The 111859-nt window shown below is 33.5% G+C and overlaps 2 protein-coding genes across 2 annotated transcripts; both read right to left on the reverse strand.

The window, feature by feature from the left end:
• Positions 1-18856: 18856 nt before the first annotated feature.
• Positions 18857-69885, reverse strand: LOC148276236 (uncharacterized). The gene is made up of 9 exons (XM_088234551.1): positions 69428-69885; positions 34615-35524; positions 32048-33471; positions 29475-29614; positions 27194-27321; positions 25755-25887; positions 23887-24008; positions 21455-21570; positions 18857-20729 (listed from the first exon to the last, which is right to left on the reverse strand). The coding sequence occupies exons 2-9, from the start codon at positions 35452-35454 to the stop codon at positions 20624-20626; spliced, it is 3009 nt and encodes a 1002-aa protein (XP_088090677.1). The 5' UTR covers positions 35455-35524; positions 69428-69885; the 3' UTR covers positions 18857-20623.
• A 13053-nt stretch (positions 69886-82938) lies between these two features.
• LOC148276237 (uncharacterized) lies at positions 82939-110719 on the reverse strand. The gene is made up of 15 exons (XM_088234543.1): positions 110693-110719; positions 109542-109683; positions 103850-103920; positions 102121-102268; positions 101682-101794; positions 99278-99383; positions 97469-97596; positions 96232-96347; positions 92757-92866; positions 90464-90606; positions 88536-88634; positions 87904-88032; positions 86723-86848; positions 85313-85504; positions 82939-83812 (listed from the first exon to the last, which is right to left on the reverse strand). The coding sequence occupies exons 2-15, from the start codon at positions 109649-109651 to the stop codon at positions 83700-83702; spliced, it is 1704 nt and encodes a 567-aa protein (XP_088090669.1). The 5' UTR covers positions 109652-109683; positions 110693-110719; the 3' UTR covers positions 82939-83699.
• Between the last annotated feature and the right edge of the window lie 1140 nt (positions 110720-111859).

The following is a 111859-nucleotide window of genomic DNA, read 5'->3' on the forward strand; positions in this document are numbered from 1 at the left end:
TGTTGGTTTATTTGCTTATGCCACGTCTTCCTTGGTCGTTCTCGTCCCACGTCACCGTTCAATTCAAATATTTATTTGATTTCTTTTATTCTGATTTTCTTTAGCCAGATTTTGATTTATCTTTTGAAATGTTAGTTAGCGCTTTCATTGAATGTATTCTTTGTTGATTTGAGTAAAAATAAGTTTATTTCTTTAATGACAAATAAAATTAATACCACGCGGGTAGGTACCCGTTCACAGGGAATTCTGGTTTAGGAATAACGAAAAAATAAATGGCGTCTAAAACGGGTTTTGAAATCCTTGACATTTACTGATGCTGCTCGGTTTTCCTTATTATTGACTTATTGTTAGTCTTCTTCATTTACAATATGAAATGGACAGAGAAATGACTCAAGGGGAGGAGGTTTAGGGTCATAACCCCCCCCTGAAATTTAAGGTGATTCTAAGCGAAAATAAGAAACCATAAAATTAAGAATATTCCAGAAACCGCATACGCGCATCAAACAGAAAGCGACTAAACTACTCATAAATGAGTAGATTTACGTTTTGACCCATTAGTTTCTTTGTAGACGTCGCTCAGTACGCAACTCCTGATTTGAATTCAACTATGCCGTGTTGTGTCTTTTAAAGTGTAGAAATACTGCTGGGATCTTAAAGAAACAGGATGGTATCACATTTCATGTGTAATTAACAAACGAATGTTTAAGTAGCAAATGCATTACTTAAAAATTGAATTATTTTTCCATCTGCCAGATTGTCGAAGAAACAAAATGGAAATTTCGTTAGTGTTGCCAGGGTAGTAAATTTTTTCACCCTACTATGCTCAGCTTTCACGTTTCTTCATAGACGTCGCTCAGTACGCAACTCTATCAGGGACGACAATTTACTCAGACAATTTAGATTCCGTGTTAGTACGGAAGCAACGCTATAAGTGTTGTGTTTACATTGCTGCGGGAAGGACGCAACGCAGACAAACATATAGTGACCGAAAGCCGGTTGAGTCAATTTTGTAAAATATTAAAACGACCCATTTAGCTTTGTGATTATTTCATTTCATATTTAAGTTTATGTCATTTCGTGAATAAATAAAAAAATGTGTTTGGTGACCTGATCTGACCTAAAAAAATTATGTCGTATTCATAGAACTGAGAATAGTCCAGAAACCGCATACGCACATCAAACAGAAGGTGACTGAACTACTCTTAAAAGAGGAATTTTACGTTTTGACCCATTAGTTTCTTCATAGACGTCGCTCAGTACGCAACTCTATCAGGGACGAAGGAGCATATGAAGCTAGTGAGGCTGAGCCTCACTAAAAAATCGTTGCTATTCACCAGTACCTAATATGTATTTTAATTCGCATTATATCAACATTTTATGAAGATAAAAAACTAGCAACCAATATAAAAATGCTCCAAGATGCCTACAAACATGGTCCGTACTGTGTTATTTACTATGGGTACCTACTTAACATTTACGCATATTATACTTATCCCTAAAACTTGAGCTTCACTAGAAATTTAGCATCAAAGATGCCACTGAACTCTATGAATTGAACTGTGCCGTGTTTTGTCGTTTTAAGTACTGCTGGGATCTTAAAGAAACGGGATGGAATCCCATTTCATGTGTAAGTAGCTAATGCATGTAAAAGTAGCAAATGCATTACTTAAAATATAATTAAATACAACAAAGAAAACAGTTTCTTTGTAGACGTCGCTCAGTACGCAACTCCTGATTTGAATTCAACTTTGCCGTGTTGTGTCGTTTTAGAGTGTAAAAATACTGATGGAATCTTAAAGAAACGGGGTGGAACCACATTTCATTACTTAAACTAATATAAAAAATCAAACACTGATTTGAGTCTACTGAATACATTATTTTATTTTTATTAATATAAAAACAAAAATTTCACACTAGAATATTCCATGGTCTTTTTGGCACGAAATATTTATTTTAAGTGGTGTTTTTACACTAGAAAATTTCATAGTCTGACGCCTGACGCGTTAGACTGATCATCTTACCTTCATGTAACAAAAATGATCGCGCTTCTGGTGTACCAATGCAGTGCTCTAAGCACCATTTAGGGCGGAAAAGGAATGATGATAATGATACATACGTTTACTGAGTACTGAGAGCCCAGCTTATAGTGACTCATGTCTGTGAACTTGCCGCAACTCGCTAGAAAATCCGTAATTTCAATGCTGTTATTTTAGTTTTGCAAAAGATTGGTTCATTGAACCGTTAATAAACAAATATGCATGTGAAAACAAGACCCAATAAATTAAGGTCCAAATCCTGATCCTTGAAGAACCCCAGAAAAAAAATGTTGCAAATCTGCTTTTCTTTGTTTTCTTGAGTTCTTTTTACAAATCTGCATCAATCTTTCTGTATAAAAGATGTTAACCCATAAAGCGTATGTTTAACACATGAAATATATTTTTTGTGCCGTACGTAACCAATTTTATTTAACACTTTATATGCATTAACATAAGACAACATAGATGAAGGAGAAGAGAATATAGAAGTCTAGGCATCTACAGGACTTATTTTATTTTTTATTTTATTTTTCTCATAAAAACAAAACACATAATGGAATTTATACAATGGTTTCAATATGTCGGTAGAAATATATACATTAAATGCGTCTCAATTACATTATGAGGATAACTTTTATTGTAAAATAATAATATTTACACTAAATACTTGTTTTAGTCACAAAAAAAATAGTGTATCAGTTTTATTATTGTACATGTTAGTGAGGGTGAGTATCTTTAAATATATAATTCCTCTGTACGTGTGATGTCACTGAACTTCTTCTAAACGACTTAACCGATTTACGTGCGGTTTTCAGCGAAATGTAGATCTTTGCGCTGCGCGTGTTTGTAGATATTAAAATATTCAATCTTATTTGTAAAAAATAAGTAAAGAGCATAAATGTTTTATTCATCGATCTACCAGGGTTGCCTTCGAGGAGAATGCATTTGCAAAAGATAGTATAAAAAAGTTTGTTTTTGAATGTCGAATGAAAAAAGAAAGGTAACCCTCCCTGAAGGGGAAGATTCCCATCGCGATTGCCAAGCATCAAGAAGAGCATTTAAAGTATTTTTTATATTTGATTAAGACATTCCTTCAGTTGGGAGTAGACAGACGCCACCAATAACAGAGGAACGCCTTTTTTAGGTGGAAATTTGCAGATCGTCGCTGAACCTCCAGATTCAAAGGAAACAAGCCCGTTAGAATCGGGAGTACATCCATCGAGCATGTCCTATATGCTCTAGAAAGAGCCAGAAGAGGTTGCCTTTGTCCGCTTAAAATAATTCGCCTGAAATATTGCAGCTCACGTCGGTGTGCTCAACAGCCAGCTGTAAAGCATACGATGCCTAGGAAAATGGATTTATAATAGAACATTGAAATTTCAAAAGACAATCCCCAAGCGTGCAACTTTGTGGAAAGCCATATTTCCCAAATTCACCGCTTTCCTAGCATGGGAAGTGTAAGACAAATTTCTTTCAAGGATTACGCCAAGGTTTGAAACCGAATTTGACGCTAAGAATAGAAGTGCCCAAAAATTCGATAGAAGGAGGAAACACAAAATTACTTTTTAAAAGTGAGAATTGAGTTTTTTGAGAAGCAAAACTTAATTGATTTCGAAAACCCCAATCGGATACTTTATTTAATGCATTAACTGCGTCACCTTCCAGAGATCTGCGGCTATTTCCCTCAATCAAAATACATCGAAAAAATCGGCAAAAGCCTGAATCATACATGATGAAGGAAGGGAAAGTTCGAGGAAATCATCGAACAATACATTCCACGAAAGTGGTCCCAAAACAGAGCCTTGAGGACAGCCACATGAAATCCCACGGGATAAAAGTGTACTACCACTGGGATACACAACTTTTCGATTTGAAAAATAGCTTATTATAATTTTAAATCAGTTTGCAGGTATTTGTCGAAGTCGTAGCTTGGAAAGAATCATCGGCCACCAAGCGTAGTCGAAGGCACATGAGATATCATGTAATTAATGAGGACATAAAGAAAGATGGACAGAGTTTATTGAAGTTTTTTTATGATCACTCATTTTAAGAATTTTTTGAGTTAAATAATCATTTATTACTAAGTAAATTAATATCGTTTAATATTACACTAAGGCTTATTAACACTTTGAGTACCGGCCGAATACACATAGAATTTACCCTGTGCCCGGCCCATTTTTGTGAAATTTCATGCTTTGTGAAGGGTTTCTTAAAAGTGTCATAATTATGAAAATACTGGGTTTAATCAATTGAAACTTCTCATATTTATTTGAAATAATTTAATAAAACATTTTTGTTTGATAGTTTTGCCGACATTGGCCTTTATGGAGAGCCACACATTGCAATGTTCGCACATATACAGGGTCTCAGTTCTTTTTTCTGCTTTTTATCCCGGAGCAGTTGCAGTGTAAACACACGATTATAATAACCACGCGTTGTGTCCCGGTCCCGTGTTTTCACGTGGTTTACCAGCAGCGAAAAAGTACTAATAAAAGTCACTAAATGTCAATAAAATGCACTTTTTTGGACAGCTGGTAAACCACGTGAAATCACGGTACCGGGACACAACGCGTGGTTATACAGGGTGTTCTTTAAACCCTGTCACATCCGAAACCACGATGATCAGTATGGACAAGAAGACATATTGGCATATTTAAAAATATATTTAGAACAAAAAAAAATATAACAAAAAAAAAATGGTTGTTTACTTCTGCAGGGGAGAAGTGAGGGGAGCGCGACAGCGTATCAGACTCCCCCCTCGTTTCTCCCCTGCAGAAGTAAGCAACCATTTGATTTTTTTTATATTTTATTTTTTAAATTTTATTTGTTCCAAAAAAATATTTTAATGTGCCAATACCTCTTCTTGCTCATACTGATCATCGTGGTTTCGGATGTGACAGGGTTTAATGAACATCCTGTATAATCACGTGTTTACACGGCTACGGGATACAAAGTGTTAAGAAAGCCGGATGAAAAATTCGACTACCCTGGCAATACTAACAAAATGTCTAGATACCTTGTTTTATTTAACAATCTGACAGGTGGTAAAATAACCGAATTCTTAAATAATATTACTTGTGAATTCGCTTCTTACATATGAAATGTGATCCTACCGTATTCCCTTTTAATCCCAGCAGTATTTTGACACTCGCAAACGACACAACACGGCGTAGTTGAATTTAAATCGGCAGTTGCGTACTAAGCGACGTCTACAGAGTACCTAATGGCCAAAACGTAAAACTACTAATTTATGAGTAGTTTAGTCGGCTTCAGTGAGATGCGCGTACGCAGTTTCTGGTCTATTTTGATTATATGTGCATATGAAATTTTAAATAAATAAATTGAATTGAAGCGAATTTAATTATCAAAACAATTTGAATGATAATGTAAATATCTGTAGTGTGTAAAAAAACGTAACTCTAGTGCCATTTTTAATTTACATATTTAAGATTGTCAACTTTACATGGGACTTAACAAACTATCGACACCATTGACATATTAATACATAGACATGCCCCATGGAGTAAAATATTTTTTAAAGTATTGACACGATATCGAACTCATAAATGGTTAGGATGAATAGGGAAATATCACATACTACGAATACCGATAATAATATATGAAATGGATTTAGATATTGTGGAAAAATGTTTTCATATATTTCTTAATTTGACCTTTCCCTCACTAAGCATCCAAAAATTCACATGATCCGAACGGGGGTACCAAACGACCCCAGCGCCTACTTGTATATGGCGTCAGGAGAATAAAGGTTGGAAGTGTTTATGACCGTGCAATAATTTATTCATGTTTTCGCGTACACATATTTTACTCATTCGTGTATTTTATTTTATTATTTTTTGTTAGTTTGCCGAATGCTTATGTTCATAAAGTCAAATTGACCCTTGTATTATTAACGTCTTTTTTTGTTTTGATATCAAAAAGAAAAACCAACTATTTCAAAATTTAAAAACAAAAACAAGATTACAAAAAAATTACGACAAATAGCTTTAATAATACTTGAGTTATCGAACTAAAATCGGCCTACGGGGGATTCGAATCCCCTCCTTCGGTACGGCTAGGTTAAGGAAGATTTCTTTTTAAATACGTCTCTAGAAAAACGCGACATGTTTGGCCTCGATATTTTTGTGACGTCCAGATTCGTAACAATGTTCTAAACAAATTTGAATGGTCAGGAACAAATAAACATGAATCGCGATACGTGGCCAACGAAATGGCCGTTTTTGCGGGAATTTAAAATTACATATTTGAAAATATTTTTTATATGAGAAAAAATATATTTTTTTTTTACTGGACACTATTTCATAGACCTTTATTATTACTTTAAAAGTGTATTTTAAAAAAGGGATTTTTCCATATTACAACGTATGATGTGGACGACCAAGAAAGACGAGGCATCATCAGATGAATCAAAATCTCAAGTCTGGTCACGTCAAAAGCTGACATAACCCCAGAGCTTGTATGACAAGGAATGTAGAAGGAGCAAGGAATGTATGTCAAGATAGACGTATGTGGTGGGTCCCTACCCCATTTGTAGTAGCATAATAAGTTAGCGTGTTCGTTATATGAAACCACCATATTATAATATTTGATGATGATGGTAATAAATTATGACACAGAGCAGAAACCCATTGCACAGATGAAGAGGCTGTTAAGATAATTACACCTTCAAAGTGGTCGAGCAATTCACCTACCTGGACTCCAGCATGACTGAAAACAATGAGGATCCAGCAGGAATCTAAAAAAGAATCACAGCAGCCATACTTTTCTTTGCTGCCAGTGTTCAAATCACATAACGTCTACAGAAAAACCTAAATTACCATCTACAAAACAAGTATACGTACTGTATTGGCATATGGGTGTGAGATGCTAACACTGACAATAAAGATGGCTGAAATGCTGGACACTTTTAAACGAAAAGTACACCGAAGAATCTGCGGACCAGTGAGAGAGAATAATCAGTGGTGCGATGAAGAACTGCACAATATATACCAGGCCCCAAGCATCTCGCCACATATGTATGAAGTTGCTTAGATTAAGTTGGGCCGGACGTGTACAGCAAATGCCTGACTCATGTGTCCCTGAAAGATTAATAAGCGGACACCGGGTGGAAGGAGATCAGTGGGAAGACCCAGGCTGAGATGTGAGGATGAAGTGAGAAAGGACGCAGTGTAGCTTCTCCGGGTGGCAAATTGGAAGACGGAGGACAGACAGAGTTGGAGGCGAAAGTTGCAGGAGGCCAAAGCTTGATATGGGCTGTAGCGCCATCGGAGAGAGAGAGAGATGTTATAATATTTCTTTATTTGTTTATTTACAATGTTCACGTTGTTGATTCCCCTTCGTGCTGCTGCGGATATCCTAATCAATCTTCTGAACACATCCTGTGGTCTTGTCCCTTTGCTCCTCTCTATGATTACCGAATGGAGCTTCTTGCTACTATCCATGGCTCTGTGATAAATCCTGCTGGATATACAGATCTGGTGGCTTCCAAAAATAATTTCAAAGTTTTTAAAAACTTTTGTAATCATTTCGGCGAATTGATCATGTCCAATCAGTTTAATCCCAGTCAGTGAAGAATTCACTTCCCTCTTTTCTCAATCCAATGAAGTGCATATTATGGACTTCTGGATTACCTTCTTGCTACCAGATTACAGAGAGCTCCTTCAGGCAACTTTTCAATAAATGTGGGCACCGCCAAGGAGACTTATGTCCTCAGATGCGGTGTGCGATATGTGGTGGGCAAGCCGTTCATTAACAATGTATGTAATACTTTTATTACATTAAAGATAATGTTCCCTCACTGGGGTGTCCCGTGCCAATATGTTTTATTTATTTACTTATAAACAGTTTATTACACATTTTTTTAAACATAAGTCCCAACTCCATGGGACTTAAAGTCCTGTGTCGAGTTGGAACGAGTAATTAGTTAACACAGACATACGAGTATATCACCACAAATATTTTTCAGGATCAGACATATAATAATTAAAAATAATAAATATATGGCACATTAATATGGTAAACAGCAAACTCAAACATTCGAAAAATCATCAAGGAGTTTCCCACTCAAATCCCTCCCACCAAGGAAAATCCAATCCTTAACTCCTCTCTTGAAAATAGTTTTTGTCCTTGAGAGCCTAATACGCTCTTTCAAAATATTGAACACTCTCATACCGGTTTTGGGTATGACATAATTCGTGCTTTGGGAAAACCTCGGACAAACATTTTGCTGTGATCTCTCCTTATTGTTCGACCAAAAGTGTGTAAGTGCTTCTTTTAGGTACACTCGTCTCATATCCCACACCTTCATGTATTGGAACAGCTGTTCTGACGGGTATGTTGGAGGGCGCTGGAAGATTATTCTCAATAATAAATTCTGTGAAATTATGAGAGGCTTTAAGATGGCTGCCGCACAACCCCCCAGCCAGCTATTCCATAGACTGCAATTGATTGAACAGAGCAAAGTACACACTTCTGAGAGTGCCAATATCCAGAATGTCTCTGCGAGAGTAAAATAGATGGCACCGCTTTCTCAACCTAGGATTTAGTGACTGTACCTGAGCCTCCCATCGCAAATTCCTATCAATGATAACACCAAGGTATTTTATGGAATCTACCCATCGTAGAAGTTGGTATGCTTTATCAGAGTAAAATCCCAGATTTAAGCGTATTGCTCCGCAGTGTACTGTTATTCATACAAAATGTCAGGTATTTTGTAAATATTAACTTTTTTATTTTCGATCTAAATTAGTTGCAACAATGAGGGAAAACAACTTTGAGAGGGGAATATGGAAGTCTAGGCACTTACAGGGCTTATGACCTGTGATTGGCTGGTTCAAGTGGCCACTTTACACGCTGTGTAACATTCACCATTCTGCCCATGTTTTTTTCCAAATGATTCCCATCTTTGAAACTTTAAGCAGACACGACGCAAGCTCATGACCACCAGAAGAGCGAAACTCCGAGAGAGAAGTGATATTTCGGACAAATTTTAAAACCCACTTGGTCTCCACATCATTTGAATAAATTCGTAGCAAGTGAAACAAAGTAAATTGTTTCATATTACAACAGAGATGAACAACATTTTAGATGAAGAACGTTTAAGATAAGGTAATATAGAAGTCCAGGCACTTACAGGGCTTATGACCTGTGATTGGCTGGTTCAAGTGGCCACTTTACACGCTGTGTAACATTCACCATTCTGCCCATGTTTAAACATCCACAGTTCCTCAACTCTTCCATCTGTCCACTTTTGTGAAGTAAAGGAGCTGAAACCTTTATCACTATTATTTATATTTTGAGTGTGTCCAAATGTTTGCAGACAGGCTGGATTTCCTCCTGGAGTTATTCCGATCTAAATTTGTTGCAATAGAAAGGGAAAACATTTACGAGAAGGGAATATGGAAGTCTAGGCATTTACAGGGCTTATGACGTGTCATTGCCAAAATGTTTTCCCTCTCTGTTGCAACTAATTTAGATCGAAATAACTCTCTAGGGAGGAGATCCAGCCTGTCTGTAAACATTTGGACATACTCAAAACATTGTTTTTTATTTTTATTTTATTTTATTTATTAGGGATATCAACAGTAATACATGTAAAAAAAATGTAAAACAGATAAAATATACAGCGAATAAAATCAATAACATATATCCACAGAAATACATTAAATTCTCGTACAATACATGTTAGTGTGTTTGTGTGAGTGTAAGTGTGTGAGAGGGTGGGTGAGTGGGTGTTATAATGGAATGAGGGTGGACATGTGTTTAAATATCATTGCACAAGTGTCAAAAATATAAAAATATATAAAATATTAAGAGTTAGAGATAAAATAAGATTTTATTATAGAAACTAAGTATAAAACAAAAAATTGGTTTTAAATAGCGCATTTTAAATGTTAATTTCATTTCATCATCATCGTCATTCCCTTTCCGCACCTAATGGTGCATAGGGCACTGCATTGGTTCACCAATCGCAGCGTATCTTAACCATTTTTGTTACATGGAGGTAAGATGATCAGTCTTACGCTTTGCATAGTCCAGGGACTATGAAATACTCCAGTGTAAAACACCCTTTTAAATAAATATTTCATATCAACAATGTCAGGAATCGAACCTGAGACCTCTCGCATGGTAGGCTAATGCGCTGACCACTACACCACGGCCGACAAATATTAGTAATTAAAATGTTTTAATTTATTTTGTTTCTACACACTATGTAAATTTTTGTATGGAAGAGGCACTGCGTGCCGTGTATAGTAATATATAATCCGGGAAGAAAATACGGGAATACGTTTATGCGAAAAAAAGTCAGACCCGCGAATCCATTCAAAATGTAATAAGGTGACTCAAAGTCAGAAGAATAAATACTGACCCAAGAACCAAGCTAACATTTGAAATATACGATAAAACTATGGATGGTCAACCTACGTCTTGTATTTGAGTACCACTCCTTTATTTATTCACAAATTTCCTCTTATGTATCAAATAGTTACAACTTGTAATTGCCTCTTTGTGACTGTGTTATTTTAAAAAACTTTCCTTGTATTTATGCAAATCATATCAAAACTTAAAATAGCTAGTTTTGACGACTTTCAAGTAGAAAACCTGTATATTTCAAGTAGATTAAATTTGGCTAGAGATTTCTGTTGTCATTACATTTTGACTATATACGATAAGAACTTTGGGGTCAATACAATCATTTAAATGTTATTTATTATATTAACATCATTATTATTATTTAGGCACTCGAGTAGTGATTTTTGCATGATTTCGATTTGATCACGACGAGGCTTCTTAGCTAATCACATGAGGAGATAAAACGAAAAACTAACCCTTATTACGAATATATAAATAGCTCGAAATAGATCAAATGTTGAGATCCGCACATTATGTAAGGCTGAGACAAGCACTATCGACAAAATCAAGAAAGGAGCTCTGCGCTGGTAGAGCGAATGGACAGCGAAAGAACGGCTAAAAATATTTACGATGCCAATGTTGTTGAATGCAGAAATAGAGGAAGACCGAGAAAGACATGGCATGACCAAATCCAAGAAATACATGAAGATGGACATGTCAAAAGTCGGAATAATCGGTGTACGTGCATGAGAATATGTATGAATGTAGAGGAAGCGAGATCTGTATGCAAAGATAGAGTGATGTGGTGTTCTATCCTCTCTGCCTACCCTTACGGGGAAACGGCGTGATGGTTTGTTGTTGTATTAAATAATAAAGTAGTCTCTTTTAACCTACTCTCTAAAATTTATCTTAATGTCCCCTTTGTGTGTGTGCATGACAAGAAATAAGTATTTATGCCATCTGCCAGTCTGTAGCACTAACTATGCACAACACTCTTTCCTCTATCGTTCTTGCTCAAACTATAATGCTTTTTTTCATCTATTGATATACTTAACGTGCCCCTTAATTTATTTTAAAATAAATTAAGACACATTCTTTCTGGCTGCGATGCGCTCCCACTTGCTATTTAATGATTCTCACGCTTACATACACTTGAACACTTACTCCCACACAAATACAAACAAACACACCTCTACACTTACTCTCATACAAATACACCCTTTGTTGTACCGCAATTTAATATGTATGATTTTTATTTAGAAACTTCGCAGGTCTGTCTTTAAACCATATCTTTTTTATGTTATCGTATCATTGTTGACTGTTTGTTTCTGTAAAATAAATAAATAAATAAAATAAAATGATATCTAAGAAAGGAGTAGACCCATCTTGTATTTAATATATCGTACATTCCTTGGTACAATTAATAAAATATTCGTACAATCAATTTTAAATAATTTCTTTAATTGACTTGCTTTATCTATGGTTATATTGTTTTGCTTTTCATTTTGGATTTGTGAACAGAAAAAAAATGCCACGTCACCATAGACTAACAGATAGTCTTATTTTTTTCATGGTTATAATTAAGGGACCAGAAATCAATAAAAGCTACTTTCTATTTTTTTTAAATACATTATTCCATGGGGAAAATTCTTATTGATAAACGAAAAACTAATTAATTACCTTACTAATTCCTCCCTTATACCATGCAAGCGAAGCCGAGGGGAAAGTAAGTATAAAACAAAAATGGAAAGTTATATTCAGTTTTTTTTTTAAATACGACTAAGTGGAAAATAACAGAATAAGAAATAGAAAAAAGAAGACAAAAAATAATAAAACCAAAGTTGATAATTAATTTTAAAATATTACAAAAGCAAATAAGAAGTTTATCTGGAAAAGGAATCATTGGCTTGTTGTCAAATTTTTCGATAGGAAACATTTCTGTAAGCTGATCTCTGAAAGTATATTTTATTTATTAATTTTATTTATTAATTACATTATACATACATTTGTTAAGGACAGAGACACAGTTTATAGTGACACAATCAGGAACGACCCATGTCTGTGACCTTGCTCCGACTCGCTAGAAAACCCGTGTTGAGTCAGGGCACTTGTAATGCATTCATAACCATACATTCACACACATATATACATATATATTCGCACATACATATTTTTATTATATTTTATACATATATATTAAGTTTATACACATCATTGATACTTTATACATTATTACATTTTACATTTATAAATACATATTAATCATTTACCAGTTTTATATAATCCAAATATACTGAAAGAGATCAGTTTGTATATTCCCAATAATTATACTAGAGCGAGAATTCATGCACTTTTTACACACCCAGAAGCAGTGCAAATGCGAGTCAGAATTCACCCATTAATAGGCCAATTCGCTTGCTGAATACGGCTTCTGCGGATAATATGGATCTATTTTTTTGTACATATCGGCAGTTTGGCAGTTATCTGCTTTCTATTAATTAATTACTTATGTTTACAGCCTGCATTACGTGATGGGTTAAACAGCCCGTAAAGTAATGCAGACTACAATTGAACGTAGTTATGCAGTCCACAATTTGGAAAAAATGAGATATTGATGTTATCGGGTGCAGTAAGATCAATTCTATGTTCTGATAAAAACAGTCAGACAGCTGTCATACAAAAAACTATAAAAATCACCTGCTGAAAATGGTGTCGATCACAAAAACGGCATTTCTCAATTTGCAGAAAACACCACAGCACTAGAAAAATCTTACGGTACATTCAAATCATTAACACTGGTCAAATATATACTTAAATTGTTGTTTGTCTTGTAAAAAAAACTAGTGTACTCATTGTTTATCATTTGTTTAAGTCAAAAACATTCCAACTGTTGTGTAGATTTGGTTATTACCCTTTTTACAAAAGCTCTATTATCTCAGTTTTTATTTTCTATGGCTGGCTGCTTTCTGCATAACTACGTTCAATTGACAAATAAATCAATAAATAAATTGATATTTGTGGCCCGGTTTATAAAAAAAATATTAGAAAGAGAGTCTTAAATTAACATTTTCCGTTGTGGCTTTAAAGTAGGAGTCATATAGTTTAGGTGCAAGTACATTTGCATGCATCATCTGTCCTTCTGAATAATTTATTACTGTACAATAGAAATAAATTTTCTTCTAAAAGATCAACACACATTGTAGATTCCGGCATTTATATTTAACACTCGTGCAAAACCAGTTATTTTTAATAAGATTTCCTCAATTTAATGTCAAAGCAGGTTATGAATCTGCTGCATGTAAACATGAAAAACATCTATTAAAATTTCTTTTGTTTGAATTTTTATTACATATATCTCAGAGTAATAACGCTCTCCCGCTTATAGAGCCGCCCGTACGGACAAAAAGCGCTCTAGGATTATCAATTAAGAAGCTAGCTACAGCTTACAGCAAAACAACGGGCCGTAGGTACTCAGGTTGAGAATTTCGAGCGCAGTGACGAAACCACCTGTTTTAAGTCTGTTGTTAAATTGCGGCCAGTTGACATTTCAATTGAATACCTAATATCAACTGAATTCGTAGTGGTATTTTTTTATATTTTTTAATGAATTATCTATCGGTCTTACTTCGCAAGCTTTGGAACATTGGTATACGGGGGAATCTGTATCGTTGGATATGTTCCTACATTAGTAACCGCAGTCAATCGGTCTCACTCAAGGGATTTAATTCATCATTTAAACCAATCCCATCAGGTGTCCCTCAAGGTTCGCATCTTGGACCCTTATTTTTTATTATTTATATCAATGATATAAGTTTATGCATTCAAAACTCAAATTTTTTGCTATACGCTGATGACAATAAAGTATTTAAAATTGTGTCTTCAATAAATGATTGCGAAGTTCTTCAAGCTGACTTAGATAGAATCTGTTGCTATTGCAAGGACAATCAGTTATTATTGAATTCTGATAAATGTCTTGTCATGTCATTTACTCGAAAGAAAAAAAGTATACTATTTGACTACAAACTATCTGGGAAAATTGTCAATCGTTCAATGAAAGCGAAAGATTTGGGTGTACTGATGGATGATAAGCTTTTATTTAGAGATCACATAAATACAATAGTAGATAAGGCGTACAGACTTCTAGGGTTTATCTTACGAATCTCCAAGCCATTCTCATCACCAAATACATTAAAACTTCTTTACTATACTTATGTGCGAAGTCAACTCGAATTCGCTTCATTAGTATGGTCCCCTCAATATAATGTATATATTAATCAAATTGAAAACATTCAAAAGAAATTTATAAGGAGCCTGGAATATCGTTTTGGTAACATTGAAAATGATTACGGCGCATCTTTGATCAATTTTAATATAGAATCACTACAAAAAAGGCGCCTTAGATATGATTTAATTTTTCTTTTCAAAATTCTCAATAACATAGTTGATTCGCCGTATCTTTTACAAAATATTGGTTTCCGTTGTCCTCTTCGCTATACTAGATTAAATTCCCTTTTTTATGTACCAACTTGTAAAAACAATTATACCTCGAATTCATTCATTAGACGCACCTGTAGAAATTATAACGGACTCAGTATTGATGTAGACATTTTTAACTGCACGTTGCATTTGTACAGAAAATTTCTTCATGGGGTCGATTATTTGGGATAGTTGCTGAATGTACATCTTGAGTGGTTTATGCTATGCATATGTGCCGCATGTAATGTATATGTTTGTGTATGTTTTATATGTGCGTTCATGTGTGTGCGTGGATGGCTCGGAGTGTACATTCGGTATTTTTATTTATTTTAATTTATTACCTCCATGGAAAACGCAAATGTCAACAATTATCTTTTTTTCACTTAAAATTCTTATTTATTTTTTATTTTTTGTCACATTTAATGTTTATATCTTTTTAATTTATGAAAACTTAATTGGTCTTTTTATGTTAAAAAATTGTTGTTTTTAATACTGATTTTGCATGACTGTATGTTTTCTAAATAAAATAAAAATAAAAAAAAAAATAAAAAAAATAAAAAAAAATAATAATAAATAAAAAAAATCTATTAAAGTAATGGATAATATATCTATATAGTATAATTTATCACGAAGATAAATATTTTGAGTTGATTTCATGGATGAGAGTTGTTGTATCACACAGAACCACAGAAAAATATTAATTTATAGTATATATTACTTACATTATATTATGTACCTCCTATGTAGGTACAAATATTTGATATTTTTAATAGCTTACCTGTAAATAAAATCAGCATTCGCCACTGCTATCTTCATCGGTATAAATTAATATCGATATTTATGTACGAAAGTGTGTATATTTGTATGAAAATTCAAAGTATGTATCTTCATCGGTAACCGGTCATTGAATGTTTAGAAAATAAAAAATGTAAACATATTGTATTTTTCATACAGAAAACTTAATTTTACTTTGTAGATTAAATTGAAAATTGATTTCAACTTCCCATCAGAATATGTACCCTGGGCATGTATTACAATAGGATGTAAGCTTTGCTAGAACACGGCTAAATTATATGTTTACTTTTATAAATTATGGAAAAGGAATTATTGAATAGTATATCTGATTTGCTAATGAATGTGCAAAAGTCGAACGTCATGGTCTTTGAAAGAAATGTAACTATGACTGAATGTAAGATTGTAGTAAATGGAGATAGTTTGAAACAGGTCGAAGAATTTGTATATCTGGGTAGTATGTTACTATACTAGAGATGGAAATATGGACAAGGATATTGAAAGGAGGGTTAGTGCCGGTAACAGAGTTAATGGTGCCTTAAAGTCTGTCGTAGCAAATAAGTGTCTATCGCAAGAGGCTAAATTAGCAGTTCATAATGGAGTTCTGGTACCAACCCTAATGTATGGAAGCGAAGCATGGAGTTGGAAAAAAAGGGACGAAAGTAGACTGAATGCTGTTGAAATGCGATCCCTCAGGCGAATGTGCGGAAAAACAATGTATGATAGGTGCCCTAATGTCGAAATTAGAGCAGAATGCAAGGCTGAGTTAAGCATTATCGACAAAATTAAGAAAGGTCTTTTGCGATGGTTCGGTCATGTGGAGCGAATGAATGATGAAAGAACGGCTAAAAAGATTTATGATGCGAATGTGTCTGGTTGTAGAAGTCGAGGAAGGCCGAGAAAGACATGGCATGATCAAGTACAACAAATTCTTGAAAGTGGTCATGTGAAAAGTCGGAATAATCGACGTGCGTGCATGAGAAGATGTATGAATGTGAAGGAAGCAAAGGAAGTGTGCCAGGACAGAGTGGTGTGGCGTTCTATCCTCTCTGCCTACCCCTCTGGGGAAATGGCGTGATGGTTAGTTAGTTAGTTAGTTATATCTGTATGTTTTTTTTTTCAAATGTCTGAACTTTAGAATATTCCGTCTTTTGCTTGTGGTAACACGAAGTTACATCAATGCAGGCAAAGGAATTATTTATCTGTCTTTTAAGAGTTAATATTAGATGAGTTTTTATTCAATAAAATACACACATTATTACAATATAAAAAGAAAACAAAGTATTAAAACATATTTCGTCCCGATAAACTATTAAATAATAGTTTGTCATCGGGTGCTCAGACATTAGTTTTAATTAATAATCAAATAAAAGTGTCCAGACATAATTTTGTATACGTATAAAATAATGAAACATATATTATTTTGTTTTTGATGCTTTAAAAAATATTATTAAGAAGATAGAAAAGAAAAAAACTCAACAAAACCAGATAAAATGGTTTAAATTTTTTTCTTTTTAAAGTAAGAAAATCGAGTAAAATAATACAATTAAAATTATAGAATAGCCATTTACTTGAATATATTTTAAACATGAAAAAAATATATACACATATAAATAGTATGTGCTCATAAATGTAATCAAAACAAAATAAAAAATAAAACAAAGTAAATTGAAAATTTCAATTCATATATACAGAAAAAATAATAATATTAAGAAAATTAAAAGTACCTATTAAAATTAAGATCTAAAAAATTTAAATAAAATAAGAAAAAAATAAAAGAAAGGTTAAGAAAATAACAAAAATGTATTCAATGAGAGATAAAAAATGTTCTACATAAATAATAAATTAATATAGGAACGTTCTGTCTACTAACCACTTTCGTAATGAAAACATAATTTTATTTTTATTATGACATGTTTTCATGTCAAGTGGCAACATATTTATTTATTTATTCATATTTACGCCCAATGGGGATTTTTATGGACACATTTATACATAGAAAATTATTATAACAAAATTAGAAAGACTGTTTTATAGTAGACTTTGTGGGAGTGGAAGCGGGAGAGAGGTGTTTATAATTGAATTTGATTCAGTGATCATTTAAAAGAAGACAACTTGCTATCAAAGAAATCAAGACTAGTATGTTTGTTGGCAGACCTCAGAATTCTGGGCATAGGGGAATGAAAACCATAGTTAGTTCTATGGTTATCGGTATGAAAGAGTAAGTTTTGTCTGAGGTTTCTAGTTGGGATATTTAATTTTATTAACCTCAGTAGTTCAGGCGCATCAAAGAGTGAGTTGAGAATTTTAAATAGGACTATAAGGTCGGATTTATTTCGACGGTCTTGAAGAGAAGATTTATTCAAGGTAGTTTCTAACTCATTATACGTATATAGGTCTCTGGATAAGCCCAACCTCCAGCCTATCTTTCTTAAAAATCGATGTTGAACTGATTCAATATACATATTAAATATTTTTGAAACAATATAATCCAACGTAAGCTGTCCATATTTGTTTTTAAATTTTGGTACAACTAGGCCATCAACAGATGTAAATCTTGTTAGATAGTGTTCTAATTTATTTTTATATTTGCATACAGGGAGATAAAAAATGTTTTACATAAATAATAAATCAATATAGGAACGTTCTGTCTACTAACCACTTTCGTAATAAAACCATAATTAAAACGGGCTAAAGTGTGGCATTATTAAATAAATCATTTAACATAGATTTATTTGAAAATAATCTTAATAACGTGCGGCGTTTGCTTTCGAAATAACTCGTAGTATTTTTTTTCTTTTCTTTTAAATTTACATTTAATTACTATTCATTTTATGTTCGAGAATCTTTTTTAACTTACTGTGATGCTACTTGTGAAAACCTGTAATTGGCTTATTTGTTATTTGTTTTGTTATATAAATATGATATAATTATAGCTGTTGGTTATCCAAATAAATAAAAATAAAATAAAATAAAATAAAATAAAATTAAAAAATATAATAATCCCGATTAATAAATTTTAATTTATGTTCGATTGGAATCACTAAAGCGATCCAATCCAGAGAGTAGCCGTTGAGTCAAAAGCACCCGTCCGGTGTCCTGATTCTATTCCACCCACAGAACTGTATTTTTCATCCGCCCAGACATAACTACAAGCACTTAATAAAAACAAGGAAAACTTCTTAAAGATATTTATTTGTATAAAATTACAAGAACTTAAAATAAACGTAATTGTATAATATTATGTACACGTTAATTTTTAAAGGCAAGCATCTAAAATGTGCATAGTGTTTCTGTTTGTTTGCATATTATTATTAAAAAAGGTCCGAGGAAAACAATGAAAGAGCCTGAAGATCAATGGAGTTGTAATCAACAATATCAGGTACGCAGACGACACTGTTTGTTACGCTGGTGGATACCATTACCAATCTTCAGGAGCCGAACAACTGGGTCTAACAATTAATGTCGGTAAAACAAAATGGATAACATTCGGCCGACTTGACTATTCCGCATTTTCTCTCCAATTGACTCTCCCTTCCCGGTGATGAGTAGCCAGTACACATTGGATCTAATAACTTTTATATCTCCGTAAATATAGTTAATCCTGGGTTAAGATTTTCGGTATTCCTTCGTTGTACATTTATGTATCGATTGAAATAATTTATTATTAAATAATAAATACTTATTAGGTACAGAAAAAGTATTTTATCAGAAATTGGAAATAAATCATTTATATAATCAATAGCCCACCGATCTGTCAAGTTGTCGCAGCGATGAAGTAAAAAAAAAACAATATACAATTGTCTGAAACACACTTTATGTCTCACTCTCGATGCCATTGATACTCGCGAGTGACAGACAATTTCACGCCACAAAACGCACAGTTGCTCTCGGAGCTCCGCTAAGAGAGAACAGTTTACTAGTGCTGTGGCTGAGTAAAGTAAACTTTATTTTGGCATCATTAAACCCATTATTCAAATTTTGGTGAAGATTCTTAAGTTTATTTCTAGCACTATAATTATGCATCTAAGCTTAAAAACAAGAAAGCAATCAAATAAAATTCAAAGCTCTATCCTATACAGAATTTACGCAAGTTATCAATGCATAAGATTACAAATATTTATAAAGTAATGTATCTTTATAAAACTGTATATAATCCAATTGACAAATTGTTGTATACATTTCGTATCGAGTCCCTGTCCACAGAACCGGATCTAACGGGATCTATCTTATAAAACGTAAATTAATCTTCTTCGGGTTTCAATCCTCCGGATTGGTTTGCAGCAAAGCTCCGCAGCTTCTCTGCCACTCCAGTCTGTCCTGTATGACCTCCAGCTCATATCTTTGCATAAATCTTCGAGGCGTCCTTGGCGAGGGTATCCCCTGCAGTTTTTCCCCTCAGACATCTCTTCTATTACCTCATGTAAGAGACGTGACACACCATGTAACCAATCTATCTGCGTGTCTTTCGGAGATGGTCTTAAGCAGATGCCTTTTCGTCTCTTTCAGAGAGGCATCCTGTCTTACAGCCGTACATTAAGACACTCCTAAGGGAACTTGCATAATTTCTGGTCTACATAAATTGATACGAGCACATTATTCTCCCCTCCCTTGCAAGAAAATGTCCCTTGGCTGGGCTCTGCCTGTGAATGGAGCACTCAAATCAACCTTGGCAAATAAATGTTTGTCACAGGAGGCAAAATTAGACATTCAAAATGGAATCCTTGTGCCGTTTCAAATTGGAAAAACGAGGATGAAAGTAGGCTTAATGCTGTTGAAATGCGACCTCAGTGTAGTAAAACTATGCATGGGCGCACAAATGATCCCCGCATTTAAGGCCCACGAATTGCAAAGCCATTTTCTTCATGCGTCTAGTGTCTATTTAATTAAACATCATTGCTGATAGGAAACGTGTCTTTAAGTCTAATTCTAGAGTCTTTTTTTCTTCACAACTGTCTGTTAAATTTCTTCATGATATCAACCACTTGTTTAGCACTCGCAGTAGCGCAAGACCGGCTCGCAGACTTCCCAAGGTCCAGAGGAGTCAGAGATCTGGAAAAGATACAATTGTGATTAAAATACAAATAATAATATGCGAGTACTAGAGAGTAGATTGACGACGGACGTTATTGTCTATGCCTGCGATGACCTATTCACCTTAACTTAACAAACATCAACAGATGAAAGAATTGAAGGAATATAGATGTTCAAATATAGGCAGAATGGTGAATGTTACACAGTGTGTAAAGTGGCCACTTAAACCAGCCATTGACAGGTCATAAGCCCTGTAGATGCCTAGACTTCTATATTACCTTTTCTTAAATGTTCTTCATCTCTGTTGTAATATGTTAATATAAACAGCTCCCCAGGGAGTTGAATCCAGTCCTTGTCTACAAAAATTTTGACAAACTCAAAATATTGTTGTTAAATAAATCTATGTTTAATGATTTCAATAATACATTAAAATTATTAAAAGTTCGCCATAAATATGAATATAAATATAAATTTAGTACCGACAAACTGGTGAGTTAGTATTTATTATATTTACATAAAGAAATTATTATTTATTTTGTAAACGAATTGAGACTGTATTTATTAAATACATTTATAATTTATTTAGAATACATATAGGATATGTATTAAATAAACATGTTAGATTGTTCTTAGAATTTTGTCACGGAACCTAACCTTGTATCTTCCATATTTGTTACGCCGGTGTCTCTCGGAACGGAACCCTGGCTTTTAAAACCTGTACTTTGAAAAATACGGGAAAATACCTGTAGTTTCTGATGGAAGTGTCAGCTCCGTACTTGAGAAGGAGCAATATCAAATTGGGGGCACATTCCCCGCTGTCCACTGCAGTGTGGAGAGATGTGTTCCCTGAAGTTCCATCCTAGAAACATTCATAGAAAATGATTCACCAACAAGCTACAAAAAGTGGCTTGGTGGGATTTTAGTTTTAGTAAAAATATAACAAGTGAAATTTTTTTAAATTGTAAAAATGTATAATTATGCTATTAAATCAAATAAAAAAAAAATAAAAAAAAAAAAACCTTCAAAATGAAATGTGAAGAAGACGAAAGTGAGCACTTTCGAAACTCCTTTCTGTTCGAGTCCAATCAAGGTATATTTGGGCAGTGTATGGTGAAGACGCTATAAATTATTGACTAATTTGTTGTACAATAAGGAAGGAGAATACATTATTGAAAAATTTTTGTATTTCTCTTTTTTTCATTTGGAAAAAACTGGACACAACTTATGTTAAAACCTAATTATTTTAATTACCATCCGATTATTTTTTTACACTGCGTTGTATTAAACAAAGATAATACACAAAGCATTAAGTGTACAAACAATTATATCTAACCTCCTTGACCTATCTGCAACCTTATCCATTTTCATACTTTGCATTATGGCATTTGGAATAATGCATAGAAAAAATAGAAATTACGACTAGAATTAGAATAATTGGTTTATAAAACACACAACCGTCATTTATCGTCGTGAACGGTTAATGGTTCGTAGCACTTACAGAAGTTTGATTGATTGTTTGTTTGTAAAACCAGTTCTTAAAGTGGTTTTTCTTCGACAGTCATAGTACAATTACATATAATGCAACATACTAAAAAAAAAATTTAAAAAATCATTTATTTCATTTTATTCGGGATTTTTACAGCTATTACATACCAATGAGGCTGTAGTCTGGTAAAACGAACGCAAAATTAGCAAATCATACGATTTTGCCATTTTAAAACTTATGTTTTTTTTCAATTGCGCAATAATAAAAAAATAAAAACAAATAAATTAGATGAAAACAATAATGTTTAAAGGTATTTTAATTAAAAAATATAATTAAAAGTTTTATGTAACTAAAATATAATTACTTTTAGACCGACAGATTACGCCATTTCAAATTTAGACTAAACTTAGTTATCCGGGATCTCAATAAAGACTACGCATTGAACTAAAATTTGTCGTAATAATTTAAACATAAAAGTGGTCGCGGCCAAATTTGAATTTTTTATAGAATTTTTTTAGAAATATTATTTTTTTATAGAATTGTATTATCTTTTTTCGAAAAAAGAAGATAATTCTGGTTGTAATATTCAATTTAAAACAATATCTTGTTGACTTTTTTATGACCTTCAGACCAGCCCTAATCGTTTTCGGTTATCAACCAGAATTATCTTCTTTTTTCAAAAAAAGATAGTACAACTCTATAAAAAAAGGTTTCAACTAAAGTATTTCAATAAATTATTTTTTTTAAAGTATTACCGAAGGCATAATTTTAAGTAGAAGTAAAGGAAAATGTCACAAAAATGTATGTGATTTAAAATGCTTGTATTTCTTTTCAAAAATTAAAAATTAAAATTTGACCACGGCCACTTTCATGTTCAATTTATCATCTTCAAATTATAACAACAAATTTTAGTTCAATACTAGTCTTTATTGAGATCCCAGATACCTAAGTTTAGTCTAAATTTGAAATGGCGTAATCTGCCAGTCTAAAAGTAATTATATTTTAGTTACATAAAACTTTTAACCATATTTTTAAATTAAAATACCTTTAAAACTGATTGTTTTTATCTAATTTATTTGTTTTTATTTTTTTTTATTGCGCAATTGAAAAAAAAACATTAGTTTTAAAATGGCAAAATCGTATGATTTCCTAATTTTGCTTTCGTTTTACTAGACTACAGCCTTGTAGAAACATTAAAAAAACAGATTTGTTGGTTGGAATCAGTTTTGGCAATCCTCAAATTCAAACAAGGGAATTCGAGACAAAAATATATAATATTTCATCCGACCCTCTCCCCGGTATCATGCCTCCAAATTGTCTAAAAGAATCGTCTTCTATCATAATATTTTATCAGACTGAGGATTGACCACTGTATGGCGAATAAACATTTGTTTAAAATCAAGATGGTGGACCGTCCTCGGTGTGTGTGCAGGCTTGACGAGAAATGCATAGACCACGCGTTGTTTGGATGCCCCGTTCGGGATGCAACTTCCATGGTGGTTAAAAGTTCTCTGTTCGTTCTTGCTCGACTTAAGACTTGTAAGTTCGTTATCAGGTCTGTCCAAGATTTATTAAGCTTCCTGCGATGCAACCACTTCTCAAAAGCCTCTAGCCTGTTCATAGTGTTCACCTAACTTAGTATAAAAGCAATTGAACTAATATAAATCAATTTATAAGGATATTCTTTACCTTCATATTGGGATCTGCACCTCCGTGCTCTAAAAGCACGTGGCTCATGACAAGACAGGCGCATCCTAGGCCCCCCGACTGGGGCGTGTGTCGGTTGCAGGCGAGGTGAAGGGGATTGTAACCTGGAGAAGAAAAACAAATATTATAACACGTATGTAGCTCAATCACAAATAACTATCGACGTGCTAAAAACATGCTAAGTATTTGAGTTATCTCAATGAACATGCTTAAGTTATCGCAGTCATGAGTCGACGCGTGTGTAATCTCCGAGTCAACGCTTTTTGATTTTCCTCGTAAATAAATACAGTTCATTGGTGAAAAATCGTTTACTATAAAAAAGAATAAAATATTTTGCATTACAAAATAGTATGGAGCATCTAATACAAAAAAGTGAAAATTAAATTACAATTACTAAGGCGACTGCTTTTCTTGACATTTGGCTTGCCAACCGCTGGCTAAATGCAATAAATAGCGTGATAAATAATAAATAAATACATAAAAATAGCAGTTTTGGAATATTTTCCATATTTACACCCGTGAAAATTAAATATGTGATTGCGCAGCAGGATTATACGTTACGATTATAGGATTATATGCGAAACATAAATATTTTGACAATTAATATAATGTGTTCATGGATGTTGCATTGTGATCGCGAATATAATGCGCAGCTTACCATTATATTTGAACAACCATAATAATCTTTTACTGTAACTTTATTTACAGAAAAACAAATAAATAATTATTGTTTATTTTAAATCATTTCCACCGTTTGTATTTTTATCCTAATATAAATATTAATATTAATAAAGCGCGCCCAGCGCCTGCGGTGAGCCAAGAAACTAGCCGATTATTCCAGTTTATTTTTTCATACAAATAAGTATACTGTATTTTGAATGTCTTGCAGTGCAGGTTTTTTCTTCTAGATTAAACTTGCAGATTATGCAAATTATTTGAAGATTCTTGATTTGGAAAACAGGATTTCAAACATTATTTCTTAAAGACTATTTTTCTTTGAGATGATACTTTTGACATACGACTCGCAACACACGTGGCGCTCGACGCGGCCGTTTTTAGCATTATTCATTTCTAGAACAAATTGGCCAGTTGACATTTTAATCATTATGAGAATACCTAATATTGACTTAATTATAAACTTTTATGTAAGTTATGTGTTAAATTAATGGATAATATAGCTACACAATATAATATAACACGAATTTACAATGTTTCAGTTGATTCCATAGATTAGAGTTGCTGTATCACACAGAACCACATAAAAAAATGGCAATTTATAGTATAAATGACTTATATAGGCCACAATTAAGAGGGGATGACAAATTCAGGGGTCTCGCGGGGCATGGGGTAAGCGCGGGTGGCTGAAGGGATGTCAAAAGAGCATCATGGAATGCGAGAGTATGCAAACCTACTGCACTATGTAAGTATGTTGTAAGAGTAGGTTTGTAATATGCAAAAAAATGTATTGGGATTAAAGCGGGGGCTATATTATTAATATTTGTTTTTACATAGATGCGCCTATTCTAGTGTATTCATTAGTGTTTCCTTCACCTTTCAACAGAGCGACCGATTGACATAATTTTTTACATCGAGATATCCGGCACAATGAGAAGTAAAACAGAATACTTATTTTTCATCCAGAATTTTAAAAAAAGTATTATCAAGAATGAGCAACATTATTTGGAAATTAGTAGGCAGTGAGGTTCTATAATTGTGAGTAAAAGTGGAGGATCTTTGGACACAGTCCGATGTATTCAAATATGATTCTGCGCTCCTTCTGGACTATTCTAAATTCTATGGTCGTGACACTTTTCTAGCAGCGGTGTGATGAGTGAAAAAAATATACAAACCGTCAGCGTTATTTTGGTTGATGTCGAAGAGATTGTTGTCTTTGTTCAGGACAAGAAGAGTGGCCAGGGAAGAGGCGCAGACAACCCCCGAAGATAAAGCTCGATGTAGTATTCCGTTACCCAATATGTCAATCTGAAAATCAAAGGAGAAGGTTTTTTAATATGTGGATAAGTGCAGGAGATTGCCAAGGGAAAAAATAAACAATTGATAGTGAAAATATGTAATACAAATAAACAGGGATTTATTATGACATTAGGTTATCGTCATTCAGGCAAGTCACTAATTGTAAAAATAACAGTTTTGATTAACATATTACAACAGAGATGAAGAACATTTTAAAGAAGGCAATATAGATGTCTAGGCATCTACAAGGCTTATGACCTGTCATTGGCTGGTTTAAGTGGCCACTTCACAAACACACAAACTTACCTTTGAGCCGATAATCTTAGGGAGGCCAAAGAACCACCTAACTCGACTAGTAAAAGAAGCAATTGAAATTTACAAACATCACGACAACATAAACAGAGATGATGGGATGCGATTAAAAACATCCTGGTACCCAGTCATAAAGAAATCGCATAAAGACTGCGATGTAACACAGATTTGTGATACGATATAGATCCTAAGTATATAATGGTACACGTTAATCTAAACGACGACTAATCCCAAATACATAACGTCACACATAAACTACTACGACACGGTACAAATTCTAAGTACCTAACATAACACATATTTATACATAAATAACATCAACCCTGATGATGGAGGATGTAACGCGATCCGAAACGTCGGTAAAGAGTACGAACGACACACGGCATAATAACCCAGAAAAACTTATTGTGCATCTTAACGGAGGTGAAATTCTAAGAAGTTTATTCTTAATTCTATGACCACAACATTATAATAATTATTTCTAATATTTCCTTCCCTTGACGAACTCTTATGGCTAGCATTGTCCAGATTATAAACAAGCAAAAGTCACTTAATCAGATTTTAGCCAACTTGCCTCATTGAAAACGTACTACAATGGGAAGCTACTTTCATTTATTTTTTTTATATTCAGGAGGCAAGCGCAGCCAAGTCAACCGTATCGCTTCAGCTTGATGGCAGTTGCCACCGGAATTCGCTGCGTCTATTCTCTTATTGCTTTATTCAAGATTCTTCGGAGATATCTGTTCTCTAAACTCAGAGTTTTGCTATTTTGGGCCCTGGTGAGGTGCCACGATTCGCATCCATAGAGGAGAATAGGTGTAATGAAATATAATGGTGATTCAAAATACATATTTTTAAAATTCATTTATTTAACTTTTTGTACATAATATAAATTGTACGATTTCAGACTTATTACCAAATGGCAATTTCTTCCAACGAACCAGTAAAATAAAGGTGTCATTTTTATAAATTAACTCAATCAAAAATACATTTAAAAATTTACCTTATTGATGACAAAGTCCTTATCTGGTGGTAACAGTTTCATAGCTTTGACACAGCACTCCGCCAAATAGTTTGCGAGCAGAGGAGTCTTCGGGCATGTCAGAATCGCTCTGTCGAGCACCGTGTGACCTGTGAAATTATAAAATCATCAGCTTCGCTCTTCTCGGGAGAGAACACTTTTCATTCCTCCACATAACACATCATTTTTTAGATATTCCTTTTCTCAGCATGGCATATTTTATGATATAAAGAGAAAAGCAAGGAGAAAGTCCAGAGAAGAGCAATTAAAATGGTAGTTTCTCTAAGGAATAAATCATACGAGGACCGCATAAGGGAGCTCGGGTTAAGTTCCCTGGGAGCGCAGGCAGCGTGGTGACTTGATCTTAACTGAGCAATGTAATGTGCCCAAGTTGAAATCAATGTTCACGATGAATGAAAACCGCCATCTCAGAGGTCATTAATTTAAAGTCAACACTACCTCCTTCTCATCCATCCCCGGGAAGACTTCTTGACAAACCGAGTCGTGGAGAAATGGAATGGCCCAGTGCAGTTCAGTGAATGTTAACTAGATGCACACGGCAATGTATAATGTTTAATAACCGTGTACACTTGATATACACGCATCAGCTTAATGGCTTCTAATGTATTTAATAATTAATACTGATTAATTTACAAATTAATACAAATTAATAATTAATAATAATAATAATAAAGGCACTTCAAGTGGCCGTAATCTATAATAATAATACTCTAGAATTGATTGATTGCGTCTGTCCCTCATACTCGAGCAAAGGAATTTTAGCACAGGTCATAAGCCCTGTAAATGCCTAGACGTCCATAATCCCTTATTGAAGGTATTCTCCAGCCCTGTTGTAATTTGTTAATTATTCTTTTGTTTTTCTTTATAATTAATTCTTGTAAATGAGAGATGGTTCTTATTACATTTAGATTACTCCAACAACAAAAGTGAGGCTTAAAGGGACAACACTTCTAGGTGATCGAGATTCTAATGAACCGAGGCACAAAGAGCCAAAAAGTATAATGGCATGTAACAGTCAACGAGTTTTAAAAATTCATGTAATTTAAAACAATAAATTTGGAAAAGTGCAAAACTACTTCTGGGGATAAGACTGACCAGACATGAGATGAATTAAAGGAAAGGGGAAGGTTTAGATTGGCACCCAAACCCATTCCTCGTCAAGCTCGCACTCACACCGAGGACTGTCCACCATCTTGATTTTAAACAAATGTTTATTCGCAATACAGTGGCCAATCCTCAGTCTGATAATTTTGCAGACGATTCTTTTAGACAATTTGTAGGCATGATACCCGGGAGAGGGTCGGACGAAATTTTGTATGTTCTTGTATCGAATTTCCTTGTTTGAATTTGAGGTTTGCCAAAACTGATTCCAACCAACAAAACTGTATTTTTTGATCTGACTGAGTTGATCCTAATTTTGTATGTTGAAATTCAAGGAGAGACTTTTTTTAAATTTTTTTATTTATTTATAAATCATATAACACAAAGTATTTTACAAGTATAATACGTTGAATTACATTCCCAGGAGTTACAACAACTCAATTCGGGATATAAATAATATTAGCATTTAGAAAATAACACATATTAAGACAACAAAGAAACAAAGCAAGTTTAGCACCTTTATAACTAAATATACAACAATATATACGCCTAAAACCTTTTCTTACACAAGTAGAATAAATATATATAAAAAAACGTTTTTAAGAATAAAAAAAGTAGTGAATCCACTAAGGGAGATAAGGTCATTAACATCACATGCTATGCAGATGATGCTGCCATAGTGATGATGAGAACATATCCACTTACGTTGAGCAAGGCTCGCTCACTTCGTCACTTCATCAGCCATTTAATTTCTCGAGAGTCCACGGTGTGACGGAACCCGAGCCATCATTACCTCCCTTCCGCCATTCATGAGATCGAGGAGGTCTTCTTTGATAGAGCATACAATATGGTTGTCGGAGAATCTGGACGGGTTTCCAGAGATCAATTGAATCGAGCTAAGGGAGTCCAAAAATAAAATGACTTTTTGACAAACCAGATTTTTACATAACTTTAAGAGCTTCATTTATAGCATAACACTCAGCAGTCAATACTGAAGGAAGTAGGAATTGATGTGAATGGACAATTGAGGGATAACTTCAGAACAGAAACTGAAGTCAGATTTGGGGTTTTTGGAAACGCCAAGTCGGCAAATTGCCTGCTAGTTATTATTGACATAAAAAATCTCGCGTTTTCCATTTACCGTTTCCATATGTTTTGAAGAACTTGTACATGGTGGACGCCTTCATGAGCAGTCTCTCGCATACCGTGTACATCAATGGCAATCTTGGCAACTGCATTCCCGCTGTATCCTCCCATCTCGACAGCAAACAGTCCAGCAACCTGAAGATAGAAAAATCTATATCTATTTCTTTATTTTACCGGTACACACGGCAGTGATGGCACAAATGCATTTAAAGTAATATGAGGGCATCAGAAGCAAACTAAAAAATCTCCATTGAAAGAGCTACAGAGATATTTGTGAAAAACTTTGAAAAAAGAATTATGGATAAAAAAAACAGATTTAAATAGTTTCTTTTTTTAATGAATGGAATAATATACTTTTATTATAATTTTCTCATCTTTAGTGACAAAAAAATTGTGTTCTAATATCAGCACTCATTTTTCAACTTTTTGATATCTATCGTATTTTTCCAGTAGCCTTTATTTCAATAGAAAATAAAATGTATAGTAATAATAGACAGGCCAGCCTTGTGGGATTTTTTTTCGAGTTAATGTAATAATTTTTTTTGGATTCGTAACTTATGTATACCTATTTATCATTAAATGTCCCCGGCTACCGCACCCGTCACACGTCGAGCTCTCTATTTCATCTGCCAGCAGTTCGTACGAACTATGCCTAGAACTCTCCACTTATACGTTTTGTTAGTGAATATAATTTGAACTTTCCTCGTATTGATCCATTTGATTGTAAAAAAATAACATTTAAAATGCGCGTCTTAAAACATACTTTTTTGTCTTATACTTAGTTTCAAACATAAAGTCTTATTTTATCTTATTTTATTTTATTATATTTTATCTCTATTTCTTAATATTTTAAATATATTTATATTTTCGACACTTGACACTTGTGCAATATTTACACACATGTCCACCCTCATTCCAATATAACACCCACTCACCAACCCTCTCACTCACTTACACTCACACAAATACACTAGTATGTATTGTACGTGTATTTAATGTATTTCTGTGGATATCTGTCATTGATTTTATTCTCTGTATATTTTATTTGTTGTATTTTTGTTACATGTATTACTGTTGATATCCCTAATGAATAAAATAAAATAAAATAAAAAATAAAAAATATTTTATTTGATTTGGGAAATCAACAGTTCTACATACATATTTATAGTAAACAAACAGATATAGTGTATAAACTCAGAACTAATAACAGATTTAAGTATACAAAGTTAGTAAAGAAAATATATTACATATTAGCGGACCCGTCAGACGTTGTCCTACCCGAACGTTGGCTTACCTGCTATTAGCTTGGAAAAATACTTTTCTATGATAAGTAGGTACCTAACTACTTGTTTGTGATTAAATTTCAAAACTTAAAATTGATAATATTAAAATATTTCATTTGAGTGGGTACCTAGGTACTTGTTTATGGTTGAATTCCAAAACATAAAATACATATTTTTTCAAATATGGCATTCTTTTTGCAAACGTCAAACTCCGATCCTCTCCCAACAAAGGGGTGTACTTATGTAGGAATACGATTTTTTTTAATGTATTGAATTTAATATTATTTCAGTCTTACCAAAAATCCAATAAAAAGAAACAAATGGGTAGAAATTATAAAGAATTTAAGAAAAGGATCTGATTGAGATCCACAAAAAACAAATGCTGTTTGTAAACATTCAAAAACAATCTTTTTTTTATGCACAAAAAACAACATCTTTCCATTTTTTTGCAAATGCATTCTCCTCGAATGCAACCCTGGTAGATCGATGAATGAAACATTTATGCTCCTAACTTCTTTTTTACATATTCGATTGAAGATTATAATATCTACGAACACGCAGAGCGCAAAGATCTATGTTTCTCTGAAAACCGCACGTAAATCGGTTAAGCCGTTTAGGAGTACGGTGACAATACACGTACAGAGGAATTATAAATATATAAAGATTAAATAAATACATATAAGTTCATACATATAAAAATGTTATTTTCATGTACTCATAAAAATTTTTCAATAATCAATTTTTTTTTTAAAAATATTTTTAAGAGCAGAAAGTTATTGTAAATTGGGCAGGATTAGGACAAGAATGCTTGAAGAGAGGATAAGGAGGGGAAGGGAGATGCACATATTTATTTTTATAATGTCTGCTCAGTTACATAATGAATTTTTAGTGTAAATTTTAAATCTGAGTGATGTTTGTGTAATCTATATCTTTAAATTTTGTATTGTACACTGAAAAAGTCCTACGAAAAAAAGCATTTTTAACATACGATGTTTTACTTATTGGTACATGAAACAGGTGGTACCGTCTACAAATCCTGGATGTCATAATCATAATCCTGGATATCGATATCATTTGCGTAATCAATACCTATTGTAAAATGCAAAGAAAAAATTATAATAAACAAAAAAAAAAATTAGGGAACAATCAATCCCAACCGCCTATGCTCTCTATAGCCGCAAGGCGTGTTGGGACGCTTATTGTACAGCGCTTTTGAGGTGATTTTCACAAAAATGGCGCTATATAAATTATCCTAAATAGAAAAATGAATAATAATATTAATTACTTCATAAGATTTTCCTCGTCCAAGTTGTGCACTTTTAAACATATATTTCTCTGCATTCTTTTGTCGAGCCGTTCGAACATCTGCTCCAAAATGTCCTTAGCGTTCTTCTTGTGAGTCTCGCAGCACGGGTACGACTGCCTAGCGGCTATCGGCAACACCTTCGATTTCCTCGTCCCCTTTTCGACCTTGGACTCCGCAAACTGAACAACGGGGAAACCGCTTGAAACTATTTTATTCGCTTCCTTTTCAATCTGCTTTTCAATCTCTTCGACTGTCTGCTGGTGCGATCTTGCGGCAGAGACAAAATTTAAATCGTGCAATGTGTTTGTAAACATTGGGTCAAATTGATTAGCGACTCCTTGGTCCAGGTACTGATCGGATTGCGATATCGAGTACAGATCATTAAATACTTCTTTCGGAGCAGCTTTCTGTGTGTCATTTATATTAGGACTCAATTCTATAAGAGCATTGTTGAATACATTAAAATCATCTTCAACGTCGATTCTTGGGCTTTCGAGAGTCGACGAAGAGCTAAAGGATTCGCGAAGATTCTCTTTGACTGGAGGGCTCAATTCGTATAAGTTGTAACAATTGTTGCTCTCGATTCTTTCAACGTTCGGGGATTTGTAGCACTGCTCCGGGGAACTTTCTGAAAAGTTATAATTGAATGGCGAATGGGACGAATTCAAAGAACTTGAGGATGCTCGTAGATCCGGAGTGTTCTCGCGAGAGCTGTAGAGATTCGGGGATCCAAGCTCGACCATTTGCCGGGCGTTATTATCCGTATGATTCACATTTATTTGTATGGCGCCTAAGGCGCCAGGAGAGCTTGAAAACGTACTAGAAGCATCCGGACACAAAGCGTCGGGAGAAATCTTAGTAAAATGAAAAGATTCCTCTATATATTCGGTTGCGCTGTCTGATCTTGGAGAAGTGATCGATGAAGTATTAGAATACATGCCTGGTTGATTTTCCGAATAATTAGACGTATCAGCGTCATCGAAACTTGAGTTGAGAACGATTTTCGGAATAATAACTTCATCTCTGTTTTTATCACAATTTGGTGAAACGTTTTTGGCGTCGCTCTCTAAAATCTCCATAATCATGTTTAAATCTTGTTCCCAGTCATAAAACCCGTTTGGGTATGCTTTGTTTCTAGCATTTTTCTTTGCCATTCGTCTTCCTCGGACCTGATCTTGGAAGAACTGGTTGCATTCTTGCTCCAACTCAAAAGCCAGGGCAGCATACTCTTCAGAAGGTTGTTTTCCACCGTTATTATCTGAACCTTCTTGGTTTGTGATATTCTTAACATACGATATAGAGTCCAAAAGGACAGTATCTAAGCTATTGATTGTTCTTGGAATCAAATTGTTTGTTTCTTTTTCTGTCCAGAACTTTCCGCCACTTAAACACTTTCGATTAACCTGCAAAATAAAATAAAGAACATGATTTAACATAAATATTTCCTTATGCAATATGCCGCACTTTTAATCTATCAGAAGTAAAAGCTATACAACTGGATCATTCTAGATTTTTTTGCTAACGTTAAAGTGTACTAGTTTTATGCCAATGTTTGCAGATTGAATATTATGATGTAAAAAATACAAAATGTACATATATATACAAACAAACAAACCATCATGCAAAAGACTAAATGTCTAAGATTTGTGACACGTAATGTCAAACAAAAAACATAAAGACAAAGAATTGGATCTTGTAGACACTACTGTATTTTTGGGCATAAAATTAGATTCGAAGCTTCAATGGGGTCCACATATAGCTGATTTATCGAGCAGACTTAGTTCTGCAGCCTACGCTGTTAAAAAGATTCGACATATTACTGAAGCAGAAACAGCTAGATCGGTCTATTTTAGTTACGTCCACATTGTTATGTCTTACGGTATCTGCTGTGGGGAAGTGCTGCAGATCGGTAGTCAAATGGCAGAAGGGACCATGTGTAATTTTCAAAAATGTTCAGGAGAGCTGAAATACGTCTCAATTTCAAGACTTTAATCCACAAACTAAAATATTTTAGTGTTGCTTTTCAATAGTAAATTACCATTCTGAATGACGCTGATTTTTTTTTATCTGCGTGCATTTACTGAAATATTCATTCAAACTTTTGAAAACTAAAACATAGACAAAAATACAGATGGTCCCTTCTGCCATCTGACTACCGAGATATTGATTCTATTTTTGTACTGCAGAAGAGAGCTGTTCGAGCAATTTACAATATAAATCCCAGAGAATCGCTTAGAGATAAATTTTAAGAAATCAATATATTGACAGTCACATGTCAATATATTTATGAAAACTTGATCTGGCATCTTTAAGCATTTTTTTATTGGTTGGTAGTTTTTTATCTTCATAATGTGTTGATATAATGTGAATTGAAATACATATTAGGTACTGGAGAATAACAATGATTTCTTAGTGAGGCTCAGCCTCACTTGCTTCATATGCTCCTTCGTCCCTGACAAATACTTGGTACACTTCTACATGATTTGACCAATTAGCGGTCTCCTGCATCAGAAGATTATAGTAATAAAATGAAAATAATTAAATACCTGATTTATCTCGTATGGTTGATTTGTAACCCCGAACTTTTTCTTCTCTGACCACGGACCCCGCTCGAGAAATATTGTCAAAACTTTATGTTTTGGCTTTTTAGTTTTGACATTGTCATTTTTTCCATCCTTTTTACCGACAATACCATTATCAGTATCCTTGGCGCAGGTTTGAACAAGTTTCTTATTGTTTTTGTTGGATATCTTCAAAGCATTTAACCTTTCAAGAAGATCATCTTTCTTGTTGAACCCATCATCCTTAGTTGGGAAACCTTTTGAGTTCTTCGTATCAGATTTTTTAAGATCATTTTTACTCGGTTGTTTTTTTTCTGCCCGGTTTTTACCAGATTTTTCTAAATCTTTACCATCGTCTGATGATTTTGTGGTGATTTTAGCTTTATTTGTTTTAAAAAGTGAATGAACATCACTAATTACAGATGTTTTGTCAATTTTTTTAGAGTCATCGCTTGCTGAGTCAGTTTTGCTGTAGTCTTGACTGTTTTTGTTGATGTCTATACTAGACATTTCTTGCAGAAGTGATGTGTAGTCCGTGTTGAGAGACGAAGAATCTTTTGACCCTTGGTCATCAGTTTCTTCATCGCTATAATCACTTTCAGAATAGTTTTCATCAGGTTTCTTGATCTTTGACAGAAGATTTAGAAGCATCGCAGTTTCTGCATTTCTTCCATCGTCCTTATCTACAATATCTCTTTCCAACTGGAGTACTTTGTCCGCCGCCATTTTGTCGGTATCTTCAATCAGTTCTTCATCATGACTATTAAACTTATCAGCGAATAGTTCAGTTTCTTCGGGATATTTGGCGACAATATCTTCCTTCATTGTGCGAACTTGAAAATTGATCGAATTTTGTGTGGAATGTCACGAATGGGAGTCCATTTTGTTCCGATATCTGTGGAAAAATCAAAATATTAAACAAAACTGATATTTAAGTAGTTAAAAACACGTTACAATAAGAAACCCAAAATTGGAGTGCCTTGTACACCACTGGGTGCGGATGGGGAAACCGACGATTATTTTAATGAGAAAGTTCAGTGCTACGGACAATGAGGAATTCCAGCCCAACCCGGAATTAAATTTTAAAAATGTTTTCGTGTACATGTGAAAATTTAAAAATTTTGGAGTAGGATGAAATATCTCAAAAACGCACGCAAAAATAAATAAAAAATGTTAAAAATAGTATTCATTTTAAAATCGTAAATAATGACGTCACTCCTTATATCTACGAGTAGTATTTCCGGTTTCCGCTTTAAAGCCCCCGCACCTTGTAAGGAACGTTTTGACCATAGAAAAAAGAGTATAATTTGTGATTGGTTATTTGGCGGCGAATAATTTGATTACGATCTACGACCTGAAATCCGGCAAATAATACTTTGTTGACATTTCAACCAGAGATTATGTCAACTTTCTAGGTTTTTCTAAATCGAAACGTTCGTAAAAACAACCATAACATAGAAATTAGCAAATTACGATCAACTAAATGAAGTAATCAAAGCAATATTCCATAGATTCTTGTCAGTTTTGTTTTTGGCTGGAGAAATACAACTTACCGCGGTCAATGAATGTAAGAACGCCAACCGTTTCATGACGTCGATATATATATTTTTGCTTACTTAAATAGTACGCTAATAGAAAAAAAAATAGAAAACAGTGGAATTCCTCATTGGATACAAAAATGGTTTCTTAGACATGATAAATTGTACGGCGAAATTTTTCAAAAATGAATAAAAATATGTTTTAATAGAAATGAACTACTTTTAAAAAATCTAGTAAACAGCTTATTGCCGATCAATATGTTTTTATATATTTCCGGTTTCCAGGAAGCCATGTTTAGCGTGTTTTTATGCGCACGGGGTTCAATTTTTAAATTTCAGGATAACTCACAGACGACCACTAGTGATGTCACAGGCGGAGTAATTTCAAAATTACGAAGATTTAAAAACTAGCGCTGAAAATAGGAGACATTTTTTTTGCTCAATTTGACAGTCAACACATCAAGGATGACGACATCACACTAACAAAAGTAACTGACATGCACATTAGGGAGGGCCGATATTTTTTTCCGAATTTTCAAATGAAAGAGGTCTAAAAAGTTGCCTTTTAGATTACTCGGAATGCAAAAATTATCCAAAAAAATAACCGATTATCCTTTTGGCCCTCAACCAGAGCTTGAAGTTTTCGAAAAAGTCGTTTTGTTGCGCTCAACCGGCTGCCATTTCGTATTTAAGTGAGAAAATCCGTCCAATAAAATTTTATAATATGCATTAAACCTTATTAAACAAGAATCTAAGGGCGTGAGTTGCACTTTGTTTTGTAATGAATGGGTAGAATTGTTTTAATGAGCCATTGTTTTCGTCAATATTAGGCAGGCGCTCAACGGAATCAGTTCCGCGGAGTGCAAACTGTTTGCGTTTCGGTAGTTTTAAAACGTGTTCGAATTTGTAATGTGATTAAGTTATATCTTTACTAACAAAAAAATATTTTATCAGTATAGAAAATTAACAAAATGTTCAGACAGTGATAAACTTCAAACCTCGGTAGAGGGTCAAAAGTATTATGGAATATTTTTTAAAATAATTTTTACGTTCAATGTGATCCAAAATGCTACTTTTTAGACCCCTTTCACTTTGATGTCTAAAAAAATAAAAAAACTTCACACTTTAATCCACAACTAGCACATAATAACCATATAAAGACAGCAAAAACAAAAATAGCAGTCTCGACTGTCAAACGACGGATTGGAAAAGTACAATGACCTATGATGGGAAGATAAAGACGTCATACGTTCACCTTGACGGTACAGTTGAAGATAAATTCCCTCTAGCGATTATAAAGATATACTACCGACCCCCCCCCCCCCCCCCCCCTTTCAAGTTTTTGGTAGGTACATTGATATGAAACAAGGGGAAGCGTACGTTACGGTACACATATCTACGCTCTAAAATGACATTGCTTCAGTATGACGTCATAGTTGAAGATAAAAGTCTCCCGACCGACTATACAGGTACACTACCGATACCCCCACCATCAAGTTTTGATGTAAGTAAATCGGTTTATACCGACGGGTCTAGAACCCCTCGATAAGTCTATCTACGAATTAAAAGTGTCAAAAATTTGTTATACCGCGCAATTTTTTTTTTGATTATGATTTATTAAATTTTTTAATCATTTTGAGGCTGGCACTTTTTTTTCAAAAGCCAAAAATATGAGAGAAATAAGTAAATTTTGAAGTCGAATTAAATTCCGACGATTTACTATCTTTCCGGACGTTATAGGAGCCGGCTTTATAGTCGATCGGTAGATGCATACAGACGATCGTTAAGCGTACCGTCCAGGTGATTTCCAAAAGTCATGCAAAATTCATGTTCAAGCGAGCATTTTTTGCTTGAATTGGGATTTATTGGAGTTTAAAATCGCTTTGAAGTGAGCACTTTTTATTACAGAAGCTTATTTAAAACAAAAATGAGAACTATTTTAAATGTTAATAACGTAAGGAACTCGGACTAATTGTTTGCGGTCATTCCATTGGCTTGTTTCGATCATATGATGTCGATATGACAAGCAGGTAGAACATATCGAGGTAAGATAAAGATAGTACAGATCGATATATACATAAGAAGATAGCGTTCATAATCGAAGCACAGATCACGGAGGCATATTCTAAAAGAGGACGAACAAGTGAGCAATATAGTGTTTTAGCCGTGAACATATTAGTAAAGTCACTAGATGTCCTGCTAACAAAACCCAAGAGTTTTAGAGACTTGTTAATCATAGTATCAATATGTTTATTAAAAGTAAGTTTACAGTCCATGATAACTCCGAGGTCCTTAATAGACTTGACTACATCTAAATGAAATATTTTTACATGAAAGAATAACGTGCAAGAACAAGTGCTTCAACTATGATGTCATCTGAAGCTATGTCATTTTAGAGCGTAGATATGTGTACCGTGACGCACGCTTCCCCTTGTTTCATATCGATGTACCTACCCAAAACTTAAAGGGGGGTTGGTAGTATATCTTTATAATCGCTAGAGGCAATTTATCTTCAACTATACCGTCAAGGTGAAGGTATGGCGTCTTTAGCTTCCCATCATAATCGAGGCCCTGGACTTTTTTGGTGTAAGTCTTTATAGGTTTAAAAAATCACTAAGATAGACCGGATCTTGTCTTGAGGTAGTATTTTTTTTTGTCCTAGCTTTAATTTTATTTAGTTGTATTTTATTTAATTAGCACCAGTATTTAATATAAGAAATTGTATTTACCATCGTTAGAATGGACTGCATAAGTCCGTCAATTAAATTAAATTTTAAAAAATCCTATTGCGATTTAAAATCTCTAATTTTTTGCACGTGTTATGACTACTCAGCACCATAACGCGCGGATGTTTTTGCCACAATAAGTCAATTCTGCAGTATGGAATTATAGGCTGGGGAGGAGCTTATAGGACAAACTTAAAATCACTCTCTATTATTCAAAAAAAGATTGCAAAAATAATTCTTAAAAAGCCCAGAACTTACCCATCAAAACTAGTATTCGAAGAACTTAATATACCAACAATTGAAGAAATTTTTAATAAAGCCTCTATCTTACAAACTTTTAAAGAAAAAACAATTGAAGTGCAAAATTCAAGTAACTCTAGATTTTCTAATAATTTAATTTTGCACAGGTGTAAAACAACAGCAGCGTTAAACCATTAAACGTACATAGGTAAAAAAAACTTTAATAAACTTCCGGAAAACTTAAAATCTATAAAAAATTATCAAACTTTTAAAACTAAAATTAAAAGACATTTAAGACTCACCCCTTCCTAGACTCCATACCAAAGAATGTTTATTTTTTATTTACCTTGTTTATTTTTTATTTTTATTTACCTTGTTTATTTTTTATTTTAATTTACTTTGTTTTAATTTACTTTGTTTTAATTTACTTTGTTTTAATTTACTTTGTTTTAATTTACTTTGTTTATAAAAAAAAAAATGTGAAACGAACTCTCTAAACACAAGTATCTACTTTATTAGAGAGGTAGAAACGTTATATATAAGATGTTCTGTATATTTACCTATTTTGTATTTCAAAAATGTATTTTGTAAAAAAAAATGTTCAATAAAAAAATTTTTAAAAAAAAAGTGAAAGGTTGAAAAAGCCACTGAACTTCCTTACTATAAAAGTGTGAGCACGTTGGATCCCACTGCGTCACAAAGCGAGACAGGATGTTCCAGAGGTAGAAATAATCGGGAATGAATAATGCATTAAATCACATCCACGCCAAATAAAAAAAAATGCATTTTAAACAGGATATAGACAATTTGTCACAGACGTCAATCGTACAATCACACCGCAGATTGTGAAAAATAACAAAGACATTTCTTCATTATTTATTTTATTTTTATTTTATTTATTTATTCACACTCTTTATCAAAATACAATTCCATGTTCACTTTGCCCAGCTAACAAGGGTACATACCCCGTTCCAAGCTAGGCAATTACATTTTAATATGTTATAATAGTTAACAAATTAATAAAGAGCACAGACTAATAAAATATATACTTATTCGTATACGCATTTTGGTACATATACATACACACATACACATATATACACACATATATACACACACACATACATACACCCATGCGCATTCATAGAAACACATTCATAAAAACATAGACAATTTATTTATGCGGAACTTCATGGTTGTCATCTATAAAAATATATTTTTAAATTATTCCTTATTTTATTTTCGACATCCAGTAAGAATCTTCAATCCGTGGCATGCATCAACTTTTCTGACTCCCTACGACCAATGTCACGAAAGAGCGAGGTCAACACCTTCCGTAACTTGACAACACTCCCGTCTTTCCACGATTCTGGCAAAAGGTTATGGACCTTTTTGCCTACGTTATAGTGTTGTCTCGATGCCAGAACAGTGTCGACCCCTTCACTTAGTATCAGATCCCTATCAGAGTATCTTGTATTATGGTGTAGTTGACGCTCGGGTAAATGTCTCTATTGATGTGTGTAACCACTACCGTTCTCAATATATACTGTTGAATAATATTCAGTACTCTGAATTCTTTGAAGAGCAAGTCACTTGGATAACGAATTGTTTTTTTTTAATGACTCGGATTAAAGATGGATTAATTTAACTAGCTGTCAATGCACTGAAATGTTCAAGTTGAAAGTATATGATATTTATTTATTTATTTACATAGCAATATCATGTACCAAAGTTGGAATCAATGTTTACTAGAATAATAACCGCCATGACAGACGTCATTCATTGGAATTAAACATTAAACACTATAGTCCTTAAAATGTAACATGATTAGAATGACAGTTGTCAGAAAAAGTGACGACATAACTTAGTAGTAACGTCAAAAGAGGTTTTTATATTGACACACGAAAAATCATTTGTATCTGGCGTGTTGATTTATTTTTTAATACAATGCTTGAAACATAAATCAACATAATATATAAAATCAGCTTTAAAACTAAACGAAAACTAAAATAAACCTAATTATTACCGACGTTAATGTTAATAATGTTTGGATAATTTATAAAGCACCATTTTTGTGACAACCACCTCAAGGGTGCTGTACAATAAATAAATATCCCAACACGTCTTGCAGCTACAGAGCGCATGGATGGTTGGAATTCTAGTTCCTCGTCTCCAATTATGATAAAGTACAATTATGATATATATGAGCTAGATAACAGAACGTCTTGCAGCTACAGAGCGCATGGACAATAAGAAATCTAGCCCCCTATTTACATTTTTTTTTTTTTAATTATTTGACAATGAAGTTGAGTTTAAGTGATATTTTAAAAACGAAATAAAAAGCAAATTTATAAAATTAGAAGTTAGATAGCAACAAGTCTTGCAGCTACTGAACGCATGGACGGTTGAAATTCTAGATACAAGGTTACATAATTTTGCAAAAACGTTAGAGATGGCAGTAATTGATCAATGTAAATTGATCGAATAAATAATAGTTCATTTGATGTTGTTCATGAAAAAAGTATAAATGTCTCATTTTTGGTGAATAATTGTGTTAAACACACTATAATAGGCTTGTTTTTGCGTTTTTTATATCAATTTTCGGAAACAGAGGTTTATGTTTGCATGAAATAGCTGATAAAATCGATTTGATCAGTGATCAGTATTGTCCCATCACTAATGAAATTAGTTTGACAGCTGTCATTCTAATCAAGCTATATTTTAAAGACTATGCCTCCTTCACATTCAACTCTTGGGCCGCGATTATGAACGGCTACCTTCATAATCGCGGCCGATGAAGATCGGTATATACTGAGACGGTATAAACTTTAGTCCTTAAAATATAGCTTGATTAGATGACAGCTGTCAAACTAATGTCATGAGTGATGGGAAATTACTGATCACTGATCAAATCGATTTTATCAGTTTTTCGTGCAAACATGTAACTCTGTTTCCGAAAATTGATATAAAAGCGCAAAAACAAGGCTATCATAGTGTTTAACACAATTATTCACCAAAAAATAAGACATTTATACTTTTTTCATGAACAACATCAAATGAATTATTTTTTATTCGATCAATTTGTCCCATCTCTAACGTTTTCGCAAAATGATGTAAGAACGTCGTTAATAATGAAGTTTATTTTAGTTTTTTTTTTTTAGTTTTAAAGCTGATTTTATATACTTATGTTGATTTGTGTGTCAAGCATTGTATTAAAAAAATAAATTAACACGAATGATTTTTTTTGTGCCAATATAAATAACTCCTTAGACGTTACTACAAAGTTATGTCGTCACTTTTTCTGACAAATGTCAATCTAATCAAGCTATATTTTAAGGACTTTAGGAGCCATTGTCAGGTCATAAGCCCTAGACTTCTATATTATCTTCTCTTAAATGTTCTTCATCTCTGTTGTAATATGTTAATATAAACAGCTCCCATGGAGTTGAATCCAGCCCTTGTCTACGAAAATTTGGACAAACTCAAAATATTGTTTATAATAATTTATTATTATAACGCTTTTTTTTTTTATATATATATATTTTATTGTTTTTTACAATAAACATAATAATAAAACAGAGTATTGAAAAAATAAAGCATAATTACATATCAATGAAATACATATTAATAGAAAAATCTCACAAAGGCATGGCCTGTTCGTGGGTATACAAGAAAATGTTAATGAATTTTTGCTCCTATAATAAATAATGGACAGTTATAATATATATAAGAAAGAAAAAATAAAATATTCTATAAAAGATAATATGGTTTTTTTTTTAGATTCACTTAGCTGAAAGCCTTCGGTATAATTTTTAACTCAAAATTTGGTGCTTACTTCGAAAAATACGAAATAATCGACAAAAGAATACGAAGGTGTCACAATTTACATTCTTCTTTTGCAATTTCCCAAAAAGTTGAATTTTTTAGTTGAGTCGTTTTCGTCCTAAAAGTGCGATATAAAAATTAAAAATAATAATAATTGGCTCAGTTTAATAGTCTATTAACAAATAAAATAAAAACCACTGAACTTCCTCATTTAAATGAAGTGAAATAGATTTATTTAATATTCACAATGACGAATGACAATCAAAAGTGTTCCACAATTAGTATGGGACACTTGTCCTGTGGTTTCTTTAAGAAAACCCGATGACAAATGATGATACAATAATTGTTGCATAAATTCTAAAATTTGTATGGGTCATCAGACACACAGTAAGTGAGTAATTGGATGGGGTGGAGCGTTTAATAATCATATTACCCCTTTGATAATTGCACAAAAACTGACTATGCTCGTATTTTTTTTAATATATTTATTTATATTTTTCTCTTACAAACTATAGTTAATAATAAAAATAATGCGACCTCACTGGGGTTACTCGTGCCCAGGACACTTAACAATATAATTATTTTTTAAAAATATTTTTACATTTGAGAATAAACAAAGAAGACTAACTTAATAAACAGAGATAATAACAAAATATTCTGACAGTTTTAAACACTACGTATTTATGTTTGTAATTAATTTATGTACATCTATATCATTTATATTGCAAAACGCACAATGAAAGAACAAAAACCTAACATAAGCTATACACTTGTGGAGCAGTTGATTCAATATTGGTTTGGGCGAATGAGACAATCAGTTTTACTTCTACCTAGCTCCACTATCCATTTTATTATGGCCTTTTTAAACATTTTCTCGTTACTAATTGTTATGTTTAGTTAGAATAAAACATATCCCTCCATCCGATTATTCCAAGAAGCGAAACGGTTGAATGTACGAGTAAGACAGATATATTGTCTCCGATGTCTAAATTTTATCTGAGAATTAATTTATTCATAGAAATGTGTATCTAAATATATAAAAGGTAATGTTCGTTTGTGTGTCGGAGAAATGTAGATCTTTGCTATGAGTATATTTATAGCTCTTAAAACCTTGAATTTATTGAGCAGAAAAACAGTTAGGAGCGCAAACATTTTTTTCATCGTTTACCAGGGCTGCATTCGCCGAAAATGCATGTACAAAAAATGGAAAGATGTTATTTTGTGTATATAAAAAAAATGATTCTGAATGTTTACAAACAAAATTCTTTTTTTTGGATCCTAATCGGATTATTTCCTTAAATTGCTTATAATTTCTACCCATTTATTAATTTTTAATGGATTTTCAGTAACAGTAGTTTTCATTTTTAAAAATCGCATTCCCACATCCAGTGCACCCCTGTTGGTGAGAAGAGCCGATTTGACATTTGCAAAAATAATTCTATATTTGAAAATGAATTATTTTGTTTTAGAATTCAACCATAAACAAGTACCTAGGTACCTAATGAAATTAAATATTTGAAAATGAATTATTTTAAGTTCTAGAATTTAATCATATACAAGTACGCTAAATACAATAATTGATATTAAACTTTCGATTGTGTTAATTTAATCTATATACGAGTATGCTCTCAAATCTAGCAATAACAAAGCATTGCCGGGTTCAACTCGTTACATATTGTTCATATTTTAATTTTTTTCAATATGAACAACTATACAATAGGTTTTCCCTCTCTGTTGAAATTTGTTTTAATATGAACAACTCCCTAGGGAGGAAATCCAGCCAGTCTGCAAGCATTTGGACATACTCAAACATTGTTGTTATTTACAAATCGTTGAAAATGGCCCTCAAAATAAAATATTCGGGTAAATTGTAAGAACGCAAATATTATTTTTTTTATTTAATAACATTTAGTGAGGTGTTTAACCACAAAGTTAATGCTTTAAATATTAATAACGAGCTGAACCCGGCAATGCTTTGCTATTGCCAGATTTGAGTACATACTCGTTTATATATATTAAATGAACACAATCAATAGTTTGATATAAATTATTGTATTTAGTTAAAATTAGATACGTACATAAACATTATTACTTTTGTATATCGGATTACAGAAATTATGAGGATATGCGGTGACAGAGAATTTTGATAAATCGGTATTTGAGCATTGTTTTCATGTAACTGTCTTGAAGATGCCTCCCCGGTGATGTGCGAAAAAGACAACTGCATTTCGGACCATTTTATGCCTAACTAAAATAGACAAAATCGACGCTTCGTTGTCATGAAAAAAGATGGTGTAACTGTTCATTGATAATTAGGAACCTTTGTACGTGTTTATGATTGAATTCCAAATCTTAAAATAATTCATATTCAAATATTGAACTTAAATAGGTACCTAAAAACTTGTTTATTTTTGTATTCCAAAACATAAAATAATTCATTTTTAAATATAGAACTCTTTTTGCAAATGTCAAACTCTGCTCTTCTCACCAACAGGGGTGCACTCTATTCAAGAATGCGATATTAAAAAATGTATCGATATCACCGATATCATTTATGTATATGATAAATAATATGGGCCCTAGCACTGAGCCTTGGGGTACTCCTGAATTATTTTCTATTGGATTTGAAATAATATTTTTAACTTTCATTTTTTGATATCTGTTATTTAAGTAGCTTTGAAACCAATGAAATATGCAAGCGTAAAAACAAGTTATTGAATAAATATTTCATATCAACCATGTCGGTAATCGAACCGAGACCTCTTGCATAGCAGGCAAACGCACTTACCTGAATAAAAAATATCAATAAAGTTAAATTTTAAATGCGATCGGTTGAAATGCGATCTCTTGGACGAATGTGTGGGAAATCAATGTATGACAGGTTTACGAATGATGAAATCAGGCGAGAGTGTAAATCTAAGACAAGTATAATTGATAAGATTAAGAAAGGGTCTCTGAGATGGTTTGGTCACGTAGAACGAATGGACGACGAGAGAATAGTAAAACAAGTATATATGGCAAAAATGAACGGCAACGTTAGACGAGGACGACCAAGGAAGACGTGGCATGATCAGATAAACCAAAATCTTAAGTCTGGTCATGTCAAAAGCAAACAGAACCGAAGGGCATGTATGACAAGATGTATGAATGTGGAAGAGGCTAGGATTGTATGCCAGGATAGACGTGTGTGGCGGTCCATTCTCTCTGCCTACCCCTACGGGGAAATGGCGTGATGGTAGTAGTAGTAAATTTGAAAAACATTTTTTTTATACTTAAATTTACATTTTTGTCCATTTTATATGGCAGAACCTAAAAATTGATTAGAATAATATTTAAAAAATATTTTCGTGTTTTGTGAATTTGGCAACACTGTGCGGCACGGCGGCGGCGTATCCTTTTTAGCATTACTTAGAAATAAAAAATGCCAACAAGATCAAATACGATTTTTCTAAGAAATATTCGGCTGAATTATTTTTGTACTTACGGGACGCCACTTTTTGCGAAGTAGTAGCACAAAAATATAAAACCAGCGTGCTAATAGGACACAATATGCCGGTTTTGTCGGGACACTGCAAATCCCACGATACACCTTCTTCCTTGAAGGATTTCCTCACCAAGAATCAAAACTTCCAGGTGTAAAGTTGTTTAACAGTGTTTTGAGTACGTCCAAATGCTTGCAGACTGGCTGGATTTTCTCCTTAGGGAGTTGTTCATTTTTTAATTTGTTGCAACAGAGAGGGAAAACATTTATGAGAAGGGAATATGGGGGTCTAGGCATTTACAGGGCGTATGAACTGTCATTAGCTGGTTTAAGTGGCCACTTTACACACGGTGTAGCATTCACTATTCTGCCTATGTTTGATAATAGGCTTTAAAGAAAAAAAGTGCCGACCTCAGGACGATTAAAAAATAAATAAATCGTAATTAAAGGAAAAATTGCTCGGTGGAACAAATTTTTTTACACTTTCAATGCTTAGATATGCGTATAGAGGGGTACTAGACCCGTTAGTACAAACCGATGTTGATGGTGGGGGGATCGGTAGTGTATCTTCGTAATTGGTCTAGAGAATTTTATCTTAGTCTATGTCGTCATACTGAAGCTGTCCTTTTAGTGCGTAGATATGTGTACCGTGACGCACGCTTCCTCTTGTTTCATATCGATGTAACTTCCCAAAACTTGAAGGTAAAGAGTCCCGTAGCTCAATCACAAATAACTATCGACATGCTTATAAGCGACGTGATAAAAATTTCTCGCCATGGTTGTTTATCGTATTCGCGATCACAATGCAACATCCGTGAATACCTAATATTAAATGTCGAAATATTTACGTTTCGCGGTGTATAATCCTGCTGCGCAATCACATATTTGAATTTTACCGGTGTAAATATGGAAAATATTCTAAAACTGCTATTTTTATTTATTTATTTATTATTTATTATGCTATGTGTTGCATTAAGCCGGCGGTTGGCAAGCCAAATGTCAAGAAAATCAGTTGCCATAGTAATTGTAATTTAATTTTCACTTTTTTGTATTAGGTACTCCTTGCTATTTTGCAAATTCAACATATTTAAAAATAAAATTTGTAACACTTTATCCCAATCTTTCTGTGCTACTAGTGGTGTTCCTCAAGGTTCCCATCTGGGCCCAATACTGTTCGTCATCTTTGTTAATGATATAATGGATGTATTTGATGATGTGGAAATATTGCTGTTTGCCGATGACATGAAGATTTTTTTGTATAAGATACTCCTTACTATTTTGCAAATGCAATATATTGTATTATTTTTTATAGTAAACGCCGATTTTTCGCCAGTGAACTGTATTTATTTACAAGGAAAATAGAAAACAAACCGATACGAGCGTTGACTTAGAGATTACAAACGCGTTGACTTATGACTGTGATAACTTAAGCATGTTCATTATTGTTCATTGCGATCGCTCAAATGCTTAGCATGTTTTTAAGCACGTCGATAGTTATTTGTGATTAAGCTACTGGGTCGGTAGTGTGTCTTCGTAATCGCTCTAAAGAATTTTTCTTCAATTATACCGTCATGGTGGTATGACGCCCTTAAATTCCCATCATATGGTACTTTATGGGAGGGTGTTTACTTAAGCGAACTGCCACTATCAAAGATCTGGGCTGGTATTCCAAACGAAATTATAGCGCGGTACAGCGCGTTTTTACGTACTAAATACGGATTATAGTGCGCTGTAAACGCGTTCGGAATACCAGCCCTGGGAGTTATGTCTGATGCTAGACTGAAATTTCATGCTCACATAGGCACTGTCTGCGACAATGCGCGCAAAATGTTGGGATTTGTTCTTCGAACAGCTAAGGTGTTCTTGAATACTCGTGATCTAAGGCTTCTTTATAACTCATTGGTGCGAAGCAGACTTGAGTGTGGATCTGATCTGGGCGCCCCACGAATTGAAGTACTCTCTTATGCTGGAGATGGTTCAGAAGAAATTTCTGAGGTATCTTTACTTAAGGGAGTGCGGATATTATCCGTGGTTGTGCCCGCCTGACTTCACACTGGGAATGCTCGGCTACAATAGTTGGGAGAAAATAAGAAATGCATACTTGCTTATGTATTTTTTTCCAATTGATCCGTGGTATTACGATCAACATCATTCATTCTTCCACATATAGATTACTGCTCAACAATATTATTTTTAGCAAACGAAGGAAATTTAAATAAACTAGAAATTTTACAAAATAAAGCGATGAGAATAGTTCTTAAGAAAAATAAATATAGCAATGTAAAAAAAATGAGAGATGAACTAAAATGGTTATCTGTAAGAAGGAGACTTAAATTTAATATGTTGATATTTATACATAAATTTTTTCACGATAAATTACCAAAATATTTTAAGGATAAAGTTGTCTTAAACAAAAATTGACATGAATATGCTACTAGACAAAAGGATAAAATAAGACTACTATTATTGAAAAGAGCTGAGTCACAAAATTGTTTGATGTATAAGGGTTTAAAAATGTATGATGAGATGCCTGAATGTATGAAGAATGAAAAGTGTCTGAAAGAATTTAAAAATAAATGTATAAGTTACTGTAAGGAAATGTAAATATATATAGATGATGTAAATGTACATAATAGTTTATATTAGTTTTAATATAAGCTAACTTAAGAAATAAATAAAAAATAAAATAAAAAAAAACATAGGTGTAACTGAGAGTATTTTTATTTATGTTCCTAATGACTACCTTAGACATAGGCAGCTTAAGCTGTTTTATCTTCCTGCTTGCAGAACCAACCTGCCGATGGTAATGCCAGTAGGAAGAGCAATGTCTTTACTCAACCGTATCTCTTCGGATATTGACATCTTTCATATTAGTGAAAAAAAGTTCATTATCAATACATAGATGGCGCTCCAACACGCTTGTGAATGGTTTCTCATTTAATAACATATACAATATGGACGGGCATGACATACCGATATTTAGGGGGAGTATTTTTCGGGTATTTTTATCGACAAATCCACTCCCCTACAATGACCTACCTCACCCCCCTTTAAATGGCCGCCATTTTTATTTTTACGTTACGATTACGCTAGTGCATGTACAAAAATATCAATAACTGAGTTCGTAAATATCGCAGAACAATAAATTTGACGTTATTCGCACGATAACATATTGTTCTAGCGCCTTTTAAACAAATTTTATTGATACTAACTGTCAAACATACCTCAAAACATTCAAACACCGAAAAAAAGTATGCGAACAATGGATTTTTTTGTGCATTTCCGCACATCATTCAAAAACTAGTCAGTTAAGTGGTAATTTTTTTATGCTATTTCTACAGCTTGTTATGTTATCTACAAAATGAGATCAAATTTGTTATCCAAAGTTAATTATTATAAGTACGAATGTCGTATAATTAAACCCTTTTGCGTAAGCCGCCCCCGGATAGAGACGATCCCGGTAGGTAGGAAATGCCGCAGCTACTGTCAGAGAATTTCGAAGAAGATTTTCAGACCGAGTTACGCCAAATGTTCGGACTTTCGTCTTTACATACCTAAGATTAGCTGAAAACGGGATTCGAAAACAAATAGTCGAACATTCTCGGCTATTGTCGCCACAAGATGAAGAAGAGATTCTCAACGTGATTACCAGAGATCCGAGAGTTAGTGTGAGGAGGATCGCTGCAAGACTACAGTTGTCGAAATGGTCAGTTTGGAGAGTACTCAAGAGAAAAGGCTTACATCCTTATCGTTTTCGATGAGTTCAGGATATTCATGAGCCTGATTATGTTGCAAGGGTTACATTTTGCTCTTGGTTTCAACGGCAGCTACGACAGGACACCGACTTTTGGAAAAAAGTCCTATGGACAGACGAGGCAACATTTACGAGGCAGGGGATTATTAACCATAGAAATGACCACTTGTGGTGTTCTGAAAACCCGCATGCAGTTCGACCGAGTACTTTTCAACATGAATTCAGTGTGAACATGTGGGCCGGAATGATCGACGGAGTTTTAGTCGGCCCAGTTGAGCTACCTCCAAGATTAAATGGGCAAGGATTTTTGGAGTTTTTAAGAACAGAGTTTGCAGATTTACTCTTTGATTTGCCTCTCATAAACTGCCGCAATATGTGGTTGCAACTCGACGGAGCCCCCGTACACTTTGCATGAAGTGTGCGTGGTCATTTGGATGGGGAACATTCTCCATGGATAGGACGCGGAGGCACTGTCGCGTGGCCACCACGATCACCCGATTTAACGCCCCTGGATTATTTCTTCTGGGGCACAATGAAGCAAAAAGTTTACTTCCATGCGTCTGCGACTCGGGAAGAACTCGTGGAAAGGATCCGTACCGCCGCGAATGAAATACGAGCTGCCACAGATATGATCCGCCGTTCAACACGACAAATTGTTTTAAGAACAACAATGTGCATTACAAACAACGGAAGACATTTTGAACAGCATCTTTGAGTTTCAGTTATGTCCCATATCTTTAGATAAAAAATTGATTGTGTTATTTTAATGTATTAAAAGTATAAAAGCAATTTGTATTTTATTACCTCCATTTCGACCCATGTTAGAGTTTTATTAGATAACATTTAGTACTTAAAGTAAAAAATTTGTGGTAACAATTTTAGTGTCATTTTGTAGATAACATAACTAACTGTAGAAATAGCATAAAAAAATTACCACTTAACTGACTAGTTTTTGAATGATGTGCGGAAATGCACAAAAAAAATCAATTGTGCGCATACTTTTTTCAGTGTTTGAATGTTTTTAGGCATGTTTGACAGTTAGTATCAATAAAATTTGTTTAATAGGCGCTAGAACAATATATTATCGTGCAAATAACACAAAATTTATTGCTCTGCAATATTTACGTACTCAGTTATTGATATTTTTGTACATACACTAGCGTAATCGTAACGTAAAAATAAAAATGGCGGCCATTTAAAGGGGGGTGAGGTAGGTCATTGTAAGGGAGGGGATTCGTCGATAAAAATGCCTGAAAAATACTCCCCCTAAATATCGGTATGTCATGCCCGTCCATATTGTATACAAAAATCAAAAAAAAAAAAAAAAAATGTCACTTGTGTCGATATTCGCTAATAAGCGGAATGGGGAATGTTGTAAAACGTAAAGTGGCCACTTAACCCAGCCAATGACAGGTCATAAGCCCTGTAAACGCTCGAATATCCATGATCCTGAATTTGAAAAAATTCTACCTCATCTCTGTAGGGATATTAATGAAAAAAAGTTCAGAGAGGATAGCATTCTTTCTCTATAGTTGCTGGGTATTTTTATTTGACCATTTTTGTATATTTAAATTTTAGTATTAATTTTTTCGTTTTATGTATGCATTGAACTTTTTTGTAATGTACATAAACGTTGACAAAATAAATAAATTGAAATTGAAATCATAATCGAGACTCTGGACACAGAGAAAATACAAATATTTACCAACATTAATTTTAATCTATCACAAAATAAATTCCCATCTCCGCGTCTGTCCGAAAACATGTCGTGCTTGAAGTATTTTTTTTCATTTTTGTAAATAGACAAAAACCCCGGTCGTATTTTAATCTATCATTCAGCCATTATATAAAGAGGCACTTATTTTTAAAATAGCACCAAACAGCGAAGTCTTATTTTGTCCTTGCCAATAATTCCTTCGTGAGATTTTCCTCTAACAATGTTTACAAAAAATCTCGGCAACTACTGTGTTCAAACATGTTCACTAGAGTGAGCCGATGATGTATGAGGTTTTTTATTTTTTTAGACATCAATGTGAAAGGGGTCTAAAAAGTAGCATTTTGGATCACATTGAACGTAAAAATTATTTAAAAAAATATTCCATACTACTTTTAGCCCTCAACCGAGGTTTGAAGTTTATCACTGTCTGAACATTTTGATAATTATCTATATTGATAAAATTATTTTGTGGTAGTAAAGAAATAACTTAATCACATTACAAATTCGAACGCGCTTTTAAACTACCGAAATGGAAAAAGTTGACACTCCGCGGAACTAATTCCGTCGAGCGCCTGGGTAATATTGACGAAAACAATGGCCTATTAAAACAATGCTACCCATTTATTACAAAACAAAGTGCAACTCACGCCCTTAGATGCTTATTTAATAAGATTTAATGTACATTATAACATTTAATTAGACTGATTTTCTTACTTAAATTCGAAAACTTCAAGCTCTGGTTGAGAGCCAAAAGTAGTATCGAATATTTTTTTGGATATTTTTTGCATTCTGAGTAATCCAAAAGGTAACTTTTTAGACCCCTTCATTTCGAAATTCGGAAAAAAAATATCGGCCCACCCTAATGTTCACATTGGCAAATGTTGAATCTTACACAATGTGAAAAGTGATCAGTTGAACTAACAACTGACAGCGAGCCCTAAAAAAAGATAAGAACGATATGCGGCGTGGAGCGGTTCGACAAAAAGGCATTTAAATCTAGTTTTTCTGTCACTCTCTCGTGCAGATGCTTCCCCGAATACTGTGTAAAAAAGACAACAGCACGTCTGACCGATTATGCTTAGCTAAAATCGAAAAATCGAGGTCTCGTAGTCCCGTTTTCCGCACTCCAAAAATGAACCGATTTTGTTTTTTTTTCTTAAGAAAGTGTCAGAAAAAAATTCTGTGTCGACGCGTTTTGCTTTTTAAAAAAATAGTTGTCATATTTGTATACAGTACGCCTAAAGACAGCAGATTAAAAATTTCGAGCGAAATGGCGTCTCTTTATCTGTAGCGCGTTACTACTCTGAAGATACATACGCCAATGGTGAATATCTAGTGGGTAAAAAATCATCACTCTGGTGCCATAGTCCAGGGAGCAAACACGAAAATACGTTTGTATGAAGCAAAGTCAGACCGCACTTCCTCTTAACCCTTTGACGCACAGCTATTTATTTTAATAAAAAATAATAAATTTAAAATGTATTGCCTATATTATGCTCGTACGAGGTTTTCCTGTAATTTGAATTATTTATTACCAAACACGTATTACTTTTGCTCTGAGGAATTTCTCTAAATTTAATGTCCTGGATGAACATATTCAGTTCTCCAAAACGAAAGCCGTTTTCAGAAAGAGCGTACAAGTCTGGATTTTGTCTAAGGGAAGAGATCATTGCAGGAGACTGCTGCGAGATATTGCATAGATTTATGCACTAAAAACTTTGAGCACCGGCCGAACCAGCGTTGCCAGATCTACCGATTTTTCGGTAGATCTACCGATTTTGAGTGCAATCTACCATTCTACCGAATTCGATTGAAATTCTACCGATTTTCATACATTTCCTTGTTTTTTCCACAGAAGAAAATTTTAGTGCAAATAAAACGAATTCATATTATAATAATTTATTGCTTGTTTGCTCACTTCCATTGCCATCAGTGGCTTATTTAAAAATCTGCTTATCTATCGTACATAAGTATACAATGAATGATATATTAACTATGGAATTGGCTAGTATTGTTGAATATAATATGGTAAAATAAATCATGGCATAGAATTTCATGACATTATTGAAAAATGTATAAATGTATGTCTATTTTATGAAGTGAAATGTAGAGGGATCACTTTTCATATCGAAAATAATATAAATAGTTTTATCTTCAGTTAAATATCTATTTAAATTTAGTTGATCATTGTTTTTATAATTTGTTCAGTACTTCAGCAGTTAGCAGTTTTTATTAAGTTTTAAGTTTATTTAATTTATTTATTTATTTAGTTGCACTGAAAGAACTTTAAAACGTTAATTATTTCTTTGTTTGACAATAAAAATACTATATATTTTGATAAAGTTGTGTCATTCATTCAATAAAATAATATTTTGAATTTTAATGTATGTATTATATTATTATTTTTTATAAGAACCAACTCAAATATTCCTTTTCTTAAATGAATATTTGAGTATTGAAATGAAATATTGTAATTTACATTTTTTTGTAAGAAAAAGAAGACATTATAAATCACTATATTTTGGTGATTTACTTATTGCAGTCCTTTTGGTTTTCAATTGTTCATTTACCAAGCGTTTTCAACTATTTAAAGCAACGGCCTTAGGCAAAACGGCGCTTTAATTTCGGACAACTGTCAAATTTATTTTTGCCCCCTCCTCCCCTTCTACCCCCTCTCACGAATCTACCGAAATCTACCGATTTATTTTTCTGCCTTTTTTCGCTAGATCGGGTCTGGCAACGCTGGGCCGAACACGCTTAAAATTTACCCTGTGCCCGGCCCATTTTTGCGAAATTTTGTGCTTTTTGAAGGGTTTCTCAAAAGTGACATAATTATGAAAATACTGGGTTAAACCAATTAAAACTTCTCATATTTATATACAAATAATTGAGTCATTTTTGTATGATAGTTTTGCCAACATTGGCCTTATAGAGAGCCACATTGCGCATTGCAATGTCCGCGCATATACTGGGCCTTACTCCTTTGTTTGTGCTTTGTATCACGGAGCCGTGTAAACACGTGATTATAATAACCACGCGTTGTGTCCCGGTCCCGTGTTCTCACGTTGTTTACGAGCAGCGAAAAAGCACTAATAAAAGTCACCAGATGTCAATAAAATGCACTTTTTTAGACAGCTGGTAAACCACGTGAAAACACGGGACCGGGACACAGCGCGTGGTTATATAATCACGTGTTTACACGGCTCCGGCATACAAAGTGTTAAGCGAGTTGTCCAGATGTTTATTGAAATACGTAATGTAATAATTTTTATTTTTGCTAAATTATATCATGAGATGACTTTTGTCGGCCTCGTGCTATGGCACTGATAATAGAAATATTTTTTTTGGCTTTGTTTAATTTAATTGGCTTTTTTTTTTTATTTTTTTACAATTTTAAAAAACCCGTTAGGGTTACATTAGAAATTTAATATTGTCTAGTCATTTTATGTCTCGTCTAGTCTAGTTAGTTCAGTCATCATGTGCTTTTTCAGATTGATTTTAAATTTGTCTCCATTAAAAGTTTTCAAGTAGTAAATTAACGATTTTTTTTTTAAACGAATGAATTTCCTCACTGGTCGATGATTGACCGCTCAATGTTGCAATTAATATAAGCCACGGTTCTAGTATCAAAAAAATACATTGCATATGCGGTACATTATTTATATCACTGTGCTTCAAAGAGTTAAACCAAACAAAGAGCGTTCAGTAGCTCAATCACAAATAACTATCGACGTGCTAATAAGCGACGTGATAGCAATTTCTCACCGTGGTTGTTTATCGTATTCGCGATCACAATGCAACATCCGTGAACAACTAATATGAAATGACAAAATATACACTTTTCGCGACGTATAATCCTGCTGCGCAATCACATATTTGAAATTCACCGGTGTGCTGCTACTACTACTACTACCATCACGCCATTTCCCCGTAGGGGTAGGCAGAGAGAATAGACCCCACACACGTCTATCCTGGCATACAATCCTAGCCTCTTCCACATTCATACATCTTGTCATACATGCCCTTCGGTTCTGTCTGCTTTTGACAGGACCAGACTTAAGATTTTGGTTTATCTGATCATGCCACGTCTTCCTTGGTCGTCCTCGTCTAACGTTGCCGTTCATTTTTGCCATATATACTTGTTTTACCATTCTCTCGTCGTCCATTCGTTCTACGTGACTAAACCATCTCAGAGACCCTTTCTTAATCTTGTCAATTATACTTGTCTCAGATTTACACTCTCGCCTGATTTCATCATTCGTAACCCTGTCATACATTGATTTCCCACACATTCGTCTAAGAGATCGCATTTCAACCGCGTTCACTCGGCTTTCATCCTTCCTCTGCCAGTTCCAAGTTTCACTTCCATACATAGGTGTTGGGACTAAAACTCCGTTGTGCACTGCCAGTTTAGCTTCGATTGGCATATTATATACCGGTGTAAATATGGAAAAAATCCAGAACTGCTATTTTTATTTATTTATTTATTTATTATTTATCATGCTACTGATTGCATTTAGCCGGCGGTTGGCAAGCCAAATGTCAAGAAAAGCAGTCGCCATAGTAACTGTAATTTATTTTTCACTTTTTTGTATTAGATACTCCTTACTATTTTGCAAATGCAATATATTGTATTATTTTTATAGTAAACGCCGATTTTTCACCAGTGAACTGTATATATTAACGAGGAAAACAAAAATCAAACCGACACGAGCGTTGACTTAGAGATTACACACGCGTTGACTTATGACAGCGATAACTTTAGCACGTTCATTATTGTTCATTGTGATCGCTCAAATGCTTAGCATGTTTTGAAGCACGTCGATAGTTATTTGTGATTGAGCTGCAGACCTCAACAGTCGGCAATAGCCATCTGTATTATTTAAATAAATATTTCTCAAATGAATCACAGGTCAGAAGATGATTTTAGGTTATCGCATTTTTATATAAATAATGCAAATCTTAGCTTCTTTAAGTCAAGTTCAATGCAAATTTTATTTTGACGCGTTCAAATTCCAATGAAATATAATAATACGAGTAATTAAAAAATTGTAGCAAATTTACTAGGGAAATGTAAGGCACATAGAATCAAGAATAGTCCAGAAGGAGCGTAGAATCATATTTGAATACATCGGACTGTCTCCAATAATCCCCCGACTATGCCCCACTTTCGCCGCGCGCATTCGTGATGTCACCGCGTAATGTTGCACGATAAGAAAAAATACAATCATAACACAAATGTAAAGTAAAAAAAAAAAAAAGCAATCTGTTAATTTCTCTAAAATTTTATTGAGCACGCGGAAATATTGATTGACATAACAGAGTATAAGTAAAGGGTCATTTTAAAAGAGTAAATGAATTAATAAACTTTGAACTTAAAATATATAACAAATTTTATTTTACAAAAAACAGATATTTTTATATCTTGTTAAATAATATTTGATGTTTTAAAGATAATGTCGGTCAAATGTCCACCACAGAGTTGTTTAATCCGAGGTGCAATTTTCATTAGTTCTCTCATTAGATGAGCAAAGTAGGGTAAAAAAATTACCCTGGCAACACTAACGAAATGTCAATTTTGATTTCTTCGACAATCTGACAGATAAAAAAATAATTCAATTTTTAAGTAATGTATTTGCTACTTACACATTTATTTGCAAATTAAACATGAAATGTGATACCATCCTGTTTCTTTGAAATTCTATCAGTATTTCTACACTTTAAAAGGACACATCACGGCATAGTTGAATTTAAATCAGGAGTGAGTACTGAGCGACGTCTACAAAGGAGCTAATGGGTCAAAACGTAAACCTACTCATTTATGAGTAGTTTAGTCGCCTTCTGTTTGATGCTCGTATGATATTTCTGGACTATTCTTAAATGCATGGTAAGTAATTAATATAGCCCAAAATGCTTTCATAAAGTTAACTGCGTTTTATGAATTGTAAAATGTAAAAAAAATGAGAGATGAACTAAAATGGTTATCTGTAAGAAGGAGACTTAAATTTAATATGTTGATATTTATACATAAATTTTTTCACGATAAATTACCAAAATATTTTAAGGATAAAGTTGTCTTAAACAAAAATTGTCATGAATATGCTACTAGACAAAAGGATAAAATAAGACTACCATTATTGAAAAGAGCTGAGTCGCAAAATTGTTTGATGTATAAGGGTTTAAAAATGTATGATGAGATGCCTGAATGTATGAAGAATGAAAAGTGTCTGAAAGAATTTAAAAATAAATGTATAAGTTACTGTAAGGAAATATAAATATATATAGATGATGTAAATGTACATAATAGTTTATATTAGTTTTAATATAAGCTAACTTAAGAAATAAATAAAAAAATAAAAAAATAAAATTAAGGAATTATTATTGATTATTAACAGTATGTCTATAAATATATTTTTTTCAAATGTTTGAACTACAGAATATTCTCATATATATTTCATATTACAGAAGCTCAATCACAAATAACTATCGACGTGCTTAAAAACATGCTAAGCATTTGAGCTATCACAATGAACAATAATGAACATGCTTAAGTTATCGCAATCATAAGTCAACGCGTGCGTAATCTCTAAGTCAACGCTCGTGTCGGTTTGTTTTTTGTTTTCCTCGTATATAAATGCGAAAAATCGCAGTCGCTATAAAAAATAATACAATATGTTGAATTTGCAAAATAGTAAGGAGTATCTAATATAAAAAAGTGCAAATTAAATTACAATTACTATGGCAACTGATTTTCTTGACATTTGGCTCGCCAACCGCCAGCTAAATGCAATGAATAGCATGATAAATGATAAATAAATAAATCAAAATAGTAGTTTTCGAATATTTTCCATATTAACAGCGGTGTAATTCAAATATGTGATTGCGCAGCAGGATTATACGTCGCGAAACGTAAATATTTTGACATTTAATATTAGGAGTTCACGGATGTTCCATTGTGATCGCGAATACGATAAACAACCACGGTGAGAAATTGCTATCACGTCGCTTATCAGCACGTCAATAGTTATTTGTGATTAAGCTACAGGGACTAAGAAATATTCTAGTGTAACAACACCCTTTTAAATAAGCATTTAATTTCAACTATGTCGGGAATCGAACCCGAGACCTCTTGCAAGGTAGACAAACGCGCTGACCACCAAACCACGAGGCCGCCACATTGATAACAGTGACAGTGAAGGGGGGATTCGAATCCCCCATAGACCTATTTTAATTCGATTATTTATCATGATCATTCCCTTTCCGCACCTAATGGTGCACAGGGCACTGAATTGGCTCACCAATCGCAGCGTATCTTGATCATTTTTGTTACATGAAGGTAAGATGATCAGTCTCAAGCTTCCGGGTACCAGTCCAGGGACTATGAAATATTTTTAGTGTAAAAACACCCTTTAAAATAAATATTTCATATCAACCGTGTCGGGAATCGAACCCGAAACCTCTTGCATGGTAGGCAAACGCGCTGACCATTACGAGGCCGACGAATTATTATTAAAGTATTATTAAAACTACAGAGTTAATGGTGCCTTAAAGTCTGTCGTAGCAAATAAGTGTCTATCGCAAGAGGCTAAATTAGCAGTTCATAATGGAGTTCTGATACCAACCCTAATGTATGGAAGCGAAGCATGGAGTTGGAAAAAAAGGGACGAAAGTAGAATGAATGCTGTTGAAATGCGATCCCTCAGGCGAATGTGCGGAAAAACAATGTATGATAGGTGCCCTAATGTCGAAATTAGAGCAGAATGCAAGGCTGAGTTAAGCATTATCGACAAAATTAAGAAAGGTCTTTTGCGATGGTTCGGTCATGTGGAGCGAATGAATGATGAAAGAACGGCTAAAAAGATTTATGATGCGAATGTGTCTGGTTGTAGAAGGCGAGGAAGGCCGAGAAAGACATGGCATGATCAAGTACAACAAATTCTTGAAAGTGGTCATGTGAAAAGTCGGAATAATCGACGTGCGTGCATGAGAAGATGTATGAATGTGAAGGAAGCAAAGGAAGTGTGCCAGGACAGAGTGGTGTGGCGTTCCATCCTCTCTGCCTACCCCTCCGGGGAAATGGCGTGATGGTTAGTTAGTTAGTTAAAACTATTTGCCGTATATTTTTTGCAATCGTAAATTTAATAGAAAGAAGCATTTTCTTGTTTTTGTTTTTAAATTTTGAAATAGTTGTTTTTTTTTTTTAAATATTAAAACAAAAAAAGACGTAAATAATACAAGGGTCAATTTTGCTTTGTGTACATAAGCATTCGGCAAACTAACAAAAAATAATAAAATACATGAATGAGTAAAATATGTGTACGCGAAAACATGAATAAATTATTGCACGGTCATAAACACTTCCAACGCTTTATTCTCCTGACGCCATATACAAGTAGGCGCTGGGGTCGTTTGATCCCCCGTTCGGATCTTCTGTAATTTTTGGATGCTTAGTAAGGGAAATGTTAATAGGGAAGGGGAAATGTTTCTAGAAAACATAACTCAATTATCATTTCAATTATGCTTTTATATATATATATTATTTTTCTGTTGATTTAAATCATGCTCTTATTTTGTGTTTTTTTTTTTTTTTTAATACTACTATATTTTACTATTATTTTGTTGATTTTAATGATACCACTATTTTGTATATTTGATTATGTGTGATTCTTAAGTTGTATGATGTATATTTTAAAAATTATTTCTGAATATCTTTTTTGCATTGTATTTTTCGGAATTTGACTATTTATTACATTTACCTTTTTTTCTAGATTGTGATTCTATGTCATTATAATTTGATCGAATTGATTTTACTAGGTATTTTTATTGTTATTTATTGTGGCTTGACACGGGCATAGCCTAAAAAGCCTTAATAAGTTCATAAATATTTAATTTTGTAATTTTGAATGAATAAATAAATAAATAATAAAATGGTGTTTGCAAGTCAATTTATTCTAATATATTTGTCAGTTGACCTGCTGTGTCATTATGCTCCTCCGTGTCACCTTACCCACCCGAGTCATCATACCTTACATTACCCTACTGCTTAATATGTGACTCATAGTGTATCATTTGCATTATAGATAAATTTTACAAATATCATCAATATGAGATTATGAATTATTCAAAATGTGTTGATTTTAAAATACGCGCATGGTGCGAATCAGATAAAAAAACATTCCAAATGTCGGTACAATACCATTCATATTATATACCATCAAGACGATTTTCCTGTTTTATAAACTAGTTGGGGAAATCCTATTGGCGTATTCAGATGTACGTATTGTTAAAATAAATTAATTATATAGTTAATATATTTCGTTTTATTTATTTATTTATTTTATTATGGATAACTTATAAAGCGCCATTTTCGTAATAAAATACCTCAAGGGCGCTTTACATGGTGATTCTATTGTTAAATTAATTTAATTGAAGCATTTAAATTTGTAATTTAATTAAAATAATTTATTTTGTTGTCACGTGCTACGGATTCATTCAAATGATTTAGAGAACAAGTGGGTTTTAAGTTTTTTCCGAAACATCACTGCACTTTCACAGCCTCGCACCTCTGCTGGGAGAGCATTCCATGCCATAGGGCCTGCGACCGCAAATGCGCGTTCACTAAATTTAGTGCGCTGTTTGCGTAGAGGTATAATAACTTTTCCTCTCGCCGTAGACGTAGCTGATCTAAGCGTGAGACGCCTGTCAGCTAGTTCATCTGGAATGCATAGTTCCCTTAGATATTCCAGAGCAGAGTTGTGCAGTGACTTATACATAAGCCAACAGAGTTTGTATTCGACCCTCTGTAGAAAACGTAGCCAGTGTAGTTCCCGAAGTAGTGGAGTGATATGACTGAACTTAGAGATTCCGAAAATAAGTCTCGCTGCGGCATTCAATACAGATTGTAGGCGAGTCATTTTGTTCATTGGTAGACCTGCATAGATACCATTACAATAATCGACTGTAGACACTACAAACGCATTTATTAATTGACGGGCGGCATCAACCGGCAATTTTTTTTATTTTTTTTATTTATTTACAATTTTAAAAAACCCGTTAGGGTTACATTAGAAATTTAATATTGTCTAGTCATTTTATGTCTCGTCTAGTCTAGTTAGTTCAGTCATCATGTGCTTTTTCAGATTGATTTTAAATTTGTCTCCATTAAAAGTTTTCAAGTAGTAAGGTAGGTCGTTGTAGTGTAGTGTAGTGTATTTTTGACTGTCCTGTGTTTGTCTTTGCTTTTTCAATATGATAGTGTTTTTGTTGTCTGGTGTTATATTTATGTATGTCAGCATTTTTGACTAATATTATGTCGTCGTCTTGTATGTTTCCCAGTGTTATTTTGTGCACAATTTTTAAGGTCTCAATTTTAGTCAAGTAGTTTATGTCAAACTGGTGTGTTTTTTTGTACAGTTCAGTCGTAGAGGTCAGGTAGGGTAGGTTGTATGTTAGTTTAAGAATTTTATTTTGTTGTCTTTGTATTTTTGTTATGTCTGTCTTGTTACCAGTTCCCCAGAAGGCGATCATGTAACTCAATTTACTTTTGACATAGGCTTCGTACATCATAATTTTTTCCTTTCTTGATATAAAATCTTTAATTTTGTAGAAGAGGCTATGTAGTGATGCCATTACTTTAGTGAGTCCAAATGCGTATGCATTTAATTTGTCTCAGCTGGTAGAAGCATGAACTTATCGTTCTACCAATTTGAGCGTCAAGAGATAGGTCAGAATTGAGTTTTACAAGTCTATGACACACCTTTCCTATAATAAACTTGTATTTGATTCAATTTTTATTTTTACAAGCTCTTTTTCCGCATATTAAAAACTCAGGAAGACATGTTTTTACGTCGTACACCGCACCCGTTCAACTTGTTCATATTTATACGAGGGTTGTGTAAAAAATAAGGTTTTCAATTTTTTTCAGGTTTAAGGCATTTTTTATTTGAATTGAAAAATACATAATGAGGAAGTTCAGTGTTTTTTTTTTGATTTTTTTATTTGTTAATAGACTGTTAAACTAAGTCAAATTTTTTTTTTTTTAATTTTTATATATCGTATTATCGGTGCTACGATTTTTCAAAGTTTTGTGTTTCTGAAATAACTCCGCGTGTAACGTCAGAGGTTCATTTCCGCTTATTCTCATTCAGTTCTTCCTATTGGTCCAGAAGCGACAAGCAGACCGGAAATCTTCCATAGCTCTCAGATCATAGGTTGATTCACATGAACCAGTGACGTCATTTAAAGTAGTGCGTTTTCAAAGTATTTTTTATTATTTTTTCTGTACATTTTCAAGAAACTTTGTAGTACAATTTAATGCTCTAATTTTTACCCCGCGTAAAAAAACATTTTTTGTATCCAATTTCCCGTAGGGCTGAAGTTCCTCATTGGAAAGCTTAATTTCTTAACTATTCTCCAACATAATCACGAAATTTTTTAACGCATTTTTGCTGACGACTAATCCATTTTTGGAATTCAGCTTCAAAGAAGTCCGCCGCCAGTCCGTGGAGGAATTTGGCTACCACTGCAGGAGCCATATTTTTATTTATGTATTTATTTAACTTTTTGTACTTAATGTTATTTGTACATTGGCGGGCTTATTGCCAAATGGCAATTTCTTCCAACCAACCAATAAAATTATAGTTTTATTTTTATAATTCAAGTTACATAACATATTCAATAGAAAATAAATATTAAAAAGCTATATAAGATATATAAAAATAGAATTAAACGTATTTGTCATCTTCGGGGTAAACTGTGTCTGAAGATGGCTCCTGTTATAGTAGCCGAAACGTCGAAACGAATCCTACGTACACGGGATCACCCAAAAAAGATACATATGGTAACAGTGACCGTGAAAGTCTACGCACCTATTTAATAAAAAGCATGTTTACGAGATTAACCATAATAAAAAAATATTCATCTTAGTTGAGATGTCTGTCAATAATGATACCTTCGCCTCTGATTAGATACCTGTCCGCCCAAGACGTACCAGTTTTGCAGTGAAGCAATTATTGTCCAATGAAGAATGTTGAACTCTTGTACGAGTACCCAGTACTTATACATACGTACGTAAACTGCCTGCAAGGAAAGAATGCCTACGTTCGCATAGTGACCACAGTTTAAAATATTAACGAAAAGCGGACTGTAGCGAAAAATCAAATTTTATTCAGTTTAAGAGGTTGGGAATATTTGAAGAAGGGAAAGGAACAATGATATGGACCTACAATAAAAAAGAAGTATAAAAATTGGAAAATTATTTCCATGCGTTGCCTAGTAGGTGAATTGGTTCAGCCGGATGAATCTCACCCACATGATAAAGGTCTCAGCTCTTTTAATTCACAAAAGTCAACAGATGGAAGAGTTGAGGAAATGTAGATGTTTAAACAAAGGCAGAATGATGAATGTTGCACAGTGTGTAAACATTGAGGGGAGATCCTTAAACCCACCATCCACCCGCAGCTGTGTGTCGCAGTCCTGGGGGACTCTCTGTCAGCTATATCATACAAAATCTATGCAGATTAAGGAAGGGGGAGGAGGATGTATGGACAGAGGATCCCCTCAATGCCTGTTTTTTTATTCATAAATATGTATTTACATAAACAATGTACATAAATAAACGTATCCAAATATACAAATACAATTTCTTAAAACTATAGTACGCAACAAACATAACTTACACAACAAACAAGTAATAACACGGATATTTACAATGAGAGAACGGCCTTGAATAAAGAAGGACTCCCTGGGTGGTCAGGGGCAGAGGATCCGAATACCACCCCCGTAAGGGGAGAACTAAACAAAAGAACGTGTGCGTTCCACTCGGAAGGAAGCACAGTCCCAGCACAGACTTTTCAATAGCCTGCTTGTAAAAAATATTCAAAATTCTGTGGCGGAAGAATCGAAAACGCCTGTCCAACGCGTGTGGATGCTAATAATGTGATCCGTACATCCGAACGCAGGTTCGGCCGTTTTACTGGCCAAAACCGAAACTTCGGTCGGTCACGTTTTAACGTAGGCAATCTTGTCTGTCGACGACTTTACTTCTACAGATACTAACTGACCACAGAATTCCGGTCTTTGAGATAATCTGCTAAAGGCAATTACATACTTACGCAAGTCCGTGTTTCTTTGGTGAACGGCTCCATTTTCCTCAAGCAAAATGTGACGGAGTAACAGACGCACAGTGGCAAACCACACATTACTTTATTAGGAAATCCAAACCTTATTCCAATTGAGGAACAAGTGAAGTAGGATTTATTGGAGTTTATAGTCGCTTTGAAGTGGCCACATTTTATTACAAAAGCCTATTTAAAATATAAAAGAGAACTATTTTAAATGTTGACTAAACAAGGAACGCGGACTAAATTTTCAGGGTCATTATTGGTTGCATTCGATCATATGACGTCGAGATAACAAGTCGGTAGAACATACCGAGGTAGATGAAATAGTACAGAAGTTAAGTGGACCGTCTCGATATTTGTATTGTATTGTATTGTAGGCGGCCTCCGTGGTGTAGTGGTCAAGACGCTTGATTCACGCACGGAAGGTTCCGGGTTCGATTCCCGGTGAGAACACAAAAATTAAAATGTGATTTTTCTCAAGCCTGGGTGCTCTGTGATGTAATTCACCACTGTAATTAGGCCTCCTGGCCTGTTGTGGTGCAAAAAAAAATGTAAATGTAAAATTTATTTATTTATATATGTATGTACGCCTCGTCGGCCTCGTGGTGTAATGGTCAGCGTGCAAGAGGTCTCGGGTTCGATTCCCGACATGGTCGATATGAAATATTTATTTAAAAGGGTGTTTCACACTAGAATATTTCATAGTCCCTGGACTGGTACCTGAAGCGTAAGACTGATCATCTTACCTTCATGTAACAAAAATGATCAAGATACGCTGCGATGGTGTACCAATGCAGTGCCCTATGCACCATTGGGTGCGGAAAGAGAATGATGATGATGATATATACGCCCAATGGGCATTTTTAAGGACATAATACTTTAATAAAGAAAAGTAGAAAGACTCAATAGTAGACTTTGTGGGAGTGGAAGCGGGAGAGAGGTGTTTATAATTGAATTTGATTCAGTGATCGTTTGAAAGAAGACAACTTGTTATCAAAGAAATCAAGACTGGTATGTTTGTTGGCAGACCTAAGAATTCTGGGCATAGGGGAATGAAAACCATAGTTAGTTCTATGGTTATCGGTATGAAAGAGTTAGTTTTGTCTGAGGTTTCTAGTTGGGATATTTAATTTTATTGAGCTCAGTAGTTCAGGCGCATCAAAGAGTGAGTTGAGAATTTAAAACAAGACTAGGAGATCGGATTTATTTCGACGGTCTTGAAGAGAAGATATATTTAAGGTAGTTTCAAACGCATTATATTATATGTACAGGTACAGATAGCGTTCATAATCGCGGCACTGATTTGTCATTATACTCATCTGTGTCACCTTACCCACCCGTGTCATTATACCTTACATTACCCTACTGCTTAACAGTGTCTCTAGGTACAAGCGAATCAATAAAATACTTAATTCTTACCTAGTGGCAGGGAGCAAATATGGGAATACGTTGTATGAAGAAAAGTCAGACCGGAATGATAAAAAGTAAATACGATTTTGCCAATAGAGAAATGTCGCATGCTACGAATCCCAATAAAAATATGTGAAATGAAAATTCTAAATAGAAAAATAATTGTATTTTCAAAATCAGTATGAATATTTGTGAAGAATTTTTTTCATACATAACTTTTAAAATCAAATTGTTAAAAAATGTCTCTTCATTTGGCCTTGGCAATGAGGCAGTTCAGTGTCTTTTTTAATTCTTTTTATTTGTTAATAGACTATTAAACTAAGCCAAAAAAATCTTGTTATTTTTATATATCGCATTATCAGCGCTATGATTTTTTATTTATTTTTTTGTTTTGTATTTCTGAAATAACTCCGCGTGAGACGTCAGAGGTTCTTCTCTGTCAGTTCTTCCGATTTGTTCGATTACGGTTAGCAAACCAGATATCATTCGCAGCTCTCACACCATTGGTTGGTTCATATTAACCAGTGACGTCGTTCAAAGTAGTGCTTTTTTATTATTTTTTTCATACATTTTTAAGAAACTTTGCCATTTTACAGACAATATAATGCTCTAATTTTTACCGCGCGCAAGAAAACATTTTTTGAATCCAATTTCTCGTAGGGCTGAAGTTCCTCATTGTGATTTCAAGATTCGTGATGATGTTCTATTTTAATTTAAGCGGTCACAAACAAAGTTCAAAATTTAAACGAATCGTGGCGAATTAGGGGCGTGGCCTATGCAATGAACCGTTTTTGCGGGAATTTAAAATTACAAATTTAAAAATATTTTTTATGCTACTCCTCATCAGTGGCGCTACAGCCCGTCGCGGGCCCCGGTCTCCTCCGGAATATGTCTTCATTCCTCCCTGCACCCTGCGGCTTTACTCCAGTTCGTCGGGCAAACTGCTCTAATGTCACTTTCCACATTATCCAGCCATCTCAATTTTGGCCTGCCTCTGCTTCGTCTGCCTTTCGGAGTGGCATAAAAATCTTTTTTGGGGTACGGTTATCATTCATTCTGTGCACATGGCCCAACCACAGTAATCTTTTTATTTTTTATGCATCTAGTAAATAAGTATTAAAAAAAGTTATATTTCCCTATTGAAAACGCCATTCTTGCAAAATCGCGCCATTAAAATAATGTAAACAAAAATTTTCTAAAGTATGTATGATAAAAAAAAAAAAATTTTTTTATTTTTTCACGCCCATAAGGCTTTTACATACATGAAAGTTTTACAAAATATAAGTATATAAACAACATTAAATTTAAAAAATACAATATAAAGTAACAAAAGATAGAACAGTATTAAGAGGTAAAGTTGGTATAAAAAAAAGAAGATGAGTAAGTATATAAACAACATAGATTTTTTTTAAATACACAATATAAAGAAATAAAATATAGGAACAGTGTTAAGAAGTATAGTTGGTATAAAAATAAAAAGATGAGTGTATTAACAACATAAATTTTTAAAAAATACAAAGTTAAGTTGGTTTTTAAAAAAATTAAAGCAATATATATATATTTCTATTTTTTTTAATAAGCTAAAGAAATACAATTAAAGGTTTAAAGCAGCTAGGTACATAATGTTATAAAATACAATACACCAACAAGCTACAAAAAGTGGCTTGGTGGGATTTTAGTTTTAGTAAAAATATAACAAGTGAAATTTTTTTAAATTGTAAAAATGTATAATTATGCTATTAAATCAAATAAAAAAAATAATTAAAAAAAATATTAAGTTAAAATTATGTACTTAAAGCTTTACAACATTAGAAAATAGAAGAGAATTAAAAAATGATTCGTTATTTTTATTTTAATATTAAATTGAATATTTTACTGTTCCCAACTGTTAAAACTAATTAACTCGCGAGTGCCTGGCCGGTTACCCGATTTAATAAACTCTTCTATGAAAATGTATCTACAACCATCTACAGTGCACACTCGCCAATAAGGAGAATTCATGCGTTTGCAAATGAATACGCAAATGATATATTTCATATGACACTTTTGAATTTTAAAAGGCAGTGTACCAATTAAAATTTCAAAGCAAACAATCATATTGCAATTTAGCTTGGGGCGGTTGCTCTCGTTCAATCTTTGAACCAGTAAAAATAGCACAAAAATGGATCATGAAGATCATTCTCAAAAACCCTTGAGGTATTTAACGGAAGATCTATTCGCTGAGTTAAAGATATTGGATGTAAGACATTTGTTTGTGAGGTGCCTACTACTTAAATTTTATGATAAATTAAGTGAGGTCAAAAGAAAACAACAAAATATAAACACTCGCTCAGCAACACAAATTAACTGTATTGTCCCATTTGTATTAACCGCCTTTGGTAAAAAGCAAAACAATGTAATTGCTTCAAAAATATTTAATGATAAAAGTAAATGTTTTTTTTATATAGTCCAGTCAGTAAAATATCTGTGGTAAAACATAACACAAAACAAAATCATCTTATATTTGTTATGATAATATATTGTTCGCGGTTTGGCAACATTACGCCGCTACTTCACGCATGCGCGCGGGTGGGATGCCGTGCACGGGGGGGGGGGGGTAAGAAACATAGTGTAACCGAGTATTACCTATCACTTACTTTCGTTTTGTAAAAAAAATCAACTTTAAATACAAACATTATCATTCGATGGATTTTTTCTGAGACATTTTAGAAAATCATTATCTAAATTTTCATTCATAATAATAATATAACAGGTCGTATTGTATATTACTGGAAAAGCTTAACAAACTGAATTGGTGAGATGAAATATGACACAATTTCAAAGCTGTGCTGTACTTACTATAATCCTTTTTAAAAAACTACATAATCAAGTTTAAAATAAAGTAAGCATCTTTTGCAGATAGCATAAACTAATTATATACAATTATTGCATCCATGACACGATAATATATTATAATATATGTATCAATGTGGGTGAGGTAACTTACAGTTTGTATATTTCCATTCGAAGATCAATTTTATCCTTATAATGCAAGCGACTATACTTTGGTCAACGCTGTTCACAGCACAAGACACTATTAGAAGTTCTCACTATTAAAGCTTGCATACAAATTGTCATTTATATTGGACATTTATATGCAATGTCAAAAGTCAAAAGCGGTCAAAATACCATAACCATAATGCGGCCACTAAACTTGTCATGCAAAATATTGCAAAATGCAAAAAACAGCGTCAAATTGCAAAACTTCGAACATCAATCACTGTTTCTGAGTTTTGGAACGCAGTTTTGACGGCGCATCATAAACAAACTCAAAATCACTGTTTCCAAATGTCACTTGTTGATATTTGGCAAGTAATAAAACAAATGGTAAATAGTTTTATGCGCTTGTGTAAAAAATAAAGGCAACATGCGACAACCGAACGATTTGACAGACAAATTTATACTAAGTTTTTTTCCTACGGAAAACAATCTGACTCACGAGATGTGGTCGACAGCGATTGTAAACAATATTTTTTTATGGTATTTTATTTTACTAAATTTGCATTTTATTACATAGTGTTCAACCTAACTAATTATTATTTATGTTTGAATAACATTTTTTGGGCATATTGTCAATTATAGTACCTTTTATTGAAATTTAAAATATTTGTATTTTATTTATTTTTTACAATAAACATAAATGATAAAACAGAGTATTAAAAAATAAAGCACAATTACATAACAATAAAATACATATTAATAGTAAAAATAGTAAAGAAAAAAATCCCACAAAGTCATGGCCTGTTCGTGAGTATACAAGAAAATGTTAATGAATTTTTGCTCCTGTAATAAATAATGGACAGTTATAATATTTTTGTGTAGCATAAGAAAGAAAAAATAAGATATTCTGTAAAAGATAATATGGTATTTTTTTTATAGTAATTAAAAAAAGAAATAGAAAATATTTAAAAAAAAAAACAAAAATATTCCTTATTATTTAAGGTAACAAAATAAATCATAGAAAAAAGAGTTCGTATCTTTATTTTGAATCCAGGATAGTGCATGTTTTTAAAAGAAGGAAAATTTTGAAAGTTTGTAATCAATCAAATATTATCAGTAAAAAAAGAATTTAAAAAATATGCATGGCTCTGTGCGAGCCTCGTTTTACAATGTGGTATTTCTAACACACGATTCCTTCTTTGACTTAATCTATTTGAATTACTTATATCCGATTCTAATACTATTCTGACAGGAGATTCATTTTCGTTATTTTGTATTATTAGGTTCTTGTTGGAATAGGCATTGACATGGCGACCTCCGTGGTGTGATGGCTAAAATACTTGACCCAAGCACGGAGGGTTTTGTGTTCGATTCCCAGTGAGAACACAAAAATTAACTCGTGTGTGGCTGTGATATAACATGTAACACGAGTATACATAGGATACAAGACTTGATAGTTGATATATCTATCTTATTTATTTAAATAATGCAGTTCTTTTTTTTGTAATTTACAAATGGACATTTTAAAAATATTTACATACATACTGGATTTTGATACAAAAAATATTTATTCTTGCTATGCGAAGAATAATTATACGAATGAAAGTGATGCCAATACCACAATAAATCAATAAAAGTTCACGATAATAGAACTTATAACAGGGAAGACAGAGACACTGTTGTATGGCCGGTGTTTGTGTGAAAGAGACAAAAACCCGTTTAATCAGTCAGTTATTGGCAGTGAGTGGAAGAAAACGCTAGTTATATGACAGGAGTATTTATGATTTTCAATTTATTTTACCACAACAAGCCTTAATTGTTTTAAAATTTTTACATATTATGAAAAACGAATTATTTAACAGAATATCTCTACATTTTCTCTTTTTCAAATGTCTGAACTCCAGAATATTCTGTCTTTTGCTCAAGCAAGCACGTACCTCAAGGAAACGCGATGTTATATCACCGCCTGTAAAGGATTTTTAGCACAGCCTTTTAAGAGTTAAATGTTATTTTTCTAAATCCTGAGTGTTCTGTATATACTGTAATTCACCACTGTAATTGGGTCTGCTGGCCTGTTGTGGTGAAAAAAAAACTCTACAAAAATATTTAAATACACACGTTATTCCTTTACTAGCTCCATACAAGATATTTAAGATATGGCAAATATTTCGTTGCCCTCAACAATCAACAAAAAAAAAGTTAATCGCGATACGTATGCAATCATTAATGATGGAAAACATATATTTTTATATTTGTAACTCTGGATACGACCAAAGGCGTATTTACCATAGGGCCGTGGGGGCCATGACGCCCATGACTCATGACCCGGAGCGGCGGGCTGCGAGGAGCACTCAGCTTTAGGCGTCTTTCATAATCGTTACCTTCTTTTCATTTTCTTGTTTTTAAAGCCCACCTAATAAATAAATATATAAAACGTCAAAAACTAAAAAAAATATACTCGATTGATCTTTCGGATGATTTACAGGAAGAATGTGTTCTTTTAAAACAATTCTTGACGTCTCATGAAAAGAAAAATGAGTTTAAGGTAACTTCATTATCATCATCATCGTTCCCTTTCCACACCTAATGGTGCATAGGGCACTGCATTGGTTAACCAATCGCAGCGTATCTTGATCATTTTTGTTACATGAAGGTAAGATGATCAGTCTTACGCTTCTGATAGCAGTCCAGGGACTATGAAATATACTAGTGTAAAAATATAATTTTAGATAAATGGGCGGAAATTGAACCCGAGACCTCTAGCTTGGTACTCAAACGCGCTGATCATTACACCATAAGGCCGGCTACCTATTTATACAAGGCAACTTAACCTATTTACTAAGCAAAAGGATTTGAAGTAAGCATTTCCATATATAGAAATAGCACTATGTAGGTATGTCCCTATGGACTGCAGTGACAAATAGCAGTACAGAACGTTCGTTTTCGATGAAAGCAAAGTGAACGCGGTCAAAATACAATCTCTTAGATGAATGTGTGGGAAATTAATGTATGACAGGGTTACGAATGATGAAATCAGGCGAGGGTGAAAATCTGAGTTAGGTTTTATTATTAAAGAATAAGAAAGGGTCTCTGATATGGTTTGGTCATGTGGAACGAATGTATGACAAAATAATGGTAAAGCAGGTATATGTGGCGAGAATGAACGGTAACGTGTGGGACGAAGACGAGCAAGGAAGATGTGGCTTGATTAGATAAACTAAAATCTCAAATCTAGTCATGTCAAAAGCAGGCAGAACCGAAGGGGATGTATGACAAGATGTAGGAATGTGGAGGAAGCTAGGAATGTATGCCAGGACAGATGTGTGTGGCGGTCCCTACCCCTATGGAGTAATAGCGTGATGGTAGTAGTAGTAGTAGATCATTTTTCTGCTATCTTTACTTGATTAGCATTTATTTTATTCTCTTACCATTAACTAAATTCATTAATGTTATTTATTAGGTAGTAATAATAATAGTAAAAACGGATAAGTATTTCTGAAAGATAACGAAATATAATATAAACGTACAGACAAAAATCTGTATATCCTGTAGACCTTTTTAAAAATTATTTCATTTTTTACATTTTTACAACAAAATAAATTATCATTCTGTTTAATGCGATGTTTGACGATCCCTTCTTTTGTGATGGGTTGACTTTAAAACACGTTCGACTGAGAAAATACTTCTTTACCGGGCAATTCTAGGACGTTATACCATTAATATTATCTGCCCACAGACTCGTTTGCAAAAGCATCAAGAATCTTGATTGAAAATCCGCACTACATCACCAGAAAATTAGATCAAAACCTTTGATCTTGCATACAAACATCCGATCATCGACTACTGGGCCAAAATCGTCTTCGTCTTGTAACTCTACCTACAGAACCAAACACGATATTTTTCATTCAAATCGTAGAAAAACAAACGTTAATATTTACAACCCGAGTAAAAAAGTAAAAAAATAAACTGAGTTGTCGTCAATTGTATTTTAAAATGTTGCACCTTCTTTTACTTAAACACCGAATTAGTTGTCCGCTAGGCGGATGAATAATGGGCGCGGCATAAACAAGAAAATGGATGCTTCTTGGAAAGTATTTCGCACAGAGAAGCGCGTCCAGAGATCCAACAATATTTTTGCCATTACGCGCCATATTGTCAAAATGTCAAACCATTTCATATTTAAAATATTTCACGTATCTGATGTTTACAATATTTTTGTGAGTGTTGTTTAATTTGATTGTTTGAGCAAGTGTTTTTAAGATGGAAAGAGACACGCGTGTTGGCGAATTCGCGGGAAAACTGAATTTTTTTGACACCTTTCCAGGAACAACCTTGAATTTTTAGGTTCAATGAGGGGTCACCTTTGCTATTATTATTTAATCTTGTCAATTCATACCGAATATGAACGCATTTCATACAAAAATAGATAACAATTTAACAATGCCAGAGCATTTGTCAAACTTTGTGTCTCTTTTTTTAAACAATAATATTTTAAGTACCTACCTACTCTTTTATTTGACATCTGGATGTGAAAAAAATACTCTTTTGAACATTATTTCCAAGGCTAAATATATTCTTAGTAAAGTATTTACATCATTTGATTTAAATTTACATTATTGGCATATTTTTGTGCTTACATAAATAATTGAATTCATAATTTATTATTTAAAATAAACAGGTAACAAAAAACAAGCATCATTTGTGAATAGATATTTTAATTTTCTAAAATTAAGTCAGTACTGATGGTTTTTTTAGTAGCTGTAAATAAATTTGTTTCTGTGTCCAGGCAGATGAAGAATACGGTTCTGTGTGTAATATAGAACCAGAACCCTGGATGAATGTTTTTGATTTGATTCACTCAGGTGAAAATTCTTAAATAGATGATTAATCAAACGCAGTTATGCAGAAAGCAGCCAGCCATAGAAAAACGAAACTGAGATAAATAAACTGAGTAAATAATCAAATCTATACAACAGATGAACCGTTTTTTACTTTGACAAATGATAAATAATGCATTAATTCATTTTTTTTTATATTACAAAAAAATAATTTAATGATATATTTGACCAGTTTTAATGATTTTTAAAGTCTGGCTGACCACACAAACTAAAATGTGCAAATGCAAGTGCATTTGCTGCAAAATTTGCGGCAAACCGCCAGATCTAATATTGAATGATACCTCCTTCAATCTTTGAGTGTATGTTTTTTGTTTTTTTTTTTTTTTTTTTTTTTTATTTGATTTAATAGCATAATTATACATTTATACAATTTAAAAAAAATTTCACTTGTTATATTTTTACTAAAACTAAAATCCCACCAAGCCACTTTTTGTAGCAAATGTGACATTCTATATTAAAACATGTTTTTACTACATGGTTGGTATTCTGAACGAAATATCGCGCGAAGAGATTGCTCCGTTGGCGTGTATTTAGTACGTAAATATGCGTTAAAAATGTATTTTCTACGAATGCAATTCCGGTCAGAATACAAGCCCTGGTATTCTTAAATTAATGAAAATACTTCTAAATTTATCCACTTTTATTTATTTCAGAGAACTAGAAATGGAGGCATTAATCTTCCCATCAGCATCTATACCGTAAGATTTTTCTAGTGCTGTGGGTATTTTCTGCAAATTGAGAAATGCCATTTTGCGATCAACACTATTTTCAGAAGGTGTTTATTACAGTTTTTTGTATGGAAGCGGCCTGGGTGTTTTTAGCGGAACATAGAATTGACTTACTTGAATTGAATCACTGCATCCGATAACACCAATATCTATTTTTTCAAAGTTGCGGACTACATAACTTTCCGCATGTAGTTCAATCTTTTTTTTATTTCTTAAAATTACAAACTGAAAAAAGAAAAATAGGCATTTAAGCTATGGTTTCCAAACAGAGTGGTGCCGACATAGATAACTATCGACCGTCTCATAGCGATAGATGACGTCATTTAAACGTCTGTACAAACCAGATGGTGTAAGTTTTCTAGAGAGCGTCGTTTGTGAGAAGAACGTCAAACAGCGATGCCGTTATTTGTAGAATGGCCATCACAGCGGTACACACTAAACTGAAATAGAAGGCAATAAAATGCAAACATGATTTGACTATCGAAAATGATGAAATTAAGACTGATTTTGTTAGAAAATCATGAAAATGTTGAAATCTGTTCTAAATTTTGAAATGCACACTCGGTACAAAGATTATTTAACATCTCGCCTTCCTCCAAACATCATTTTCGACTTCTGACGACTTCTTTTCTTCCAAATACCTACTCATAATGCTTAGTTTGTCTAGATTTTAATGTGTATTTTCCACTGCAGTACTTTTCAGTTTAACGATAATAAAATAAAATGATCAGTTGATAAAATGAGGCGGCCACTAGGTAATAGCAGACTGGTTGGATTTCCCTCTCTAGGAAGTTATTTAGATCTAAATTTGTTGCAACAGAGAGGGAAAACATTTTTGAGAAGGGAATATGGAAGTCTAGGCAGGGCTCTCACAGGGATTATGACCTGTCATCTGCTGGTTTAAGTGGCAACTTTAACCACTGTATAATATTCACCATTCTGCCTATGTTTAAACATCCACATTTCCACAACTCTTCCATCTGTTGAATTTTGTGTGGGTGAGATTCATCCGGCTGAACCGATTCACCCTGCTAGGCAAATCCAGCCAGTCTGCAAACATTTGGACATACTCCAAACATTGTCGAATTAACTACCTGGTAAAAGAAAAAGCATAAAATTGGAAAATTGTTTTCAGGCGTTGCCTAATAGGTGATTTGGTTCAGCCGTATGAATATCACCCACGTGATAAAGGTTTCAGCTCTTTTACTTCACAAAAGTCAACAGACGATGAGTTGTAGAAATGTGGATGTTTAAACATAGGCAAAACGATGGATGTTACACAGTGTAAAGTGGCCACTTAAGCCAGCCAATGACAGGTCATTAGTTCTGTAAATGCCTAGACTTCTATATTCCCTTCTCAAAGATGTTTTCCCTCGCTGTTGTAACAAATGTAGATAAAAAATTTGTTCGCTTGCAGTAGGGATTCGGGATGGAAATAAAACAAATATTTTTTTATACATTTTGTGTAAATTCTACAATATTTAGCGTGTTAAAAATGTACAATTGGAATCTTAAGACATAATAAATATTATAAACATTTCTCTCGTTAAATACGGCAAGATAAACGCATAAACAAATGGTAAATACATTTATAAAAATACAAAAAAAAAACATTTTCAAGTCACTTGCGAAGCATTCGCGAAAAGAAACCGTCTTCAAATTAATTTATTTGACTACAGATTAGATTTGTTTGTATCCGGACGGGTGAAAAATACAGTTCTGTGTGTAAAACCTGGATGAGAAAGAAAGACACAATGGTACATAGGACTTGGTGGGAGTGGAAGCGGGAGAGAGGTGTTTATAATTGAATTTGATTCAGTGATCGTTTGAAAGAAGACAACTTGTTATCAAAGAAATTAAGACTGGTATGTTTGTTAGCAGACCTGAGAATTCTGGGCATAGGGGAATGAAAACCATGGTTAGAAAGAGTCAGTTTTGTCTGAAGTTTCTAGTTGGGATATTTCATTTTATTGAGCGCAGTAGTTCAGGCGCATCAAAGAGTGAGTTGAGAATTTTAAATAGGACTAGAAAAGGTCGGATGCATTTCGACGGACTTGAAGAGAAGATATATTGAAGCTAGTTTCTAACTAATTATACGTATATTGGTCTCTGGATAAACCCAACCTCCAGCGTATCTTTCTTAAAAATTGATATCAACTTTAAAACCGGGCTGTGGTCTCTTGGTAGTATTGTTGACTCGCAGATCAAAGGCCCGAGGTTCAAATCCCACTCTACCGCAACTCGATAGAAAACGGTAGAAAATCAAAATATTTTCGAAAATGATTGAACTTAAAAATCTATTTTACAAAAAAAAATACCCCTTTGGATGTAAAAAGATTGAAATAAATTAATTGTAAGCCATGTTTTTCGTTAATGCTTCGCACAAAATATCTCCTTCCTAAAACATATTCTTTAATAAAGCTATCACACAAAATAGTAATCATATTGATGTTACTTACAATGCAAAACGAAAATAATCCTAAAAAATACCCAATAAAATTATTCAATATGGTCTTTTTAATAATGGAAATGTGTAAATTAGGTTTTTTATACAACTTACATCTAAAAAGGCCGGAAAATAAATTGTTTCAAGTTTTCTATATGAAGCGAAAATGAAATATATCAGTGTCTTGATAGTAGAAAGACCCAAATGAAAAATATTTACATAATACCACATTGTTAATAAATCTTTTCGTATTGTTTTGTTTCTGAATTTGTAGTACGAGGTTTGATAAAAAAAGTATACGGAATATTTTAATTTCAAATTTAAATACGTAATTGTAAAGGCCTATTTTTTTTCTAGATTGGTACAAATGTTTGTAATTAATCTGTCAATTTTAGGCTATTTTGGACTTGGTTTTTTTGACAGACAAACTGGTAAGATGCGTTTTGGTGTATCGGTGAATTTTTAAGATTATTCAAGAGCGAAAATTAAAAGCAGCGCAGTGGTAAGAATGTTGGAGACTGACATAGAGACAATAGTCGTTCACAATTGGTATGAATGCTTCAAAGAGAACAAGTTATGTCATTTTTACTGGTAGTGCAATGGGTTAATATTGGGGAATTAATAAAATTTATTTACTATATTCAAATTCCGTGTATTTTTTTTATCAAACCTCGTTTATCAGATAATTAATCGACCCCTTAGAGTCAGAAAAACGTATCTCGATTTTGTCTACTTTACAGGAGAGATCAAAAACCGGTTTAAAAAACATTACATTTTTTTTTTTTTTAATTTAAATTATTTATTGACAATTCTTGATGGAATTCCATTGTAATGATGTAATAACTTATATTTCCATATAAGTTATTAATTTTAAAAATACTTGGTACACTTCCACTTATTTATTTTGACCAATTGGTCAAAATAAATAAGTGGCGCTAATTGGTCAAAATAAATAAGTGGAAGTGTACCAAGTATTTTTTTAAATTAATAACTTATATGGAAATATAAGTTATTACATCATTAAAATTTTTACTTATTTTTAAACAAACAAAAAAACTAATGAGATGTCAGTTTAAAAAATGACAAGTTTTTAAAAACAGGCAAAATTTTTACTATTTTATTGATCTGTTTTTTTGTATTTGTATCTCCGATAAAGTAGGCAAAATCATGTTACGTTTCTCTGACTTTAGAGTCTCTTAGGAGCCGGAATATTCCCTAAAGGTTTCATTAACCTGGGGTACACGTCGTTATATGACGGGAAGATGTACGTTTTATTAACAAGTCAATTTGAGTCATCTTTCTATAATATGATATTGTGGTTCAGTTTTTTCACCACGAAAATTATGATTTATAATATATTGAATATAAAAAAATATATAAAATATAACACAGCAATTCTAGTATAGAAAATGTTTGAAAGAATGTGGTTTGACAGAAAAATTTAAAATAAAATAAAAACAATTGTAAATACCTACATACATATATTATAATGTTAAGCTTCATAAGAAAGGACAATTTCAATAGGTAAATCATATTTTCAAATCTAGCACCAAACTTATGAATTTAAAAAGTATTTTTAAGAAAAATAAAAAATTAAAAATTAAATATCAAAGTTGTCTTTGAAAGAATATTTATTTTTATATTTGAGTAGGAGAGTTTGAAAACGATTTATAGATTATTTTTTTTTATCAGAGAAAAAGGTATCAAACACAGGCAGAATGGTGAATGTTACACAGTGTGTAAAGTGGCCACTCAAACCAGCCAATGACAGGTTTATAAGCGCTATAAATGCCTAGCCATTCATATTCTCCTGTTTAAAATATTCTCCAACTCTGTTGAAATATGTTCATCTTGATAACTCCCTAAGGGGTGAAATCCAGTTCTTGTCTACAAAAATTTGGACAAACTAAAATGTTGTTCATCACCAACTGGTCAAATTCAAAAACATATAATCATATTAATCAAATGATTGCTAGTTTTTTATTATTTATTAACATCAAACATAAAAAAACACAAATATCAACGAAAAATAGTAAATTAAATTAATTTAATTTTGTCATTTAAATCAAAATAATTTCTCTGTAAGTATGCTATTTACAAAACCACAAAAATAATACCATACAAATTAATGTTTTTGTTCTATAAATTCCAAATTTGCTCACAATTCCATTAATCTCACCACAATCTGTGTATAAAAAGAAAATTATCGAATGGGGAAATATCACATACTACGAATACCAATAAAAATATATGAAATTGGTTTAGACAAATTAATTATATTTTCTAAATCAATATGGATGCTGTGGAAAAATGTTTTCTTTCATAACTTTAAAAAATAAATCATTAAAAAATATACCCCTAGAAAAACACAACATGGCATTGATAATAAAGAGTGTGCCATCAAGATTCGTGATTCGTGACAACAAAGTTCAAAATTAACATGAATTGTGACATATTGTGGCATGGCCAGTGCAATGAACCGTTTTCACGGGAATTGAAAATTATAAATTGAAAAATATTTTTTATGCTATTGATAATTGGTAAAAAAATATTTTCTTTACTCGACAGTATTTCATAGTTATTACTTTAAAATTGTAAAAACAAAATATGATATTTCCCTATTGAAATGTATTAGAATAACTTAAAATAATGCAGAACTGTAATCTACTGTTCTTGAGATATTATAAAAGCTGGTTTTATTAACATTACTAGCATCTATAACAGTAGTCATTACTGACACAAACTCGGCAATAGCCATGATGTGTGTTGTTAAATATTCTGTCACAATGCCCAAGGTGGTTGGCAGTGAGCAAACATTGCGACGTCTATAATAGTTATCAGTAAAAAAACAGTGACCAATGCCCACAACTTAATTTAAACGTTTTTAAAAGTTTGGTTTTCGCTGAGTAAATACTTGATCTCCAGACAACCTTCACACTGTAGAATGTGGCGCCTACTATTCCTAGCCGCACTCCCAGTTTTTTTTTAAAGCTGCTCAAAAACATTTTATAAATTTTCCCCATCTGTGAAAATACCCTATTGATAGAATGTTTATAAAACCAACCAGTATAAAATCATTTTACTTTGAAAAATTATGTATAAAAAGTACGCTTAAAAATAAAATAATATTAAATAGCTGCATTTTGATATCAGTAAAAACAATTATATTGTAAAAGATATTCAATAATTGGTTACAACTTAAGCAAAATTGGACGAATCAAAATTATTTTTACATTTATAAATAATCATAAATAAATTATAATAATTATTTAGGATTAATTTTGTAATTATTTTACATTTTTCAAACGTTGCTAAAATAAAGCCATAAAAATACAATCCACTCGGCCATTCTGCGGCACTATCGGAATACCTAACTAACGCAAAACAAATATTTTTAAAAAGTATTTTCATTAAAAAAGTCTAAAAATCGTTTATCTTACGGTATGTTAAAAAAATATATGAATATACACTTACATAATTGGAAAATTAAAACGTAAACTAATTGTTCATAATCCACGGCGAGTTTGGTTCATAGAAAAATATAAATGCGTTTGATTTTTAGACTTTTCAAATAAAAAATTATCACAAGCTCTTTTTGTGTCGGATTGCGGCGAATCGAACGTAGCTTAAATTAAAAAAATAATAACTGAGTATTTACATTCATCTGATCTTGGTTACTGAGTCCAAAATGCTTTTCCAGGGTTCCAGTTTAATTTCACATACATCGTCATCATCCGCCTTTCCGCACCCAGTGATTTTGTAAGCCAAATGCAGCGTATTTCGAACATCTGTTACGCGATGCTAAGGCGATCATTCCTACGCTTCAGACGCTGGTTCAAAATATTGCAGTTTTAACAATTTTCGGAATAAATATTTCACGTTCGCCCTGCCGGGAATCGAGCCCAGGACCTCAAAAATTGAAGGCAAACACGCCAACCAGTACGTGATGAGGCGGATTTATGCCCACCCGATTTTCTTATCCAGGATTTTTACCTGAGAGCAGCCATCGAGTCGAAAGCACTCGTCCGTGATTCTGGATCTATTTCATAAACATAACTGTATTCTTCATCTACCTGGACACAGAATCTATTGTTGTATGAATGGTTCTATTTCACAGGTAAAACTCCTGGAATAAGGAAATCAAATGGAGACAAATCCGCCTCGTTGTGTAATGGTCGGCGCGTTCACCTACCATTCTTAAGGTCCTGGGTCAAGTGACATGGCGTTTTATCCTCTGAGATCCCGGGTTTGATTCTCAGTCTTGGTCGGTGGTTCCTTGGACCGGCACCTGAAGCATAAGACTGATGACCTTACCTTCACGTAGCAAGAATGATCTAGAAATAATGACGATTTATTCATTTTTACTTTCAATTCGTATCACTCTGTTTTTACATACAGATCTTGCATCCTCTACATTCATACATCTTCTCATGCACGATTATTCCTACTTTTGACACGTCCACCTTCAAGTGTTTGTTGGAGTTTGGTCATGCCACGTCTTTCTCGGCCTTCCTCTATTTTTGCATCCATCAGCATTTGAATCATAAATCTTTTGAGCCGTTCCTTTGCTGTCCATTCGCTCCGTATGTCCAAACCAACGCAGAGCTTCTTTCTTAGTTTCGTCTCAGCCTCGCATAATGCACGGAACTCGAGATTTGTGCACCTATTGTACATAGTTTGACCACACAGAGATCGCATTTCGATAGCATTCGGTCTACGTTCATCCCTGTTATTCCATAATTTCCAGACTCCTCGCTCCCATACATCCGGCCGGTAAATATTTTTCGATTATATAAAACAATTTTCAGAACAAACGGTTCGATTTAAGTAATACAATCCGATTCGCAGCAAGCGAAACATTAATGGCAGTTCAAAACAATGAAAACATCTTAAAATTACACAAATGCAATTTTAAAAAAATTAATTGTATTTTACAAATTATTTTAAACATGAATGTAAGGATAGATTAATTCTTTAAAAATATGCCAAAAATCGCAAAAATTCATTCTCGCCTTGACGATGCTCCATACACCATCCATTATATATATTATTTTATTAATATTATTTAATAATCGTACATAATATATTTTTCAGTAGAGCTATCTAAAAATTATCATTCATTTTATAAATTGTTTAATATTCGTTTATGTGTTTGGTTTTTTTTTTAGATATAAAATGTTAAAAACTCACCCTGCCCATTCGCGTCGACAACTCCAAAGTTGAAACCGATACGACGTTGAAGAGTAGAGTTAAAAATTTAAAAATTCAACGCACATTCAATTTTTTTTAATTGACCGACCTTAAACAAGTTTCGCTCGACTCTTTTGCTAACTTGAAAAAATATCTAGAATTTATGGCCTTGCAATGTTTTACTATATACAAAATTTTTAAGAAGTAGCCACACATCCAAAATGTGAAAAAAATGTACAAATGGTAATTTAAAATATTTTTCTCCTAAAAGATAGACTGCTTCTGTAAGATGACAAAACAAAAAAATGTTTGCGTATTTTGATGTCGAAACAAATAAATGTTCTTATGATGATATCTGAACAAATTAATATTCCCATGTTAATGTGAGAACTAATTGATGTTCCCAGGTTAGTATTTGAACAAATTGATGTTCCTATATTGACATTTGAACAAAATGTTATCATGTTGACATTTGAATAAATTAAAGTTCCCATGTTGACATTTGAACAAATCAATGTTTCGGTGTGTAAACAGAGTAACATCATTTTGTTTACATTGGAACGAATTTATGTTCTTATATTATGTTGACGTTGAAAAACAGTTATGTCCTCATTTGTCTATATTGGAAAAAAATGTTTAGTATGAAATTTAATCGTTTCTTATTTTTTATTAGCGCATTCAAATACAAAGCATTCGTTCCCTGGTTCATCCAAAAATATCTACTTGAAATATTTATTCAAAAGTTGCAATATTGGAGCAAATAAATGTCAATATAAGAACAAATAACTTTCCCCATTAGTCAATATTTTAACAAATAAATGCTTCCATTTGTCAATATTGGAACAAATCATTGTCGTCCTACAAAAACATATTTTTTTACAGTTTACATTGCCAATCTTACAGTACAGCACAGTGAAACTCAAATCATATTCAAAGTTGACGATTACAAAAGTGAGTGTTTCGTCAGTTTGGAGGCAAGCTTGGCAGGCAGGGTACGGGAAGGCGCGGTCCATTTTATCATCTCGCGGTGAGCGCGAGTGCCCACGCGGCCAGGAGCAGGACGAACAGAGGGCGAGGGGAGAGGGTACAATGCGCCCCGCTATTGTACTCGCTGCTCTGGGCGCAGGTGCCTGGAAACATTCCACCAAAACACATCGATTAGATTTACATTTGAACAAATATTTTATTTGTGGGAAGATTGCAAATGTAATAGATATAAAGAGTAGCTAGGTTAACCTTTTCTTTTAGTTCTTTCTTATTTCATTTACATTTTTTAGATCTTAATTTTAATATGTACTTTTAATTTTCTTAATATTTTTATTTTTTTCTGTAGATATGAATTAAAATTCACAATTTAATTTATTTTTTGTCTTGTTTTGATTAAATTTATGAGCACACACTAGTTACATATGTGTTTATTCTTTTTTTTTTCTTATATTTAAAATATATTCAAGTAAATTAATATTCTTTAATTTTAATTGTATTATTATACTCTATTTTCTTACTTTAAAAAAAAAATAAAACAATTCTTTAAACTATTTTTGTTATTTTATGAGTATACAGTATTATGTCTGTACTCTTCTTATTTGATTATTAATTAAAACTAATGTTTGAGCACCCGATGACAAACTATTATTGAATAGTTTAACGGGACAAAATATATCTTAATACTTTGTTTTTTTTATAATGTATTAATATTGTAATAATGTGTATATTTTATTGAATAAAGACTATGAACTGTAAGTGTTCATAGCAATTTCTATGCATAAAATAATTAAGGGGATGAATAAAATAAAAACAATAATAAAATTTAACCAACAATGTCATACACATGAAACAAGGGATAAAAAAAAGATAAGATTACCAATGAGGAGAAAAACAGAATCTCAAAACTCATTGTACAAGGGATTGAAGCTGTACAATGAGTTACCTGAAGAAATAAAGGAGATAGAAAAGATTGAATTTGAAAAAATATGTTATTGAGAAATTTTGAAAAAAAAATTGTAATGTTATTAAGTTTATATTAGTTCTTAAGATGTTATGAACTAACTTAATAAAGCATAAATAAATAAATAATTTAAAAATACATTGTATGGCTGTAGCTCAATCACAGATGTTTGTTGACGTCGATTAAAAGTCCTTAAGCAACTTAACTGATCACCATGGAAGCGGACAGCTATAATAAGCTCGCAGATTTGCTTCGATTACATAAAGATATAAATTTAATTGTAGCTTTTTTAATTTAAGAAAAACAATGTACTTTGTCACCACATGCTAAGGATTTATTCAAATAATTTAGAGAACAAGTGGGTTTTAAGTTTCTTCCGAAACATCAATTCACTCTCACAGTTTCGCACCTCTGCTGGGAGAGCATTCCATGCCGTAGGGCCTGTGAACGCAAATGCGTGTTTGTCGAATTTATTGCTCTGTTTGCGTAGAGGTATAATAACTTCTGCTTTCGACGTAGATGTAGCTGATCTAAGCATAAGACGTCTGTCAGCTAGTTCATCTGGAATGCAGAGCTCCCTTAGATATTCTGGATTCTGGATGCATCCTAACTACTAGAAGTATCTGACTGGAGGATTGCAGCGGATGACAGGCGTTTTCATTTGATGTTTGACATGGCTCACCGTTGATGGTCAGGTTGTACGCCCTGTCGCCTTGCACTCCCGGCGACACGGCCCGGCTGCAGGAGGAGGAGACGGCGCTGAGCCGCATGGTGCCCGTGGGCACTGCAGACGCCGCCCGCAACCCTGCCGCGGATGTCAGGCGAGCCCTGTTCAGCTTCGTGCCCCCTGCTCCATAATCCGACAGGTGAGATTCTAGAAACAAATCATCAAAATCATTCCATTATCATTACTTTACTCTGCCTTTAATGAGAAGTTAAAATTAAATTTTTTTTTTCATCAACAATATTTTGAGTTTGTCCAAATTTTTGTAGACAAGGACTGGATTCAACTCCCCGGGGAGCTGTTAATATTAACATATTACAACAGAGATGAAGAACATTTTAGTGAAGGAAATATAGAAGTCTAGGCATCTACAGGACTTATGACCTGTCATTGGCTGATTAAAGTGGCCACTTTTCACACTGTGTAGCATTCACCATTCTGCACATTTTTTAACTTCTATATTCCTTAAATTCTTTAATCCGTTGATGTCTGTGGAGTTAAAGTGCTGAAACCTTTATTTATGCAGGTGAGATTCATCTAATTGAATTATTTCACCTACATATTAGGCAACGCCTAAAAAAATTTTTTTCAATTTCTATACTTCTTCATGGACCAGGTGGATTTATTAACAATATTTTGATTAAATATCAATCTTAGAACAAATAACTTTTCCCATTAGTCAATATTTGAACAAATAAATAGCCCCATTTGTCAATATTGGAATAATATTTTGAGTTTGTCCAAATTTTTGTAGACGAGGGCTGGATTCAACTCCCTGGAGAGCTGTAAATATTAACATATTACAACAGAGATGAAGAACATAATCATATAAATATTATTATAAAGTACATAATTTACTGCCTTAGAACGGGGAAGCTATCCCTAGTTAGGCAGTTTAGATAAACTAACAGCAAAAAATATATATAAATATATGTTTACTTTTACTACTTAATTAATTTGTTGTATAAATAATTCATTGTAAATTGCTGTAAAAAATATATTTAAAAAAAAAATAAAATAAGGCCTGTAGATGCCTAGACTTCTATATTATCTTCTCTAAAATGTTCTTCATCTCTGTTGTAATATGTTAATATTTCTTTCATTTTTAAATGTTAGTTTGAAAATTCACAGACAGAATTGTATTCTTTATGCATCAGAATATAAGATAATTATATTTTAATTATTCTTCGCATTTTTTAATAATTTTTAAATGGCAACACAAAATGCGAGATTGGTTTTGTTTCTGTATACTCGTCAAATCAACTTGTAAGGATTTCAATTAGTATATAGAAAGTGTTAAATCGTGTCGAAAAGTTTCAAATTGCTCTCTCGGCGATAAATTATGCACGGTGGTTGGTTCGTTCTCACCGTTTCCAATCCCACTGATGGTATATATGAAGCAGTATCTACGCGGATCCATGGAGGCTCGGGACTTGGGGGAGGCGATGAGATAATGGACACCGTTCTCCGTCCAACTCCCGTGGCAGGAATAAGCTGAAAGAACAATAAACACAAAACATTAAAAAAGAAAGAGAAATGACAAATATGTATCGCAACGACTACAGGTAGGAGTCATTGCATTCCACACTACCAGGAGTCACTTTATTTCATTTTTTATACAAAATTTGATACAAATTCTTTAATCCTTTTTTTATAACAAACGAACTATCTAATGAACTTCATTGTCAAATATTTTATTTTTTTAATGTAAATAGGGGCTAGATTTCTTACTGTCCATGCGCTCTGTAGCTGCAAGACGTGCTGTAATCTAGCTCCTACATATCGTAATTGTAATATACCATAATTGGAGACGAGGAACTAGGATTCCAACCGTCCATGCGCTCTGTAGCTGCAAGACGTGCTGGGATATTTATTTATTGTACAGCACCCTTGAGGTGATTTTCACAAAAATGGCACTATATAATTTTTTTTTAAATATATGTGTCTTATGATTTACACAAATATTTCATTTTGAGGGCCATTTTCAACGAGTTATTTAACTCACTATTGGAAAATGAAATCAAGTTCGGGCAGAGTGGGATTCGAACCACAGACCTTTGGTCCGTGAGTCCGAGACACTAGCCACAGGACCATAACCCGATACTTAATCTCGATATACGATAATTAATCCAAATATACAGGGTGTTCTTTAAACCTTGTCACATCCGAAACTGCGATAATCAGTATAATTGAGGAGAAAAAACGCGCACTGGGGTTAATACATTCAAAATATAGTATACTTATTTGTATGAAAAAATAAGCTGGAATAATTTGCTAGTTTCTTGGCAGGCGTTGGGCGCGCTTTATTAAAATTTATATTTATATTAGGATAAAAATACAAACGGTGGAAATGATTTCAAATAAATGGTAATTATTTATTTGTTTTTCTGTAAATAAAGTTACAATAAAACATTATTATGGTTAGTCAAATATAATGGTAAACTGTGCATAATCACTTCTATACACGGTTCGCCCCTGTCTCGTACAAAAAAAAAAATTACATGATGTAATAAATGGTATTGTAAGCTTTTCAAATAAATTCTTCTTACCGCTAACTGAACATGAGGATTTGAACTCCAGGGTGTCCTGGGAGCCCGTACAGCCGATGGCCAGGGCTTCGTAAGCCACCCCTTGGGGACACTCGCGCACTGCAGGAGCCGTGGCCCCCTGCTCCTCACCTGAAAACACGAACAATCAATTATTCATTACTTATTTATTAAATATACGGCCTAAATCAATTATACCTGTACGAAGAAACGATGTACAGGAAACTGAACAAAATGAACATTAAACCATATAAGGGTATTTAAAGCAAACTTAGAAATCTCCACTTGAAACGAGAAATGAGTTATTGATGCCAAAATAAACTATAGTAAAACCCCTTTTTTGCGTTTTTCAAGGGAGCAACAAAAAATTTTAAAACTAAGGAAAACTTTAAAGTGAGGAAATGAAAAATGTATGGAAAAAAATAAATTTCATTAAAATATCATTATTGTACAAGACTATACTAAATTTACTGCGGAAAAATTTTAAGAACGGTCACGATTGGGGATTGGTATAATTAAAAATATTTTGTATTTATTCAAACAGTACTGCAATATGTTATTTTTTATACTGACACGTGGCTGTGAAACTTTTTGTGTTCGCGAAGCTGGGTACTAGCGATATATTATTTACTTACCGAGGTTGATTTGCTGTCGCCTTTTTCTTTTCTCAGCGAGGGAGTCAAATACGGAGTACCTCCCCAAGTGCGGGCACGGCTTCTGGTGCAATGTGGCAGCTGGAAAAAAAAACATCACATTTTAAATAGTCTGTTGGATTTATCCCGATTGGTTGCGAATTATGTGGGTATGCATTGTTGACCATGTTTATTGTCACAACTTCAACATCCTTTTTACCCACAACCACTGTTCACTTCCCACCTCAGTATAATTTGATCATCCGCCACATTAAGACCTCGTGTAGTGAATCGCGCGTTTATTTTGTTGAACGTGTGCCGCATCATAGACTTTGTTTCCACCAACCACCAATGTTCAGATCCAGATCGGGGGCCTGTCCTAGTGTTGGTGCCGCACAATTGACCAGTGGGACCACCGCAATTCCATCAAGAACGAACCAGGTTAGTGGCATCCATTCCTAATCCATCTCATTTGTTGGGCTTGTGACCAATTGACACTGCATACCGCATATCGAGGATATTCACTTATTTCATTAAAATTAAAACACAGTTCACTCCGTCAAATAATATCGTAGAAGCCCTAGGGCTTCGCCCCCCGCAATTTCTCGGCTTGCATCCACGTGGGAATTCGTTTTTCCACGACCACGTTTAGGTACTGTTATTTAGAATTATGTAGATCACGATTATTAAATGATATGCGATGAAGAATACTTACATTGGATTAATTTTTTAACGAGTTTACATTTACAAAGTAAGAATAATTTATAATCATGAAAAAGATAGCAATCTGTCTTGTATTCTTTGTTTTATAATGCTTTGACAGCGCCCTCTGCTGGCCAGTCTTGCGTTCCGTGTGATGTTCAGTTACAAGACTAAGAATATAGCTATCATCAAGACATTTGGTAAGTGTTATGTATCCAAAGAAGGAAAAAAATGCATATCATCGTTGCGCCGGCAATGCAAAAAATCTATTACCAGCAACTGCTGGAACAGTTTCACAAAGAATAATTAAACTGCTACTTGTAACGAGCCACACTGCTTTAAGCTGGTATTTAAGAAAACGTTTCATATTGTTTAATTTGATGTTAATGTTAATGATATAGACATTTTTAAAACAACATTTATTCATTTTAAAACATTCTTAAATGCACTGTTTAAAACTAATTATTAAAATCGTAATTAAACTTTCTTTTTCATGCAATTTTTTTCTCTGTTCTTGATGTGCATTATTATTATCTTATCTCTTTCTGAAATTAATGTATCAAATATTTTTGTGTACCATATATTATATTATTATCTTATTTATACTTAATGTAAACGAATTCATATTATTTGTTTTTAACATTAATTTGTTGATAACATTTTATTTTTTTATCCATATTTTGTTTCAATTCTTTTTAATCTTACTTACTTTTTAATCTTAACATTTTTCTTGCATCCATATTTTTTATCTTTTTTACTATGCAAAGTTTCAAAAGTCACTATGTTTGTATTTACCTGTATAATTTTTGTAAATGCCCCTTGGTGTGAATTTTTTTTTTAAATAAATAAAAATTTAAAAAATTCATGGGGGTGGGGTGTCGTGGTTTTGCCACACTGCCTTGCAAACTGTTTTATTTTTAATTAACACTTTTAAATTTTTTTTGAAACTGTTTCATTTGTTTCGAAAAAAAACCCTGTTTAAAAATAATAGTTTAATTTTCTTCATAACCTCTAGTGCCTACTTTCAAGTGAAAATCCGACGAAATGAAATGAAATGGAGATTAGTCGGCCTCGTCGTGTACCGATTATTGTGTTTGCTTTCCATCAAATAAATAAAAATGAACAGGCAACGCATCGATAGGGTGGAACACTTTGCGGAGTTCTGTCGCCACAAGAACAGCGGTGTATTTCTGTTCCGGTCGACTGCAGCGGACAGAATAGATACTCACTTATGAGTGTGGTGTAGGGTGTGGAGTTATGGTCGAAGTATTGGCACGCGTCCTCGGGAGTGTCATAGCGCTGGTCGGGATGCTGGACCTCGATCACTCCTCCGTCCCTCTTGTGGAACACCATGCACACATGCCCGGATAGGCTGAAAGAGAGGAAGGTATTTTTATATTTATTTATTTTTGAAACCAGCACTGTCATAGTAATAAACAATACATAAAAAATAAAAAGACCAATTATGGGTTTCATTTAGGAACAAAAATATAAAAAAACAAAACATACAGCTCGCTAGGGTTGAAAGAAAGTGGGATGGGAAAATAGGGAAGGAAGAGAAGAAGCAGAAATAGTAAGTAAATATAAAACAATGAAAAAAGAAATAAAAATGTATTTAAATGTACACATACAACACACATACATTTACATACACACACACACACACATCCATATATATATAGATAAACATTTATATATACAAATCACAAAAAACTGATACAATACTTAACTTCAAATTTTTTTTAAAACTGAATTTTTTTATTATAATCGGTAAATATTTGATGCGTAAGCAGTGATGATTATGTCAAGAAACAGTATTGAAATAATACATTTAATTTTATACATTCCAATACTCAAGTAGAGGTTGCCATGTTTGCAACAAACCCGATAATTTAAAAGTCAGTTCTTATAAATAAAGTCGTATTTTTAACTGACAATGTTATAAATATTGTAAAATATTGTATTCTGAATAAGCTTCAATTAATACTTCACTTTTTTTAGATTTTCTATTTTGCCGGGTTTGCAAGTAGAACCCTCATATACGCATACACTAATGCACATACATATGCGTACATATATATAATCAATAATAAAGTAAGTAAAACTATAAAAAAAAAAGTAACTAAAAATTTTGCTCTTGTGACATCTCTATCGCAATTTTGATATATTTTTAAAACAGTATTTTCTTTCGTTGAAAAGATCTATGGCGCTAATTTTTTTATCGTATGACGAGCATACTCGATAAATGTATTAATTTTTACCCAGATTCGACTGGCTTATACCCCCCCACAAAAGAAAATAATAATCATGAATCAAAATGCGACACACTTGTATGAAGAAACGAAACGTACAATAAATATCCATATCTCAAAACATTGGAAATCAAACATTGGGGCATTCCATTGCCACTGGTGTTTCTATCTTTCCAAATCATCAGCAACATGGAACTAGCAGAGAAAGGATGAAAGCAGAGTGGATGCGGTCAAAATCAAAATCTCTTGGACGAATGAGGGGAAATCAGGGTACAATATGGTGAAAAATGAGGAAAACAAATATATGGCGAGAAGGAGTGGCAACTTAGGACGGGGACGACCTAGAAAGACGTGGCATGGAATGGCTCCAAGATACCTATCGGACTTTTGTATTAGGGAAAATACATGTCAAAGAAAATCTACTCTTAGGTCAGCATTTGATTCAGGAAGAGGAAAACTTGTCGAAATCCGGCGCTTCCCAAACACTAGATTCGGATATCGTGCTTTTGCCGTTGCCGGCCCCTCTGCCTGGAACCGATTGCCTTCAAACTTACAAATCATCGACAGTCCCAGTCAGTTCAGATCCCAACTAAAATCTAACTTCTTCAGTTTATCATACCCTCGATTTTAAATCAGAAAATATAATATGTCACATTAGCTTAGTTAGAATGTAAGTTTAAGTATACAATTGTAAAGCGGCCTTGAGGTGATGATCACAAAAATGGCGCTACATAAATCAGCCAAATATTATTATTATCATTATGATCAGAAAACGAAAATCTCAAGGCTGGTCGTGTCGCAACCGAAGGGCAAGAATAACTGTGGAAGAAAGTAGGAATGTATGTGGGGACAGAGACGTGTGTGGCGTTCCATCCTCTCTGCCTCTTCTACGGAGAAATCGCGTGATGGCAGTATCTCAAAACTGGCAGAAATGTCTGGAAAAATTATTGCTGGTGCTGCGGCCAATTCAATAAGTATGGCTGTCGATCTCTACTAAATAAAAGATCTTTACAATAGTGGACTGTATAAAATATTTATTTTAAAGCACAGGGCACTCCTTGACGACCGAAGACTTTGAGAAAAAATGAAATAGAGAGAGATAATAGCCCTTGTGCTATCTTTATATACTATGCTATTAGTACCCACCAAAGCAACAATACTCTGATGTGGCACTCACAAAAATCAATAGGAATTTAAATCAAGAACTATATTAAAGGAAAAAATTAACAATGCCAATCTTTAAATAAATGTCAAACAGCAATTCCCTTACCATCCCTGTGTGATGTGAGCAACAAGTTGAATCCTATTATCGGACGACTGTTGCAAGATGGAATGGCAGACGAGTCTCATCTCTCTTCCGGACCCATCCTCGTTGGATATCTGAAAAGTAAATATTAATAAAAATTTTGATCCAGTGCAGTACTCTCTCAGTTCCCCTTGGCTCGATATTCCAACGCCACTATAATCACTAAACCACACAATCAGGCTCTTTGATTCACCGGTATTCGTATGTCAGATTCAGTAATCCGCCACATAGTCTCGAGCACTGAGGCACTCAGATCGGGTTAAATAATCAACAAACGTAGGTTCGAATTGTACGTAATTTTACAAATAATTTAGACTAATAAGGGAATTGAGTGATATTTTTTTATTATTATGTCTTCAAAGATGTAAAAAATTATAATAATCTTCCCAATGAACTAAAAACTATTAAAAATAATATTTCAATAGATAAATTTAAAGTAAATCTAAAGAAAATTTTTGAACACGCGTAAAAACTACATTAAATTTTAATTAGTATGAATGTATTACTATTTTATGTTTTTTCTTTATACATCCTATGTTTTTTTTTCTCATGTACTCGTATTTAAAATTATATAAACTCTTATAAATAAACAACTACAATAGTGTAAGTCACTCTCCAAGCACAAGAGTTAAGCTAGGGTTTCCTAGAACAGCGGTGCCTGTATTTTAACGGCCGTAGTGAACGGTGATGCGGTAGACAGCCGTCGTAACGTCGACTAGAGAGTGGTTTCCTAGGGAAACGGTGTTAAATGGTGTTGATAACACCGTTTTCCTAGGAAACCACACTCTAGTCACCGTTACGACGGCTATCCACCGCATCACTGTTCACTACGGCCGTTAAAATACGGGCACCGCTGTCCTAGGAAACCCTAGCTTTGGTCTCTTTTTTTGGAGAGTTACAGTGGTAACATTAACTATATGTATAAAAGTAGATCTGTATAGAATTAAAAAAAACATGTACCTTTTATGAAATTTATTGATAAAAAAAAATTCATATGAATTATTGCTAAGGATCATATTTGGCGCCCTCCAATATATTCGTCGACAGTTGTTCCCGTGAATGAAGGTGCTGGATGTGTGACAATTTTATCTAAAAGAAGCATCGTTACACTTCTGGCCGAACAGTAAGGAGAGGTCTCAGAAAAATGATCGTACGAGGTTTTCCCAGAATATAAATTATGTAATACCGAAAACCGACAAGACCTTGGCTCAGAGGCACTTATTTTTACCCTTTAATTTCCAAGGAATAAAGGAGTCAAACAGGGATGTGTAATGTCACCGTGGTTATTCAACATATACATGGATAAATGTATGAGAGAATTGAAAAGTATGGATGTGGGAGCGAAAATGAGTAATCTAACTGTCAGTTGCCATCTGTACGCCGATGACGCAGTCCTCCTAGCTGACAGCGAAGAGGAACTGCAATCCTGGGTTACAAAGGTTTACGAAGTGTGCAAGGAGAGTGATTTGCTAATGAATGTGCAAAAGTCAAACGTCATGGTCTTTGAAAGAAATGTAACTATGACTGAATGTAAGATTGTAGTAAATGGAGATAGTTTGAAACAGGTCGAAGAATTTGTATATCTGGGTAGTATGTTTACTAGAGATGGAAATATGGACAAGGATATTGAAAGGAGGGTTAGTGCCGGTAACAGAGTTAATGGTGCCTTAAAGTCTGTCGTAGCAAATAAGTGTCTATCGCAAGAGGCTAAATTAGCAGTTCATAATGGAGTTCTGGTACCAACCCTAATGTATGGAAGCGAAGCATGGAGTTGGAAAAAAAGGGACGAAAGTAGACTGAATGCTGTTGAAATGCGATCCCTCAGGCGAATGTGCGGAAAAACAATGTATGATAGGTGCCCTAATGTCGAAATAAGAGCAGAATGCAAGGCTGAGTTAAGCATTATCGACAAAATTAAGAAAGGTCTTTTGCGATGGTACGGTCATGTGGAGCGAATGAATGATGAAAGAACGGCTAAAAAGATTTATGATGCGAATGTGTCTGGTTGTAGAAGTCGAGGAAGGCCGAGAAAGACATGGCATGATCAAGTACAACAAATTCTTGAAAGTGGTCATGTGAAAAGTCGGAATAATCGACGTGCGTGCATGAGAAGATGTATGAATGTGAAGGAAGCAAAGGAAGTGTGCCAGGACAGAGTGGTGTGGCGTTCTATCCTCTCTGCCTACCCCTCCGGAGAAATGGCGTGATGGTTAGTTAGTTAGTTAGTTAGTTAATTTCCAAGAGTAAAAACTACATTTTTGGTACAAATTAATTTGTCAGCATGCGTCGCACTCCGAGTATAAACACAAGTTGGTACATGATTACAACACCAGGTTTACTAGTCAACACATGGCTGTACTAGAGCTGGCTGTTCCTAGATATTGCAATAAATATGGCAAAAGGACACTGCAATACAGTATACCTAAAATATTTAACATGTTACCAAACAATATTAAAAATACTGAGTTAAATACAGGAGTGAGACGTTTGCTCAAATTATTATTAATAAAAAAAAAAATTGTATAAGTGATAGTTTTTCATTTTTGATAATGTAATATGTAATATTTTTCAAGTAAATTTTTTATTGATGTTGGTTAAGTATGAATAATCGAAGCAATTTATAAGAACCTGCTGACGAGTTGTATGTATGCAACTCAGCAGGACTTTAATTTAAGACTATTTTGAAATATTTTTGAAAAATAAATAAAAAAATATACAGTGTGTTCTTCAAATCCGAAACCACGATGATCAGTATGAGCAAGAAGACATATTGGCACATTAAAATAAATTTTTAGAATGAATAAAATTTAAAAAAATAAAATATTAAAAAAACAAATGGTTGCTAACTTCTGCAGGGTAGAAACGAGCAGGGGGGAGGGGGAAGTCTGACACACCGTTAACCGCGCGGCCGCGCCCCCCTCACTTCTCGCCTGCAGAAGTAAGCAACCATTTGTTCTTTTTAATATTTTATTTTGACAAATTTTCTTTGTTATAAATATTTTTTTAAATATGCTAATATGTCTTCTTGCCCATACTGATCATCATGGTTTCGAATGTGACAGGGTTTAAAGAACACCCTGTATATTAGAAGTGTATATGAACCAGTGATGTCATTCAAAGTAGTTAGTTTTAGCTGAATTATTTTTTTTTTTTGTACATTTTCAAGAAACTTCGCCGTACAATACACCTCGCCAGGAATCAAACCCAGGACCTCAAGAATGCTAGGCAAACACTACTACTGTACAAAGAGGCGGACTTATCTCTACTTGATTTCCTTAGTCATGGATTTTGGCTGAGAGCAGCCATCGTGTCGATAACATTCATCCGGGGTTCTGGTTTTATTTCACACACAGAACTGTATTCTTCATCCACATGGACACAGAGAGACATAAAAATTAAAAATATTGTTAAATGAATACTAACTGTGTGGTTTTATTACCTTAAGCGTGGCATTCTTAGTTGAGAAGTGGTACGTCCTGGTGTGGTTTAGGCTATGCCAAGTATGATGATCTGTGATCCAGGACGGGAACTTGCAGCGATTGTGGTGATTGTCCACTGAAATACATTAATAATGATGTACAAAATGTCAAAAAATTTGGACACACTCAAAAAGTTTTCGAATGACGTCTAAGTGAGATTTTTTGAGAGAAAATTAGCAACTGTAGTTTTGTTAAAAATTAAAGAAATTTTAAACAGGAAAATATAACTTTTTTCAACAATTTGAAATTAATACGAGTCTACGAAATACTCGGCCTCGTGGTGTAATGGTCAGCGTGGTTGTATGAAATATTTATTTAAAAGGGTGTTTTTACAATGGAATATTTCCTAGTCCCTGGACTGGTGCCTGAAGCGGAAAACTGATCATCTTACCATCATGTAACAAAAATGATCAAGATACGCTGCGATTAGTGAACCAATGCAATGCCCTATGCACCATTCGGTGCGAAAATGGAATGATGAGGATGATGAAATACTATTGAGTAAAAAAAAAGAAAATATTATAAAACAATATTGAAAAATGAACGCTCATGGTTTTAAAAAATCCAAGCTTTGTGAACTTAGTAAGTGCCGGTTCGCCACATGGTTACAATTTACAGCTGCTTTTGTAGTTTATGAATGACATGCTTGTTTCGGGAGTTTTTACAGGTTTTTTTTAGATTTTTAATGTTCTATGCTTATTTTAATACACAATACACATTACAAGTGGGTGACGTCAAATGAGTTCTAGACCAGATCAGTTAAAACCCAATCCCTGAATTATAAACATGTCTACTAACAGGGGGTTTTTACAGGTTTTTTTTAGATTTTTAATGTTCTATGCTTATTTTAATACACAAAAAACATTACAAGTGGGTGATGTCAAATGAGTTCTAGACCAGATCAGTTAAAACCCAACCCCTGAATTATAAACATGTCTACTAACAAGAGGAACTGTCGCTCAATTCGTGAAAAGAGGCAATTTTCCCTAACATTTAATAAAAAATCTGTATGAATTATATGTACACATATGTATTTACTCGTTTACTTAGTGACAATGTGCAATAGTGATTGTATAAAAAAACCTTTCTCTGGTATAACGAGTAACGCTTGTAACGAGCAAATTAATCGGTCCCATCTCCCTCGTAATAACCAAGTTCGACTGTATATGATTTTGTAAATATTTTTTTGTCTCTTACCCGTAGTTAGTTTGATAGTTCTGCTGCCGTCTGTACTGGAGGTCACTCCATTGCATGTGGCGTCCCCTGATTGGGCGAACTCGTACGTCGTTTTCCCTCTGTGTTCGATCTTCTTGTAAACAAAACACCTAGAAAAAAAACGAACACTGAATATGGTGCATCTCTGCAACAGATTGCCTCCTTGGTGGCGATAAAGAAAATGTTCTCAGTGCTGAACAAGAAAAGCCGCCAGAAGGAGCTCTCTGTAATCTGATAGCCTCGGTATTTTTGTGCTGAAAGAAGGTGATCCAGAAGTACACGATATGCACTTCATTGGATTGAGGAAAAGAGGGAAGTGAATTCTTCACTGACTGGGATTTTGAAAGCCTTGAAATTCTTTTCCAGAGCCTTTTGTTTTCTCTTTGTTATAAGATTTTTTAGTTTCATATTATTGAATTTTCTGGGAATATGGAGAGAATTAAAACGCGTCGTAAGGAGCCTCCTGACATCTCCTATACATCTTCATCAAACACTTCATTATACTCTACCCCAATTTTACCAAATAAAGTAAGAAAACAATGCAAAAACATTGATGTATAGAGTAAACATGAGCGTTCGAAATGTGGTCCCTTAACCTGCGGTCAATTGCTATATTCATTTTCAATTTTATTTATTCATATTTTTTTTTTTTTTAAATTTAAAAATAAAAACCTTTATTAGCATAAATAAACAATTAACAATACATTCAGTATAAAAATGGGACACGAAAGGTTGAACTTGCCAAAAAAGAGTCTGGCAAGTTTACAAAATAACATAAAAAAGAAACAAAAAATGCAAAACAAAATAATAATAGAATAAATAAAAAATTAAACAATTTTTAAAAAATTGAGAAAATATAACACTAAAAAATATTAAAATAAAAACACAAAATTTATAGATTTATAAACACAGGCACATATTAAACATACATCTCCATTTTCAAAATACAGTTAATGTCAATTATGTCAAGAAATGTAAATTATTGAAAAGCTTCCGTCCTATGTAAGTACGAGTATGATGATTTTTGGCTGTGGTAGTTTTAGTTCTCTGTAGAGCAAGGCATCCTGTTCTTAACCTTCCTAATATATATGTTCATTACAAAATGGAATATCTTAATTCATGCATATAAAAATAATGAGGTAAAATTAGGTATATATAAAAATAACACATAAGTATACATAATATCTAGAGAATAATATGTAGTAGTTAAATACACATTCCGTATAACGTAACATCGATATTTATGTACGAAAATGTGTATATCTGTATGAAAATTAAAAGTATCCACGTCAGTAACGTGGAGCTAAACATGCTTGGAACAAAAAATGTAAGCATGATTTATTTTTCATACAGAAAACTTAATTTAAGATCTAAATATGTTGCAACAGAGAAAAAAAAAATTGAGAAGGGAATATGGAAGTCGAGGCATTTACAGGGCTTATGACCTGTCGTTGGCTGGTTTAAATAGCCACTCTACACTTTGTGTAACATTCACCATTCTGTTATGTTTAAACATCTACATTTCCTCAACTCTTTCATCTGTTGACTTTTGTGAAGTAAAAGAGCTAGAGTAAAAGAGCAGACAGTCTGCAAGCATTTGGACATACTCAAACATTGTTGAATTGTGTTTTATACATAAAACTTCTAAAATACAAAAATCTGTTTTTTCTGGTCATCCAAGCTTTTGAATTGCGATTACTCAAAATGGCGTTTTTTGGGTCAGTGACTTTTACCCTAACAGCGACAATATGTTTCTTCATATGACTGTTGTTGTAATAATAATGGCATTACCTATAGGAGTCTTCATCGGTAGTCCTCCTATTGAGCTGAGAGATCTTCCCCACCAGGTATCGGATGGATCCTTCCCTCCATGTGGCCAAACAGACCAGCTCTTCAACTGAAATCGAAAACCTTTTATTAGATCTGTATCCACAATATCATTTGACAGTAAGTCCACAACCGCAATTTTTTATGTTAATATCGATTGCTATAGTCCTTAAAATTTAGCTTGATTAGAATGACAGTTTTATTTTTTATTTTATTCAGAAAACATACAGTCATACAAAATAAGTATTAAAAACAACAATTTTTTAACATAAAAAGACCAATTAAGTTTTCATGAATTGAAAAGATATAAACATTAAATGTGACAAAAAAATAAATAAGAATTTTAAGTGAGAAAAGAATAATTGTTGACATTTGCGTTTTCCATGGAGGTAATAAATTAAAATAAATAAAAATACCGAAAGCACACTCCGAGCCATCCACGCACACACATGAACGCACATATAAAACATACACAAACATATACATTACATGCGGCACATATACATAGCGTAAACCACTCAAGATGCACATTCAGCAACTATCCCAAATAATCGACCCCATGAAGAAATTTTCTGTACAAATGCAACGTGCAGTTAAAAATGTCTACATCAACACTAGAGTCCGTTATAATTTCTACAGATATGTCTAATGAATGAATTCGAGGTATAATTGTTTTTACAAGTTGGTACATATAAAAGGGAATTTAATCTGGTATAACGAAGAGGACAACGGAAACCAATATTTTGTAAAAGATACGGCGAATCAACTATATTATTGAGAATTTTGAAAAGAAAAATTAAATCATATGTAAGGTGCCTTTGTCAGCTAAAATGACGACATAACTTTGTAGTAACGTCTAAGGAGTGATTTATATTGACAAACGATAAATAATTAGTATCTGGCATGTTAATTTATTTTTTTAATACAATGCTTGACATATAAATCAAAATAATTATATAAAATCAGCTTTAAAACTAAAAAAAAAAAAACCTAATTATAAACGACGTTCTTACAAGGTTACATCATTTTGCAAAAAACTTTAGAGATGGGACAAATTGATCAATGTAAATTGATCGAATAAAAAAAAATTCATGTGATGTTGTTCATGAAAAAATAATAAATGTCTTATTTTTTGGTGAATAATTGTCTTAGACACACTATAATAAGCTTGTTTTTGCGTTTTTATATCAATTTAGATAGATAGAATCGATTTGATCGGTACATGATCGGTGATCAGTAATTTCCCATCACTATTGACATTAGTTTGGCAGCTGTTTTTTGATCAAGCTATATTTTAAGGCCTATAGTTAATTAAGTATGTTTATCGTGAGTTTAGACATACTTTTTAGAGGAGAGTAAAAACAGTTTTTACTTCAATGGCCAATTGTTGCGAAGTTTTTTTTTTTAACACACAATATTTTATAACATTATTTGGCTAAATTTAGAGGAAGCAATGGTTCCATGTGTACCTATGAACGGACCGCGCATGATAAATACATTATATATAATACTAGCAGAAAATAGTATGATAGAAAATTCGTGTAGTCTCATGTAATTAGCCTTCTTGTCCTGTTCCATCGGTCCTTCGGGCCTCGTTTGATTAGGTTCTCCGACAGCAAGAATTATTGTACTTATGGGCCTCATAATTTGGTTTTTGTTGTTTGGAGCAATCTTAATGTAATAAAACATTTAAGTTTGTAAGTGAAAATTCTTGATGGAAGTTCATTGTAATTTATTATACAAATAAAACACGAGTGATACTTTAATCCACAAATTTGGAATATCCAGTGGTCGAAGTGGCCCAGTCTCGAAGATGTCGCGAAAGCGATGAAACCGGTCACTGGATATTCCAAATTTGTGGATTAAAGTATCACTCGTGTTTTATTTATATAATAAATTAATGTAATAAAGAAGAACCTGTCACTCAAAAAAATGCTACCAAAACAACACAAAATAAACAGATCTAACAATCCGTAAGTCTATGGCCACGTGAGGTATATTTTTATATCGTGAGGGGCATAAAGCCACACAAGGGTTAAACATCAAAACATATAAGAAAACATTATTCTGTTAAATATGACTACATCTTTTTAAAAAAATGAGTGAGATATATCAAGTCTTGAATTCTATATAGACTCATGTGACATAAAGCCACACAAGGGTTAAACATCGAAAAGCGTATGCAAACATTGAGGGAGATGATTGGCCTGGTGAAATTAAAAGTGGCTATGCTCTTTAATTATTTAATTTATTAATTTTTAATTTTCAGTCCCAGATTTTCATTCTTAATTCATAAATCTGTCTTGGTGGTAACTTTTAATTACGATTTCGTTACAGTGGCTCAATTTGATAAAAAAATTAAACATACCGTTGCTCTCCGTGGACAGGACATCCGGGCACGCTTGGTACTTCAGGAGTAGTCGGGAGTCGTCGGTACAGCTCTCCGCTCGAGACGGGGGAGTGATACAGTCTCCCGAACCCCTGCACAAATTGGAAAGAAAAAATTAGGCTTTAAAACACTAATACTCCCGAACGTTGGCTTGCCTGCTACAAGCTGGTTTCGCAAATAAGGACACACGTTATTTATTTTCGCCTTTTTTGAGGTATTTATACATTCGTAATAAAGGTTAGTTTTTTGTTTTATCTCTTCATGTGATTGGCTAAGAGTCATCGTCGTGCTGAAATCAAAATTGTGCAAAAATGCTGCTCTAGCGCCTTAATCCAGCCGCAGCTGGATGATGTGCTTTTGGCATCCCTCGAGAGCCAGAAAAAAATGTATTACGAAGTAAGTGCTGATAACAACTTGCCTGTTGTACGAGAAGGTGAACGGGGCCCCCTTGAAGGGGCAGGGCTGCGGCCTCGGAGGGGGTTCCTGGCGGAACATGGAGAACAGGGGAGCGTCTCCACTAATATTATCGCACAGCTCTTTCAGGGACGCCTTGTGGTCGCAGAACGCTGAAAAAGAAACAGACATTCGACCATTTTTATACAAATATTGATTAAATACATTGATTGTACTATTTCTCATACAAATTTGAATTAGTTTTTAATTTTTTTTTTTTCATTAAAATTGAGATGTAGATCACAAAAAACAAACCATCACGCCATTTCAGTAGGCAGAGAGGATAGAACACCACATCACTCTGTCTTTGTATACAGACTTTGCTTTCTCTAAATTCACAAACCATTGCGCCGTAGGCCGAGAGAAAAAATGCCACATCACTCTGTCTTTGCATACATACCTCGCTTCCCCTACATTTATACATCTTCTCATGCACGCACGCCGATTATTCCTACTCTTGACGTGTTCATCTTCAAGTATTTTATGGACTCGATCGCGACATGTTTTTCTCGGTTTTTCTGCATCCATCAACATTCGCATTGTAGTTCACTTTAGCCGTTCTTTCGCTGTCCATTCGCTCTACATGTCGAAACCAACGCATCACCCCTTTCTTGATTCTGTCGATAATGCGTGTCTCAGCCTTAAATAGTTCACGGATTTCGACATTTCTTGTTTTTATAAACTCTTGTTTTATATAAATCTTATGTATGTAAAAGCCTTATGGGCGTGAAAAATAATTAAAATAAAAAATAATGTTTCAGGTTTCATTCGGGAAATAAGGGCCAATCATAGAGTTAAGAATAGTCCAGAAACCGCATACGAGCTTCGAACAGAAGGCGACTAAACTACTCATAAATGAGTCGTTTTACGTTTTAAATCAATAGTTTCTTTGTAGACGTCGCTCAGTACGCAACTCCTGATTTTAATTCTTTTAACTATGCCGTGTTGTGTTTAAAACTTTTAAAGTGTAGAAATACTGCTGGGATCTTAAAGAAACCGGATGGGATCAAATTTCACGTGTCATTAGCGAATGAATGTGTAAGTAGCAAATACATTACTTAAAAATTTAATTATTTTTTCATCTGTCAGATTGTCGAAGAAAATAAAATGAACATTTCGTTAGTGTTGCCAGGGTAGTAAATTTTTTTACCCTACTTTGCTCATCTAATGAGAGAACTAATGAAAATTGGACCTCGGATTAAACAACTCTGTGGTGGACATTTAACCGACATTATCATTAAAACATCAAATATTATTTAACGTAATATAAAAATATCATTTTTATATAAAATATATTTTTTTAAATATTTTTAGTTTAAAGTTCATTTATTCAATTACTCTTATTAAATGACCCATTATTTATCTACTCTGTTGTGTCGATCAATATTTTCGCGTACACAATAAAATTTTAGAGAAATTAACAGATTGCTTTTTTTTACCTTACATTTGTGCTATGATTATATTTTTCCCATCTACGCGGCGACATCACGAATGCGCGCGGCGAAAGTGGGGCATAGTGGGGGGATTTTCGGACACAGTCCGATGTATTCAAATGTGATTCTACACTCCTTCTGGACTATTCTTAATTCTATGGGGCCAATTTTTTTATTTTAAAGTTTGTTTATTTTTCCATACATATATTTTACATAGAATTTTAATTACAAAAATACACTTAAAATTAAGCATGTACTTACTTTCTTTGTACTGCAAGACGCTCGGATGTTTGGCGTGTATGACGATACACCTGTAGCAATCTCCATCCATTCTGCAAATAAAATACACCATTTTAAGTACGTATGTTGAAAATTTGTGATTTTGCATTTAATCGAAAAAAGTGAAGAAATGGAGGTGTTAAGAAAAATAACAGCATTAATCGATATTATTTCTGGTTTGTAGCTCAATCACAAATAACTATCGATGTGCTAAAAAAACATGCTAAGCATTTGAGCGATCGCAATGAACAATAATGAACATTTAAATTTGTTTCGACAGAGAGAGAAAAGGGACAGGTCATAAGCCCTGTAAATGCCTAGACGTCCATATTCCCTTCGCAATAATGTTTTCCCTCTCCGTTGAAATCAATTTAAATATGAATAACTCCCTAGGGAGGAAATCCAGCCAGTCTGCAAGCATTTGGACATGTGCAAACATTATTGAATTAACTACCTGGTAAAAGAAGAAGTGTAAAAATTGTAAAATTGTTTTCAGGTGTTGCCTAGTAGGTGATTTGGTTCAGCCGGATGAATCTCACCCACGTGATAAAGGTTTCAGCTCTTTTACTTCACAAAAGAATAGAAGAGTTGAGGAAATGTGGATGTTCGAACATGGGCAGAATGGTGAATGTTACACAGTGTGTAAAGTGGCCACTTGAACCAGCCAAAAACAGGTCATAAGCCCCGTAAATGCCTAGACTTCCGTATTCCCTTCTCAAAAATGTTTTCCCTCTCTGTTGAAATAAATTTAAATGTGAATAACTCCCTAGGGAGAAAATCCAGCCAGTCTGCAAGCATTTGGACATACTCAAACATTGTTGAATAATGAACATGCTTAAGTTATCGCAGTCATTAGTCAACGCGTGTGTAATCTCTAAGTCAACGCTCGTGTCGGTTTGTTTTTTGTTTTCCTCGTAAATAAATACAGTTCACTGGCGAAAAATCGGCGTTTACTATAAAAAATAATACAATATATTGCATTTGCAAAAAAGTAAGGAGTATCTAATATAAAAAAGTGAAAATTAAGTTACAATTACTATGGCGACTGCATTTCTTGACATTTGAATTGCCAACCGCTGATTAAATGCAATAAATAGCATGATAATTAAATAGTAAATAAATAAATAAAAATAGCAATTTTGGAATATTTTCCATATTTACACCGGTGAAATTCAAATATGTGATTGCGCAGCAGGATTATACGTCGCGAAACGTAAATATTTTGACATTCAATATTAGGTGTTCACGGATGTTGCATTGCGATCGCGAATACGATAAACAACCATGGTGAAAAATTGTTATCACGTCGCTTATTGGCACGTCGATAGTTATTTGTGATTGAGCTACTGGTATTCCAAACGCTCTCGCGGTCATCGAAAAACCATTTGTTTGTAAATACACGAGATAAAGTGTTTTCTACGGCCGCGAGAGCAGTCCAGAATAGCACCCCTGGCCGATTACCTTTCATTCCCACTACAGATAAAAGATAAAAGAAATCAAGATAAAAGAAATACAAAAATATAACATTTGGATTTGGAACAAAACTAAACAACATTTTAACATTACAAAAGATTTCATAAACATTCTTGGATTCGTCACGCGTCGTTGTAAAAATCGTTACATAATTCATAGTGAATTTCAAAATCCAGAGCCTAAAATTGAAGAACGTCCTTATCGTATCAAGGGTAGGTCCACATTCCGTGTTCCTTTCCTTTCTTTAAAAAAATCCAACCTTTTACAAAACTGAATGAAATTCGTGTTATCGCTACAGACCGCTATTCGTTATGTATATTCAATACGTAATTTTGTTTATTTCTTTATATATATAAATTATACATTGGTGGATTTATTGCCAAATGGCAACTTCTTCCAACCAACTGATAAAATAAAGGTGTTATCTTTTATTTTTCATAAGTTATGTCTCTGTTATACTTTTTTGTTGTTTTTTTATATATTTTGCTTTCATTAAGTTGTTTTGTTTTAATTATTCTACTTTATTTCATATTATATATAACATAACGAATTGTTCACTGTTGTGATTATTTCTCTAAAAAAATTTATTATAAAGGGTTATTTGAACCGTTGGTATGTAAATAAATAAAAAAATAAACATAAGGCACCCACGAATTCAAATGTAATTTCAATGAGACATTCTGGATATTGGCAATCTCAGAAGTGAGTACTTTGCTCCGTTTCAATCCACTGCAACCTATGGAATAATTGGCTGGGGGGGTTGTGCGATCTCCATCATAAATCCTTTCATAATTTTATATGAATTATTGCTAAGGATCATATTTGGCGCCCTCCAATATATCCGTCGACAGTTGTTCCCGTGAATGAAGGTGCTGGATGTGTGACAATTTTATCTAAAAGAAGCGTCAATAGACTTCTGGTCGAACAGTAAAGAGAGGTCTCAGAAAAATGATCGTACGAGGTTTTCCCAGAAAATGAATGATGTAATACCGAAAACCGACAAGACCTTGGCTCAGAGGCACTTATTTTTATTCTTTGATTTCCAAGAGAGAGGTTCAGGACTAGATTTTTCTTGCGAGGAAGGGTTTGATGTTTGAACTCCTTGATGATTTTGCAATTATAAGATTTGTTTATTGAATGTAAATCAAATGTTCGTCTTTGTCCGTTATTTTTATATTATTATTCGATACTAAAAGAGCTCCATATTACAACTCGTCTATCAGTGGCGTGTTTGAGAAGGATACTGTCTTTCTTTGTACATATTGCTAGACGTGAGCCAGACAATCTAGAAAAGGCAATAATGTCTGGCCGAGTTGAAGGTAGGAGAAGCCGGGGTAGAATCCCATATTGATGGACTGACCAAATAAAGGTGGCTACGGGGCTAAAATTTGATGAGTCAGTTCGTCGGGCTGAGGACAGGCTGGAGTGGAACAGACTAATCAGAAGTGTTCATGGTGATCACGATCCTCAGCATTGAGGGACCGGTTGGAAGAATTCTGTTATTCTTTAATTATGTTCTTCTGTACTATAATATAATGTCATGGGGTAATAACTACAACTAAAGTCCTTAAAATTTAGCTTGATTAAAATGATAGCTGTCAAATTAATGTCAATAGTGATGAAAAATTACTGATCACTGATCAAATCGATTTTATCAGTTTTTTTATGCAATCACTCTATTTCCAAAAATTGATATAAAAACCCAAAAACAAGAATATTATAGTGTGTTTAAAACAATAATTCACCAAAAAATAAGACATTATATTTTTTTCATGAACAACATAAAATGAATTATTTTTTTATTCGATCAATTTACATTGATTAATTTGTCCCATCTCTAACGTTTTTGCAAAATGATGTAACCTTGTAAGAACGTCGTTAATAATTAAGTTTATTTTAGTTTTTTTTTAGTTTTAAAGCTGTATTTATATAATTATGTTGATTTATATGTCGAGCATTGTATTAAAAAATTAATTAACATACCAGATACGAATGATTTTTCGGGTGTCAATATAAATCACTCCTTAGATGTTACTACAAAGTTATTTCGTCACTTTTTCTGACAACTGTCGTTGTGATCAAGCAATATTTTAAGGACTATAGATAACTTCGACTACTACTACTACTACCATCACGCCATTTCTCCGTAGGGGTAGGCAGAGAGAATGGACCGCCACACACGTCTATCCTGGCATACACTCCTAGCCTCTTCCACATTCATACATCTTGTCATACATGTCCTTCGGTTCTGTCTGCTTTTGACATGACCAGACTTAAGATTTTGGTTTATCTGATCATGCCACGTCTTCCTTGGTCGTCCTCGTCTAACGTTGCCGTTCATTTTTGCCATATATACTTGTTTTACCATTCTCTCGTCGTCCATTCGTTCTACGTGACCAAACCATCTCAGAGACCCTTTCTTAATCTTATCAATTATACTTGTCTCAGATTTACACTCTCGCCTGATTTCACTTCGATTTAACTTGATTTAACTTCGAAATCAGGATTTTTAAGTTAACCGCCGAATTAATAAATGCCGCTGCTTAAATGCGTAGTATTTAAAACTGTCAACATTTTGTAAATTATTTCTGTTTATTAAGCAAGTCTTCTTTGTTTATTCTCAAATCTAAGAATATTTTTAAAAATTATATTATTAAGTGTTCTCGGCACGGGTAACCTCAGTGAGGTCACATTAATTATAGTTTAAAATGGAAAAAATATGAATAAATAAAATTTAAAAAATAGGCGGCGCTGAAACATTACTCGACATTAATCATCATCAGTGGCGCTACAGCCCGTTGTGGGCCCTGGCCTCCTCCAGAATGTGTCTCCATTCGTCCCTGCACCCCGCGGCTCTTCTCCAGTTCGTCAGGCCAATCGCTCTAATGTCACTTTCCACATTATCCAGCCAACTTAATTTTGGTCTGCCTTCCGGAGTGGTATAAATAATATTTTTCGGGGTGCGGTTATCATTCATTATGTGCACATGGCCCAACCATTGTAATCTTCTTATTTTGATGAATTGTGCAATGTTGGGTTCGCCATACAGTGCCTCTAATTCATGATTAAACCGTCTCCTCCACACTCCGTTTTGGTTGACAGCACCAAATAACTTCCTTAATATTTTTCTTTCGAATACTAATGCCATATTTTCATCTCTTTTGGTCATAACCCAGCATTTGGCACCATATGTAATGACCGGTCTGAGGAGAGTTTTGTAAATAATGGTCTTAGTTTTTCTAGTGGGCAATTTAGATGTTTAAACAAGCCATAATAACATTTGTTTGCTGCTGATAGACGTGTTCTAATCTCGGTACTATAAATGTTATCATTAGTCATTTCAATATTTAAAGGAATTAACATTGTCTATGTGGTGTGAACCAGCGTCAATTGTTTATTGCTCCTATTTCTTACTATAGTATTGAGTGAGTTTCTAGAAAACATATCTCAATTATCATTTCAATTATGTTTTTGTATATATATTTTTTTTTTCTGTTGATTTCAATTATACTCTTATTTTGTTTTTTTAATACTACTATATTTTACTATTATTTGGTTGATTTTAATGATACCATTATTTTGTATATTTGATTATGTGTGATTCTTAATTTGTATAATTTATATTTTTTAAATTATTTCTAATTATCTTTTTTGCATTGTATTCTTTGGAATTTTATTATTTATTACATTTACCTTTTTTTCTCGATTGTTATTCTATGTCATTATAATTTGATCTAATTAATTTTACTATGTATTTTTATTGTTATTTATTGTGCCTTTATAAGTTCATTAATATTTAAACTAGTGTAATTTTGAATGAATAAATAAATAAATTATTATATATATATTTTTTCATTTCGTTTCTTTTACATTTATTATATTGAACATAATTTAAATTATTGTATTAAGTGTAAACAATTTTTTTGGTGTTTGCATGAGTTTCTTACACTAATATACAAATAAATTGGCAATATTTGTGTACATATTGTTTGTTTACCTAATAAAATAAATAAATTGTGAAAAAATTTAATGAATCGAAATTAACTCGCTTGATCATGATTTTTATTTGAAATTTGACAATTCCTAAGACGGTGTAGTTAATTTTTCGGATAAAAATGTTTTCCCTCTCTGTAGCAACAAATTAAAATAGAAACTTTATTTCGGAACACACGTGCAATATAAATAAACGCAGAGGGCTCACCTGTCGCGGAGGACGAATTTGTCCCCCTGGGACTCAAAGCATTCTCCCTTGGTGTCGATGAATGTGGAGTTGACGGACAGATTCTTTTGGGCGCCATTCTGGAACCACATGCCCGCCCACTGGGAGGGAAACTCACAGCCACCTGGAACATAATACAGACAATTATTCATTTAGTTTACACGTCGATCTTCTTGTTAGTTTATTCAGAAAAAATATCTATAATATTAATAGTCTAAAAATGATTGATTGTGTCAGTCGTGTACGGGCCTGTTTCACATGTATCGCGCAAATCCACTCGGTCTGGTAACATTAGGATTAGTGGATACTTTTTTATTATTTTCTTTTTTGATTCTATGATTCGTTTATTTTTTATTGAATCTTTTAAATTTGTAATTTAATTAAAACAATTTATTTTGTTGACACATGCTACGGATTTATTCAAATGATTTAGAGAACAAGTGGGTTTTAAGTTTTTTCCGAAACATCACTTCACTTTTACAGCCTCGCACCTCTGCTGGGAGAGCATTCCATGCCATAGGGCCTGCGACCGCAAACGCGCGTTCACTTAATTTGGTGCGCTGTTTGCGTAGAGGTATAATAGCTTTTCCTTTCGACGTAGATGTAGCTGATCTAAGCGTAAGACGTCTGTCAGCTAGTTCACCTGGAATGCAGAATTCCCTTAGATATTCTGGAGCAGAGTTATGCACTGACTTATACATAAGCCAACAGAGTTTGTATTCCACCCTCTGTGGAAAACGTAGCCAGTGCAATTCCCGAAGTAGTGGAGTGATATGACTGAACTTAGAGATTCCAAAAATAAGTAAAGTTTGTGACGTAGAAACACTAATGTGTATGTAGTCTTTGAGGATTTTATCATTTTTAATATAAATATTTTTAATATAAATATAATACTCGTATAAATATTTTTAATATAAATATACGATTTTATAATATAAATATTATTATGGATAAGAATTTCAACTGTAATCTTTTTGTCTGTCATAATACAGGGTGTTCTTCAAACCCTGCCACATCCGAAAACACGATGATCAGTATGAGCAAGAAGACATATTTGCACATTTAAATATTTTTTTAGAACGACTAAAAACTTAAAAAATACAATATAGAAAAAAAAACAAACGGTTGCTTACTTTTACAGGGGAGAAACGAGGAGGGGGGAGAGGGGAGTCTGAACCGTACGGCCGCGCCGCCTCGCTTTTCCCTTGCAGAAGTAGGCAACCATTTGTTTTTTTTTTAATATTTTTTTTCCTTCTAAATATTTTTTTCAATATGCTAATATGTCTTCTTGCCTATACTGATCATCGTGGTTTCGGATGTGACATGGTTTAAAGAACACCCTGTATATTCACACTTCCACCGGTGAGTGCGTCTACCACGTGACGTTCGTCGAGACTTCTCTTCGTCGCCACTTAGGGACACTGCAGGCACAATAACTAGTACCACGTGATCGTAGCGTTCACAGCGCTACAAAATGCCCTTAATAGAAGTAATGCGCCTTTGCATTACTTCTATTAAGGGCATTTTGTAGTACGCCTTGTAGGCTTTTACATGTTTTACATATATTTTTTTTTTTTTATAATTTTTTATTTTATTTTTTATTTATTTAAACGCCTTGTAGGCTTTTACATGTTTTACATATATTTATATTTAAAGAACAGACATATTTTACACAAAAGTAGCAAAAAATTGAAAATGAAGTAATAAGAAAAAGAAAATAAAAATATATAAAACTAATATTACATATAGTACATACATACATATATTCCAGTAGAGAGAACAGAAGTTCATTTTTTCCCTTCGGTTATATTAAAAGAATCTTAAAATTAGAAGAATGTAGAAAAATAATAATTAAGAATTCAGAAACGAACAAACAAACCATCACGCCGTTTCCCCGTAAGGGTAGGCAGAGAGGATAGAACGCCACAACACTCTATATTTGCATACAGATCTCGTTTCCTCTACATTCATACATCTTCTCATGCACGCGCGCCGATTATTCCGACTTTTGACATGTCCATCTTTAAGTATTTGTTGGATTTGGATTAGACCGAGAAAGACATGGCATGACCAAATCCAACAAATCCAACAAATCCAGAATTCAGATATAAGTAAATAAAAGGTATTACAATATAAAACAACATATTATTATTTAAGAATTTAAATTTGGAGATAATAAATTGATACACTGCCTTTAAAAATTCAAAAGTGTTGTATTTAATATATCTATATCATTTGCGTATTCGTTTGCAAACACATGAATTCTCCTCACAGGCGAGTGTGCACTGTGGTTAGTTGTG

The sequence above is a fragment of the Micrasema longulum genome, unplaced genomic scaffold (assembly GCF_059751315.1).
Source record: "Micrasema longulum isolate JH-2025_06_02 unplaced genomic scaffold, ASM5975131v1 h1tg001257l, whole genome shotgun sequence".
Classification (NCBI taxonomy): Eukaryota; Metazoa; Arthropoda; class Insecta; order Trichoptera; family Brachycentridae; genus Micrasema; species Micrasema longulum.

Excerpts from the sequence above, each read along its gene's own strand:
- LOC148276236 (XM_088234551.1), bottom strand. The coding sequence starts at position 35,454 with ATGAAGGAAGATATTGTCGCCAAATATCCCGAAGAAACTGAACTATTC. Across the intron at positions 33,472-34,614 it reads AACCATACGAGATAAATCAG|GTTAATCGAAAGTGTTTAAG; the intron begins GTATTTAATTAT and ends TTTATTTTGCAG. Across the intron at positions 29,615-32,047 it reads GACGAGGAAAATCTTATGAA|GTTGCTGGACTGTTTGCTGT; the intron begins GTAATTAATATT and ends TTCTATCTTCAG.
- LOC148276237 (XM_088234543.1), bottom strand. The coding sequence starts at position 109,651 with ATGTGGTTCCAGAATGGCGCCCAAAAGAATCTGTCCGTCAACTCCACA. Across the intron at positions 102,269-103,849 it reads CGTCTTGCAGTACAAAGAAA|CGTTCTGCGACCACAAGGCG; the intron begins GTAAGTACATGC and ends TTTCTTTTTCAG. Across the intron at positions 101,795-102,120 it reads TTCACCTTCTCGTACAACAG|GGGTTCGGGAGACTGTATCA; the intron begins GCAAGTTGTTAT and ends CAATTTGTGCAG.